At 46.7% G+C, this 141,514-nt stretch overlaps 2 protein-coding genes and 1 long non-coding RNA gene across 5 annotated transcripts; all 3 read left to right on the top strand.

Moving 5' to 3' along the window:
* The first annotated feature begins 30,450 nt into the window (after positions 1-30,450).
* PTGFRN (prostaglandin F2 receptor inhibitor) lies at positions 30,451-97,399 on the top strand. Of its 3 annotated transcripts, XM_027692626.1 has the most exons (9): positions 30,451-30,535; positions 58,729-59,094; positions 59,933-60,352; positions 63,437-63,820; positions 66,840-67,265; positions 74,188-74,607; positions 85,233-85,340; positions 92,301-92,606; positions 93,860-97,399. In XM_027692626.1, exons 1-9 carry the CDS (start codon positions 30,472-30,474, stop codon positions 94,024-94,026), a joined length of 2,661 nt encoding a protein of 886 aa, XP_027548427.1. In that variant the 5' UTR covers positions 30,451-30,471; the 3' UTR covers positions 94,027-97,399. The 3 variants fall into 3 exon arrangements, with proteins under 3 accessions (XP_027548427.1, XP_027548429.1, XP_027548430.1); XM_027692628.1 differs by lacking the exon at positions 74,188-74,607; XM_027692629.1 differs by lacking the exon at positions 30,451-30,535 and having other exon boundaries at positions 58,808-58,886.
* A 12,338-nt stretch (positions 97,400-109,737) lies between these two features.
* On the top strand, positions 109,738-126,165 carry CD101 (CD101 molecule). The gene is made up of 8 exons (XM_027692640.1): positions 109,738-109,789; positions 110,893-111,270; positions 112,193-112,609; positions 114,514-114,897; positions 116,982-117,383; positions 121,710-122,114; positions 122,961-123,356; positions 125,901-126,165. The coding sequence occupies exons 1-8, from the start codon at positions 109,738-109,740 to the stop codon at positions 126,095-126,097; spliced, it is 2,631 nt and encodes an 876-aa protein (XP_027548441.1). The 3' UTR covers positions 126,098-126,165.
* Positions 126,166-138,839: 12,674 nt separating this feature from the next.
* On the top strand, positions 138,840-140,281 carry LOC113972010. The gene is made up of 3 exons (XR_003535732.1): positions 138,840-138,922; positions 139,445-139,542; positions 140,001-140,281. It is a non-coding gene; the product is annotated as an uncharacterized LOC113972010 (long non-coding RNA).
* The last annotated feature ends 1,233 nt before the right edge of the window (positions 140,282-141,514 follow it).

Genomic DNA, 141,514 nt, shown 5'->3' with positions numbered 1-141,514 from the left:
CTGGTGGGTTTTTCGTTTTTTTCCATGTGTAGCAGCAAGTTGCATTTCACACACCCAAAATGCCTGGGCTTTCCCAGCGTCTCCCAGATGGCTATTACACATTAAACTATAATTGCACCGTCAGGGAGTTTTCCTTTCTGATGGTCTGCCAATGCACTCCTTTTCAAAAAATTGTATCTATTGAGGTTAGCAGCTTGGGCAGGAAACAATCCAGACAAATGCAGGCTGCCCCATCTTTGGCAATTAATCTGAAACAGATACCCAGTGAGAGGGCGACGGTGGAAATGCTGAATGAGATCTGTGGGGAGTGCAAAGCAATTTAGGCGGGCTGTAAACTTGCAATTCAGATGCTGGCAGTGGTGCTTGGTGATTATGGGCTATGGAGAGGGGCAGAGGAGGACTCTGCTGCAGTGGGCAAGGGAGGGTGGGTTTGCGGGCAGCCCCTATGGTGCTGTGTGTCTCAGGCATCCCAGAGCCAGGTCCATATTGACAAACTGCTCCGTGTTTCCGCAGGAAAGGCCAGTGAAGCTACTAGTCTAGAATAGCATTCCAGTGGGAATAACCTGTTGGTAAAGGGCAGGAGAGGAGCCTACGTTGCTCATACCCTCACTAAGGAAACAGTTTTCTTATTCAGCACACCGCTGGTTAAAGGGCTGCCCTGCACAAGATCTATGGAAAAGTAAGAATGGCACTTTTGGGGCAGAAACACTGGTAGAAAGCTGGGGGGCTGCCTGGATGGGGCGGCTGCAGCAGAGCCCATGGGTAGCAAAGCTGTGAGCAACTCATTCCTCTGCTCTGGAAACTCGGCAGTATGCAGCAACTGGCAACTCCTGGCAACACCCTGTCAGGACAGTAAATTAGGAAAACATGAACTAACTTGAAACATGGCAAAGCAAAGAGGAAAAGCCATGTATTTCACTTTCTTTATTCCATCTATGAGGATTTAAGACCTTTTGGCTTAGAAAGAAATGAAAAATTGTTCCAAATGCTTCATTTTGACAATACTGAAATGAAATTTTTTGGCTGCCTGAAGAGTTGATTGGTCACCCTTTTTCTTTTTCTTTCTTTCTTTTTTTTTTTGTAATATGAATAGCTTTGCAGGCTGTGAAGATTCTGGTGCCATCACATCTATTACCAATTGTATTCAGGTGCAGCATCAGCTCGTCACCAGTAGAAAAGAGGGAATCATGGGGTGGGAGCATGACTTTCTTCAAGGAGTCTATGAAGCCTGTGATCAGATTTGTAGTAATCTGATGAACATTAATCAAATGGGGAGAAATGTGCCTAAGAAAAGTTAGATAGTGATGTCTAATAGAAAGAGATTATCCTGAATAATAAATGGCTTTTCACTACAAACTGATTTAGAGGGAAAAAAAAAAGTTTTCACTCATTCTCTTTCTTTCCTGTTTGATTTGTAGTTATAATGCAAATAATACAGTATCTATAAACCCCCTCTCAGCAGCTCCATTCCTGACCCTACCAGAGAAAAAAACCTCAAAGCAACAGAAAACCTTGGGCAAAAATGTTCAGGAATGTGTAGCACGCATTATTTCATATAGATTTTAGTCCTGCTAGTTGAGTTATTTGAAAATGAATTGGATGCAGCAGGGAGGTCAGCAAGAGCTGTTGTTAAAAGCTGCTCTCTTTCAAGATACATATAAAAACCCCTGAACACATTCCCTTTATGAAATATATAGCTGAAATGATAGGAGCTGCTATCCAAATTGCAAGCAGTACAAACGGTGGGTCAGGAGAGGTGTGACCAGAGAAGAGAGTTACTGTGTGTAAGCACAGGAGGCCAGCGTGGAGTAAGGGAGGGAGCTGTATCATTTTGTGCAAGAAAGCCACAAAAATGTCACAGAAGCAGATAAAGGAGGATGTAAGCAAACATCAAAGAAGGGCTTGTAGCACTGCTTTAGAGAGTTTTAGGAGAAACGAGCCTGAAAGAGGGACCGGGAAATCTCTCCTTTGTTTCCCTTCTGTATTTAGGAAAACAGGCTTTACCATTGCTTGCATCCAAAGTTCTTCCAAGGAGAGAGAGAGAGACGTGCCCTGCTGCAGGACAGGCAGGCTGTGAGGACATGGCAGCAGGAGGGTGCTGAGGGGCAACCAGGGCATTTGTCTTCTCTCCAGTCCCCTGTTCCCCAGTTGCTCAAAATGTTCACCTTTCAAACAGTAGTCAGTATTCCAGCCTGAGTCCATGCAGAAAGGTGGCTTTCTCTGGAAAATGGGAAGAAATGCAGTTCGACTAATTAGGAAGAAGCAGTGATGTTCTTAGCAGCATTTTGGCCAAAACCCAGGAGAAGGAAAGGCTGAATTTAGGTGGAGAAGTAACCTCTGCTATGAAGAGCTCTCTCAGCTTATGCCTGCAAAGTTGACTTTTTTTTGAGCACATTTTGATTGCTTTAAAGTCATGTACTATGCGTGCACAGTACTTTTTTGTGTGGCTAAGCTCTCAAAGTGAGCAGCTGAACAAGGCTTTGCAGTCTGCATGAGTGGCTAATTTCCCTGCACAGTGACAAGTCTGGTAAAATGTGTTGTGGGCTGTGCAAAATGCACACAGAGCCCTGGCCTGAACCCCTGCAAAGCTTGGAGCGGGGCAGAAGACACTGTGCTGCAGCTCCCTGGTGCTTGTTAAAGGCAAAGAGTGTGCTGCTGAACTGGCTGGCAGGACACCTGGAGAAGACGCCCTTCCCTGCGGCTTTAGGAGCCCTACAGCTGCTAGTGGTCCTGCCTTCTTCTCCTAGACCTTTCAGGGAAAATCACAGAATCATAGAATGGTTTGGGTTGGAAGGGACCTTAAAGATCTCCTGGTTTCAACCCCCCTGCTGTGGGCTGGGACACTTTTCACTAGGCCAGGTTGCTTAGAACCCCATCCAGCCTGACCTTGAACACCTCCAGGGATGGGGCATCCACAGCTTCTCTGTGCGACCTGTTCCAGTGACTCAACATCCTCACAGCAAAGAACTTCCTCCTAATATCTGATCTAAACCTACTTGTTTTAGTTTGAATCCCTTCCCCCTTGTCCTGTCACTACATGTTCTTGCAAAATGTCCCTCTCCATCTTTCTTGTAGGCTCCTTTCAGGTAGTGAAAGGTAGGACATGAGGTAGACAAGAGATACAAAAGCCAAAGCTCTGGGAGATGGTAAAGCATGTGGGATATTCTGCTCCTTGGGCAAACAGACAGGATGTCAACATCTCCTTCTGGTAGACAGCAGTGCTTCAGAGACCTGCAGAGCAAAATTCCTATTTTCCTTCTGTTTTTCTTTAAAGACAAAAGTAAAACAAGCCTTCCCTTCCTCACAAACTAGGGAAAACTCTAGAAATGGATGCAGAAGGGGATGAGTGCATTCTCTGAGATGGAAGGCAGGATTTCTAGCCAGGGTGGATGTGGAGGCTGCCGTGGGGCACAAGCCACTTGCCTGAGCCATGGTGTGCTGCTGGGCTAAGGCTGCACCCCAGTGCCTTGCTCTCATCCTGCCCATCTCCCCAAGGCTGCCTTCTCCACCCCTGCAGGGGCAAAGCACCCCAAAGGCCCAACTTTCTGTCCAAGCCAAGTGCTGGTGTGTCAGCACCTCTATTGGCATTAAACCTATAAGCCTACAGGCATCCCACGGGCTGTCAGATACCAGCTCCCCACAGAAAGAGGCTCTGTGCATGCAGCCATCACCCAGCCCCCAGGCAAAGGGGGGAAGGGGCTCAAACCCAACACAACGATTTCTGAGTGCAACAAGGGGGGACATTCAGAAACAGGGGTGAAACTGGAGGGGAGCAGTGAGTGGAAGAAAGAAACCCACCCTGCTCTTCGTCTGTTTGTGTGTGGGGAGGGAAAGTGGGGGCCCTTTCAGAGCCTCACAAGAGCCTGGATAGGCTGCTTCTTTTTCCTGCCAAAGAAGTCAGCACAGAAATCCCTACTAGAGCCATTACTTTTGGACCACTTGACCGCTTCCCTTCACAGCCCTCTGCATCCTCCTTCCCCCATAGGAAGGGGTAGAGCATCCTCAGAGGGCTGCATAGCACCTCGAGACCTTTGGGAGCTCAGTCTGGGGGCCTCTGCCATGTGCCGCATTCCTGGTCTGGCTGGAGGACAGTACGGATAACAGGGGCTGGCAGTGCCGTGTCTGGCGTCCCGTGGGATGGGAAGCTCAGCCTGAACCAAAGGGGCCATTTAGCATTACGAATTATTGAGTGCCTTGCAATGTGGAGGAGCCAAGCGAGTCAGCTGAGGTCGGGTAACCTGTGCTCTGGCTTTCAGAAACGCTGGCTGACCAGGGACCAAAACACCCCTCCAGCCCACCAAAACTGCAGTGTGAGGGCTACATCCCTTTGCAGCCAGGTGGGGACGGATGGGAGGTGATGCTGGGGGTCTCACTGGTGCCAAGGGAGGTAGGGATGCTCTCTCCCTCCAGGGCTGGAGAGAGCAGGCTGGGCAGCGAGCTGTGAGCGCACTGCTGGTGCTTAATATTTATTAATGACTTGGAAAAGTGGGGGAAGCAGTGAAGCAGCAACTTTTGCAGATGGCATGAAATAATTCAGGATAGAAAAGAGCGTGCAGGCACCCGGTGGGACTCACCCAAGGTGAGGGGCAGGTGAACCTGGCTGTTGACAAACACGGTGGAGAAGGCTGTGTCCGTGCCACTGCCGCCTCGCTGGGTCCTCAGTCGACCGCAGCCGCGGGGGGAGGCTGGGTGTCACCACACACAGTTCACTGGGAACATCTGCTCAGACTGCAGCAGCCGTCTCCAAAGAGAACAAAATGGCTGGCTATATAAAGAACAGGGTAAAAAAAAAAAAAAAGAAGAAAACAAACCACCATGCTGAAAATACCACCTCTCTGCCGTCTAAGCAGAGCAGGTGAATTATGGGCTGGAGACATTCTCTTGTTGCATGAGTAACGTAGATGAAGAACGTGGGGCAAAAAGGAGCAAGGAAAATGAGGGATGTAGAGACACTGAAAATAGTGACTGTCTTGTTCCCACCTGTATCAGATCTGAGGTGAGATGTTCGAAAAACAAAGACAAATCATTTTATCTCCCTAAATGAGCCACAGTCAAAGAGACATCCATTGACAGTGACGGACAAAATAGCTAATGTGGGAAAAAGGAAGGATTCTTTTCAGCTGTGTAGCATCAGCCTGGAGGATGAGACAGTGCAAGATACATCACGCATGCCAAGAGTCCAGCACGATTCAGGGTGGGGCTGTACACGTAGGTGAATCACAAAGACATTCACGTTTTGTGTCGTGGTTAGGAGTTGGCATGGCAGGTTGGCTGGGCTGCAGCTCCTGAGAGTTGCCCCTGAGGCTCCCTGCAGCTTTTCCCTGTGGCACAGCGCTGGCCACAGTGTGAAGGTGATGCTGAGCTGGGAGGGAAGGTGAGTGGCCCTCCCAGCAGTGCAAGACCATCAGCCAGCATGTGGGACCCATCTCCACCTCTGACCTCTGCACGAAAGAGGACTGAGGTGGTGGGCTGTGCCACCAACACCAGTGGGAGAAAGTGGCAGAGAAGATTGGGGTTTACATCAAAATGCCTGGTAATCCTTGCCTCTCCACCTACCCATTGGCACCAAGGACTGAGGTTCAGTCTTCTACCTGCACCAGGGTTGCAGCATCTCTTACGCCATGACTTTCATTTCTCGGTGCAAGATAAACACAATGTACAGAGGTTGTGCTTTGGCAACTAATGGACAAGAAAATGCAAGTTGGAAATAGATTGTCTTGGAGATTCATATATTTGTACTGCTGGAAAGGTTCTCACCTAGGATCATAAAGCAGTGGGACTGTAAACAGCATTTGGTCAGATCTTTTTCACTCCTCCAGAGCAAAGCAGGGGGAGTCATCTCTCATCATGGACACTCATGGCACTGCTTCATAAAATTCTTCTAGGGTGGTTAGTTAAATCACTCAAGCAAGACAAGTCCTTGCCTCTGATACGGTTAGGAAATGTGACCTAGTTAAGCCCAGACGTTTTTGAGTGCGATGAAATGGAAGCGACTTGCGCTTGCTGAAAATTGACACCAGAAATAGGGCATTTGCTGCTCTCCTGGCCAGGGGAGCAGCACCAAGCCCATGGAGTCTGTGTGGGTAGGTTGGTGGGTGCACAAGGCAGCACCCTGCCACAGCAACCCTGTCCCAACCCTCCTTCTCCTCCTGTGTGCTGCGGCCGTCCTGGCAGGCACCAGGGACCCCTCCAGCCCTGGCCAGTCCCCCTCTGCGCCTCACTCTCCTCCATGAAATCCAATTAAAGGGTGAAATGAATTTTGAAGTGACTGCTAGAGGCTGGGAAACGTCTGTGCGTGGGGAGGGGGAAAAAGGTCTGTCTGCTGGTGCTGGAGCAGCAGAGGACTGGCTCTGGTCTCGTTTTAAGCCCAGCCCCACTGAAAAGCTGCTGCCGCAGCTGCAAGGGAACTATAAACGTACCATGCAATAACGTTATCGCTTTGATGGATGCTGGAAAGGCTTTGAATGCCTTTTTTTTTTTCTTTTACACTGTGGCCTTGTACCTTGCAGCTTCCCTTGCTGTAGTGTGCCGGTTTCTTTTGTAACTCAAATCCTGCCCCCTCCTCTCTTTAAATCGGCAGAATACCTTCGTTTGCTGCCCCTTTCCTGGAGGAAAAAAGAAGTGCTCTACTTTTTTGAGGAAAAAAAGCCTTTGTCCTCTCCTCTTGCTGTGCCCAGAGTAGGCTTATGTCTCTCCAACACAGAGGTGACCAGAAAGGAGCTCCAGTGCAGGCTGTCCAAATGCCTGGAGCTCTTGCCTCGGAGAGGAACTGGCCTTGTGGGGACTGCAGGCTCCTCAGGATGAGAAACAAACTTCTTGGTGCTGAAAGTCATTGGTTTTGGCATTTTCTTCCTCAGAAACAGTTTCCCTTTTGACAGTATTACGCTTGGGGCAGTCCACTCAAATGCGCTGCTGATGTCTTGGACCCTCCAAGGGGCTGACGTGAGAGCTCAGGAGTGCACCACAGTGATGTGACCTTGATTTGCTGTTTTGGGAGGGTTATGCAGATGGCTGGACTGGCTGATGCAATGGGCCCTTTCCCAGAAGGATCTTCTCCATCCTCCCTCACTTCTCAGCAGTTTTCCTCCCTCCCTCCCCTCCCTCCCCTACACTTTCCCCTGTGCACCCCCAAGTCTGTGGAGTTCATTCCTGCCAGTTCGGATGGAGGCCAAAAGCACAGAGGGGTTTGCAAAGCAATTAGGTTCAGAGGAGAAAAGGTCCCTGAAGGCTATGAAATTTGCAGGCGCAGCCCCAGGCTCGAGGAGTGCCAGAGGCTGGGAGGGTCCCCCGGGGAAAGTCACAGTCTATGCCTGTTCTGGCCTTTCTGCACTTTTTCCTTAGACATCTGCTCCTGAACACTGCTGCAGACAGTGTACCAAGCTGGATGCCCACCAGTCTGGTGAAGGGTGGTTATTATTACATCCCGCTCTTCTCCAGTTTCCTGGTTTTGTTCACCCTCCTTCTCTCTCTGGTTGTTTCCCTGCTAGGCAGACTTGTCTCTCCCACTTGGCTCTGGCCCTGTTCTCCCCTTATAGGATTTGTTTCAACGTTCAGCCCGTGCTTGGCTTCAGCTGTGGGTGACTCATTCTCTGTGCCTTGCCTCGGTCCCACCTCTTGGCTGTCTCTTGGACATCTGCTCTGCGCTGCATCATTCAAATATAGCCTGCCTGAAAACGGAGCCCTGCTCTGTGCCCTGACACAGCCCCTTTACAGCAAAAACTTGCCTTCCATGCACAGCTGGGGCTTCTCCAAGGCCTCTCCAGTGGATAGCATCAACACCAAGGCATTGGTACAGTGCCCTCCTCCGATCCCCAGCCCAAAGGTAACTTTGTCCACCAACCAGCCTGGACTCACAAGAGCAGGAGAGAGGTGGGGCAGCACAAGCTCCTGCCATGCTCATCAGTCTGCCCCTGGGTACTCAAGGGACTTTTGAGCTCATTCCACATGCAAGAAGCCATGTGGAGCCAGATACCTGCTTGCACTGCTGCCCCACGGCTCCCTCTCTGCTCCTGCACCCGCATCCTGAACGTGCTTCCCTCAGCACACTTTGCCTGCCTCTCTCTCTGATGGGCTGCCCCATCCCTGTTTGTTTCACAAACTGGGTTCCCCAGAGTCTCTGGTTCCTCAGGGGCACTGAGAGCTCACAGCAGGAGGATGCATTTGTACCTGAAAAGATGGAGTAAGAGAATAATTTCTTTTAGCGTTTCAAGTTTGCTTCTCTTTGGAGTAAGATGTATCTGGTTAGCAAGGGTATAAAATCTAACAAAAGTAGAAGGTTGAATTTAAGGCCAGTATCATTAGCCTAGACAAAACTTGATGAATGTGCTTTCTTTCTTCCCTCCTCTCCTTAAATGAATCATAGAATCATAGAATCAGCCGGGTTGGAAAGGGCCTCTGAGATCATCAAGTCCAACCCTTGATCCAACCCCGCCGTGGTTACCAGACCATGGCACTAAATGCCCCACCCAGTCTCATCTTAAAAACCTCCAGGTGAATCCACCACCTCCCTAGGCAGCCCATTCCAATGTCTGATTACTTCCTCTGTAAAGAATTTCTTCCTTATATCCAACCTAAACCTCCCCTGGCAGAGCTCAAGACCGTGCCCTCTTTCCTACTGCTGGTTCCTGGGATAAGAGACTGACGCCCACCAGGCTACACCCTCCTGTCAGGGAGTTGTAGAGAGTGATGAGGTCTCCCCTGAGCCTCCTCTTCTCCAGGCTGAACAGCCCCAGCTCCCTCAGCCTCTCCTCATAGAAGCCTTTCCTCGTAGGAGACCAGGCCAGTGTTTCCTTGTTGGTGAGGGATTTCTGAAGTTCTGACTCCATGGAAAGTTTGACTGGCGTGGGTGTGCAGCCAATTTTTGAAGACAGCATTTGTTCAGGGTTTGCTCAGTGGTCAGAATATAAAACTGAATTAAACATATGCATTCAGTTTCTGTGCTAAGAGTAAGGGCTTTGTGTATGTACTGTTCAGACAGGAGGGACTCTGCCGCTTCAAACTCAAACCAACCGGCCAAATTAAATACAAAGATATGCACTTAAGAAACTCCTGTGCAGATGTGCACTTGAATAACAACTGTGCTGTGAAGAGACAAAATCCAAGTGAAAACTTCCACAGCTATTTAATGTCAACAATAATAAGTCCTTTTATAGGTGCCTTTGACCTTGAAGCATCTCCAAATGCTTTGTAGGTCTGTGTGTACATATGATCGTTTGCCCAGGGAGGAAGGGGAGGTTCTGGTGTGGGATGTAGCAGCCACACTGTGTTATCTACAGTGCCCTTGGGCTCATTCTCATTTCAGAGCCCTGCAGTGCACACACAGTGTTGTTAGCTCTTTAACTTTCTCCTCCAACCTCCTTCCCCTGCATTTCTCCACATCCCTCCTTGCATCCCTTGCTCCCACTCTCACACTCTTGTGCTGCGTTTCCTATTCCTGTACAGCCTTCCCTCCTCTCATCTGAGCATGCACTATCCCTCTTCCTTGGCAGAACTCTGCAAAACTTTACTCCTAAAGTACTCCCCCTTCTTTCCTCTCCTCCAGCCTCCTCCGCACTTGAACTCCTGAAGTTCAGCTGAATTTGCATGCCATCCCCGTTTTTGCTTGCAGGCCACCTGGGAGAGCAAAGATGTTTTATCTACAATGACAAATTGCTGCATAAAGTTACAGTGCTACATGAAGAGAACAACCACCCTAATGGTGTTGCAACCTGATGGACACGATATGCCAGGGAGAAGAAGGTTAAAGAAAACAAAGGTCAGTGCTGCTTTATCAAGTCTGAAAGCAAAGAAATGTACTTAAAAGGTGTCCTTATCTAATGCTTTGCATCTAGACCATCTGCCAGTTCCCAGACTCTCCCATTACAGGCAGAGGAAGGACAAACTTCCTTGTACCTCGGGGTGGTCAGAGCATACTAAAGAGCCATCTAGCAAACCTCCACCAGGCCAAGGCTGAGGTTTCCAGCTGTCAGTTATATCAGTGGTTCCATTTAAGTTGCCTCAAGTGAGGATTTCAATGCCACGTGCCTAACCTCACCCAGCCCCTACCTCCTGATCCTCTGCCATACCTGTTCACCTCAGTTTTTGCTTCTGGGTTGGGCTTCTTCAGGTTTCAGATGACCTTACAACAGCGAGTGCTGCATGAAGTGCTGGGCAGTAAACAAGAGAGCTGCCCTGCGATGCTGCTCATCATCTACCTGGCACTTGCAAGTCATAGTTTTCCAGTTTCTAGCTCTTCAACACAGGGAATCATTTATGATGTCCCCACGCAGCCCCTCGCCCTGCAAGCGCGAGGTCTGTACGTGCATTGGCAGTGACAGCTGGACAATGTGTGCTCCCCCTCCACCCTGGGCAGGAGCAGAGCTGATCTCAGAGCAACAGGCAGCTCGGAGCTTTTGGCCCACTTCCCCACAGACGTGGTGGATGGTCTGACTCACGTGGCACCCGTCCATTAGAAACAGGCTTGGGATTGTCCTCACCAATTTCTTCAACAAAATGGGTCCAATACTATTCAGGGGACAGCACCAGGCCTTGGCTGTGAGTTCTTCTAGTCAGCAAAACAAGGAAGACCAGATAGTTTTGACAGCTCAGAAGTAGTTGAATGCCATAAGTGCAAAACCTTAGGTTGTTGAACAAGGTGGGCACATGAGGACAGTGGAAAATAGAACCAAAAGGGACCTTCTGTACCATATTGTCCAATCCCCTGCTGTTTGGGATAGCTGTGGTAAAGAACTGCCTCATCTCTGTGTTAAAACAAGTTGGGATTTTTGTCCCAGTAAAATCTCCTGGAAGTCAACCCCAGAAATGTACTTCTCGGACAGTCAGGTCCTTCTTCTAATTTCCAGCTGAAATGCATTCCTGGCAAATTTATAGGCACTTGTGCCAGCATTGCCCTTTCACTCAAATAGCTCTTCTCTCTTCCTGGTACTTCCCTCCGGGGTATTTGTAAGCAACAAATATATCTCTTCCCAGCCTGCATTTTGCTAGACTCAAGAAACCAAGCTCATTTAGCCTCTTCTTGTAGAAGAAAGCTCTCTCTTCCCCGGTCATGCTTAGAGAGAAAGGCACAAAAAAAAAAAAAGAAAAGGCAATTTTAAATTAATTCATCTTTTATATGGACATACAATATTCTGTACTTCTGTGATGGCATTAAAATCTTGCTAGTTCTATTAGAAATCCCTCATCTGACATGTCTTAGGTTCGCATTTGTCTTTCTCACATCTGCATGCTATTGCCAGCTTACAGACATTTGATCAGCTCGTGCACTCAGGTCTTTCTCCTCCTCTGTCACTTCCAACTGATGAGCTCCCAGCTGGTAGCAGAAATTCTCATTATTACTCCCTCGGGGCACGACCTCGCATTTTGTACTATTAAATTTGATTCCATCTCTATTGCTTCTGTCCCTTTTTCGTAGGAAAACTGCTCTGATTAGTCACCGTATAATGCCTTAGAGACCTAAAGACATATTCACTATACTTTTATTTTTAGAAACTGTTTGCTGTTTCAGTATTTTCATTCAGTGAATGATGCTGATGTCTCTCTGTATTACCACTTCTTTCTAACAGAAACGCCAGGCTGATGTGGAGAAGGGCAGGAGAAAATTGCCTCCCAGATGAAATATATGGCAAGAAGAGCTATATTTCCAAACCATTTCAAGGAAATAATTTTTTAAGTTATTTGTCACTCTGCTGCACAAAAATGATCAGACACACTGTCCAATCAACAGCAAACCAGAAACGAACAGGTATGAAAATATTCTGTTTTACCTAACTGTTTTTCCAAAGTGATCCAGATTTACTGTGTGTAAATTTACTGCATCTAGCTGCTGGGATGCAGCTCTCATCTACAGAGCTGTCACAGCGATGGCTCCCAGCACTCTGGCTTTTAACCATTAAACTATTTTTACGATGTTCAAAATACTTCGGAAACAACTGCTGTTGCTGCTTAATTGTTGCACTCAATTACTGTGGCAGTGGGCAGCTTATGAATATCTGTGATGGTGATGAGAATTCATTTATTCTAACCTCTCCTTCTCAATTACAAATAATGCTATGTGGAGATCATTTTACCCAGAGAAGGTTTGATCTAATTCAAAACAGTCCCCCGTCCTTAAGATGCTGTAGCAGCTCTGGAGCATCTGACGTTGCTGGTGCTTTGTGAGGAGACACCTTTGCATGCTGAAGAAAATCGCCACCACAAGGGCTATTTTATGGAAAAATGCATTTCAGAAAATACCTGGGGAGAGGTGCACACAACAGTACTGCAGAATTTTATTTCCCATGTCTAAATCATGTGGTATACATTTGTGAGGTGTTTCATAGGGCTGTGAGCTCTTTACTGGCTTTGTAGGTGTTCGAGCAGCACCTGAAGAAATGGGGCTTCCTGCCCCAAGGGGACCTCTGCAAAGTCCATCTCTGCAAGTGAGTATATCAAGATTGCTTTGACTGCTTGTAAACCGGAAAAGTCTGATGTTGTAGGGAGCTGTAGCACTGATATGGTATTGAAATCAAAGATATTTTCAATTTATTGCTGCTTACGCAAATGAGGCACATCCCAGAGGCACGTGACAATCTGCCATGGTGGTCTTCAGATGGACAAAACTTGTTCCTCATTAAAGAACCAAGTTTTCTTTCCACACTGTGTTCTGCATATGCTCGGGGGGATCCCTGCTGTCTTGGGATGCCATGGGGAAGGGGTATGTGGGGGGAGGACTCTTGCTGTGTGCCCGTGACACAGTCTTTGGAGGCATCTCAATGACCTGCTCAAAGCATCAGAGCAGCAGGACCTCTGTGCACCCTTTCAAGCTGTGCATCATGGGTGTTTGCCAGCAAAGATTGTATTTCCTGCCTCATCCAGACATGCTAATGAGGCCCCTGTGACATCTGACATAGGCTTACCTATGGAGACGTGAAAGAGAATAGCAGAGGGAGAGGGAAGGCGAAGCATCGTTTTGGAAGCATGAGAACTTCTGAAACATTAATCTGGTGAATAACTCCCTGCCAACAGAATTTCACTAAACCACTGATCTGAATCATGTCACAGATGGCATCGTCTTCCAAAGCGTTAGCAAAACACAGGGCTCAACCTTCAGAGCCCATGCATCGCTATTTCTGATCCAGCACAACAACACGCCTTTAAAAGACAGAGCTTCTAATAACTGCAACTCAGGGGGGAAAAAAAACCCCACCAGCCCTGTCTGGGATCTGAATAGCTGCCTTGCAGAAGGAGAATTGCCCATTTTGCTCAGTGCAGCAGTGAAGATGGGCTCGTAGGATAAAGAGCACCACGTGCTCTGATAGACTGTGAGATCCACTGTGATGCCTTTTTATAAATGTAAAATCCCGACTGGCATTTCTGAGTGGAAGGCAAAGGTGCTGGGCTTGATAAAGTAGGACAAATCATGGCACGAATGGGAGAAGGAGGAAGAAATTGCATGTCAGCTGGCAGCCTCCATTTATGGTATTTCATGGCTGCAGGAAGAATTTAGACTTGAATCATTGTTTTAAATACTAAAACCAGTGCTACCTGATGCCAGGATGGATAAATAGTAGTGCTCCTGGGCATGTAATCTCTGGTACCAGAAGCTACATCCGTATTATCTCAACCAGTGGTCTTTTTGGCACCTGAATTTAGGTGCCCATCCTGACTGTGTCTCAACTTCTCAGTCAGAAGAGATTAATGGTCCCCACATCCCTACACCTGATTTCCATGCAGGAGGACACACAAGCTCCAGGCCAGATCTGTGGGTGGCCAGGACCCTGAGGAGAGCATGGATCCTAGGCAGGTGGCACTAAGATATGAGCACCTCTCCCAGGGGCCTGGGGTCTGGCAGCCTGACTTCAGCTGGAGTTTCACATGAAGCACAGCTTCCTGGTGAGATTTCCACCACCCTGGTTTCCCAAGGAGGTGCAGGCCTCCCAAGGACACTGGTACATGTCTCTGGGGCTTTGCCCTGGCATCTCACCAGCTGGCACTGAGAAGTCTTTACAAAAGATGGGTCAGCTTCTGTTAGACATCTTTCTAACCACTGCTGCCACCACCCCACGCCCCCAGCAAAAAGATGTTACAAGAACAATGCTAAAGATTGCGAAAGCAAGCCTTCCACAAGCGGGAGGGCAGTGGAGGAGAGCCAGAGTAATGGTTGCCTTGTGCAATCTAATTTTGGGCCCCATGAGTGTCCAACTTGCCTGCTCTTTTAGCCCCTGGAGCCCTGCCTCAGTGCACAGACTGCAGCTCCGGAGGGGCTGAACAGCAAAACCTAAGGACAGAGGAGGCTATTGCCAGCTGACCTGTGCTCCTTTCGTTGAAGAAGCTGTAAAGTGTGTAGTAGTTGACATGGAGGCTGAAAGAAGACACTGGTCTCACTGACAAGACAGCAGAGTTCTGTCACAGAGAACTGGACTTTCTCCCTGCCTACGGTGCTGTGTACCGGTGGGATATCATGGACACACTTTACCAGGCATTCTCAGGTATTCACTGACTCTGTGTGCTCTCATTGCCCAGTGCCCATCTTGAAATCCAAGGGGTGCCGATCTCTGCAGTGACAGAGATCAGGGAGATCTCTGAACTCACTGCTCTGAACTCTGATCTCCTGCTCTGAACCTCCACACGCTGTGCCAGCGTGCTGGTCCCTGGGTAGGCAGACTCCAGGCAGCTCAAAGAGGCTCAGGAATGGCTGCCTCCTCCCATCAGGCGGTGAGCTGGTGATAATAAATGCAGGAGTTGTTGTAAGCACTTCAGTGTTATAATAGTATTATAGAAGAACCTAAGAGGAAATTAATAGGACCAGAGTAACCAAGTTTGAATAGCATGTAATGCAAAAGGCTGAGGAATCCATCAGCCCGAGGCAAGACCTCTCACAGAAGATGTCAGCCCAGGCAGTTAAAGTCAGGCAGCGTTAGAAGAAACTGGATATAATGCCAACCTGCATAACAGACACTGCTACCACCTATCACAGTAATGAGATTTCATAAAGAAAAGCCCATCTCCGTGGCTTCCAGAGGATTTCCTTTAGCAGACAGCTGGGCACCTGGGCTGATTAAACACAGATACAAGTTTGAGCAACTGGAACAGCCTATCATGTTTTATTGTACCCAGGCAGTTCTTGCTAAAAAAGATGCAGCAAACACATTCAGTCCACGCCGTGAGATAACTAACCATGAACATAGTGCAGCACAGGACCCATTAACACTCCTTCTGTGGGAATGAGCACCCTGCTCAGTCCTCAGGGGTGGAAACAGCATCTTGCAGCCTCTGCCATGAGACAGCAAGAGGCAGTATGCATAGATTTGCTGTCACCCCATCCCACAGGCTGACAGAGGAAAGCAGGACATTGACACTTCCTCTTGGTTAGGAGACAGGAGCTGCCACAGGGTTTCCTCTGTTCCAGAGGAAGACATGAAAGCGGGACTCAGCCATGAGTGTCTCCACACTTGGCTCTGCAGGCAGCACAGCTGTGATCCTTCATGGCTGGCCGGAGCCACAGGCACAGCCCCATCCCTCCCAGCAATACGTTGGTGAGGTTCTTGTACCTTTTCGCTGGTTTGAAAATTAGCTGCTGCCAGCCTCAGTTAAGGCACTGCCAGCTGGAGTTGGGGCTGTGCCTGTGATCTTGATCTGCAATTGCCTGGTGACTTGTCGAAAGCAGTAAAAGTCATGAGGAAAAGAGCTGGAACGAAACCTTGCAGACACTGGGCTTGTAGGCAGGGAGCTCTTCAGGCCTTGCTTCCCCCCACAGAAAGATTGGTTTTGTCTCTCAGAGCGATCTGGGCCCCAGTTCTCTTCCTCAGGACCCCACTGCCGCCCTGACAAATCATGTCAATCTCAGTAAAAAGAGAGGCTTCTAGCACCAAGCTTTTTGAAATGTCCTACTTTACAGCCAGGGCTCAGGCAACAGTGAGACAACCTGGAGAAAAGAAGGAGACAGTGCAATTAAGTGAAGGGATGCCAAAGGTAGGGAAGGTTTAAACTTCTCTCCTTGTGAATCTTTGTAAAGCTGGGTCTGAGGCAAGGCCGTGATTTCTTAAATCACCCAACACCTGGAAGCCACTGGCAGGCTCACAGCACAGGCAAAATGGGTGCTTCTCTTACTGGTGTTATCACTAGTCCTACCAACCAAGCAGCAATAGAAGAAAAGCATCATCCAAGGAACAGTGTCCACGATGCATTTGTACACAATGTGGCTTTAATTGCACTCAAAAGTTCTAATGACCAATTTAGGGCCTAGTCAGTGGCCTTTGAAATCAACCAAAAGATTCCTGTTGACTTGAGAGGGCATTGGCTGAGTACCACAAGCTGCAGGAGGAAGTCTGAATCATTGTGATCCCATACAGAACTCTGGGAAGGGATGGTTTTGCCTCCATGAGGAACCATTGGTGTCACAGCCAGCTGAACTGAGAGCCCATAGCTGCCAAAATCAGAAATATGGATTTAGCAAAATCTCCATGCTGTGGGGTTCTCATTCACTTCTGATTTTAAAGGAGTTGCATGCTTGTCCATAACTCTCACCACTTATCCCCACACTGTCCTGTCCCATTCCTAGGGAAGCACCCTTCTAGTACTAATATTTTCTCAGTTGTAAAATGGGACAAAGTCATCAGCTCGGGCATCAGTTTAGAATCCGGCCTCTTTTATTCCTCTCCCCGCTTCATCTAGAAGAAATGGCAATTCCCACTAATTTTTAAAACTGGCAAAACTATCAGATTGGATTCAATTAGTCTCTTTCCACCCCTTGCACGCCTGAAATAAAGTTTGTGTTATTGAAGTTTAGCTGACGATGCTTTTGTGCAAGAAAGGAAAGGCTCCAGTTAGTTTTTCTGTAACTGAAGCCATATGGAACTGAAACTTGTTGAATCAATAATGAAACATGTCTGTGTCACAGAGCAGTTTTGATTCCAAGACATACAATGGACTGTTTGCAAAGTCACGTTTCTGGTTAAAATTGCATATTTTAAAATCGACAAATAATTTAGGGACTCAGCTGCTTAGGAGGATATGGTCTAGCTGATTGCCTGAGAAAGTTTTAAAAAATTCCCAACCAGCCTGAGGTTCTCTGTTGACTCATTTCCATAATGTGCCTAAGTACCGTGGCAAATGCTTGCCAGCCATTTAGGCAAGTTGCTTAAGACACATGAAGAAACACGAAGACTAAAAATTACTCCAATGTCCTAATTTCCCACCCATCCTTCCCAACACAGTAGCTGCACTGAGAAGCAGGTGAGTTGCTAATGCAGATTATGTTGTCCCTTGAGAAGCTATTGCAATTAATCCACCCAGTACCCCCTGAACAAAGAAATACTTCCGTGACACATCAGTGTTTCCAGATTTGGAAAGGATTTGACAAATGCCAAAGTGAGCTTGCACGGCAAGTGATCTGTGGTGGAGAAAACAGTGTGCAGCCTCCAGAGGAGGGCATGGAATATCTGAGAGGGTAAAGAACCTGCTTGCTCAAGGGTGGCACTTATTTTATTTTACTTAGCTGCTTGCCAGTAAAGGAGGGGGTCAGAGGATGTCAGAGGTGATTCAGAAAAGCTTGCTGGTGCCTAGAAATTTCTTCACTTTCTGTCAGCATGCGTGCAGCGTGCCCACAGCCCCCTCAAGCCCATCTATATTACAATATGAGGTATTCTCCCTCATTTTGGTTCTTGGCCTCAGTGTCACTCAGTTTTGTAACGCGAATGTAAAGCAGCATTTTGCGGAACTCAAAAAGCCTTGGTAATATTTTTTAAAACTCTGTGCCTTTCTGAATATCCTTTCTTGGCAGTGCTGGGATAGGTCTGCCCCGACACTATCACATTTCATAATCTCTTGCTTCCTACTGTCTCCGGGTGTAAGACAAGCACAAGACCCCCGTGCTCTCTGAGCAGGAGGAACGCTGTGGCAGTGGACTCCAGGCTGGCAGCTCGGGTTTCCCTCTCAGGGACTGGGGGAGCAGATGCCTGGAGCTCTGTTCTTCCTGGGTTTTCTTTCTCTTCTCTCTGATTCAGTGTTGGATAATTAAGGACTGAAAGGTTGCCTTAAGTGCAGCCTTGGGAATTGTATTTTACTGCAGACAGTGTTCCCTGTTATCAGTTACTGTATTGTAATAGGGCCTAAAAATCTGATGCAGATGTGATCCTTTCTCGGAAAGGTTTAGTATCGAAACACAATAACCATGGAGGCAGATAAGGAGATACCTACGATTACGGGTGCACTGTGGCACTGTAAATGGAGGTAACTTGAGCCAGCATGTGCTGGAAAGAGACAGGCACTGGTGGCAAATCACTCAAATCCCAGTCCAGTGCCTCTAGCGCAGAATTTGAGTCCTGTAGCAAGGGAATCAAAACACCAAAGGGGACAAAATCATTACTAACCAAAATAGCTGACATCATCAGTGGTTGCATGGGAACCTGCCTGTCGGTAGGGGTATATACATACATAAATTTCCTGGTGTGGATTTTCCATAGCAATTTATCACTTCGGCAAAAATAAAAACCTCAACAAAACCCAAACAAATGAAGTGAAAAAACAAAAGAGCGCAATGTCTCATAATAAGCTCTTTCTGTTGTGGCAGCAGCTGCAGTTTCTCCTCTCAGATTTCTTTTCTGTTATTACTCTGAAAGAATCAGCAGCTGCTTAGGAAATATTCCAGAAAGATTCACTGAGAAGTTCCTGGCTGTTTTTCACATACTAATCTGACAGAAGTAACATCTTCAAGGAAGGGACTAATTCTCCTGGTTTTCCTCTGCTCCTCATAAATTAGTGGCTTCTGATAACATGGTTATCTAAAAGGAAATAATAGCAGGAAAAATGAAGAAATAACATACCCAGGTGATGGGAGACAAGTAGGTTTTTTATGTCACAGAGGGTGTGAGGAAATTGCTTAGGTTATTTTAATGGTCAGGTTTGCATCTCTTCAAAAACTTTTGCTCAGCCGAACTGCTTTCCAAATGGGTGTATCTGTAGGCAACACCCATAAAGAGGGATCATTTGGAAGAGACATCACACAGGCTCCTCTAAAAGTAGGATACCTTCAGGCCATATTAACTCTGGAGTTACTCTGGTGCTGTCGTTGTGCTCTGTGCTGTAGGGCTGGAGTGTGCAGCCATCTGAGTCTGGATGGAGAAGCTGTTGGGGTCCAGATCAGTTCCTCTGAGCAGGCACTCCCAGGGCTGAACTTCGCTGTCATTTCTTCTGTGCCGCCTTTTAACCGGGATGCCCTCTCAATAAGAGCATTTCTCCCCATAATGTGGATGCCTAACAGGAGGTAGAGCTGATGCCCCACCCCAGTCAGGGATCTGGCCACCCGTGCTTGTTAAACAGCTCAAGGGGTAGAGGTGAGCAATCGTGTCAAGGCTCAGAGTTCCCTCAAACCGTGACTGGAAGCTGTCACCCTGAGCCTTTCCCCCGCCACTGGCCCCTGGATGTAAGACAAATCACATTCCCATTTCCAGGTCACTGGTGTGTGAGGCCACAATTCAAATGTCATCTTTTGAATGATGTTTGCCCATCATTCAACATCAAAGCATGTTTGCCCTTCCCCTGTCCTTCTGTGTCACAGGCAGCTCTGCCTCTGAGTGCACTCCAGGCAAAAATCCAAAGCTCCTGTCGGCATCCAGAAGTGGAGACATGGGTCTTCACAGAGCAGTATGGAGCCTCCAAAGCTCTCAAGTTCATTAATTTTGCTGCATGAATGCAGAATTCGCCTCTTCCTCTTTTGCTGTCACTGGTGGGTAGGAGAAAAAAGTCCCTGCAAACCCCAGAAAGCAGCGATTCTTTCCACAGGAAATCTGAGTAAAAGCATTTTGGGTCTGTGATGTCCAGTGCTGCGAAACATTGTCCACTGAAGTATACAAGCTCTTGGGAATGTGGAAGAGATAATTGGAGGTTAATAGAGCTTTTACTGCTGGCTGCCTGGCCAATTATTTCTATGGAAAAATCCTGACTCTTTCCCTTTATTGAAGTGAGTTCATGATCATCTATATTAAAGAAAGCTGTATTCTGAGAACACATATGCATTTGCATACGGATGGTGTTCTCTTGAAAATTATTTGAATAAAAATAAAAGAAGAATGAAAACAGGAGTTTTCACTCAAGGGAAAAGTTAATGAACTCACTTCTCTTTCTTTCACTCCCTGATTAAATATTATGTTACCATTTCATCTTTGTGCATGAAGAGTAAAGCCCTATTCTGTATTTTGCCAGCTTCATTCATGAAGCTTTGTATTATTTTTACTGCAATAAAAAACTAAAAATTACACTCTCCACATGAGAAGCAGAATGGAGAAGAGCAGTAATTCCCTGCAGTATGGAGGAAGGAGAAAGTGAAAGACGAGACATCCTCTTTTGTTTGTTTGAATAGGCATGAAATGCACTCCAACATGTGCTGGCGGGCGCAGTCGGAGAAGACCAGCTACAGAAGCTCATCAAGAAATGCAAAAGGCATTGCCTGCTATATAAGTGAGACCTTCCTTTCTGAAGAGGGTTTTTTCCTCTCATGCTCATTATTTCTGAGAGCCCGTGGGCTCGGTAGCAGATTGTACCGATGTCTTAAAGTTGACTGCTTGATCATTCTAATTAGGATCCTGTGGATTTTCAGTGTTGGTAGCTAAGTGAATTTCAGTGGATTTTCAGTTAGACCAGCTGTGTACCACTGGAGTTCTTGCTCTGCAGTGGTCAGGTAGCTCAGCTGAGCTAGTGTTACCCACATGGGGCATCACCTTCTTTTAGCTGGCAGCAGAAGCATCGGCAACACTCAGATAAATAAGCCCAGAATATGATTCCAGAATTGGCTTGGCATTTTATTAGCACTTCAGAAGGCTATTGCCATGGATTTGTCAGTCTCTGGATATATGAAATTTGCTGGGAGTTCCTGTCTGAGACAGCACCTGAAAACGAGCTCTATATCAAAGCAACTTCATGGGGAGTGCCCATCACCTGCTAAACAGGGCTGGTTTTCAAATGTTCTTGAGAATGAACATTGTTGCTTTTAATCTAGAAACGGATGCAGGGTTTTATAGAGGCTTAGTGCCTGAATGGCTTGCAGTCCTGTTCGATTGATGTTGAGATGTAAGGAGAGGCAACATGAAATCACAGAAGAGACACTCACATGCAAACCTTGCAAAGCACAGGCTGGGAGCTGGGTGATATAAATTCCAAGTACGTGAAAATGAAAAACAAACAAACATGAGAATGAGGAGATTTAAAATTTAGAAGTGGACCCCTCTGACCAGGGATTTCATCTGTGCTGCTGTTACTGGCCCATTGCTCTAGGTAGTAGAAGAAAGGCTTCTAGCTGCCAGTCAACCATTTTCTTTTTGATAATTATTCACATTGCAGTAGAAACGGAAATTATCTCTATTTTCTCACTTCCCAATTGAAAACTGTAATTGCAGCTGCTCCCTCCTCCTTGTTTGGAAGTTTTACATGCAGAGAGTCATCAGCCAGGCTTGCCTTAAATCAAATCTTCCCATGCAGCCTGGGTTATAATCTAGCAAGCAGAGCAGCTGCCTAGTCTCAGCAAGGAGAAAAGCAGCACATTTCTCCAGCCATTGGTTAGGAAATTCTTGCTAAAAGAAAGGGGCTATGCCTTGTCTGATGCCTTTATAAAAACGTGAAGGAGTCAGTTTCCTGAGGGCTTTCACAGATATTGCTAATCATCTTAAATTGAAACAGGGCTTCCAAAACCAGCATGTAAATCCCCGTAACACACCTTCAATTTCTGTCTCCAAGGCTACCCAGCTGCCCTGATCCTCTGTGACAAGCTCTGGAAACGCCGGGATGCTTCATTTTGCACTAGTCCTTCCCTGCTCTTCAATCCCCCTTGCTCTTGAGTCCTCTTGTTCCCACGAAACACCGTTCCACAGCGTTGCTGCCATGGTGGTGGGTGAAGAGCTGGCCTGAAAGCCCGTGGGAAGTCTGAGTGGCAGGGAATGCACAGGTTCTCATCCCTTACACCAAGACAGAAATGCTGCTTCCCTCGCGGATACAAGAAAAGAGCCAGAGCTCCCATGCAGACTTGCCCAGTTTTGCTCACTCACCTGTGCAAATGCTGCATTGGAGGTCTCCTTAAACAATGGTAATAGTATTTATTCATACTGCTTTTACCAAACCTTCTTATTCTGCTGTAAGACATGCAACTCATGCATAATAGCCACTAGTCCCCAGTCACAGAAGTGTGTTTTGAGGGATGCAGTATATGTAGCCTTATTGGACATTTTCCAGTGACTTTATATGCAGACACTGCTTTCTCATAGAGAGCCAAAATCTGCCCTCTTCTCAAGTCTCTTGGGTCTAAATTAGTGAGACTTTATATATCGTGATTTGAATCTGAATGTGTTTCCTTGCTTGCAGTCCCTGTGGTCACAGAGTAGGCAAGGAGACTTTGTGCTGTAGTTTACCCTGTGACTTTTTAGTTTTTTTTTGGCTGTCCTGGGGAACCACATGTTCAGCAGACACATTCCCTATGTTTGCCAATACTGGAGCATCTTCTAAAAGAGAACATCTTCAAGGATGAAGGATTTGCAGAGGCACAGATGTGTGGAGAAGTGTCGTAGCAGAGAACAGGAGCCTTCAGCTGATGGCTCAGCTGAAGGTCTGGGGTGAGATGAAGCTTCTCTGAGTCGCTTCTCTGACCATTATCCAAGACTCACAGAAGATGTGCTGCATGAGCTGATGAGCCTTTTCTACTGCAGATCCCCTCAAAACGCTGCAGGGTCAACAGCAAAGTGCCAAACTAGAATCAATGAGGCCTTACTGTAGACACTCAAGAATAAACAAGTCAACCAGTGGATTTGCGGGCAGACTGTAACAGCTTGTTATCTGATGTCCCCTGGGCACAAAGACTGAGACATCTGCAGTTTTTGACCTGCTTTTTTTTTTCTCTGCTGGCTCAATAGCTAGTTAACTGGTCATTCAATGTGAAAACAAAACAGAGGAAAGGAGACAGCAAATTGCAATAGGCAGGAGAGGCTGGACTATTAAGATGCCAAAAGGACTGGAAATAAATAAGTACACAAGTAGCTTTGCTCTCCTTTATTATTTGTGCATCAGGCTCTCTGAGTTTGTTTCTGGAACTCTGTTAAAAGAAGAGTTTTCAATATGCCAGTTGTCATTGAACTTTCATGTTGGTTTTACTTTGCATGTATTTTGCATCTCTAATCTCTTTGCTTGGCGCTGCAAGTTAGAAATTAACCTGAAAAACACACATTGAGACTTCACTGACTCCCTTTTTTTTTTTGTCTGAGAACACAAAGCTCACTTCATAACCTCTCCTCTAGTCCTATGAAGGGGAGGGGAATACCCTAGAAGGCTGACTTCTAGATCATCCTTTGTAGTGAGATTTCAGCTTCTTGGGATGCAGGGACTGCATTAGCTTATAAGTGTGGGGGGTGTGGAGCTTCTTTCCTGTTTCTAGGCTCTTGTTAATAAGAAGTGTGCCCAGATTCTCAGACAGGGTCCTAATCACCAGCCCTAGCCTAATCTCTTAATTAACTCCTGTTAATGTAAATGCACTCAAAAAGATTCTTTTAGCTGCAGTGTTCAAGCACTTAGAAGTCCTTTCTTGAAGAGACAGTGTGTTTCTTCTTTCATGGATTGATATAGTGACAACACTGTCTTGCTGTATGAGAGGGATTTGCCACATCCTATGGTGCTCATTTCTCATCCCTGGATTATAGATTATTTTAAATCAACTCAGGATAATAGGTGACAGCTCAGTGTATATGATATGCCTAGCATTTCAGCCTTGCATAGTCAGAGACCTCCTGGCTTCTCGTTTCCATAATTTCTGTGTCTCAGAACGGCCTAAAGTCAAGGCCCTTGTGGAACAGAAGGTAACAATATGTGAGGTTCTGGGACCTGCCAGAGAAATGCACTGTTACTGCTTCTGATTTAATCTGATTTATTCTCATTGCATGGATGTCCTACTCATTGCAATCAAGGTTAGAAGAGGATCTGAGCCTGTTTCTGGTGTGGCAAGACAGCAGTCCCACAGGTAAAAAACACAAAGAAGTGCTAAGCTCAGATTGGCCTTACTGAAAAAAGCAGGCTCCCAAAATTGAGTGTAACTGGACGGTATCAAGAGAGTGAATGTGGAACAGGGTAAGAATTGTACCTGCTCATGTTATGAGCAGAGACTCGCCTCTCCCGTGACTTCAATTTTGCCTAGGAGAATCCATATAAAAACAAAAAAATGCCAAGAGAAATGTTTCTATTGTTTTTCTTCTCTGTTTCTAATGAAATCTGTTCCTTTAAAACAGAGCAATATCCTCCCCTATGATTTTTGCAGTCACATTGCAGAAAGAGAGAAAACCTGAAAGCAAAATTGACTCCTTTTGATTTTTCCTAGTTCAAGAGAGGAGATATGCCAGTGGGAAGGAGAACAAAAATCATACTGAGTAAATCTAGATTTTAAACTGCCTTTAATGATCAACAGCAATCATACAAATATTTATTTCTGGTTTTATAGTTTATTTGTGTTTAAGCTGACAGCAGATCTTTAATTTGATATTCAGTCTTAGTTACATAAAAATATGCATCTTTTAGATTGGTTATTTAATTATTCACTTCTGTAGGAGTTCAGAGAGCAAGTTGTTGGGGGATAATTTTGTCATGTACTGCCCTAGCATGTATTTTCTGTTCACTAATTCTTTGTTTGCTGACGCTCAATTTGGTGCTAGAGATCAAATCCTGTCTGCACTCAAGTTGACAAGAAAATGCCCAATAGTTTGAATAGGGTGTTGATTTTACCCTTACTGTTCATGCCGTAGTGGGAGCTGCCATGACATCTAACATCAGATCTTCAATATCTCTCTAGTGCTTTGAAGTGCAGCCCCTCATATTTCATTCACAATTTCAACCAAAAATCAATAGAGGGATGCAGCCCTGATGCTGGAAGTGCAAAAGGGAGGCACGAGGTAGGAGGAGGTGTCATTTATTGCATAACAGGCTGGATAACCTTTTTGCATGTGGTTTGCTCATGTGGCGTCAGTGACATGGGTGTGCAACCCACAGCCACAGCCACAACCTGCCTGTTTCACAGCTATTATGGCTCTAACATGTAGATCATCATTCAGGGAAGATCCTAGAGATATGCTGCTAAATCCATATGAATGTATGGAAATACCATGATACGTGGGGCTTTCTCCTCATGCGTTTAGCGCTCAAAGACTCGATCAAATTCAACGAGAGTTCAGCATGTAATGTGTTTATGTGTGCTTAAGTACTTGGGAGCCAAACTTCAGACAGGCAGATTTGAAAAATGTAGTCAGTCTTTAAATTATGTGCTCTATTGAAAGGAGCCTAGGCTAAAAATGTTCACGAAGTTTGAGAGTTTATGATGTAAAGAAACCTGTAGCGTGTGGTGTATGCTTTCCACTTTTCCTGGATTTCATTATGCCTTCCTGCCTCACAGAACAGCTGTAACATTAAACCCACTGAAATTTGTAAAGTGCTTGGAGATCCACTGAAGGAAGGCTGTAGAGGAGTAAAAGGTACTCAATTTTCATTGCTGCTCTATCAGGCAAGAGAGTTTCCAGAGTGTCTTAATAATAAATAAGAATAAATAACTGCAAATGTAGAATCTGTTCTGTGCTCATTAATAGGTACCTTTGGGGCTGTGGTTGAGCAGAATCTCTTTTAAGGAGAAGGTGAGTATAGATTTGAAGATTTGAATTCATATTTCAATACCTTTCAAGGGCCATGGCTTGAACCATCAGAGTGTGCTTTAGTAGTGCATGAACACTATCCAGATCTACCGGCATTTGAATAATAGTGGTAAATTGTTCGACCGCTTTCTCCTGTCAAATTTCTACTAGATTTTCAAATAAATCATTCACCAATATTTTTTTCCTCATGGTTTGGTTAGCTCAGTAGCCAGCTGAACAATATTCATCAAATAAATTACTCACTTTTTCCCCATCAATCTGCAAATAATTTATTCACAAATACTTTTACATGAGGCAGCCAGTTCTAGCCAGGACAAATCAAGGTAATTTCCTACTCTTTTGATCACATGCCAGTAGGACTTTATCTTGGACAGCTCAATAGAGACAGGTTTTAATGCATAATACATAATGGGTAAGCTGAGTTTTTCCACAGTTCTTTGTGAGCTCTCTGCTATCACCCATATTTCTGTTCAACTACTAAAGAGGAATGGCAGAGGGGCATATACTTTCCATCCAGGTACTTTCAGAAACATTTCACAAAACCAACCGCACAGCTTTGAGGGTGTAGGGCTCACGTCAGCCATGGCTGTGATGGGGCAGCCCCTTGGCTGGAATGTGCAATCCGTTCAGTAGAGCAAGGCGAAATTTAACGAGAGCTGAGAAGAGGAAATGGAGACGAGTATTGTGCCTGCTCGGAAACACAAAGGGAACCCAGAGGCAGAATGAAATCAAGCAATGTGGAATTTCGCCAGCATGCTGGGGATAAAGCCCCTAGCTCTTCAGAAAAGGGTCTTTAATGAGTAGCCAAGACACAAGACGGCACATCCCCATGTAGATGTCTCCACGACAACATTTGTGCTGTGGTTCCCTTTCCCTAGGGTTCTCATGCAAGCAGTTTGGGAGCTGCTAACAGCCCCCCTCCTGCCCTTAGGGGCTGTTGTATTGCTGACAGGGCAGTTGAGCGTGGCCTTACCTGCCTGTCTGCCTACCCCTCTCTTTTGTTGTGGAGAGCTCATGGCAGCCGCGCCAGCAGCAAGGGGCCTCACGTAGCTCAGGCAGTGGCACCGAAAGATTTCTCTGCTGCTGGAGGTTTGCAGCCAGCAACATGCACTGCACGTGAGCAGCACTTCTGCAGCCTCTGGTCCTGAGCAGGGTGCTGGGTCCTCATCAGGGTGGATCCTCCTGCTGTTGGTCGACGCATGGCCCTTCTGAATGCTGTTTGCTCTTGCACTCCACACTGGATGTGGGTCTTACACGCAGACATCTCACCTCTGTCCTCTGCTGCTCAGGCAACAAGGTGGGGAGAACAAGAGTTGTTTAACCATGTTTGCCAAGAAAGAAACTTTGCAAAAGGTAGTAAGTATATGTTGGAGGAGTGGTGCAAGTAGGGAGTGGTTGCATGTGGGGTTTCTTAGGCTCAGGGTGTGTTCATGTTTCATGCAGATTTCGTGCATAATAACATGTTTAATATAACACTCCAATCTCGATCCTTCCCTGAAATTCTGGTGGCTAATCTGGTTACCCCCAAATGAGAGACGCCTTCAGCCTATGCATTATGCAGAAATCTAGGTATGAAGAAATATAGGCAAACATTTCTGCAGCATCATCAATAAATGAGTATGTGTTATCTGCCCAAATCAACAACATGCTAAACACTGAAAGTCAAATGGGATGCCTTCCTGAGAAACAAACAACTGACCACATATTTACTCTGCATCTCATGAATAAACATGCAAAGTGCACAAAAACAGAGGAAGATATTTGTCTCGACTTTATACTTGGAGAAAGCTTCTGGCTCAGACTGGTTCTCATAGCTGAACTGTACAAAATGGAATTGGCAAGGGGGAAAAGTGACATAATCACATACATGTAACAATCCATTGAAAGTAGGACACGCAAAATGGAGAAGAAAACAGGCTTTGAAGGAGACGGTAGACCATCACAGCGGTCAGCTTCAGAGCTGCTCTGTCATCTGTGCTGTCGATTTATCAGCCTTAGAGAAACAGCTCTCAAATTGAATGAGGGATCTCAGACACCTGCTTAAATTGTCACCGTGTTACGGAATGTATTTTAACACACCCTGCTGCAAGGCCATGTACTGAGGAAGGAATGAACATAGTGATGAATGGCAGGATAAGGATGCTCTCAGGAAAAACGGAGATGCAGAAAGAAACTTGGGGATTCAACAGGGGTAATGAACTCCACAAGCTTTTTGTGCAGTGTAGGAAGTTAATGGCCTAATTCCATTTTTAGTTATGAGAGAAGGGGAAAACCAAACAATGACTAAGAAATGATTTTTACTCTGTGCACAGCATGAGTGTATAGACCACAGTGACACTGTACCCAGGGTGGGTGCCTGCAAGTCAAAAAGCACTTAGAAACACTGGAGAGTCTGAAAAATGCTGCAGCAGCTGAAATTGAATCTTAAAATGTTTTCTTCAAAGAAAACAACCTATTCAGGTAAACAAGGAGAAGTAATAGGAGTACCATGTATAGTTACTTATCCATGAAAATGGGATGGGTATGCAGTTTTGTAGACAAAGACATAACAGGTTCTGATGTCTCGAAGTTGAAGTTAGACAAATTCAACCCTGAAGGAAGCAATTTCCTAGCAGCAAGGACAATTAAACATTGGTTAAATTAGTAGGTGGAAGAAGACACTTGCCATTACCTGGAGTCTTTAAGACAAGAAGTGTTGTCTTTCAAACTCACATTGATCCAGCTGCTGGGAAAAAAAAATCTGTGACTTTCATATGTGGGTCAGATTAATGGGTTACAGAGGCCCCTTCTGTCTGGAAGTCTGACTATATGGGACGGAAAGTGTTTCTTACAGAAATAAAAGAGTGAGATGACACTTGTTGAGAATACCACACACGGCTCAGGGTAGCAGGGGTTTCAAGACTAGAGTTTGATGAAGGATCAGCAGTTTAACCAGAATGATGAAAGCTGACTGGTAGGGGTGAGAGATCTTCTAACCTGTTCTATGAATTTGACACAGGGACATATCTTGGTTTACAGAAGTGACGTTTTCCAGTGAATAAAAAATGTATTTGAATGCTAGCCAAAGGAGGAGGTAGAGTGGAATGACTGGAAACAGGCAGCAAGAATAAGCAGGGATATGAGGGTATTGTAAACATAGGTGAAGACAGCCTTGTTTTGTTTGGACGGCCTTTTCTCAGCCACACTTGTGGATTCAGCCCCATTTGCGGTCTGGGAGCTCAGAGAACTTCAGCGTGGACAGGACCAAGTGTCCCCCAGGCACCTCGTGGCTGCAGCTCTGCAAAGAGATCTACTGTGTGCAGGAGCTCAGGTAACTGTGGTTGGAGGGGGAAAGTTCTCCTCATCAAACAGGGGTCTTCTTTCATTCCTATCAGACAACACCCTCTCTACTGTATAGCTTAACAGAAAGAATAACAAAGTCCAACCTAAAATCCAGTCCGATAATCATGCTCAGTTAAGAACACAGCACACACTTCCTGCTAGCGGGAGCAAACAACCTCGCCCAAGCCAAGGCATGCTCAAGACCAAGGTGCGCTGGAGACGCCAGAATAAAGCCTAAATCAGCCATTTTGTGTGGGAGCAGCTGCCCAAAACCAGCATAGGCTCCAGAGATTCCCCACACTGGGAAATGCGTAACACGCACCCACCTCCGGCAGGGAGCCTGGGCAACAGACAGCAGAACGTGCCCAAGGAGAGCGCTGATTTCACAGTGAACGTGGCAAGGGGACTGAAAACAGCAGACAACTGTCCAAGTTACCAGAGAGCCGCCCAGCACCTCAGCTCTTTGTTTTTGCAAAACAGGAAATTAAATCCCCCAGCAAACAAAAATCTCTTGAGCAGCCTGGGAAGGAAGGCGGTGGAGCGGTGGCACGAATACCAGGCTGCAGCATGCCCTTATTGAGTTAACTGGGGAAAAAGGGGGGGAAGAAGCCGAGTCTCAAAACAGGGCAGTGCTGCTTGTGGGGCCGCCTGGCACCGGTGGGGAGCGAACGGTGTCTGTGCTCTCCCTCTCCTGACCCAGGCCATGAGCTCCGGGGCCCGTGAGGGAGCGCGGGCAGGCCCGTGGAAGGGCAGGGGACACGAGTGGGCCCCCCTGGCAGCGGGTTTTAAGGCCACACGTTCAGGGGTGGGCGGGGGCATGAGCAGACCCTGCCGGTCGGGCTGTGCCCAGGTGTGAGGGAGCCCTTGGGAGCGGGGGGGTCTGCAGGGCAGCAGGAGCCCCCAGCTGGGGCTGTGTGAGGGCACAGGGGCGGCAATGACTCCCCCACGCGTGTGCTGGTTCTGCGTGCAGGAACCTCGTGGTTCCGTCAGGAAAGGGGGCACCCCCCGACCGCCGCACTGGGATCGCGAACGCGAGTGTCCCCCACCCCACTGAGGCGGCCCCACAACCGCGGCTGGAGTGAGGGACTAAACAGCGCCCCAGCGCCAAGGGCCGTTCCCGGAGGGACACCCCCGGGCGAAGCCTCTTCCCGCCCGGGCGCCGGGGCTTTCCCAGGGCCACGTGTGCACGGCGGGGACAGCACCGCCCCGCCTGGGCCGGCCCGGGGCTCGGCGGGCCCCGCTCTCCGCCCTCCCCTTTAAGGGGAGGGGGCCGGGCCGGCCGGGCCGCCCCCGCTACCTGCGGGCGGGGGCGGGCGCTGGGCAAAGTTTGTCTCTGTGGTTGGCTGCGCCGCGCGGCGCGGCCGGTCGGGGCGGGCGGGCGGCTCCGTGCGCTCGCAGGGCAGCGAGCGGCCGGCCCAGGAGCGCTGCCTCCTCCCCGGGCGAGCCCAGCGCGCCGCGCCCGCGGTCCCGCCCGAGCGCAGGGAGAGGCGCCGCGCAGCCCTCCGCCAGCATGGGGCACCGCGGGGACGCGGCGTCCTGCCTGCCTCTCCTCCTCCTCGTCCTGCTGCTGCTCGGTGAGCCCGGGGGTGCGCGGCCGGGGGTGGAGGGGGGGCGCGGGGAGCGATGGAGGGCGGCCGGGGGTGGGTGCGCTGCCACCTTGGCCGCAGGTAGCGCGGGGGTTCCGGGCGGGGGCCGCCCGCCGAGTGCGGAGCCCGGCGGAGCCCGGCCGGGGCGCTGCCCTGCTCGGGGCCGGGCTGTGCCGCCCGCCCGCCCGCCGGGCTGAGCCGGCCCCCGGCGCCGCAGCCCCCCGGCCCCCGCTGCTCCCTCCGAGGGGTCGCTGCCCTTGGTGTCTCCCCGAAACTTTACGAGGCCTCCCCGCAGTGGGGATGGGGTGTGGAGGTGCTGCCCGGCGCGGTTCGGGGCTCCCCCGGGCAGCCGGGGTCCCGCGGCGCCCCGGCGGGGGGTAATATGGCCATGGAGCTGTAGCGGCTCCTCCGCGACCCGGTGCGTGGGCTGCGGTCCCTCTGGGGGGGAAGCGGTGAAATTCCACCTGGGATGGGTGAAGGGGCTCGTTTGAGGGCGGAGCGGGGGATCGTTCTCCTCCTGTCCCGGGAGGGGCCCCCGCGCCCTCCTCGGGTTCTCCGGGCTCGGGTTCTCCGGTTCTTCCCGGCGCCCTTCCCGCTTGGCTCCCGGGGTTTGCTGCCTCTGCCGGGAAGTTCTCCCGCTAGGAGATACTGAGTGATTGTGTAGGTGATGGTTTGTGCCGTGTTCAGGTAATTGTGTAGCTGTCGTTGATGTGATATGTGGCATTGTTCCTCACCGGTGTCAGGTAGCGTGCAGAAATAAAGACAGTAGCAGGTACTACACAAGAGGGTGGGTGGTGGGGTTTTTTTACACCCCCCCCCCAGTTTTGTACTTTTTGCATCATTGATAACGCTGTTACAGAAGTAGCAGTGAGTTAAAGTATGCAACCAGAAGATTGTTGAGGTTGGCTCTGGGCAGGCAGAGGTACCTCAGTGCTGGTGAGCAAGCATGCCCCCCAAATTACTGTATGCAATTCTTGATTCAGAGCACTTGACTAATTTCAGGTGGTGTGAGCCTCTTCTAGAATTCAGGTGGAAGGAGTAACTAATCAGTGCCCTAACCCCATGCTGCAACGTTCTTCTTTAAACAAAACTCTAATCACTGACTTAGTTTGTGCGTGTACTTTTGACTTTGCTATGACTAATTCTTTTTCTTTTTTTTTTTTTTTAAAGCCTGCCAAAGGTCTTTACTCATGGTTTGGCTGTTGAATCTTTCATAGCCAGGTCTGCAGAGCTGAGAGTTACAGTTGAAAAGTCAGCTTCCTAAACCTGGGCTCATCCCAGTCTTTCCTGAGGCTGCTTGCAGGCAATAGGGGCAGAGGTTTTCTGTCTGCAAGTCAAGATCCTGCCAGACATAGGTGTCCACTGTGCTTTCTCTTACTTACATCTGAAATTAGTCATCTCGTTTATCTCTACAGCATAGGCATTCTGCCAGCTGAGGAAACAGTGAAGAACTGGAGAGCTCACCTTTAGTGTTTTTGTTTAGAGACAGAAAGGGAATAAGATTTTTTTCGAGAGAATGATTTAGTAGGACAAGCGGAAAATCAAGACTCTCAACTGCTCAAGGTCATGCAGCAAAAAGTAAAAACTATTAAGGATGACGCACAACAGGAAAGTTGTTTCCTTCTTAATTCGAGATGAAATAGTTAGAACTTAAAATGGGCATGCACAGATGTATGGTCACTGTTCATGATCTGGTTTGTCTGTGTGTTCAGAGTTGCCTTTCAGGAATTGTTTCTTTTAACAATTGAAATGGTGCTTTTAAAATTGAAAGTGCTTTTGTGTGCAGAAAAAAACCATCTGAACTTTAGTCTTGTGGTGTGTGCTATGATGTGGCTGTCTTCTGATAAAATTGCTTGGTGGCTTCTATGAGATATTCCAAATGTTAAGAGATTGGGAAGGTGGTGTTTCTCTCATTCTGGATGGGAGAATTATACTTTTGTGAACCACTTCTAGCAGCTCTTTAATGGACTGAGAGGCTGGGGCTTTTTGGTAACTAATGTGCTGCAAGTGTTGAGGAATTCTTGTACAAGGGAGGTGGAGGGAAGGAGCTGAAGCATAGGAGAGTTCATCCCTTGCGAGTACTCAGACTTGATTGTTTTGTTCAGATGTTTACAAAATAATGCAGCAAAAGGATGCAAATGGCTGAAGTATTTGGCTGTGGTAATTGAGAGTGTTTTATCATCCTTTCTTCTTGATCCAGTACAGTTATAATTTGTTTGGTAAGGAGACTGTGTATCCTGATGGTAAGGCTTTATCTAGTCTCTCTTTTCTTCCCTCCTCTGGTGTGGTTAGATCTTGAGAAGAGAGGGCAGCATGAGAGCATTTTGTGCTGCCATTGCCTGTGTTTATGTGTGATTTCACTCTGCAGCCAACCTACCTAATTAACCTGTGAAATGCTCTGGAAACCAAAATATCTCTCCTAGGACAAGATACCTGCTTTGCATTTTGGCTATCTGGTGGTTACCAGGGCTCAGACTGTAAAGTAAACAACAAGCCTTCCAGCTCCTGAATTTTATTTTTCCCCCCTTGTTCTTGTTTGAGGTTCAAGGTAATAATTTCAGTGGATCTGAAAAAGACTGGTTTTTGTTCAAGTGCAATGGGGCATGAGGAGAGCAGGTACTCAGTAGATCCTGGGGGAGAACCACTGATAATGGGTTTCCTAGAAATGGCCTTTTTCCTACTACTTTTTAGACCTGTGTGGCACTTTCTGTCTGCTATGATGAAAGTCAGTTCCAGCATGCCAGAACCCCAGGAGCCATGTGTTTGAATGAATAAGAGTTGCTTCCTACATCTCCTATCTGAAATTATTTTTGTTTCTTTTCCTCAGAAGCTACAACAATTAGTCACTTGAATCAAGGTTTAATTCAAGCTTTGCAATAGAAAGCTTTTGGTAATTACTGTAAGTTATTGTGATCGTGCACTTCAAGGAGAAGTGTGCTTTAATCTTTTCCTGCATTTGCAGCTAAAGTGGAGGCATTAGAAAATGGGAGAGCCTCGAGGTTCAGGGCAGGGAGGCAATGTAAGGATGATTGCTCACAGAGCGTTCAAGGTATATTAGAGTGGAATCTGCTTCCTGTTCCCTTGCTGGTGCCTCTCACCTGCCGGCGAGCCCAGGGCTGGCGCTGGTGGCCTTTGCCTGCCTGTTGTTGGAAGAAGGAAGGCTCAGATCTTCACTGGTCCTCAGAGAAGGCACTGACAGCTAGACCTGCCTACCTCTGTTGTAACTTTAGTGGTGGTTAAAAAGGCTCCCAGAGGGGAAATACCAACAAGACTGTCCTGGTCTCAGCAGCTGCAGGGACTGCTGAGGCACCAGAAGCAGGGAGTGAGCATTGGAACTGGGTTGGTGAGGCACTGAAGGGCAGGTGGTGTTGCTGGGGAGGAAGCTCTTTCCCTGTGGTTTTGTCGTGCTGATGTATTTTTTTAGTGTGTAGGCTGTGGGAATCGAAGGACTAACAGTGTAGTGAGTGGTTTTTTCCTTTACATCCTGTGTTCTTCTGGGTTGACAAATGGCAGCTTAGTCACCTTTTCTGGCTCTCTTGTGTCTCTGCAGGTGCCTGTCTAGGGCTCTTTTTTAGGGACTGTGGGTGCTTTTCCTGAAATTCTTCGACCTTGTTCTCCAGGTTTCTCGATGGCTACATTTCAACGTAGCAACAGCTTGCTCTCTTTAGGTAGCCTCTGTTGTACTTGGCTCTAATCCCTGAACTGAGGTGTAAACCTGCCTGAACAAGATTTGAAGTAGGGGTCATTTAAAAATGCAGCTACAGGCTTGATTAGAGGGGAATGTTCTTAAGAAATAGTATATATCCATCCATCTAGCTATATAAACAAACATTCAGGGACATTTGAGATTTCAGCTTTCTAATAAGTGTATTTGTTGATCTGTTTTTGTGTGGTTGTTTGTTTTTTTCCCCCCAATCTCCACAATCCTTCTCAAACACTAACCTGCAAAACAGAATTTTTTTTTTTTTTGGAAGGGAAATGGTTACATATCTCGATAAGATATTTTTAGAAAGTGAACATTTCAACTGTCTTGTTTTAGATGCCTTTCAGTGATATATTTTATTGTGTGTGGAGTTCTTTGTTTTAGAAGGGAGGGAAAGGGGACACACTGTCTGAAAATGCGAATTCTTTCTGATTATGTGTGGAAGTCAATTGCTTGAAAGTTAAGTTGGAGAGAACTTGAGGAAAACAATAATAACATGAACTGGGTCAAAGTAGGGGTTAGATCAGTGACTATAAAAGTCTCCAGTACTTTCTAAACAAAGATATTAGGTGGAGAAAAAAGGAAGACTGTATATTGTAATGGAGATAAAAATATCTGTTTAATACTTTGCTTTTGACTTTTGTTGGAGATGATGTAGTTACTTATCAGACCCCTGGCAGACGTTCTTATTTCTTAGATCTGCGGTAGTAAATGATAGTTTTATAGTTTTGTAGAGACCTGTGAGGTGAAATTGTCTCGGCATACCAATGTTTCCATTTCCGTCCAAGAATAAGCAGTTTTATGCATGACCCTGCTTCTTGACCTGAATAAGGTACCACAAAACTGGATATTGAACAAGCCAGGAAGAGATTGTAGCATAAGCAGGTTTGGGGTTGTTAGAATCTCCTGCCATAAAGAAGGAATGAGCTTATATCAATGAGATACTAAGTTTTCCATTTTGCCATTTTTTTTTCTAGTTGACTCTTTAGAAAACCTGAAATTGTAGCTTTCTTCCAAGATTTGAACACCTGCTGAGAAGAGGCTTTAAAATAATGAGATAAAGTTTTAATACACTTTATGCATTACGTTTTGCAAGGGGCAAAGGTAAAAAATCAGTTTCAGAACAAACTGCATTTGGGATAGGATGAACTGAAAAATAGCTGCTCAGATGCCAAAAGATAATGTCTTTCCACATCATCAGCATATCTAAAATAAGATAAGAAGCAAGACAGAGGTTATGGAACTTAAAGTTTCTTGGCTTTTTGAGTTTCATATCAGAAACTGTCTTGTTCATTTACATGTAAGCTTTCATAATTGCAAAGCATGACTGATTTCTTCTAAATGAAGTCTGTGACAAGAGAAAAAAGGATAACCTTTTTTTTTTCCCTCCACTGAAGCTGGAAGAGGTTTCAAAGCTGAGTTTCCAGTGGAAACCGTAATCAACTTTGAGCATAATCATAATGCTGTAGTTAAAGTGAGCTAGATAGAAGGTAGAACCGGTGTTGCTAAATGCCTTTGTTGAGTCTTGTGAAGTTCTAAAGCCATATGGTGATGCTTTTAGATTTGAGTGGATGTAATTGCCATGGGGACTGCTTGAAACTTGAGGTAGTGCTGCAGTCGATGCTCCTTTTCATTACACTGGATGAGGCAAGTTGCAGGGAAAGTCTTACGTGACAGAGTCTGAGGAAGCAGCCTGGGGAACAGTGTCTTTTGTATGCAGCAGTGGCAAAATACTGCTGCAGAAATATGAAGAATTGCTGAAGCAAGCTGAAGTATTTGACTAGTGATAATCTCTGTGGCCAGATGGAATTTGCATGGATGCTCTAAAGGGTCTGAACTGTTAGCTGAGCTATCGGAGGAAGAGGTAAGAAAGACACACAATCCTGGACAGGATTTCCTTTAAAAAGGAATCTGAGGGTGGTTTTTGGAATTAAATGACTTGTGAACTTCAGGAATAAGAACTAATTAAAGACTGGAGCTCCCAGGCAAGCTGTCACAGCTGCTGATAGGCAGGGCTGCCAGCAATGCCTGTAGTATATCTGCTTGTTACTCTTTGTTATGAGTGCCATCTCTTAAATTGTTTATTATTCTGCAAGGCTTTAGGCATTCATGCTGAAATTTTCTTGGCTGAATGTCTACCACAGGTTGACTATTTTTTTTTCCCCAGGAAACACCACCCACCTCCCCCTTCCCTTAAAAAGTGCCAGTATTTCCAATAGTTACACTTGGGGAGGGCTCAGGGAGAAGTTGTTTTGTTTTTTTTTTCCCTTTTCTTTTTGATTCTTGCATGTTCTAGTCTTTTCTTTCTCCTCACTCTGGAGCCAATAGTAATCTCAGCTGTGAAGCTGAGAAGTTCTAGCCTCTCCATGGTTTAGAACAAGAACTGGAAATTTGGCTGGAGAGTTAACTTTGCATCAAGAATGTGGCTTTTGCTGTTCTTAGGAAAATGTCCAAATTTGGCCACATTGTAAGACTTGGAAAAGCATCAGTTTGTAAAAGCTTAGCAGGGAATTAGTCTCAAGTCCCTGGAGAAAGCATTCTGTCATTGCTTTTAAGGTGTCAAAGGATTACAGCTGTAATTGGGGGTGGAGAAATGGAACCCTTCTTTTTATTCCAATTTCAGTTTTCTGTAAATGTGTGTGAAGTCCTTTTTTTTTTTTTTTTTTTTTTTTTTGCTTCTGTTCTTTTTTCTCTCTCTTTTGCCAAATTGCCCAGTTTTGGAGAGATGTGCTGGTCTGTGTGGATCACTGATCGTAGCTGCTGTGAGAGTCTGCTGCTTGTAGCACACAGAGTAGATATATATATATATATCATCTTTCTTATGTGTAGCTTTAAAAAAAAAATCAATGTAAACTTCGTGTGGCTTTTAACTTTTGTTCTCTGGCTTCTCTCAGGCTTTCTTTCCCAGGTATCCATCATTGTCCTTCACTTCACACTGGCTGTAAAACAACTCCTGCTGGCACAGTTGCTCTTATGGCACTCTAACAGGCTTGATTAGTCTGGACTTGCCTTTCTGCCGACTTTCTTTAAGACGTGGTTTAGCTGTGCTGCTTAGCGCTTGCTTCATGACTGCGATTTGCATGCTCTTTGAGTCCCTCTTTTCTTGCCATATCAGTAGCCATGAAAAAGAGTTTGCGGGAACCATCGCTGGGGGTCGTGTTGGTTAGCAAGGGTCCAGCTCTGACAAAAGCTGGCTCTGCTTAGGTTTGCCGGTCTTAAAAACAGTAATTGCCAATGTAAAGGACTTTTGTTTCCGTGCGTGTTCCACTGTTAGCTCCAACTGCAGAGATTTAGCGTCGTGTTTCAGTCGGTCTTTGATGCAATGTGGCTGTGGGGAATCTTTGAGCAGGCTGTAACGCATTGTTCTCCTACACGCATTAAAATGATTGTTGCAAGAGAGGCATCCGCGGGGACCTCTGCCAGCTTCTTATTGATGTGTGCAGTTTCATCTATTGACACACTACCCTTCATTATTACACACTGAATCCTATGGCAGTGGAATTTGCTATTAAATCTGCCCTGCAAAAGGGAATTGGCAGGAGCTGCTCTAAAAGCAGCGTGACCCCTGCTTTTGCAAAGAATAGCTTCTAAATATGAAACAGATGCTGAACTAAGAGAGGATGCTTCCTAAATTTTCAGGGTACCAAACATAATAATTTTGAGCAAAAATTCAGAATTTGCTTAATTTGTGAATGATCATTTAAGTTTCAATACCCCTTTTCTTCCCCCCAAAATGTGTTTCTAATCAGCACCTATAACTGTGCTTGAATGCAGCGAGTAATACTGAGGTGAAAATAGGGAATTGTTTGTTAATGGAAACTGTTAGAAAAAGCAGTGAGGTGTTAGTCTTTCTGTCTGCACTCTAATCCTCTTCCCAGTGCTAGAGGGTGGCAGAGGTGGTGCATCTCCTTAGCCTGTTGACATTGCCACAAACTATTTTGTGCTTTCAGAGCACCACCCGTAATTTTTACCAGGATGTTATGACATCCACCATCCCTGAAAAGAATCTTATGTTCTTCAGAAGCCCAGTGACACAGTTGTATTGGGAGGTGATGTCAGTGGCTGGAATTTATGCTGTGTAAAGAGCCTTTATGTTATATATACAGTGTTCATGTTCACACACAGTTCACATGGAGATCTAAAGTAATGCAGAGTAAGAAGCCTGTTGCATCAACCTTGTTCCCTTTGATCTCAGGGTTTGGTTCTAGACAAGGCATGCTGTACCTTTTGGCATAGAGAGCTTAAGTGCTTGGAGCAGGCTTTATGGGTGAGAAAATGAAGAGCATGAGAGCTTATCAGAGCTAAAATCACTCTGTGATTGTCTGGAGTTGGAGGTAAGCCTGGATCTTTCATGTCTATCACAAAGCAGGGCTGTCACCAAAGCTATTGACTAAGCCATGGTTGCTGGCTACTGTATTGATGGGCACCTGTCAATAGTTGCAAAGCTACTGATGTCCCTGGGTTTGTGGGTTTATTTATTTATTAAAAAAAAAAAGTTGAGAAAATAGCATATATAGCCAGGGGTCAATGGGCACAGAAGTGTGGCTGTTGCTGTAAGTTAGAGGTGGGGGGAGGAAGGTGAGGAGAGATTACTGGAGCATGACACACTTCCCAGAGAGAAAGGAAAGTGGGGGAATTGCTTGTTTAAAATGGAAGAATTAGTTGAAAGTGTGTCTGTGTGAGATGGTGATGCTGGGGCAGTTATCCCCACAAAACAGCCTTGGTAAAAAGCCACAGGTATCTTAAAGCTCTGCAAGCAGAGCTTGACATACCCTAGTTTTCTAAGCAAAGTTTTCTGCTCACCACTGGCAGGTAAATGGAATATCTAATTGTAGGCTCCTGCAGAGTTTAAAACAAGGACTGAAGTGTGATGCCTGTGGCTGCAGAGTATGCTGTGGCATCTGAGTTGATGCTGGTGTCTGCCTTTTAACTCTGAAAGGGAGGGGTGAGGGGGGAGCTGCAATAACTCTGTGAATAGAGTTGCTGGGTGGACATGGCCTTCCAAAATAGCCAAAGAACAAATGAGACTTCAGGTGGTACCCTGGTTCCTGCTTGTGACCAGAGGCTGCAGGGCGTGTGCCTGTTCCAGACTTTGCCCTATAAACCTATAAGGATCAACAGAGATAGACCAAAGCTACTTAGAAAGTAGCTGTTAGAGTTAATTTTGAAGTATTTTTCACTGACCCTCCTCTTGATGTGAGCAGTCAGCTTTTAGTTTGATTTTTCTTCCTGTCTGAAGCAGTAGAGAGGCACCTCCTTGTGCATCTGGTGATCTACAGATGGATTTAGGGCAGGTGCACAGGGCCCTTCTGTACCCAGACTTGTAAGGTAGATCTCTTCCTTGCTTTAACAATTCCTACCCGGAATAAGAAACTAGTCCCCTTCCGTGGACTTTGATGGCATGTGCATGTTCCATAAAAGTCATGTGCTGGCTTCTCCTGTGTTTTTTCTTCTTTTGTCTCACTTCTGGTGCCTTGGGATGAGAGCTGGCTTTGCATATGTAGGTTTGGCCGAAGTCCAGCATGAATTCTGTTCTCACATGAGTGGCAGTCTGGGGTCAGCACTAATCCTCCAGTGTCAGGGCTGCCTTGTTGCTGTGGGATTTCGCTTGCAGTCCCAAGTGGGACTTTGGTCAAGTGACTGTCATAAGTACACAGTTGTTTCTTGGAATTAAAGCTCTGGAGCTGAGGTTTGCACCTCAGAGGAGTCTGGTAACGGGAGACATCCTGGGCCTGCCCCTTGGGCTGAAACAATGCATTCAGAGAAGCTGTTTGCTGGGCAGGTGATCAGTCATGGAGCTACAGGACAAGCCTTGAAGAGCAGTTTGTGTGTGGGGGTGGGAAGGTGTTTGGAAGTTTTGGCAGGGAGGAAGCAAGGGCCCAAGGGCAAGGGCAGATTCTGTAAATGGCTCTTCTGATGAAGAGCACTTCATGCTGATGACTTTTTCATCTTGTTCTGGTGTCATAAGGTTTTTTTTTGACCTTGGGTGCACAGGAGGGAGGGTAAAAAAAAAAAATCACACCTGGGGTACCTGAGTGTGAGGAGAAGGGTCCATAGGCTTACAGAATATCTAGCAGTGACACATGCTGAATCCAGCCTTGTGTCTGTCTGTCTATCTTTTGCTGGGCTTGTGTAAAATGAATTACTGGTTTTGCTTCAGTTAGTGAATCTGGTGGCCTGAGTAAAATAGCAGCAGGTCTGGGTGGCATTCTAGTCCACAAGGTTGCCCTCTAAACGAGGCTGAGTGAGCTTGGTACCCTGTTTGTTACATAAAACAGCTGGATGTGTAGGCTGTGGCTGACACATGCACGTGGAGGCTGTCAAGGGGACAGTCTGCCCTGCTTTTGGCTGTTTTGTTTGTATGGGTGAGTGAAGAACTTTGGCCTTCAAAGTTACACGGATGCTTCTCAGTACTACATAACATCACCGCTTCCTTCTGCATTTCCCCAGCAATTGCTGTTTGAACATGCATTATGAATGTGAAAGGCTCATGAATTGATGGTTGCTTTCAATACATACAGCCAAGGAGATTTTTAGCTTGTGGTAGTTAATGCCCTGCCTTTAAGACCTCTTGTGCAGTCCTGGATGCATGTCACCAGATTATGAGAGGAAACGGCCTGATGATAGTTTCTGTGTCTTTAGTGAGACTGCTAAATTCCTCACAGGCAATTGTATGTACCCCTTCTCTTGTAATTTGATATAAAATTTGCTCCTGTTACGTTTACCACGTTTAAAACAGATCTCTAGCACTTCCTCAGAGGCAGTGGTGTGTCTGGGTAAGTCATGCTGGGTTTGAATACTTGTTCCACTTTGCACATCTCTAGTCTGGCTGGCTGTGTTCTTGTTCTGCTGTGGCATTTTGGCTGGTTCACGCCTTTAATGTAGCTTGGAGGGTTAGTGGGAGCTTGTGGGGGATCTGTCTTTCTGCTTCAGCAGCCTCTGCCATGGGAGCCTGAGACTGTCTCCTAGCCAGCCTGCCTGGACTGAGGTGGTTCTCCTCCTTGAAAAAGATGGCATGCATGCTTTGTATTGAAATAGATAAAGGGCAGTGAATACCTGCTGGGAAACCTGAATAGCACTCAGGCAGAATTCTGCTTATCTGGTGTTATATATTGTTGGCATTTCTAGGAGAGTAGAATCTCTCTCTTGCCCTCTTTCAGAACATCTGTTACTGTGCATGAAGTCATCTTTTGCCTTCCTTTTTTCCCCTCCATTTGAATCCACTTCTACCTAAATAGTCATCTTTGCAGCATCAGAAGTGTGAACGCCAGCAAAGATTTTTCTCAGGTCGACTTGGGTGTTTTGTTCTGCAGGAAAGTCACTATGGGTGGAAGCAGTGGAGTGTGTACTTGTGATAGGGCAGAACCGTGAGAGACTGTGGGACTTGAGCTGAGCTGCCTTTGAGCTCATTGTGGCAGAATGATAGCAAAGGTATAAGAGATTTTTTTTTCAATAGGATCTCATTGCCTGTGAAACTTCACAAAAGTTTCTTACTGCATCTGTTTCAGAAAGGACATGTATGGCATCTCTTCGGACTGTCACAGCTGGTCTAATGAAAGATCTCTGACGAATATTGCCTGAGAACACCGTGCCTACATAAATATTGCTACTGTGTTTCACTGAAATTTTGGGCTAAGCTGTGTAAATATGTATCCTTCCTATGGAAAACAGGGTTCTGAGTATAAAGTCAGCTGAGTTCTGCTGCTTAACAGACGTTTGTGTCGGTGATAACCAGTTGACTGACCACGCCTGTGACTCTCCCCGAGCCGCCAACTGTGTACTTAGCTTTTCTTGAAGTGTGTGTCAGCTAGGAAAGAACTGGGTTTGATGATTTACAGCACCGTGCCTAAGAGATGTCTTTCCCATTCAGATTTTGTAATCTGAATAATGTGATGTGAGCACAGCTTTGTTAGATTTGTAAACTCGCACGATGATTAGAAGGGAAGAATATATCTGCCAGGTGGATTAATGAAGATGGTTCTTTTCATCAGTAGAGAGGTTTTTTTTTCAATAGGATCTCAGAGAATTCTGGGAGATTTCACTGATTGTACTGAGCAACTGTAGATGATGGGCAGGTAGTGAATTTCTTGCATTGAACTGCTAAAAGATGAAAGTACAGTAGTGTGAGCAGGGTAGGCAGAAATACAAATACCTTAAAACTGCCCGGGGAAGATAATTACTTAAGTGTTAAACTGATTTATTCTCTTTATTGTAAAAGGAGATCCTCTTTACCAAAGGCAGTGAGTGCTGCTTTTCAATCTAGGGACAGACTGGACTTCTGTACTTTAATACTTCCTAGCAATCCCTTGTCCAAAGCTTATTTATTCCTTGTGAAAAGAACAAAGATCTTGAAATAATCTGTGTTTTGTCTGGGGAAAAGCAAAACCTGATCTAGTTGTGTGCTTTGTACCCTGCATTTTGACTCTTGGTAGGCTTAGGCTATAAAACTAGAAACAGTGGAGGCATTTGTTGGCTGCTCTTGCATTGCACTGTGGCAGGTGCTCTTCTACTTGAAGTCTTTGAAACATTGTAATTTGATGTTGTGGATTTTAACAACTTTAAGCTGCTGTGAAATGCTCTTCAGATTATTAATCTCTTTCCTTATTTCTGAAAAATTAAGTGGGGAGGCAGGAGGTGAGGTGGGGAGGAAAGTTGTATAGTGAACTAGAGCTCTGTAAATTCTGCATGTACCTTCTATTTAGGTCTTCACTAGCAGCAGGAGTGCCTTTTGTTATTTTCTTGTAACACTAGTAATACTGATTGGTCTCTAATAATAAATAAACTTTCTACAGGATAGTGCTGTTAACATGATTTATGACTGCCATTCCAACAAGAGAGCTAAACCCAACTGGTTTTGTGACGTAGTAAAATAAAAATATGGCAAGGTGTGTAAGTAGTACTTAGAAGCTCTAAAATGTGAATTTACCAACAGTGAAGAAAATAAAAGGGAAATTAACAGTTTTGCTTTATTTATATATGAAAGGCTTGTCAGTTTTATTGTTGTGTATTGCTGACACTGGACATTGTTAGGTGAGGACCTGGGAGGAGGACACTTTATTTTTAAACCATCCATTGAGAAATCTGAGTGCATGTATACTGTGTCTTTCTTTGAGTATTAATGAAGGTATATCTCCTTTTCTTTTGCCCAGTGGGGCTTAGATATAACACTGACTTTTTTGAACAATGCTATCTCTTCAGATGTTATTGTGAAGCATGAGAGCAAGGAGAATTTCCTGATACTGCACAGCATTCAGTCCCTTACTTGTTTATCCTTAATTTCTGTTTTCTTAGGTATAGGTCCATGTTTTGTGCTGGCATTCTGAAGGATGTGTCAGTTCATGTAGTCTCTAGTGCTAAGGCTGGTGAACAGGTCTCCTTGACCTGACACGGCTTCCAGGACATGTTCTTATAAAGGGATCAGGGTTTTCTCTGCACATTGGGGCAGCAGTGCTTCATGCTTTGGCTTTCTGGGCCTAATCAGAAGTACCTCTGGGGAGTATTAGCTCTCCCAGTGCATTGAGTACATCCTTTCTTACCTGAGGGCTGTTTGCCCTCAAGTGAAGGGGACAGTTCAGGGAGACACTTGTTTGCTAGAAATCTCAAAGGTACTTAAAAGCTACTACTAAGACTCTTCTCTCACAGTTTAAAAGCGTGCACTGCTAAGTCTAGTGTCTGTAGCAAAGTCCATCTACAGCTTTTTAGGTGAATTTCAGCACCCTTGACTTCCTAAACTGGTGATCAGCTTTCCACTTCTGTGCTCTATATTTTATGTTGTTAGCTGCTGTGGCTGAACTAGACGTAATTTCTCTTCCATTGATATTAAAATTATTTGTTTGCATTAATATAGTGGTTGATGGAGGCTTCTGAGGCTTAGTCTGCAGTGCACTATTGCTTTTGGAATGTGCATTTGAAACTTGAAATGTTGTCTGTAGTTATAATGCTATGTATGTGTCCCAGTGCAGGATCCACAGAATGGCTGGTATGATGTCCTCTGGGGTGAAGTTTGACTGTAGAGTCTTTTGTTCTGTTGAACAATGTTATTATGGGACACAACTGTTCTTTCTGACACAGCAAATGTGAGGATGCCTAGGGTGCAGGCAGTCTGCTGTCTGCTTCAGTGTAAGCTGATTATAAGTGTTAGTTACTGAATAATTTCAGCATATCTCAAGTTCCACCCAAATATTAACAGCTACTTATTCTGTACGTAGGTTGTCTTGTTAAATAGTGTAACCTAGAATAGTTCTACAAGGAGATTGGAGCAGAAAAGAAACAATTAAGCATTTTCCCTCTGGGTGTCTTTCAAAAATTGTATTCTCCTCCTCTTGCTATTTTAATGTCATGTTGGTTCTCTACCCGCCTTTCACTCTTGTTTCATGCTCAAAAGGATTCCCTTGCTTCTGACTTTTGAGTTACTTGAAAATTCTGTGTTCTTTCATTCCATTTTTTCCTCTGTTCTTACTGCTGGGCCCATCCTGGGTGCCACTGAGGAGCAGCAGTTAGTAAAGGGGTGCAGCTGCAGAAGTGAGGGAAGGCTGACACCAAAGATCCATTCATTCCCGTGTCTTGCCTCAGTCAGTGGCCATGAGCAGGACCCTAGGGAAAAGTGAGTGCAACCTATTGCTGTCCTAGTGTATCATCTCCTGATCATCTGGAGCTTGGAAACTTCTTAAGCTAGAGGTGGTATCCTCACAGAATCACAGGATGGTTTGGGTTGGAAGGGACTTTAAAGGTCATGTAGTTCCAACCCCCATGCTATAGGCAGAGACACCTTCCCCTAGAGCAGGATGTTCAAAGCTCCATCCAAACTGGTCTTAACGGTGCTTAACCTTGGCTGATTCCTCCAAGTATTTGCTGTCTCATGGCTGTTGCATTGGGCCACCTCTGAAGTTTTGTCTTCTGAAATGTTCTGGGTGATGGCACCTCTTAGCTGATCTGTGTGTTAAATTTCCCTTTCTCTTTTAGCACCTCTGGTATTGACTGTCAAATGCTGAGCTTGCCAATGACAGCAACAAAGTATCTGTCTCCAAAATACATTTCTTAAATGTATCATGGGAATAACAGGAAACATTTTAAGAGGTGTATTTAGACGTGCTTAGCTGAAAACTAGCAGCTAAAGGCTGAAACCCAAACTCTACTAAGACTCCAAGGGGTAGTATGTTGTGATAGTCTTTTACTGCGTGTCTAGATCTGCATTTTCCCATGTCTAATTGCATTAAATTCTCCCAAAAGCTTAAATGTGTGTGACATGCTGTAGTGCTACGTGTTACTGTGTGTCCCAGGGAGGCTATTCTGAACTGGTTCTAGAGGTAAGAGCGCATACTGCTGCAAACACTGCGAGTTAATCAAAGCAGATAATGGTGAAAACTTGCTGGCATATAATCTAAAGGGAGAAAAGGCTTTCAATTTGTGATGGGGACCATGAAAAGACCGCTGGTCTTGTTTGGCCAGGTGCTGAATTGATGAGCCTTGCTATTCCGCTGCTGCAGGTAACAAAATACCTGCATTGAATACAGGGCAGGGTTTTCAGAGGTGATGGGAGGCTTGAGGCTGTAAGCCTGAAACTTTACAAAGGAGACTTGGTTCCCCAGAAGGTTAATGCTCAGGGCTTTCTGATAATTGAATCTCTTAATTTCTTGAACTAGCAAACTTTTGTCACAAGAGTGGTTTTGTTCTGTTTTTTGCTTGCTCTAGAAGGCACAAGTAGAAAAGGGTTTGTTTTATTCCAGGACTGGGGTAATTGGGAGCGGAATTGTACCAGGTGCTTGCTCAGTGCTTTGCTGGTTTCTGAGTCTCTTGTGTGTTGTCCACATGCACATACCTGCCCACCTGTTCCAGAGAGTCTCTTCTTTTGTCCAGTTAAATTAATCTGCCAGTAAGTTAAACAGCAGCCACGTACAATACTGTTTCCTTTCGCGTGTGAGAACAGCTTTCTAGAGGTAGAATTCAGAGGCACAGACAGCTAATTACACAGATAATTTGCCTTCAAGCTCTTGGAGTCAGTGAATGCCAGGAAATTTTTGACTCTTGCCTGCTTTTTTGAAAATTTTGGCTGTTAAATTTGTTGAGCAGGGATAAGTGATGCTGCGAAGTGTGGGTGGATTTCATATCCTATCCATACATGTGTTCATGGCTTAGCTCACACTTGTGATTTAGGGAGGAGTTTCCATTTCCACACTGAAGTTCAAATGTGAACAGTCATTTAAGCATCCTTTAGGAGCACAAGCATCCTTTAAGAGCACACAGGTTGCACCTTCATTACCATTTTAGTTGGACAGGATTGAATTTCTGAGGTGAATCTCCTCACTGTCCCAGTTTCTGCACATTGCTTTTTACTGAGAAGCAATCTGTGTGTGCAGTTAGTATTCCTGTGGATGTAACTGAGCCAGAAGTGTCACTCTAGGAGCATATCTGCTGTGCTTCAAGTGCCTTGGGTATTTGGCCTATGGCACCAAACCTGGTCCATTGCAAACCCCCAGACATGCATAGTATGATTTTTTGGGACTCAGCACCAGCTGCCCTGTACAGCTTTTTCTCCTTTTGGACTATGCCAGGTGCTAAAGTAGACAGTTGTACTAGTCTTAATTTTGCATATGATGGGGAATATTTTTATTTTTTTTGCTTTTTAAATGTTAGTGAAGTAAATAAACAGCCTATCTTGAGTTCTGTCTACTGATCTAAAACCTTATTCTCAATTTTCAGGAGTCTTAATGAAATCTGTGTTGTTATTTGTCTCTTTCAAATAATGAAGAGTGCTGTGGCATGCCTGTTTTCAAAGCCAGCTGTTTTGCAGACCCATCTGGGGGTAATTTTATTTAACGGTCTGTGCGGGGGTTGCACAGACCCTCTTAAAGACCTTGACTGGAATCCCTGTGTGCCTTCTAGATGTTGTTTTATGTCCCTGACCTCTCATCTTTTTCTTGTCCAGACCTCTCTCCTCCTCTTGCTTTGGGAGAAACAATACTGTAATGAAAAATGTCTCTTCCTGAAAGGGGAGATTTTTTTTTTCATACCAGAGATGAGATTTGCTGCCTTTTCTGGGGCAGGAGAGTTTCTCATCGTCTCTGCCATAGCAAATAGAAGCTCAGAAGCAACAAGTACTGTAAATACCTTGCAGTCCTGTTCTCAATTACAGAATTAGTTATGTAAATCTTGTATTAAAGGAGGAAGAGCCCTGATGTCTCTTAAATCATGCTCTCTGTGTGCACGCATGCGTACAATTCCTTGTCTGGGAGAAAAATATCTGTGCTCCTGACATGCAGGCTCCACAGAGATTAGCATACTAAACAGCATTGCTCGGCATGACCTGGAATTGGCTTTTAGGGGCTAATTGGATCTGTGGGCTTTGAGAGAAGGGGTTGGAAAACGCTGGCCTCTGGTTTTCCAGATTGCAGACAACAGTATGGATATGGTGGTTGTGTAGCTGTCCAAATGAAGTCCTCTGGGGGCACCAGTTGATAGAGCACAAGCAAGGTAACTATTTGGTATTGACTTGTGTCTTCTTTGCCTAGCTGTACATATCTTTTTGTTTTCAGCTTTATGCAAAGAAACAGTGTGATCCAGTGAAATGAGCACTAAGCCTGAAACCAGGAATGCCTATTATCTGTTCCTAACTGTTCCTGTTTTCCTGCAAAAGTTTGGTCTCATTGGTTCATCTGTCCAGGTAGATCTGCAGCAGAAGACCTGGCAATAGGTGTGCTACTGCACTTGCCTGCATGAGCCAGTGGGCCACAGGCACTCATCCCCATGTCGTAACACCCATTCTGTGTGCATCTACCCTTGGCATTCTTAATGTGGCTGCTTGCTTGGAGATTATTTACGGTGAAGATGAGACTGGTAGATAATTAAATTACAGATGAAAAGGATTACTCTATAAACTCTGAGATCCATCCCTCCACTGGCTCCCGTGGCTGCAAATCAGTTGTCAAGCTTGGAGCCACGGTGGGCCAATGCCATATGCTGCCTTGCTCAGCAGTTCCAGCAGCCCTGCTGTCCAGCCACCTCCTTCCACAGTCTCTCCCAGCAGCAGACGCAGGCAGAGTGGAGCTGCCCTTCAGGATCCCAGCTGGAGGGTCTGAGACCCTCGTCTGTGTGCGCTGGGTCGTTCAGTGTCGTGGCTGCTGATTTCTGCCATCAGGCTTTTCTCTGTTGCAGCTTTTGCTGGAGCTTCTGTGATGCCTTTGCTCATCCAGTGGAATGCTTGTTAGGAAACGAGTCTCTGCATACTGAGATTGCAAGTGAACCCCGAAATAATTTTTGGGGAAGTAGAGGTTAAGAGTAATAATATCTGGATTATGGAAGCCTGTGACTTTCCCAACCTCATCTTCCAATCCCCTTTAGACAGGACTTCGTCTGATACGGGTGGAGTGTTGGGTTAAATTGCGGTGGACAAGTGCCACCAAATTTAAGCAGGTAAAGAACACAAAAAAACCCCAACAACAAAAAACCCACATCAAAAGACAAGGCAAAACAATCACCCCTAAAAAAACCCCACTGCACAAAAAACTCCAAACAGCTGTTGATGATTTTTTTTTTCTTGCTTTGCTTTTTGGTTTTAGTATAATTGTCAGTGAAAAGTAAAATAGTTTATATTGTTTTCAGCACTTCTTATATTAATACTCTTATATTTAATAGCATTTTGAGTAGGATTTTTTTTGTATATTACCTAACAGTAAAGATAACTTGGAAAACAAATGATTACTTCACACTCATAAAAATCAATACCTTTTGCTTTTAGGGAAAAAGGGAATGATGATAATGGAAACTATTTTTGGGAGAGGAGAGGAGGGAGCATGTCAGGATTTCCTTTTTTAAATATATGATCATACTGTACAAATTATAGATTTGTGAAACACGTGGATATTGCTATTTGTGCATCTTTTTAAAAAGTCTTCTGATAAAAATGCTTTTTCCTAGCTTTCCAGCTAGGTGCAGTGTCCTGTTTAAAGTCATGCTGGTAAAAAGAGTAGCAGCTTTCATAGTTTTAACATGATCTTTCTGGGATTTGGATTTTTTTGTTTTGTCTTGGATTTTCACTCAGTGTATGATTTTTACTTAATGTAGGTGCAGATTTAGAAATTATCTATTCTGATTGTTTACTCCCATTAAATCCAAAGAAAATTCAGTTTAATCCTAGTGTTGTGCTGCCTTCCACATAGAGCAAAGAAAATGGTCTGTCTCTGCCTAGAGGAAATTGCAGTACAGAACAAATAGATTTGGACTGCTCTGCTCACTTCCAGCTGCTTTGGGAAAGATTTAAGATAGCAGATAAGTGCAAGTTAATGATGTTGCAGAACAGCACTGATTTTAATTCTGTATATTCCAGTTTGGGGACTCTTTAAAAATATTGCTAAATGTATGCATTACTCGAGTTGGAGTTCATATTACATTTTTTTAACTCGTGTCTTTACTCCCCACTAAAGAAAATGTGAAGATATTTTGAATACAGCATTTCTGGAAATATTTGCAGCCCTGTTTCCAACTGTGCTGCTGCTTAAGCCTTGACTTGTGGGCTTCACTGCTTTGTCAGCTGTTTTCCTTAGAAATATTGAACTTCTCTGCAACACAAATTACTTCTGAGGAGGAACAACAGAAAATCACCTGTCTTGCGTGGCAGTCTAAGTACCACTTCCAGAATCCCTGGATTTTTTGGGTCAGATGTCACCAGGTAACCTAAATGGGCTGCTCTGGCAGAGTGAGTAAAAATGGAGTTCTGTGAGACTGTCTGGAGGAGAGTAAATGAGGGTCATTAGCAGGGACAGGTATGTGTGGCAGGTGAGAACCAGGAAGAAGTGACATGTTGATTCCTGCATTTCACTGGGTTTTTTTCTTCTCCTTTCTTTTTTTGCTCCCAACTGCATTTTTGAGACTTGTCAAAAGCATATCCTTAGATACAGCCTTTTATCTTTAACTGTCAGTCAGTGGCAGGGAACGGAAAGAGATTACATGTGATGGAGTTGTTTGACATCCGGAGGAATCTAAAACATGATCTTTAGCATTAACTTGGCCTGTTAAATGTTTGTTCTGTTTGGACTAGTGGTGCCATAGTTCTCTGCCTGTCAAGGGCTGCTTTGTTTAACAAACTAGTCTGCTTTGCACAGTTGGGAAAGGTTTATAATCTTCTTCTTTACCCTCTACCTGCCACGTGCCTTGGTCTACCTTCCAGTAGCATACTCTCCCCATGACCAGGAAGCAGTGGTGTACAGTGGGATCTATGCTGACATCAGCTGGTGATGGTGTTTTAAACTTTAATTGCATATCCACCCTGGTTTCTGCCTTACAAGCTTCCACTGCAGTTCACTGGTCTCTTCTCCTTGTATTGTAGCATGAATAATCCACAGAAGCACTTACAGCTAATTCCTGTAGCTCGTTTTGGCACAGAATTGAAATGGGTTATGTGCTTGGGTGAAAGAGATGCCAGTCAGCTGGTCTTCAAAAGAGTGAAGCTGAACAAGTGACCAGTGCTTTATTCCCAAGAGATGGCAGGAGAGGCAGTGCTGCCTGTTGCAGCTCCCTTAGCAGAGAGACATGGAAGAGGGAGATGCCTTTCATTCCTGTGACACAGTTCAGTGACATTTTTCCAAAACTGGTCATTCTAGGCAGTGATCAGATCAACTGCTGATATCTTCAGTGATATAGTGTGTTTTATACGGTGAAGTATTGTTCTCTTACTGACTCTGTCTTTTTAGACAGCAAGACCTTCTACTGCTGTTTACAGATCTGAACTTGCCAATTACGATGTATTTATCCAAAGTAAGATCATCCAGACACTTTTGTAGGGCAGAACAGATCAGGTCTGACTCACTGGATATTCATTTGGCCCATTGTGCTGGTGCTTTGTGTATTTAGAGTAATAGTGGTGGAGTGGGGTGTTTTTTTTTTGTTGCCAGTGGTTACATTTATTTGTTTATAAAGGGGTGGGGGAGAAGCATGGAAAATCTGCTTAGTTTTTCTGCTGAGCTTAGGTGGTTGTCTGCCTAGGTTCTAACTGTAAACAGCAGTGGAAGAGAAATTTTTCAGAGAGCTTCTCTCCACTGATGACAGGTAGAGCTTAGAGTAACTAGTCATGTAAGTCAGCAAACAACTAACAGTTGTACAGAAGGCTGTGAGAAATTGAAGGTGACACCACAGCATAACTTAACTGCTTGACTAATCCTGTGGCTTTCTATGACGGAGCGACTGCACTGGTGGATAAGAAAAGTGTATCTGAGGTCACCTACCTCAGCTTCTGTAAGGCCTCTGACACAATCCCACAGAACATCCTTGTCACAAAATTGGAGAGAGGAGGGTTTGATGGATGGACTATTTGATGGATAAGGAGTTCCTTGGATGGCTGCATCTAAAGAGGTGCAGTCAACAGGTCAGTGTCCAAATGGAGATGAGTAAAATGTCCCTCGAGGGCCTGTATGAAGACTGTTAAAGTGGCTCCAGGGAAGAGCTGGAACACCTTTCCTATGGAGAAAGACTGAGAGAGTTGGGGTTGTTAAGCCTGGAGCAAAGAAGGCTTCAGGGAGATCATATTGTGGTCTTTCAGTACTTAAAGGGAGCTTATAGGAAAGATGGAGAGAGACATTTCACGAAGGCATGTAGTGATAAGACAGGGGATAATGGCTTTAGACTGAAAGAAGGCAGGTTTAGATTGGATATTAAGAAGAGAGTTTTTATGATGAGGGTGGTAAGATACTGGAGCAGGTTGCCCAGAAAAGCCCCATGGTTTGAAGTGTCCAAGGCCAGGTTGGCTGGAACTTTGAACAGTCTGGTCTAGTGCAAGATGTCCCTGCCTGTGGCAGGCGTGGTGGAACTGGATGATCTTTAAAGGTCCCTTCCAACTCAAACCATTTGTGCTTCTATGATAACTTTGTCCTAGTGAAAACCTTATGGTTTGCTTACGTGCTTTTGAAATCCCTTTTATTGGCGGCGTTAGGTGAGGGGGGTGAATGGCAAAGACAGCGGGTTGTCCCTGTGCTGCAAAATTAACATTCACATGCTTTCATGAGAATGTTAATCCGTGTAGTAATAGATGGAGTTCAACTGGGAAGGAACTTACTCTTTCACCCTGTGCTGGAGATGTGGCTTTTCTGAGGTATCTCAGATGGAATGGAGATAAGAGCAATCCAGCAGCCTTGCAGCTTGATAGCATTTCTGAGGCTCCACTTAAGATGCAGTATGTGTTTCTTCATCCTGATAGAGATAATGGGTTTTAAGCAATTACACCCAGGCTAATTCCTTTTGATAAGAGCTCTACATTATCTAAAAAAAGAATCCCAGCCGCCTGGGAAAGAACAATGTAAATGTCTCTCTCACGGACTCTCTCATTTGCTCTTCTCTGATATCTTCAGATGATATGCTGCAAATCTTTCAAGCCATAAAAATTTGTCAGTCTTTTTTTAGGTAGGGAGTGTTGCAGTCAGGGAGGTGTAACACTGCTGTTGGCTTGCAAGGTATGGAGGGAGCCCTGTGTGCCTCAGATGATTCCAAGCTGCTGTGGTGATTACAGCTTTGACATAAAGAATCAAATTTGGTCTCTTTTAAAGGAACCTCTTGTTCCTTCCCTGTGCGGGCTGTCTGATTGTAAGGCGTGGGTTGCTTCTGCTGGCTAGAGCGATCTGAATTTTGTAATTTGGAAAGAATAGCAAGAGCCTACCCCTTTATTCAGCATATCTCCCAATCCCCTACTGTGTGTTTGTCTGTGCTGAAAGAAGAGTGTGATGATGTCAAGTGTTAAGCAGGAATGGCAAGACATCTCACTTATTTAGTTTTGGGGGTTTTTTCTTTTCTTTTTGAGACCGGTAAAGAAATTTCAATAGTTAGCTGCATTTCTGGTACTTGAATAATTTCATTTTTTGCTTAATCTCTCTGACTTTTCCTCTCAGACATATACAGTGTAGGATAGAAAATTTACCTGATTGCATTTAAAAAGTGGAGGAAATCCCAAAGCAACTTGTCGTTTGTGTAAATGTGTTACTTCTAGGAAAATAATGTTATATATATTAAAAACAAAAAATTGCCTTAACAGTATTGGAAGGTTTTCAAACATTATAAGCATGTTTGTTATAACTTGTTCTTTCTCTCCCAGATAGTCACAGATGACATTCTTGATATGTAGCTGCCTGATGATAATTGAAGCTGCAAGAGAAGAGGCAAGGGGAAAAGGGGCTGGTTGGAGATAAGGATTATAATCTCCCGTGCTGATATGCTTTGGCTCTCCTTCCCAAGAGAAGAGCCTGTGAATATGTGGTGTGCTGCCTGTGCCTTCACCTGCCTGCTCACTAGGGAAAGTCCCTGAATGCTTCCCAGCAGGAGCTTGATCGTTTCTTTTTTAAAAATGGAGGGAGAGGATTTGTGTGGAACAAAAAAAAAAAAAGGGGGGGGGGAAAATAAAATCTTTTTTTTTTCCTTCAACCTGTAAAATGACTTTCATGCATCACACACATTGGAGTTTAGCAGTGCAGTACAGATGTGGGAGGTTTGGGATTTTACTGGAAATAGGAGGCAGAGGCCACAGCTTTCGTGGTGGGGGATCCATGGCTCATAACTCCAGAGTGTCTCATGCTCCAGGAAGGTTTGCCCCTGCTCAGCCCCCTCACTTACACAGTGCTGCAGCAAGGTCGTGCCTAGATTGGAAATAAATGGAGGAGTTCAGGGAGGGAAGATCCTTACCACCATTTGCACAGTTGGCTGCAGTATTTTTTTTTTCCTGTCATAAACTGTTGTGAATCTGAAAGGGCTGCTGTACTTCCTTCCCAGACATGGTAATGTTTAGTTGGCAAATGAAACAACCTTTTGTTCAGAAAGCTCTTTTGAGATGAAAGGCGTCAGCAAAGTTGTCGCTGTGTCTCCTGTGACTGCCTTGGTTGAGGAGCTGGACTGTGTGTTCTGAGTCTTTCTGATGCAGAGGGCTCGAGTGCTTAGTCTGAGCCAATTTACTCATTCGTTAGCTCTTACTTTTTTGGCTTTAATTGGCTTCCTACTGCATGTCACATTGCATTTTCCTTTGGCTGGCGGATGTGGAGTCGACCTCCTTCTCTGGGCTCCTAAGAGAACATGTTTTCTTATTAGATAGAGCTGTCTGGTGCAGGCTGGAGGAAGCACCTTGTGAAAGAGAGTGCTGAAGCACAAGTGTGTTCTTTGCAACAATAATTCCTTCTTAGCCTTGTGGACGACTCCACAGGTTACTTTTCATCTTGTTCTTTCAGAAGTGATATGTAGGTGCAAAACGTGTGTGAAGATGAAGCTCCTGGAAGGCTTTCCACATCTACAGCAGTGTCCCTAATGCAAGAGGAAATCCCTAGCAGCCCTTTCCTTCTGGAGTTTTGTGGCTTGTTCAGAGTTTAAACAGGTTACCTGTTCTGTAGATCCTGAGCTATTTTGCTGCCTTGTTTTCTTGGTTATCCTAAAAATGACAGGTTGCTATTTAATGTACTCAGACTGACTTCACAACCTATCCAGTCATCTGCTTTCCTTGTTCTCCTTTTTAAAAGGATTTCATGTAATGACAGCAGTGAGATGGTGCATCTAAGTGATGGGACAAATTAATTTAAGTACTGTATGGACCATTGCTAGGGAACAAATGCTAGCCCAAAACTGCCTTGGCTATGTCTGTGCTGTCTTGCCTCTGTTCTGCCATATTATTCATATGGCAGACCCCAATTTATTATTATCCTACCTTAAGCCCTACTTTGTCTGTGCTCCCAGTGGAGTATTTCATGCATTCCCTTGGGACAATCCTCTAATCAAATGCTTGGCAAATAGCCATTAAGGCTTTGTGGTTGACTTAGATTTTGTGTGTTTGTGGCCTAGCTCTGCAAAAGGACCAGTGCTGCACAGCAGTCCTGTCACTTGTCACTAATGAGCCCAAGGAACAAGTCCCATACCTTATGTTTGTGTGCTGGCCTCCTTACAGGTGCTCCATTACTACTTGTTTTGGAATATAGTTCCTTGCAATTTCGTCTCGTGGTCTGGGTAACTCTGTAAAAAATTAAAGTTTTGTATTTAGGCAATTAATCTTGTGCTCAGGCAAGTTTGATGTCTAGCATTGCAATTTATGATACAGAGCCAGTTACTGAATTCTTACTAAATACAGATCTTTGGTGAGCTCAGTGATACTGAAAAATACTGAATTGTCAAACTTCTGTTGTTTTCTGTCACTAGTGTATACATTGTTTTGTCCTCCTCCATCTGTTTCTACAGTTAAATTGGATTCAAGTGAATTCATTAAGAACATGTCACGTTATATTACCAGTGAAATATACTAGGTGTCATGAAAAATAAATGTTTCCAACAATTTTACAGGGTTTGAAGCTCTTGTATCATGAGAGCTGAGCTTCGATTGCCTTGGGAAGGTGAGGGAGTGTATGCAAGTAACACAGGTCTCTGTAGGAATAAAATATTTGTAAAAGCTCCTCACTCATCTGCCAGAGTATTATGGAGCTCACCCTTTGCCAAGATCAGTGTCTGTAGCTCTGTGCCTTCTGCTACAGGACATAAAATACTAATCCCTAATGCACAGCAGAGAACGTAACACCTTTTTTAGTAGCTAGAGATGTTCTTGCTGCAGGATGAAAGGCAGAACCTTGAGTTCACAGCCTCTGCTGGGTCACTTAGAAATGCAGCTCACACTTGGAGGATCTGCCCCGTGCACTCTCCTCCTTACCCGTGGGCAGGGCACAGCAGGTGCTCTGCAGGAAGTGCTCATTCTCTTACGTTTAGATGTTGCCTCTGCTCCTCCCTTATGAGAATCCTAATTTATCTTAGTAACAAATGTTATTGTTTGCAAAGTATAAAATTCTGTTACAACTTGTCCCTTTTCTCCTCTGCAGCCTGTTCCACTGCCCTCCTTCCAGCCTTGGGTTAAACAGAAATTGCTTGTGGGACTGTGCTGTGAAGAGGGGGATAGTCATTGCTTTACAGCAATAGGGCACAGACTCCGAATAGATCCTGGGAGGAGAATAGATCCTGGGAGGAGTCCCTGTGCGCTCCTCTTTCCCTTTGGCTTACCTTTTCTTGGGAAGGTGCTAATCATCCCCTACTTTATTTAGTGTCAAAGGGTCTTTAGCGACCTTGGAAGAGGAGAAACTGGGCTGTCGGTGCTAATCTCAAACACAAATGTGCAGCCCTTGCCACATTAGTCATGCCTTTGTCACCTCTAGATTGGATTAGTGCAGTGCACGGTATGTGGGTCTACAGCTGAGGACACATGCAGAACAGTGTTGTCTGCTTGTTTTAGTGTCACGGGAGAGTATTTTCTAGAGAGATGTCAGTGTTTGAGGAGTGCCCTCAGTCAGGATCCTGAGCTGACTTCCCACAGTGGTCTGCTGGAAGCTGGTTTGGCTGTCAGGCAGTGCTTTAAAGCTTACCTGCTGCTGCTACCATGTTCTGTAAGAGGATAAGTTGAAGGATTGAATGCAATTTAAGACTTTGTGAGGAAGTATATATCAGAGCGCTGTTGCTTGCTTTATTTTTTGTTGATTGTTTTCCTGTATTGATGATTTTGCTGTGTGGTGCTTGGGTTAGGAGAGATGTCCTTAAAGACATCTGACTGTAGAACAGTACATTGGCAATGGAGGTTTTTCTTTCCAATGCCCATGTGAATGGTGCGGAGAAGTCCAGTCCTTATTAGGGCTAGTCAATCACTTAATCAGGTACATAATAACAGTCTTCTGGGAGGGATATAAGGGGTAAGAGATTAACCCCAGTCTGCATTACAAATAAGTTTAATGAAGTACTGACGTTAAATACAGAAGGTCATGGCAGTGAGGAAATTGGACTATTATGGCTGAGCCTGGACACGTGAACAGCCTGCAAAGTAAAGAGCATGGTAGGAGTTACGAACTGGGGAGGTAAAGGCAGTGTCAGTTCTTGGTTCAACTGTTTGCTGAACTGTAACTGGGAATAAAAATACCCTTTTTCTCTTGTAGTTATGCTCAGTGTGTACAGCTGCTTGTGTAGTTTTTAAATGGCCACAGAAATCTTATTCTTTAACACATCCTCCTCCACACTTCTCTGGAGGGGACAAGCTGAACTTTATAACAGGTTCTCCAGTGGGTAGTTTCTGTCCACAAGACATTCTTTTGCCCACACTGGGATACCTGTTGGTATGATGGTTCTAAGCCAGCAAGTGGGGCCTTAATCTACAGCAAGAAGGTATGCAGAGTGATAGAAGGGGAAAGCTCAGCAAGTATATTGGTGTTCATGGCTTTCCCAATGTAGCTGGTGAATTGGAGCAGTTGTGGGTTGCTGTACTTTCTGCTGGGGGATTGTTTGTTTAAATTTGGCTTTGCCTGTCCCAGATCAACCTTTGGTCTAACTGCTTTTGATATTGCTAGACATCTACTTGATTTTGACAAGAACTATCCTTCAGTGTTCTGACTTCTGTTCTACCTGGCCACTAAAATATTTTGCCATGGATATGGAGCTGGTGGGATGCACTAGGCTGTTCATGTTTGGAGACTGAATTTAGGTAGGTTTAGGTAGTACTTATTTCTGAAGAGATTTCTCTGATTGGAATTATGAATCAAAGCAGTTTTCTCTTTTGAGGAGTAAGAACGTGCCAAAATGCATGTGCAACTGCTGGGGTTATTCTCTGGTTGCAGAGCCAAACCAACCAGAAAAGTCTCCAGGTCCTCTGGCTTCTTTAGGTGGTTCACACTTTTGCCTGGAGCATAACATACTGCTTTGCCAGCCTTCTGCAGAGAACTGCTGTTGAACTCCTGTCCTTCTAGCGAGACAGAAAACATGGTCTGAGCACTGTGTGTTCCTCTGCTTTGGAGGGAGCCTGATCTGCTTATGCTCCCATGTTCTGGGCTTTCACCAAAGAAGAAAAGTGTGCTAGAAGTAGGTGTGGTTGCAGAAATCCGCTCAACCAAACCATGTCTGTTATAATCAGTTCTTCCTTTTAAATCAGTTTGGAGGGCAAAGAATCTCACCTGTGTTAGAGAAGCCATGACCCTTCAGGGCAGCAGTGACTATGCTCATCTTTGGAAAACATAAACTTAGAATTCTCATGGCCCTTAAACTAGGGGAGAGTGCGTTTCCTGTTTCAAACCCTCCAAATGCTATCAGCAGAAGTCTTATGAAAACTCCTGATTAGATTATGCCCTCATTGCAGTAATGAAGATCACTTATTGTTGTTTAAGCATCTTAGGTAGCACTTGGCTTGTAGCAGAGATACTGCTGCCCATTGGATCTATGATATTTATCTCCTTTTTTTTATTCTTTACAATTTTTTTCTCCTCGAGTGTTTTGTTGCCTGGCGTGGCATTATATAAGCAATGATGAAACCAAGATTGCCCACACTAAAAGTGGTGTGTTTAGGAGCTCCTGCTCCAGTGAGATTAAATCTTAATGGGAAATATTGCCTTTACTGGTTCTAGCTTTCTGCAGAGTGGGATGCCCAACCTTATTAGTTTGTTTGTTTTTTTTTTTTTAAGTCTATCCTGGTAATTTCTTTAACTGTGTGTTCTCTTTTTATTCCCCTGCCTAGCTTTCTGCAGAGGGCGTATTGTGAGGGTGCCCAAAGGTCCTCTGATTCGAGTGGTGGGCACGGAGGTGGTGATCCCCTGCAGCGTTAGTGACTATGATGGACCCAGTGAGCAGAACTTTGACTGGGAGTTCTCCCGGGAGACTGACTTCGTGCGGATAGTGAGTACCTGGGATTCTACCTTCACCTCTGAGGAGTACCAAAAACGCGTGGGCCGCGGGGATATCAAACTGAGACGGAGCAGCAACGATGCTGTGGAACTTGTGATTAGAAACATCCAGCCAGCTGACCAAGGGAGATACAAGTGCTCCACGCCCAGCACTGATGCCACCGTTCAGGGAAATTATGATGCAGAGGTCCAAGTGAAAGGTATTTCTGAAGAGTGAGGTGTGCTTTAAATTTGGTTTTGATATTGGTTATAGATGTACCCTTAAGAATGTTGAATTTCTGATGTTTATGATTGCTGTGATTTTTTTTTAATTCTTTTTTTCTTCTTGTTCTTGTTTAATTCTCCTAAAGCCAAAATTGAAAATTGAGAAGTATGATAGCAAAGGCATTTGAGGTGAAGAGAGTGTTTACTATGAACACCACTTTCTTTTTTTTCCTGTCTAATAAATATGTAAATAAAGCACTAAGCAGTGGGTTTTCTGAAGATGTCTGCAAGTATTTCATGTCCCTAAACCTCTGTGTAGAGAAGCTAACTTTAGGTAAAAACCACAGGCTATCTTTCTTGTCTCTCACTTTTAGTGTCATTTAGGGATCTTTCTGCATGAAGAAGGTTTCCTTTTGCCCTTTAGAATGTTGATACTACAGTCACACCCCATCCTTGCTCTCTCATTTAGGGCTCTTCAGTAATAAATTGAGAGACTATTTTTTTTCCCCAATGTCTTATCTTTTACTCCCATCAAGACAATTCTGGACAGGAATAGACAGAACGATATTTGGATGAGAAACTGAAGTGAGGGGAAGGATAAATAAATTCTTGTCTTGGCTTGTTTAAAGCAGAGAACTTCCTTTAACGGTTTTTCAGCTGAATTTCCTTGTTCCCAGAATATATTTGTGTGTGGAAGAAGAAATGATTGTCCGGGTGTTGCTCTGTGGTAGTTTTACTGCCTCATGTCTTAACAGGTCAGTGTGGGTGTTCTCTTCTTGCTTCTGTTTTATGATGCTTGTGTTTTTTTGGTCTTTTATTATTCTTTTTAAACAGTGATTTCCGACGGCCTGTCCGTGAGCGGCTCAAAAGGACGTTCCTCGATGCCGCTCCGCCTGTCCGAGGGGGACTCCTTCAGGCTGCGCTGCTCAGCAATTACCACCTCTCCGGAGCACACTCACCTGCACGTGACCTGGCAGATCAAAAGCGGATCAGCTTGGCGGGACATCCTGTCTTTGACTCACGAGGGCAAGTTCCAGCCGGGTCCCGGCTACGAGGAGCGGTACCGCAGTGGAGATATCCGCCTGGACACGGGAGCCAACGACACGTACCGGCTGTCCGTGTCCCAGGCGTCCTCGGCGGACGGGGGGGCCTACAGGTGTCTTGTGAGCGAGTGGGTGAGAGGGGCCGATGGCTCGTGGCAGAGGATCCAGGAGAAGAGCGTGGAGATAGCGAGTGTGTCCATCCAGCGGACGGGTGAGTGTTACTGATAGACTGGGTCACTGCAGTGCTGTGTCCGTGCTTTGATGCTTCGAGAGCAGAAATTGGCCAAGCTGGAGGAAGTGAGGATACATTCCAGGAGAACCCAGAGGGCTGTCTGAGTCAACAGAAAATGTTTGGCATGGTTCTTCTAGCTTTTATTTTGAGGGAGGAAAAGGGGATCGATGGCATGGGAGGATTGCCTGGAACCTCTTAGATGCCTAGACCAAAATTTTATCTCATCCTTAGTTCACTTTAGATGGCTCCTGGTTTTAATATTTCTTAAATAAGCATTGTCTTTAATCACTGAGCACCCCAAACCTTTTCTCTGCTCTCTTCTTAATATAGGGTTGCCCCCTGGCACTAAACAACTGCACATCCCCCTGTGAATGTGGCTTGTGATTCAGTGATAGGTGTGAAGCTCTTCTGTATGTTGTTTATTAAAACAGCATATCAAGAAAAAGGAGGAAGGCAGTGATAATTTAACAGGACAAATTATTCGATGATTTTTGTCACTGACACTGGTCTGATTGCTCTGCTGTGTTGGCAGAGGTCTAGGACAATAATGGTTCTGTTAAACACATCATTGCATGCTTGACTAAGGAGACAAAAATACATACAGTGCTGTGCTGAGGATATCCAGATATCCCTGCCCATATAGATTTCAGGACTAGATGCACTAAGCACTTAATTGCATTAGCGTTATCACTGCTACTTTGAGGAGGGAGAGTGGGGGTGATGCATCTTATCACTCAATAGGTGGAAAAACAGGCAATGATGTTCCCTCAGAAATATGGATTATCATGGTGTTTTAGAGGTATTCAGACAGTAAGGGTATCTTTTCATTTTTGTAATCCTTTAATCACTATAGGGAGAACCCAAAACTCTGGGTTTTTTGACTGGCTCGTTTGGATGTAGTTTTAGTATCCTGGTGGTACTTAGCCTGTGAAATGCGACAGGATCAATCTGCCCCCTCTTTTTCAGGGTGCCTGTTGCACAGTAAAGCTTGCAGGTGCTCTCTGCTGAGGCAGAATTTGCCTAATTAAGATGTGTAATTCTATGTTTTGTCACACTTTGAGAGTTTGGTTTAAGCAGGTGAGGTTTAATCAGTGGCTGAAAAACAGGGTGAGGGTGGCAAGGACCAGTAGTATTACAGTTTCTTTGATGTGGTTTGGGTGTGTGGTTTTGTTTGTTTGTGGGAAGTTTTGTTTGTTTTGTGGTTTGTTTTTAAATTTTTTTTTCCTTCACTTTTAGCTCAGTCATTGGCAGCATCGGCACTTTGTTAGGGGCATGAAGTCTTTTTCAAAGTTGTGCTAAATGGGATAGGTTATTCTCCAGCAAAATGTTGTATAAACATCCTGTAGCAGGACTTGGAGAGAATCTTGCGCTGACATCCAAAATCTCTGCACTTGCATGCTAAAATGAAGTTGAGTTGTAAATGGTTATATACCTATGGGTAAACTCTCTCCAAGTCCCTCTGTGTACATATTCTGCCAGATTCTGAATGCCCATCACTATTTCATGAAGAAGAAACGTTCCTCGGAGAAACACTGCTCTTAACCTTGCAGATGAATCTTATTTTGTATTCTGGTTATTAGTCTGTTAAATTAGCTAGGCTTTCCCACTGATTCCAATCCCATGATAAGACAGTGAGGCAAGTCCCAGCGAGATATTCATCTGGACTTTGTTTTACCACTCAGGTGGGGCTTGCTACCCTCTGTTCAGTTTGACTGCTCTGTGTTATCAGGTGGTGAGGGGTGAGATGAGCATTGCTTGGTTTTACTGGCAATACAGTTCTGACTGCTCAGTTTGGCTCTAGCCTTTACACGTTGTCTCTCATTCCAACTGGTAATCCCAGGAAGTTTTTACAGACGGGTGACTATTATGTAGGAGAACATGGTTTTACACAGAGGTCACTAAACTGCAGCAGAGACATAGCTGGCTGTATAAAGCAGGTGTCTGTGTTCTTATTCATGGTCTTGGTTGTAGGTCTGCTGAGAAGAGCCACTGCTGTAGCAGCCCTGTCCACTGGCCTCAGTGGAGACTTCTAAGGGCAGCTGCGTTACACAGTGTGGGAACGGTGCCGCACTGAGATCCAGATCTAATCTTTAGGCAGCGTGGAATGAGGGAATGAGCAAGTGAAGACATGTGGTAGGCAGGTAACTTGGTGAATGATTTGCACTGAGTGTTACAAATGAACACACACAGTGCTGCCGGTTCACCTCTCGCCAGTAACTAAGGGCAGCTTCTCTACATCTAGCCTTGACACTGTGATTCCTTGGTTTTCTTTTAACAAAACTGTGGCCAGCCTGGAAAGCTACAGAATGCAGAAGGTCCTGTTTGAATGCTGACTGTGACCATATGTGCTGTGTATATTAAAAATATTCACTAGCCAGTGGAGGAGATTGTTAAATGTATTTTCAGTGGCTCTTGGTGTTGCTTTAAAGTCCCCTGTGTGTGTTGTCAGAGCAGTAAGTGGAGGTGTCAGGAGTATAGGGAGTTACTGCTGCCTTCTGTTTGCTTCCATTTCATTTTTCTGCAACACACCTGAGGTCAGTCAGGACTCCAGCATGTGGCCATCGCTGCTTCCCATCTAAATCTGTTCTGTTAGAGGAGCTCAAAAACATGTCATCAGAAGCCAAGCTGAATTCTAATGTAGTCCTAGTGATTTTTGTGGATGCTTTCTCTTCTGAGAGATAGTTCCCAAACACTTTGACCCTCCTGTGGGAATGGAAAATCCTGTACACCTTTCCCTGCTGTGTGAAGGTGACATGTGGTCTATGACTGGGACAAAGCCTTCATTGACCATTTACTGTTGAGCTGCAAAAATGCTGTTCTCCCTCCCTTTCTCTTCCCTGCCCTCATCACACACCCTTTGCTTGACTGATAATGTGTATTTCCATTGTAAGAGATCACGCGGTTCAGTGTCCAACAGGCATTTGAAGGTAGGGCTACTGAGCTGCTTCAGAAGCTCCTGTTATAGAATGTGAAGTCCTGAATAACTTACAGCGGATTCCTTTTATTACAAATAACAAATAAAAAAGTATTTTCTGTTTGAATTTTTGTGTCTCTATTTCTAAGCTCTAGATGTGGTCATCTCAACAAGCAATGTGTCTGTGACTGAAAGAGACTCCCTGGATCTTACGTGCAACATCACAACAGACAGGAGTGGTATTTTCCAGGCAGAGGTGATGTGGTATTTTTCTGCATCACCTGATGATTCCTTGTCGGATGCTCAGCTTTTGCTGAGCATGGACCGTGATTCTGTTGTCAGTGATTCAACTCTGATCAGCCTGAGCCACGTAGACAGGAACTCCTATCGCCTGTTGGTGCGGGATGTGGACGTGGAAGACTCCGGCTACTACTTCTGTGAAGCAGCTATCTGGGTACCCCTGCACAATGGGAGCTGGCACAAGGTGGTGGAGAGGACGTCTGCACCAGTCAGTGTGGTGGTGACAGCATTAGGTGAGTGATTCTGCTTTCAGATTTCATGGGTAATGTTGCCACTCAGTCCTTGGTCCCATCAGAAAAGGGAGAGGACCTTGAGGAATCTCTCCTATGCAAGTTTCTCTCCTGTTTGCATCTATAATCTATATGTAGAGTGTCTTTCTTTCTCACGTAAAATAGATATATTTCTCACCTAGATGTGAGCTGGGGGCAGAACTGGCAGAGCTGTAGTACTTGGGGTCTGTTCCCAGCTTTGACTGGATGCAAGTATCCAGGCCCAAACCCTCTCAATGTACCCTTTCAGATCCTCTTGTCATGAGAAACTGGTGGCACTGTCCAGTTACAAAGGCAGAGCTCCTCCAACATAAAAGTACTGAATGAGGCCAGCGTATAGAGAGCCTGTTTTTCAGCAATAAATAGCTGTGCCATAAGGTTAAATCCCAGTGACAATGACTTTAAATGTTGTGTTTTAGCATTGTGCAGAGCAGTTGAGCCGTGGCTGTTTCCAAGTACACTTGTAATGTGTGCTAAAGTGCACAAGTGATGAATGTCTCCATTTCCTGTCCTCATTCAACCATTCAAATTGCACATTCAACTAGTGAGTGTTCCCTCCTTCCCCCACCTGCACGTGTGTTCATGCGTGTACAGGTGCACTGCGTGCTCGTGTATTCTCTCATAGTGCCTGTACCCGTAGGACTATTCCTTACTCTTTCTGTTCCAAGTTAGCATTATTTGGGAACAGGAGAGAATAAAATCTGCTCTTCAGCAGATGTTTGGTTGCTAGGGAAAGGGAAAGTAGAATAAATTTTCGGCAATCGAGGTTTTCGTCTGCATCCAGAATTCACCGACTCCTCCTCTTTAATGGAAGTTAAGAGCTGCTGGAGTATTAAGTCGTTGAACTGTCAGTGAGGCTGTTCTTTGACAGCTGACAGAGTGGAGGAATGAGGTTTATCCAGGCAGCCTTTTATTCTTTTTAAATCCTCTGTTCGAGTGTCTGTCAGGGTGCAGCGCCTGTCTGGAGTGGTGCTGTCAAAGGGAAAACTCTCCTCTCGGCGGTCCTTCCCCTGCCCGCAAATAAAACAAACCTAAAGAGGTTTTCTAAGAACTGCAAGAATTTCTTGCAGCTTTTTCCTTCTTGTGTTCCTGTCTAGAGAAGAGTTTGTGCTTTCATAGTCTTTGTTGCTGTGAAAACAAGAGTTGGCCTTGAATGCCGCCTTTTTGGAGGGGGAAGGGGAGGCAAGGGGGAGAGATAAGAGAATTGCAGAGTGTGAGCAATATATCATGAGGCCCTGGAATAAACTAGTCTTTTCTGAATGAGAAAGGAAGAGTAGTGTAGCTGTAGGATCTATGGGGGCTTACACCAGACGTGGGTTTTGGCCTCCATTAATAACCTGTGCTTTGCCTGCAGCAGAATTCTGAGCATTTTCTTTTTATTTCGCCTTACTTATGTAGAAAATGTGCAGAAATCTGCACATGTTCACAGATAGTAGATACTATAGACTTAGGGGAGCAGTACTTTTGTGCTTTTGTGTTGCCTAATGCCACAGAAACTCACCATCAGTATCACCAGGTTCTCTGGGGTCTGGTGTGTGTGGATGCCCTTGTTCTTGCTAAATGCAAGGACACTGCATGCATAACACTTACTAGTGAGAGATCTTTTCTGCAAGCTGACATAGCAGCAGCCCAGCTCGCTGGATACAATTGTCTTTATCTTTTGCATCTGAAGTCCAAAAGTGCATATGCACACAACACTTTGCACAGCAGTTCTATTAAGATGCTTTATTATCTTGGCTCACTGGTAAGCTAAGCCTAAGTTTTAGCCTTGGATTGCCTTCTCTGTCCCAATTATAGCTTCGGTTAATTGTTTCTGGGAGGGCAAAATGCCAAGAAAAACATAAAAGCAGGAAATAAATACAGAGCGCTGAATACAGTTAGGATGTAAAAGCCTTGTGATGGGTATTGGCTGAACAGTTGGAAAGCTAGTCATTTTTCTGAATTATAGTAGACAGCAAGACAAAAATATTCTAATACTAGTAAATAAATATGTATTTCCTTTGTGGTGTGAGGTTCTTGCTATAATCTTTTTCCTTTACTATCTCTGTAGTCTGAGAGAAAATAGTCATGCGGCTCCCTTATCGCTTGTAGGCTTTGGACAGCCAGCTATTTCAGATTTAAATGCAACAGCCCCGTTCTTAACCCATGAATTTCAGGCACTCATTTTCAAGCGTGAGATATTCCACCCTCATAGCTGTACAGCACATACTCCTCTATTCAGACTGTGAAGCTTTTCTGATCTACATGTCTTGGACTCTTAACCTAGTTGGTATTTATTGACCTGTGTAGTATTTATTATGTTGACCACTGAAATTCACTGTGTGCTGCTGTTGGTGCTGCCTGTGGCCAGTGGTATCCATGTCCCTTGGTTTTGGTGTCTGGGTGGGTAAGATGGGTGTCCTTGGGGTGGTTTTTTAACTTTCCTAAACTGTAGCGTAGAGACACGATGGGATGGTTAAGTGTGGAAAAGAAAGCAATTCATGATGGGAAAATGACCTCTTATCCTGAAGAGATACTGGGAAAATGGGATGTCTCTGGTTAGTCCAAAGCTGGAGGATAACCAGTGTCATAGTGCAGGCTGCCCCAGGCATTTGAAGAGGTGCAAAAAGTGACTGACTTGGTTGAACCTGAGCCCATTGTGGTGGGTTCTTGGGGCCAGGCCTAAAAGAGGGAATTTTCTTGCTCAGCAAGATCCATTAGTCTTGATTTTTCTGAGATGCTCTGACTAGATGTATGAAATGGAAGGTCTTGTTTGGAAATTCAGGCCTGGGGATACCTGTGTCAGGCCGGTGCACATCTGAGAACTGTAGCCCAAGTTCCCAGGTCTTGTAAGAAAAATGCGTATTCTGGCACTTGACCTCTAGCTCAGGTGCTTCTGACTGGATGTCAGAAGTTAGCACAACTTTTAATAAGTCCTAGCATTTTCTCCCTTCTGCTTGTAGCTTCTAACTTTTTTTTTTTTTCTGGGTTTCTTCTCCTGCAGAGCCAGACTATGATGTGTTCCTGAACGCGTCTAAAACGCCCAAGTTTTCTGATGACCCCACAGAGCTCAACTGCAGGATCGCGAATGCGCAGGACACCGAGGCAAACCTCCGCTTCGCGGTCTCCTGGTACTACAGGCAGCGCCTGCGCAGCGACGACGTGGTGACGGATGAACTCCTGGCCACGATGGACGCAGACTGGACTCTGCTGCCTGGGGACAGGAGCAGAGCGCGGATTCAGAACGGGGAAATAATCTTCTCTAAAAAGTCTGTCGACACCTTCAGTTTGCAAATCCAGTGGACTTCCGAGAGCGACAGAGGGGATTACTTCTGTGTCATCTCTGCCTGGAGCAGGCACCGCAACAGCAGCTGGGTAAAGAGAAAAGATGTGACTTCTGCGCCTGTCAACATTTTCTGGGCTACACAAGGTAGGGACTTTGCACCAATTCAGCGAAAGATCTGGGTGGCTGAGGTAGTTTTCTCCTGAGTAAGCTTGTCAGCCAGAAGGCCTGCTAATGGGCTTTTGAAATGGTGCTTTTTGTTATGAAAATGAAAAAAACCACTGTCACCTTGTGTAAAGGCCTCTGATTTGTGGAGGGAAGTAACTACACAGCACTCACCAGTTTTATGCAACAGTTTGGAGGGGAACTGCAAAGAAGAGATACATCCATCAACCTGCTGAGGTGTCCAGGAGCTGGGCTAGAAGTGGCAGGGATGGCATCCAACTGTGGTCATTGCCCTCTTCATGACTTGGAGAATTTTGGTCTCTTTAGGGTGCATCTTGCTGCTAACAACAGGGTTGTATTGAGGTGAAAAGAGGAATGTCACTTTGTCTTCTGTGTCTGCCAGTTTGAGAGTTGTGGTTTTGCTTTTCTCTCCTACAAGCCCATGTTTAGGAGGCACTTCTGAGGAAGTTCATGGGTGTAGTGCTATCGGAGTATCAAAAAATAAGAGGGTAGCAGAGCAAAGTAATTCAGTGGCTTGCTTGGATCTGGGCCTTTCTGAGGTAGAATTGAACTAGCTGTGCTCAGTAACTGACTCTGGGAGCATTTTTTGAAGCTTAATAATTACTGAATTGTTTAATGCTCATTTAAAATGGGCCTATGTATCCTGGATGTCCTGTAGAGTGATACCATGTGAAGTCACACAAGAGAAGTCTGCTGGATAGGATCAGAAGGACTAGGATAACCTAGGATGTAACATCTTTGCCAAAAATCTGTGCTTAGCTAAGCTGTATTTATCTTGATAGATTTGTTAAACAGTCTAGCTTAGGCATCCACAGGCAGAGAACCATATTTCAGAGACAAGCAGTTTGAAATAATTTTGAAGTTGTTTAGGGATAATCCCTGAGCAGCAAATTGGAGACCTTCTGCTGTGACTCTGCTTCAGTGGAGAGAGAAATGGTGGGCTGCCTGCTCAGTGCTCCCTGTATCCCCAGACCAGGCGCGTGGTCCAGGAAAAGGTCATTTTTTATTTTTTTTTTTCCTTCCTTCCCTGAAGCTGGCTTCTCCAGTAGGAATGAGATCTCTCATTAATGCTGAATGCTGGTCACAATTAGTTCAGTGTTATGCCACACCACGGAGTGTGTGTGTACGTGCATGCATGTGTAATGGATCGTCGCCTTCAGAGCAGCCAGAGACCAGCTGGAGTTGAAAAGTCTCAGCCTGTGTTGACATTTCTGAGGGAAAACAAACCGTGACAGGTGTGAACATTCCCGTGTTTCTGGTTTTATTCCAAAAAAACTCTGCTAATTTTGCAGCACAAATGTAAATGTTATAGTCCCTGTGCTGAAAAGTATGTTTTGCTGGCAAAACTTGGCGTTGGGGGATTTACTATGTGAAAGTGAGCCCTCCTACAAAAATGTTCTCCTCCTGAAAAAGCATATACACATGTCGTGTGTATATAATGTGGGGAGGGCAATATATAGGCTTGATTTCTCCTTCCCTTCCACCCCCTCAACCCCTCTCCCTTCAGCAGTGTAGCCCCAGATGCCTCCCTCTGTGTGCCCTGTCCCTTGCCATGCCCTGTCCCTGTGAGCTTCACACTCGGCTGTGAGCCCAGTGCTGTAGCCAGCAACTATGAAGGAGTTAATCTGCTGCTGCCTCTGCTCTCTGACTGTTGTTTTGACAAGTATCTCTGGTGATTTGAGTCCCTAACTGCTCCCAGTGCTTATAAAAGCCAGCAGCCAGGCTCTCACGTGTTTGCCTAAGGAGAGAACAGAACTTTGCCTTTTCCTGGGCATAGGAAGGAGAGCTTATGCCTACATAAAGACTTTTCTTCCATTTATTTCATTACTTGCGTCTTCTGTGTTAACTCTAGAGCAGTGCTCGAGGAGGGGGGAGGACTTTGGAGAAATCCCACTTTGAAAAAGGTTGTTCTGAGTTCTTGATAAAGAAGAAATGGTTTTATGATGCGTCTGTGGGCCAACCAGCACAGAGGCTGAGGATAAAGAAGCCTTTGCTCAAAATGTAAACATCATGTGAAGATGTCAAAAATCCTTTTTTGTGTTCGTATATTTGCCGATTTTAACTTGTGGTTTTATTGTCTTTGTTTTCTGTTTTGTTCTGTGGGGACCAATAGTGCTCATGGGTCTTTCTGCTTACTCAGCTTTGCAAATGCAGCCAATTGCTATCATAGATCACCCTTGGTTTTGACATAGTCTGCCTGATCTGTTTCTTCCCCTCTTCCACTTCTCCCCTGCCAAGGTGACAAAGAAAGTGTCTTTCTCACCTCAGAAATGAAACACATCAGTTGTATTCTTATTTTTTTGCTATTTAGAGTGCAAATTCCAATCAGTAAAAGGGGTAAAGGAAGGGAGGAAACCTTTTTGACTGGCTCTGTAAATTATTTTCAAACCAGAAAAAGTCTGACAGTTTAAAAGATAATTTTATTTTTTAATTTGATTGTGAGTACTGCCTACATTTAGAATACAGCTACTGTTTGCAGTGGAATGTGAAATCAATGCTTTTTTCCTAAACCAGTGTTGTCAACTTTGGATCTGCATGGAGTACTTTGCAAAAGAGAACATTATCTTTTAATTGAAATTCCTAATCCCAAAGGTGCTATTATTTGAGGTTTTGTTAATACTCCTGTCTTTAATTTACGAAATAATTATATTTAACATAACGTTACTTGTCCTAAATGTTTGCCCAGGCCCTCCCATCACACTTAATTGGGAGCAAGGGCATCTTAATCTTCCAGACAGTCCTGCGAACAGAGAACAGATAATATTTCTGCCACCCACTTCTCTTTATCACTGCTGACGTATAATAGGCACTGTGCAATACAGACAGGCAGTTCCTCCCGAGCCAAGAAATTCCCGCTGCCGTGGCACCACGCTGCTGGGTGTGTGTGCCAGTTTGGGTGTAGGAAGGAGAAAGTGCCTTAGGTTTGGTGAACCACCCCCAGTCAGGGCTGGCTGGGCTCCTCCTGCCCGGCTGTGTGAGGGGGAGCAGGACAGTGAGGGGGGGCTGGTGTGTGCAGCAGTGGGGAGAGCCCCGTGTGGTGTGTACAGGTGTCACGCTGTGGTGCTGGCTCTGTGTGCCTGTCACACTTCCAGCACTCCTGGTATCGGAGCTGCTGGGGCCACAATTGTACCTCAGGGTGCTGTACAACCACCTCCTCCTACGCAGGCACAGCTGTCATTACCTTAATGTCTTCTGTATTCCCCATGCTTGCAATCTAGTTAGTGCACTGGGGGATGAAGAAGCCTTTATGAATATTGAGATGTCTTGTCAGCAGCCTCAAGTAGTGCCATTAGGCTCTGAGGTTACTGTTAGCCAGGGCCATCATTCTGCTCTTCCAAATGGAGTCAGTGGAGTGAGGGGAAGGTGCTGTTTTTTAAAGTCTCCTTGCCCTTGTAGCTGTTGGGCTTCTCTAGAAGTTTGACTGGCTTAGATTTGGTGAACACTCTTTCTGGTCACTACCCAGGAAGTGCTCTTGAAGCTGAGCATGCACTTTGTGGTAGAAGAGCAACAGGAGAATTATGGAGTGGCTTAACCACTTGGACTGGCCAGTGATGGAAGGCAGAAGGTTGCACTGCCAGGCTCCAAAGTACAGTTTACTCGAATTTTATTTGAGTCATTTGGCTAGGATTTCTTCTGCTGCTAGCCCTCTGTCTTGGAGTAGTGCCCAAATGGGTTATAAGCTTTGGGTATGGTTTACTTAGGATCTCTTCCCCTACCACTTTCCAACACAAACTCTGCAGATTGTAGCCTCCTGTATACAAGTGTCCAGGGTGTGTTTTATTGTGCTTTTCATTCATGGAGCTTTACAAGAAGATGAGACTCCACGTGGGATTGCAGGCATGTGTGCAGAGAGACAAGAGTGTGGAGTAGCGGTCAAGACAGACTTTGCTCCCTTGGCAATTCCCAAAAGATTAGAAATGAGACCTCAGGCTGTAGTTCTTGGAAGAAAATGTTGGTTTGACCTCTCTGGCCCATCTTATGCTACAAGATCTGATGAGTAATTTCTGTTAACATAGGAAACATGGAGAAACTTTCCTTTCCCACTTAATTTTCCATTCATATTACTGTTATTTCTAAGCTATGTGCCAAGTCTTTGGTCTGCCCTCTAACTCATAATGTGCACTCTTCCAGAGACAACTACATGGTTTTCTCAGGGGGGTGAAGGAGTGCTAATTACACTTTGTCTGCTCCTACTGAAGAACAATTTTGGCACAGAATCACACTGTTAGGAATTGTGATCCAGGCTTTTCCAGTTGAGAGGATGTGGGACATTTTTTTTTTTTTGGTTGTTGTTGCCTACATATGGAGGTCTCTAAAATTTTTGCGTATTTAGAAATGTTCCTTTGATTTTATTTTTTTTTTTCCTACTTTCTTGCACTAAGAAACATTCACCACCTGTATGTGCTGGTTTTCGTGTCCCCTTCTCTATTCTGCATTTCTTATGGTCTAATATAAGAGGAGATGCCTCTGCCTTCTGTGTTCATCCAACCTAGGGATCTCGGCAGTTTTAAAAGGTAGAAAAATCCTTTGAAAGGACTTCCATAAGAGCACATCTCCTTGTTCTATGTTCAGCATCCTAATTTCTAAACCTTTTGAATTCTACCACTGTTCTTCAGCTTCATCTCTGGGCCTCAGATGTTCTCCTCCACAAACTCTGCAGATTGCACTTCTGCTGTGTCTCATGCTGCCACCACTCCTTTCTTCTTTTTCTTCAGCAGAAATACTTGGTAAAAGCACTTGCTATTGCCCTCAAATGGAAAGGCAAGAAAGAATGTCTAGGAACAAATTTGCTCTATCCTTGAAGAGGCCAAGACACTGCCATTTGTCCTGCTGCCTGACCTGTGGCTTAGGGAATAGTTAAGGCATTTCAAGCCCAGGTAGTAGGGAGAGTTATCTCAGCTGTATCTGTACTGCTCTGAACACGTGAAGGTATTTTGTCTTAAACACACATATGAGAGACCAAATGCAAGATTTCTTTTCTGGTGTCTGGGACCCAGTGCTCTGACATGAAGATCAACAATGTAAAGAACATTTACCTCAGGAGGGATTTTTGCCCACAGTCTCCTCATAAGGCCTAGAAAGCAACAATATGTGCCAGAGGAGTATGGCTGGCTCTTTGTGCTTCTGCTTCTGGGGAGAAGTGTAATTGTCTTCTGTATTCCTAAAATAGGTGAGAAGCTGATCTTTGCTGGTCTCCTAAATGCTGCAACCTTATGAAGAAAGTAATATCAGAATCTCACAGACACAGAACGAGGAAAAAATGGATTTGAAGTCTAGATTCATATATATATATATACACGAGTTCTCTTTCAAGGGAGTGTAGAATGACTCTGTACAACTGCAATTGTGATTCTACCCTGAGTGCCTAAATGTGCAACTCTTGTATTATCACTTGCTTAGTGGGTGGAAGTGTGAGGGGGGTTTTGGTGTGGAGTATCAAGTAATTCTGTGCTCAGCTAGACCACTAGAAGCATCTCAGCCTTCGCCGCTCCTGCTGTTCCTTTATATGGCTTTGCACTGTGATCTGCTTTATACAGTACTGATTTAAAGTTGTCATACCGGGTTTCTCATCTTGTGGGCTGTGTTTACTCATTGTGAAAACTGCTGCTTGAAGGCAAAACACTGCAAAATGTAATCTTGACAAGTATCTTGTTGCTCTTGTGGGGAGGACATAAATATTACCGCATTTAGTTCAGTTTTGGGAAATGTGTTACAATTGCTTATTTCCCTTTTCCCGAGAAGTTTCACCTTGCATAAAGGTGATCTGTGTAGTTTTTTTAACGGGTCTACACTTGTTTTTTTTTGAAAAAGGAGGAAAGGAGAGTAGAGAGCAGCAAAGTAAGTCCAGAGAGTTGGATTGGCTGTATTTTTCCAATACTTCTGCATATTCTGTCCCAGCCCTCCCTTCCTTAGGAAGAATCTGGATGTGCAGAGTGTCTCTTCATCACAATGCCAGGAAATCAGCAACTCCCTTTCCTTTTATCTGATTCTGATTTGAGTCACTCCTCATTTTCTCAGTTTCTCACTGTGAGCTTATATTTTGTGTGTCTTGGGGCTGTGCTCTCAGATGTATAATTATCCCAAACCCTGTAATTAAGGGATTCTTGGGATTGAGGAGCCAGCAGAGAATGGAGAAGAAATGGGAGGAAACTGAGCAGTAAGTGGTGCTGGCATTCTTGATGTCAAATGGGCCGTTGGTAAATGTCAAGGCTTCTGGTATGTTTGTGCACATGAGAAGTAGTGAGTGGGGTGTGGGGGGGAGAAGAAAGAAACGTGGAGGCAGAGGTGTGCCTAACTCTTTCAACGTGGAGTTGTGTGTGTAGGGATTCCGGGGGTGGAGACTTCTGTTATCACCAACTTCAGTCATGTGTTTTCAGCTGAATGTGTCTGGATTGCTGTTAGGGTGGATTTTCAAGGGAAATAAAAGGATGCTACACTAAGTGCTGCTACTTCAGTCAGTGGCAGCTTCTGTCACTAGTCATGAGTAGCTCAGCAGCATCCTTGTGCCCTGTCACTGAGGGTGCTCTTGCAGATCCAGTGTAAAACTGGTCCTCTGAATCTTGTCTAGTATCTTGACTCATGAATAAAACAATCCTGGAGGTCCTGTCACGCTATGACCCGTGTACGGCATTATCTGCTCCGTATTTGGTGTTCGTTTGAATTCTTGCCTCCTAACCCAAACTGTTGTGTACTTGTATGTGTGTGTGCACTGCTGAGGAGCATTCTGAGATGTCCATGTGTGTTTAGATAAATGTGCTGGGATCTGTTTCTCCAAAAAAAGAACTTTGCCTGTTTGCAATCTTCCAGATGGAAAGGTGCTGCAGAGACATCCCTACCTACTTATTAACCCCCTCTCTTGCTGCTTATTTCCCTCCCTCTTCAGATTACACGCTCACAGTGGAGGCGGTGAAACTGAAGCCGTTCTTTGTAGCAGGCCACACCTTTGAGATGACATGCAAAGTGTCCTCCAAGAACATCAAGACGCCGCGCTACTCCGTCCTCATCACGGCCGAGAAGCCGCTGACGGATCAGTCGAGTCCCAACGGGACCACCCGCATCATCTCCCTGAACCAGGACTCGGTGGTGCGGCTGGAGGACTGGACGGACCAGACGCGCGTGGATGGCGTGGTCCTGGAGAAGGTGCAGGAGAACGAGTTCCGCTACCGGATGTACCAGACGCAGATCTCGGACGCGGGGCTGTACCGCTGCGTGGTCACCGCCTGGTCCCCGGGGGGCGGCGGGATGTGGCGCGAGGCAGTGAACGGCCTGTCCAACCCCATCCAGATAGACTTCCAGACGTCAGGTTGGTACGGAGTCTGGCGGCTGCGTGTTTTAAGCCAGAAGGGGGAAAGAGTTCCGCGACGCTTTCCCATTGATTTTCCCCGTCTCTCAGAAATACCTGCTCTTTGGAACAAATGGTGTGATGGCTGAGAGCTGTGCTTGTCTCCTTTGGTTGGTACTTGTGTCCTTTGTGCTATTGATTGTTTACAGAAAGATGTTTAATGAATTGGCTGTAATCATAACCCCTGGGGTTTTCTTTACTAATGCAGCTTTTATGGTCCTGCAGGCTCAGAGCTGGTTCTCAGTATGTAGCTGCATTTTCCAGCTGTATCACTAGATTGCTGTTAGTAGTAGCTGCTCTGGAAGAGCATTAATATAAACTGGATTTCTGCTCCAAAACAGACCCTATTAGCATACCATTAAATTCCCTGAGCACACCTCGCTGTTGATGTAATTGCAGAAAATGGTCAGGTCAAGGTAACATTTCAGCCATCTCAGCAAGTGTATCTTGCTGCTGGAAGACCTTAGAGGTCCCTTGTGGCTGGACTACAAAGCTCCACAAATTGGGATGAATTTCAGTACCCAGAAGAATATCCTGTTCCTCAATTGTTTGCTGTAACCCTTACCTTCAGCTGTAACATAGCCTGCCTGTTGAGATATTTCTAGAGAAACATGCCTGAACTGATATGTTGTTGGGGGAGGGAGAGAGGGACAGCATTGATTTGGATCGTCAGAGATGTATGTTAACACTTCCTATCTTACTATATCTCTGGGAAGTGCCATGGAAGTTGTTTTTGTGACAGTGGTGCACTTAGGAGTGAAGGGCTCATCTCCATGATTTGAAACCAAGCTGGTGATTTTTTGAGGAGTTTTACAGCCCAAACGTAGCCCGAAGGTGCTTCCTATGTTGGAGCTCTCTAGTTAGCTGCTTTACTGCAGACCTTCTGCACTTCCCCATTCCTGTTCACAGGCACAACTTGGAAGGAGGTCTTTGCTCTCATCCCTTGTTCTTCATGCTCTCATTGTGCTTATAATGGCAGGCTGTAGGATATTTTAGAAGTGTCTGTGACTAGGCAAGAGCAGCCTGACTTCTGGCTGCATCCATAACTAAGATAATTGGTCTATATGAGGTGATTTCTAACAACTGAACTTCCCTACACTAGGCACACTGGGAAAAGGGCAAGGGCTGAGTGTAGGGGGGACAGCCTGGAAATGAGGATATCACTTCATAAGAAGCTGTGAGATGTAGCATCCTGATACAAAGATGCAGCTTGATCTAAGCTGGTCAGAGAGAGGACGTTGACTCAGCTCAACGCTTCTTTCGGTTCTAGGTGATTTCTGGTTGGCTTTTTGTTTAGTTTTATGGTAAGTTACTGTCCTGAAAATAATCTGTTAGTTGCTTATGTTCAGAGTGCCTCTCAGAGCAGCATTGCCAGAGATGAATATGGCTGTAGATTTGCTGTCTGTCTCAGGATGGTTTAATGGGCTACAGTTTTAGCCTTATTACTCTTGATATCTGGGTCAGACACAGTGGGAGAGCAGCATTTGCAAAGGGGTGATAAAAGAAACCAGCAAGAATCAAATCTGTCCCAAACCCCACCCTCCCCCTCCAAGCTCTTATGTGGAGGCTTTCCTGCACAAAAGTGGTGACTGGTTGGTGCCTCTCCCAACATTGCTTGTCTTGTGTCACTTTGAACTGCAATCCAAAAAGTTTGGTGGGATGCTATTGATACCCATGGTCCAGAGGGAAAACTGAGAGCTATGCAAGGGAGGGAAGTGTGCGTGTTGTAGTCTTGACTTCTCTTTGCTGTCAGTCTGTACTCCCAGCCCCTTCACCCAGATTGGATTTCTGGAGCGTGGAGTGAAGAAAGGGAGGCAGCATGTAGAAGTGTCCTGGGAATGTGTGAATTCCAGTAGCAGGGCTGGAGCAGGGGGAGGGATGGTCCTGAAGCCCTGTCAGCCTTTCATTCTTTGCACAAGAATGAAGAGAGAAATGAGGTCCCAGGCACAATGTACTGGAGTGCTATTTCCCAAAATAATCCTTGCACGTAGCAAAATTTGTCGTGAAATACCTTCAATTTTCTTTAATTGATGGATGAACTTTATGTCCTTCAGTTACTACTCAGATATCCCTGCTGGACATTCACCTCTGGGCATGATGAGAACATGTGACAAGCACAGTTTGAGTGGACTAACTGGGGAATTATTATTTAGAGAATTATTTGGAATTAAGTATACATTACAGAAGATGTTTTGTGGGTGTGTTACTCTGGTTTTGTTTGCTGAGGTCTCCTGTGATGCAAACTGAGACTGAGTCAGGGTAAATGGCAAAGTTGTGGAGCAGCTATGAAAGCACAGCTCAGATATCACACCCTTCCCTTGCATCCTGTGGCACAGGCAGCTGTCAAACTTGTTCTTCAGAAAAAGAGGTTGGTGCCAGATTTTCCCTAATGGGCACAGTGAAAAGCAGAACTGCTGAGGGAGATGGTTAATTCCAGGGAGAATGAGAGGCTCCCCAAAATTGGAGGGAAGATACTGGAAGGGAAAAAAAGAGGGGTGTGCAGCTTTCCAGTCCATTGTAAAACCTGGGAAGCATCGCTCTGCTAAATCCTGAGTTATAGGGAGGCTGGGGTGTGGTGAGTAACTTATGACTGTGTTTGTCCCTGATAGGAAAACTTAATGAGTCAGTTACAGTGATTTGTGGGGTTCTCAAAGTGTGACAGAAACACAGCTTAGCTGTAACTGCTGGACAGGAGTATAATAAGGCAGTATAATTTTGAAAAATAGAAGGTATTCCTCTCTCCCCACTTTGATTTAGACAGCGTTTTCAGCTTGCATCATGGGGGTTGAAGTGGGGAGGTGATCAATACAGAAGCAGCATTTTCAGCAGAAGGAAACCCTTAAAGGGTTTTACGTGAAGCTTTTAGTCCTAGGAGGAATTTCTTTCTCAGTTGTTTTTATTGATTCTCCTTTGATGGGGGATGGTGAGGCTTGCTAGGATTGGAAATCCTTCCCTCCAGTTTGACTCTCTCCCAGATCTCTTTTAGTTGAGTGATGTTTCAAAGAGGAGTTTTTAGCATGCATACACGTTGTGCAGTGTGATCTATCTGAATGGCAGGGGCATGTAAGCTTTTCATATATGAGCTGGGGACTTCACTCATGAAACTTCAATGTTTCCTGCCACAATAGGCGTGAAATGTGGCAGTGCTCTGAAATGTTTTTCCATGAACATCTGTGGAAAATGTCTTCCTCGGATTCTTTCCATTCAAGGCAGAACATGCTGGCTGCAAGCAGAGACCTCCTCTCTTCTTTCTCCACTTGCTGTTGCAGAGGGATGTATTTATTCCATTTGGTTAACAATCTGAAATGTTAATGTAAAGGAATTTGTTTGAAATTTCCTGAAATAAAAAAAAATGAAATGTGGATTTTGTCCACTGAATTACATAAACTAGATGTTGGGATAGGGGCGTGGCAAGGAGGAGCCTACTAAGTCATTAGTTTCCAAATATCAAATCAATGGCAGATTGTTTTCTGCAGAATGTATTTTAAGACCAGAGAAGATCTGGTGAATTTTCTGGTATGACCTCATGAATAACATGGATCACTAGACCAATTTTGTAAAACGAATGCCTTCTGTACGTCCAGTAGCTGTAAGCAAAATGAGCTTATTTGAGGGGTGTGAAAGCTGTCCCACATAAAGAATTTAATATTCTTCAGTGCTTATTTTTTGTTTTCCCAGTCTAGAACAAAGGTTCTGCCACTTCTTTTTTTAAAAGGTTGCTCAGCAGTGCGGAAGACAAGAGCAGCTGCCAGTGGTTGTCTTGAAAGTTTCTCTTAATTTCCTTGCACTGTTTCTACTCCAATGCATCCTCTCTCCTCCTGAGCTGTTGGTTAATGCATGTGTACATGGCCTTTATTTCAGCCTGGAACACACCTATCTTCTGTTCCTTGCTGTCCTTCTGATCCCAGTTTATCAAGACACCTTCTTGTAAGACTTTTGATCCTACCCACCCACACTGAAAATCTGACTTGTCTTCTGGTCACCTGGAGGTGCTGCTCCAGTGGGAATACCCTGCAAGGGCTGAGCAGTGGGTGGGAGAGGCTGTGGTCTTGGTGTTCACCCTCAGCCTGAGCTGAGCTGGCCAGCAAAGGTGGGAGTCCAATAGCTGGGAACTTGCTTGAGATCAGAGTACTTACCTGAGGCAGGTCTGGACAGGTATCTCTTTCAAATGGCTCCATCTGGCCTGTGGATGCTTTTTAATGCTGACATACCTGGTCTCTGTGAAATCCACCTGGTTCATCCTGGCATTGTAAACTCTGCTTTGGCATTTGTCCTTTTGATTTTCAAACCCTTTCACCATGAACTGGGCAACCAAGGTTAGTGTTTAGAATGTCTTCGCCCACTACGCACTCACAGGGATTTCCGCAGAAGTGACTTCCTTTCCTTTCCCTTGAGGGAAGCAGGGAGTAGGAAGCTTTTAATCTAATGCTGAGAAGTGTGTTATGAGAAAGAACCATTCAGAGCTTGGCTGTGCTCTGAACTGTCTCCCCTCTGTGCCACTCGCCAGTGGGCAGAAAGTTCTGGAGAGGCAAAAATAAAAGAGAACTTCAAGGGAAGCATCTCGATGAAATCTTCGACTCTGAATTACGTCTGCATGTGAGCTCATTGCACAGCAATGTATTATCACTCCCCTTGGAAGAAGCTGAGATAAACCAAGAGCTGCTGAAATATGAGCTGAGTATTGATGTTGAGCTTGCAATTAAAATGAAATGATGCCCTGCAATGACCCTGAGAGATACTCAATTTCAAGAAAGGCGAACAGAAAGATTCTTAAAGGAAAGAAGCCTTAATCACGGAAATGAATGAAAAGCAATGCAGCAGAAACTCTTTGGCAAGAAAGGCTGGTATTTTCCAGCCACTGTTAATGGGCAGGAACGTGCTTTGTCATTGTGTGCCTTTGTGCCTGTGTGCATTAATTTGTAGCTGGAAGTAGAAACCACAGACTTAACTACTGAGGGCTTCTTCCAGTAACAGCTATTATGAGGCTTGGGGTACAGCTCATTAGGGAACAGCTTCATGAAGAAGCAGGGAAAGGGCAGGGGTCTGGAATAGTGTAGGTGAAGAAACTCATTATCTGGAAAAAGGCAGGTCATGGGATTCTCAGCTGAACAGTGAATGATTTGGTGCCAGGGCAGATATGAGTAATATTTTGGAGGATGGACAACTTGTGGGTTGCATCATTTCTTTCCCCCCGTTGTGGTCTGTGGTGTTGTCTGACTGCAAGCGGGGAAGCTGCACGCAGGGATTGTGGCCTCGCTGCCCGGTAATGGACTGGGCATGGGCTTCTTGGCTGGAACAGTCTGCTCTGGGTCTCTATTGTCATCAGGTTACTTGACCTTTCTCTGCTCTGCTCTGCTTGTCTGGGAAATAAAGGTAGCTCATGTCTGTGGGGAGACTACACCTTATTTTTGCAGAGAAGTCCAGGCTAAAAGGATACCGAAAAGGCCAAAATGTCGCCTAGGACCTAGATAATTAGGATCTCTTCTGTTATAAATTTGCATCTTAACTGGCTTTTGGTTTATTCTCCCTCCTTTTCCCCCTTTTCTTGGAGACTTAAGTTGTTTGGATTACTGAGCAGGGAAGGAAAGCAGGGAGAATGGGGTGACATCAGGTAAATAGGGCTCAGAATTTTTTTTTTCCTTCAATTTGTAAATGCTTAAATTGAGTAAATTAACTCGATCAACTTGAACTCCTCCTTTCCACCCTGCAGCCTGTTCAGTGTGCGTCTGAGCACAAAGTAATAAATCGATTTTGGTGCAGCTTATAAACACTTTTTCCTTTCATTTTTAGATGTGAAAGAATTAGCAAAAGACTCAGCTGAAAACTGTGTCACCTACAGGACTTGGATCCTGGAGTTACCTTCCTGGGTGACAAAAAATCAACAGTTTGAGCATTGAGATCTGCCATAAGAAGGGACATTCAGAAGAAATTATACAAAAAAAGTTCTGATCCTGGAGCCTGGTTTCTCTTTAAGCACTTCCAGATTTGTATTAGTAAACTTCTAACCTCAATTTCTTCACTTTCTGTTTAAAGTTGTATAATATTTTTCAAGCACTCAGAAGGCAAGAAAAGCTCTGAAAACTCTTTATTCCTGTCTCAACAGCAGATGTTTTTTGATATAAAATTGTTATTACTTTACTAAAGAAGAGAACTTCTTTTAGGGGTTGTATCTAGGATTACATGTGGCCTTACTTACAGTGAGGAAGAGAGATTTTTGGCTTACTTTAAATCAATGGTCTCAGCAGAATATGGCACTTTATCACGCTTAGTTCTTACAATTGGGAATGCTGGTTTGTTTTGTAAATCTGCTCTTTAGTTTCCAAATTATCCGAGGGCACAGCGCTTTATCTTCAAATCTGAAGTTATTAAAATCCAGTTGTTTCTCAGCTTTCAAACTCACGAGCAGCTTTCCTGCATTTAACTTTGCTTTGTTCTTGATGAGCTTTGCAGGTCACGCTTGATCTGTCAGCCCTGTGACTGAAACTAAACCCTGGTTTGTTTATTCTCCCGAGTGACCAAGTAAGTGCCAATAACAGTATTTCAACCTGTTAAATGCAGGTGACAAGGTGACCAAAGACACCAAAGCCAGTTCTGTTTTTCCCAGTGTTAATGTAGCATGAACTGGGATGTCACTGAAGGAGAGTTCATGTCACCTCCCCAACCCTTCCTGTGACATTGGAAGCGCTTGAGCGTGGCGATGCTGAGACCCTGATGGTCAGTGCCATCCATGTCTGCTGGGAGTCACCTGTGCCTATAACCTTGGCCTTGAGATTTTTGGGTGTGTTTTGGGCTGCTTTTTGGTTGGTTTGGGTTTTGTTTGTGGTCGGTTGGTTTGTTTGGGGTTTTTTATACTGGAAGGCAGAAGGAAAGCACTTGGGTTTTGTGTGCCAAGCTTTGCTTGGTGAATTCCAGATCCAGGGTGTCTTGAATACTGAAGTGTGATGGTAACGAGGGATGATGACATGAACCACACCACCAGGGTCCACACCAAGATTTTTGTGGCACACCTTAGGCCTCCTGGGAGGTCATCAGGAGCCTTGAAAAATGTATCTGGAAGCATCTTGTTTGCTCTGCTGCTCTTTTTTGCCCAGGCGCTTTTCCTGAGTCTGAAGAAAAGCAGAAGTCTAGTTGAATACAGTGATGTTTTTTCTTGTAACCCACTAAAAAACTGATTTGCTGTTGCTTTGTTTGAGTTTGGCATGCAGCTCATTCCTGCTTCTCACATCCTGTTGTCAGACAGGTTCAGCTGAAGCTAGAGTATATTGTTGAAGCTGGGGACATAAATCAGGTTAAAAGCATTGGTCAGTTAGAGGGTTGGGTTTTTTGGGTTGTTGTTTTGGTTTTGGGTTTTTGGGTTTTTTTGGGTTTTTTTTTGTTGATTGGGGTTTTTTGGTTGGTTGGGTTTGGTTTGGTTTTTCGGAACAAAACCAAGACCAGAAGCCTTCTGTAGAGCAGGGTGGTGTGCAGATGACTTTAATGAGGGATTAGAGCCATGTCACCAGCTTCTGTGAATCTTTCCCAAGAGGTGTAGTGATCACAACTCTGACTATTATACCTTCTGGTGGTGGGTAAGGGGATTAAATGGTCAGCTGGTCCAGCTCAGGGCTTACAAATCTCTGTTGAAAACAGCCTCCTGCTTTTTCAGGTTTTGTAGTGGGGGGAATAAATCTATGAAAATGCTTTATTCTGTCCTTTCATGCCTGAGGCCTGGGGCATGGGTCATGCGGGCAGAAGGCCTGAGAGACATCCAGAGAAGACATATCCCCCTAGGAAGTTGCAACCACACAGTTTTTAAGACTGAACTAAGAAGCTTTCACTGTAATTAATCTTGCTTAGGAGAGGGAAAAGCAACAACCCCTGACACATCTCTTGACTCTTTGTTGATAGCCAGTTCTAACCCAGGACAGTGATCTCTCCCTTGAGGTACAGATGGTAATTTGCAGGAGATGTACCCTACTAGGGAAATAACCCAAGGGAAAGAACTGTTTGTGTCTCCCCAAGGGGAAGCACAATCATGAAATGACAGCGCAGCTGCTGCCCTCCTGCCTTACTGCCCTGGCAGCTTTGGCTCCTGTGTGGGAGGCAGGGTAGAGATGTGCTTGGTGACCCAGAACTGAGCAGTGTAGGGAGGGCTGCATTTCCATGGCACACGGCCTTTCCTGGCTGAGTGACCAAACAAGCTCAGCTTTTACCCTCGTGACTTCCAGTGGCCAGGAGTGCTCCAGCTCCACTCCACATTAGTGGTTTGTTGGCACGCCAGGGTTTGAAGGCAGTGTCTGTTGAATGCAGTAGATGTGCGTGGACTTTCAACCCAGAAACAAGGCCTGAAGAATCCTCTCTGTCTGTACCCTCTGTCTTTCCTTTTTAACTTGCCAGGGCAGGGGTAAGGTAGCCCATGCTTAGCTGACAAAGTTGGAATCATGCAGTTCATCGCTCTTGCTCAACCCCTCCTGGCTGCCAGCCAGGACAGAGCCTGTTTGCTGGAGCAGAACATGCCCTGTGTCCCTGACATGTCACCTCACTCGCTGCAGGGACTCAGGATAGACCCTGAGCCATGGACAGTATCTGGATTATTATGGTGCTGCTCCGCCTTTGATCAGTGCAGCAGAGAGAATGTGCTGGGAATGCAGGGACTTTCCTGGCAGATTTTGACAGTCTCTTTGTTTCTTTTGCTTTGACAGTTCACACACAGCTTGAGACTTCTCTGGTTATAGTTGGCTGGAGTGCCCTGGTCCACGCTGCCTTTAATCCCCTTGGACCTTGAACTTCTGTCTTCACAACTCCAAAGGAAAGGATGGAAAATGTCTTGTTTTATCTGGAGACAAATAATCAAATAGGCTGCAAGGGGAATATAGTTTGGCATGTGTATGTGTAAATGTCAGGAAGCAAATTGAATTCACACAGAAAGAATTTGGATAGAGGCTGAGGAAGCAATAGATTAATCTCTGTTCATTTTCCCAGAAAAGGATCCTATCATGCTGAGCTTAAGTTGGAGCTGCAGCCTGGTTGTGAACTCAGTACCTGAAGAGCTGAACTTAGTGATCTGTATCCCTTATTTCCTTAAATGTATTTTAGCATAAGCATGTAGGAGCCTTGACTGATAGTCCACATGTAAGCTCTGTTGCATCTCTACCACTCTTTCATCCTTGCTTGTTGGGGTAACTTTCAATGTAAATTTTTAGTAGAGAGGTCTTCTAGTGTCAGAATGGGTGCAAAACTCACAGATTGTGTATCTACATACTGCCCTTGTGCACAAAGTACAACTGCTTCTGGGGCAGAGCAGAGGGCACATTGTGCCTGGTAGAAATTATGGGGGGAATTTTGAAAGCCAGAGAAATAATTACTGCATCGGAATTGGAATTAATTTCTTAGTGTGCTATGTAATCTCTGCTGACCAAAACAAACCAGGTCTTTGTAGCCTAGAATAGTTTGACCAAAAATTACAGCTCTAGCTTTGTGATACATCCAACCTCAGTTTGGAAATGATGTGCTAAGTGTGTTCAATGTGGTTGAGCTATCAGCATAGCTTTCCACAGAAACCTCCTGAGAGGGCACGGGACAAGTGGGTTGTCTTGGATGATTTCCTTAAATATTCTCCATCAAAAGCATTGTTTGCCACTGATCTCCAGTGGATTTGAAAAATAAGGTTCCTATACTAAAACAGTAGCATGTAAGAGTGGAGGAGAGCAAATCTGCAGCTTTTATTTCCTTCCAAACCACATGTGTGTGCTTGTTGTTGCTGCTGCTGTCCCAGAGGTAGCTGAGCCAGGTAATGATAGCAGGTAATGGAATCTAGGGAGGGTAAAAAGGGTTCCTTCTTAATCTGAGTCGCATTCTTCAGTTTCTGCCCTGTGAAACAGAGAGTACTGGCCATGTTGGAATATCTGAGGAGTTGTGATTTGGATGCTTTTGCACTAGAGATGTAGCTGTTGTCAAAATTTGAGGATGTTTTGGTTTTTGACTTATGTACCTCAGAAGCCAAACAGCACCACGTTGTCATGGTGTCTGAGGATTTCACAACAGCCGAAAGGTTTTCATCGATATCATCACGACTCTGCATCTGAAGGAGCTACTGTGCCCTTGGGCTTTGAGACATCCTCTACAGAATAAACTATCTGTGGCAGAGCCTGAAGGAAAACCCACAGAAAAGTATTATCAGATGCACTGCTTGTATTGTCTGTGTTTCAGTTCCACAGCAGAACCGTCTGTATTGTTAAAATGTTGTTTCGCTTTAACTTGGAATTCCTGTCGACAGCCTCACCAAAAAGATACATTCTGGATTAGTTCTGGATTAGCCTGAAGACCTGAACTCTCGTGCTCTCAAAGGAGTCCACCAGCTCCTTTTGTGCAGCACAGTAGAAAGCAGAATGGGGCAGCAGCCTCTGTGTCGGGTGACAGGTCTGACGGTTTGGGTGCTTTATCTTAGTACGGGATTTAATGACTAAAAATGACTATTTTACAATAAATGATTGTTTATCCCTCCTTCAGAGCTCTGTCTCCACAAACTAGGAAAGAATACTTCAAAAAACATGCAAGAAAAGTGTTGGACACTGAAGAAAAGCCTAATTGTTATTACTCTTTTCTAGGTCCTGTGTTTAATGTCTCAGTGCATTCTGACAGCCCGACGATCTACCAGGGGGAAGTGGCAGATTTGCTGTGCATTGTCACAATGGAAGGAATGGCACTTGAGCCAGGTATTTCCACAAAATTATTTTACTTGTAACTCACTTGCCTCCACCAGGCAGAGTAGTATCAGCAGTTACAACCCTGTGTCCTTCGAGTGAAGCTGTAGAACTAGATAAATAGAGGAGAGTGTGTTTGCTCTACACAGCTCAATTTAAAACGAGGGGGGGGTTTACCTTCTAAGGGGAGAGGGGGGAAAAGTGTTCTTACTGTTAAATCCCCCTCTGCTGTCCATACCAGCTGAACCCACTGCAGGCAATCTCTGCCTACAACCAGTAGATGGGCCATGAAAACTATTCCTGTTCCCTTTAATTGGAAAGGAGGTCCATTGGCAAAACCATTTAGGAGAAAATGGTCATCTGTAAGCAAATCTTAGTCACCTGACTTCGCACTTCAGAGTGAATTTAAGGCTTAAGGTAAATCTAAAAATTGTAATAATTGACTACTGCAGCCTCAATGCCTTCAGAGTTGAGCATCCTTTTTTCTGTGGAAGAAAGAAATACAGTACCTAGTTCCGTGAAGAAGATAGCAGACACTTTAGAAAGAGATTTTTATGAAAAGCTGAGAAGTTCAGAGGATTGCTCAAAACCTAGCTGCTTGCCAAGCATTGTCTGAGCTGCTTTTCATCAAAATGCTGCGAGAGCAACTCTAGTTCTTATACCCAAAATTTGGGTTTGGAGTGAGTTTAGGGTTTAAGTCCTTATATATACGAATATAAACATCTCTTTAAAATCTACAAATATGTATGTAAACATGAATATATAAGTGTATATACCTAAATGTAAAGGTGTCATGATTCGTGCAAAACTTAAAAGTCTACATGTAAGCCAGTACAAAAGAGGTGCTGTGCAGCAAAAATTACTTCCAATGTAGTAGCTGATGATTTGAAGTACCAGACTTAGTGAAGGCCCATCACTTTGAAATTCCAAGGGGTCTCTTCTACATTAAATCTGAGTGTAGCAGGGAAGCAATTTGCTAGATTGCAGTTGTGTGCTGCCTGTGAAAAAATGATAGAAGTCTGTAGATTGTATTATTGAAATGCCTGGTAGGGAAGAAAAGCTGAGTAAACTTTATTGCTGTCAAAAGAGTCATATCCTGGATACTGGGCACAGAAAGCAGTGTCGTGTGCCTGTACATACACCTCAGTCTGTCCTGCGGTTTCTGCTCAGCAGGAAGCCTCTTCCAAGTTGAGGTGTGCCCCAGCTCTTACAGATATTGTTGCAAGGCAGTACTCAAAGCAGCTGCCTTCCTTTCCAGAGCAATAATTGCTGGCAGGGAGCAGCTGCTGCTTCTGCTGGTGTTTGACAGCTTAAATAATGTTGGGGGTTGCCACGTGAAAGAGGCCTCAGCATCCCTGACTCACTTAAAACTTGAAAACCAGAACACAGGAAGCCCCACCTGAGCATGAGAAAGAATTTCTTTGCTGTGTGGGTGACCGTGCACTGGAGCAGGTTGCCCAGAGATCCTGTGGAGTCTCCTCTGAAGAGATTCAGAAGCCATCTGGACACAATCCTGTGCGATGTGTTCTAGGGGACCCTGCTTGAGCAGGGAGGTTGGACCAGATGACCCCCAGTGGTCCCTTCCAGCCCTACCCATTCAGTGAAAAGAGGCTGCTTAGTAACAGTAGGTCTCTCCTGTTCAGTGCTTTGCTGCACTTGGGTTTGTGATGGTTTTGTTGTGTATTTGGTAGCTTGAGACTGGGAGGAGCACTGACAATATAAGGGTATTAAAGGGATTGAAGTAAAAAAGTGTTGTCTTCAAGGAGCAGCTCATCAGCACAGTTGAGTTCTAATTTGGCAACTTCATAAGGGTTCATGGACGTCTGTTGAATTGACGGAGGATGCCTGGAGTTGAAAATACTGCTGTTTCCAGCAGTCATGAGCAGCCAGAGCAGAGTTTTAAATGTCAGCACTGTAATCTGTTCCATAGCTGGGTTATGTCATCTTGGATGCGACAGTTCTCTGCCTCTGTGCTTGGGGGTTTTTTTGCCTTTTGGTTTTTTTTGTTTGTTTGGTTTGGTTTTGTTTTTTCTTCTAGAGTCTGTAATGAGGCACAGACAATAAATACTCCTAGAAGGGGGTAAAGTGTGTCACTGTGGCAGGTTTTGAGGGAACTTTTCAGTCCATGCTCTGAGCTTCTGGTTGCTGGATGAGCAGGATTTGGAACCTAACCAGTCCTATGTGGAGAAATGCAGTCTGGGCCCTTCGTATGGGCCTGAGAAGCTGGTCCATTTTCAGTCCTTGCTGGTCCTCTGGATGAGACCAGCAGAAGAGCTGCAGGGAACAGCTGGAATTTAATTAACAGCTGCAGGGTGTCCAGACTTCCCTTGTCAGTCTGCCTTTTTGGCCTGGGGAGATGGAGGGGACTACAGCAGTGGGCTAATGGAGCAGGTTAGGTAAAAGGCCTTAAGGGCAATGGTAGCAAACAGATGTAGTTCCTCACTAGTAACCTTATTCCCCCATATCCCATCTCTGATCTGTCTCTATGCTGAGTCAGATGAATTTAATTCACAACTGGAATGGAGAACTTGTTTTTTAAATTAGTGCCAAACGTTAGACAGACCGTGGAAGTAACAGGGCTGTCTCATCCCACTGGAGAAATAAGGCATGCTGTCAGGGAAAGCCTACACCTCATAATCAGATAAACATGGCAAGAGTTGCCAGCATCTTCTGGAAGAAAACAGATGACTGCAGTACAGCCATGGTCTTTCCATTTGGGAACGTGATGAGAAAGAAGAGCAGAGCAAATGCATTTGACTTTCTTTAGAGGGGCATGATGGCCTTTCAAAGGCCATCTGCTCTTCTGGGGTCAGGCCTGTATTTTGGGCTCTCTTGTGAGCAGAGAAGGACCAGGGAGTTTCATAGGATGTCTTGCTAAATGCCCCTCCAAAACACTTTGAACACATTTGGCATGCCAGACAGCTCTGCTCTTGTACACACAGTTACTCAACTATGCAAGCATTAGTTGAGGATTAGTTATGTATGCTTCCTGTAATAAGTTGAGGTGTCAGGTGCCACCTCTTCTCTCTTTGTATGCGCAATCAGAAAACTAAAGTACTTCCAAGGAGCTGAGGAAAAGTTAAATGGCCAATTATCTTTGTCAGTGCCATTTTTTACAGTTAGATCCATCCATTTTTTTTCTAGAGGCATCATTTATGGATTGAACCCTTGTCTGGTGGAGGCAACTCACAATACTTTCAGTGTCTGTGTGTACCCACCCTGTGGGAAATTTTCAAAAGGGTAGGAAAGGTTTTGGCGTGACTGCTACATGCTTTAATTTCCTCTGCTTCTTTGAGACCCTGCTGAAATGGAGTGTGTATTACTAAGCTCAGTACATGGCAGCAACTGCTCCATCTAAAGAAGTGCTCCTTTGGCTTGGCAGCTGGGGTTGGTGTTTTGAATTGATATGAGGGGAGTATATGTGTGTCAGGGGGGAATAGTAGTTCTTCTGTGCCCTGAAGATATAAAAGCTGCTTCAGATATTTCTGTTGAATACACATTTTCACAAATGATCTCTCTAGACTTCCCAGATCACCCATTCTTGGGCTGTGTGCTTAGGGATTTAAAAGTATTACTTACTGTGACTGAAAGGAGATGTTTTTTTTTATCTGCTCCAGACAGACTCAGTGGGCACTCTGGAGAATTTAACAAAACCAGCTTGTTTACCTCTTATATAGCTTGAAGTGGTTTGCTCAGCTCTCTAGGAAGCCCTATTCAACCTCATTTAAATGTAGTAAACAAAAAGGGTCTCAAAATTGTGATTCATTACTGTAACAGGATACTGAGAGAGCTCCATTCTAAGCAGTGGAAGTGTATGGTTCCTAAGAGCTGGTCTAGAAATAGGATTCCCTTTTTTGAGGAGTGATTGGCCAGGGAAGCAGCTAAGACCCAGACAGCTTAGTCCTGTGTGTCAAATCGAAATGTGCATAAAGATGTGCTTTACATGTTGATGATCCTCGCCGACTGAGGCGGGGAGGAAGCACAGCACCGCCGTTACTCTGCTCACAGGGCTCTGAAGCATCCAGCTCCCAGGGCCTTGTGTTCCTTTAGGAAAGCATCTCCATTGCATGCCCTGGTGGCTCTGAGGTCCTTGGTGGCCTTCTGGGCTTGGCACTGGGATGTTTTGCTTTACTGTGGGGCGTCTTGTCGAGGTGTCCCAGGCTACTTATTGTGTGGTACAGAAAGAACCAGGGAAAGAAACCTTTAAGTGTGTGTGTGGTGTTTGAAGTTGAGTTTTTGTAGATTTGGGACAAAGATTGTGAGTGTGACTTCTCAACATTGATGCAAGGTGTGTGTGCAATGATACAGATGCTTTTGGGAAGCCTAGAGTGTGACCTGTTTTGTGTCAGTAAACCTACATACTTATTCGCGCTTGGGAGCTGTTAGGCATGTTCACCTCTGATATTTAGAGAGACCTGATTTATATCCTGGCTTTGCTAAATTTTCCTATGTTTTTATTGCATGAAACCCAGAGATATATAGAAATGAATCATATGACTTTGCTGTATTAAGCTATTTCAAGGAGGATAGTGACAGAGGACTTGGAGCCAAATCCTCCCTCTGACTGTCTGTAGTGAGTCACTAATTGCTCACTGTGTATACTGACTAATAAAATATGTTGGCATAATACTGTTATCCCATGTTGTAATTACAGAAGATAGATCCAGCTATTCCAAAATGACAGCACTCATCCTTGTATGTGGAGGGAAGGGAACCTCAAATTGTCTGGGATGCAAAAGAAGGAATTCTTCGAAGTTGCCTGGGAATCTGAAGGCTAAATTATTATCCTCTTTTAATATCTAAATTTATTGCTTAAACCTCTTTTAGCAAGTTTAATGGTGTGTTCAGTGTAATTTGACTTGGCCTGAAAAGTGTCCATATGCTCCTACAGTACCTGGAAACCCAAGAGCTAATGGCAGTGCTGATCTTTGGAAGGAATTGGTCATTCCCAACGTGATTGCCTGTGGACCGGTGCTGTTACCGTATTTGGCATAAACAGACAGCAGAGATGAAGAGTGGTTTCTATAAACAGAGCTCTCTCCCCAGCAGAGGCCCTGTTTCCCACAGACAGTTGGATGAGTGCACAAAGCAGAGGTCAAGGTTTGATCTTGTTGACTGAGTGTGTTTATGATAATTTTTATTAACTTTGGTTTCAAGGGAAGTGCTTCGAGTGCTTTGCCAAGTAACTAATAGTAGTACTTGTAGTATGACAGGCAAGAGCGATTGCTGTGAGGGCTGCTGGTCCATGTGACCTGTGCTGAACCCCATGTGGGACTGGGACACCTACTCCTGCTGTAGGGCTGCAAAACAGGCCATGTGCCATCACCCAGAGCACCCGCTCGTGGCAGGCAGGGCAGGAAGCTGGCTGGGCTCCCAAAACAGTTTGGCCAGACAGTGTCTCTGGTAGTAACATCTGCTTTCTCATATTTTTGTTTTGTTTCTGAAGATGTGGTGTGTAAAGCCAGTGTACCTTAGGAGGGAGTTAATTATATCCCAAACACTGGGTAGTTTTTCTTGTCTGCAGTAAGGAGGAATGTTCTACGTGGCCAACTGATGCTGTACTTTAAGTAACAGAGCTGAGGACATCCCTTTACTTCACTTTGAAATATTAAGGTTCCCTTTGTTGCTGAAGTGTTAGCTTGCCTGATAGAGATGTAAAAGTTGTCTTCACTTAGATCTGTAAACAATTTGAGTACAACAGTAGGCTTAGGCTTCAATTTTTCCATTAGCATGGAGATCAAATGTGAAAGTTTAGAGAAGAGCAAACTCAGACAGAAGATCAGTTTTAAATTCAGGTTGCTAATACTGTGTTTTTCAGAGATCTCAATAGTAGAAAATGGAGGTTTGATGTATTGCCAGAAATCACGGGGACTGCCTTAGGTGTGTGCAGAGGTTAAGTAAGCCCTGTGCACACATTGTACCAGTACCCAAAACTCAGGACAGAAATAGTAACCTCTGTTTCCAGTTTGGGCCCATCAGTTTGCTAATGTGCCAGGAAGGAAGACCTGCTGAGGAAACAAGTGAGCAGGCTTTCCTGTCTGTGCTGCAGGTCATGCCAGGTTTCAGGCTCTGACAGGTGTTGCTGGGCTCATGTTAGCAAAGAATAGCAGTGATTTTTAAAGCAGATACTTAGCTACATCAACCTAATAGGGTTAAGACTGATCTGCTAATAAGATCAATAGGACCTTGCATGAACATAGTGAGCTAGATGTGCTGATGGACTCTGACTACCTGTCAGACACGTTAAAAGTGGAAGGTGATGCAAATGTGTTTTATAGACTGTGTCCTTGGGTGGTAAAACTTGTACAAGGCATGATGTCTGATGGGTCACAGTAACCCACAGCCCTGGGAAAAAAATGTATGAAAGCATCACGGTCAGGCTCTGCTCCTGAATGCTTTGTACTCGTGTAGGTAATTTTTTGTGTTCTATGCAGAATCTTGTGTGTTCATTTAGGCAAACTGTAGATGTAAGGAAGGGGTCTTCAGGAAAGAGCCTTCTGATTTTGTGGTTGTGTAGGCCCTGCATGAAGACAGTGATTACAAATCACTCTCTGCTAGCAAATACCTTGTGCTTCCACTCCCTTTTCACTGTAGGTTCAGCATAATTATAGAACTTCTTATGATACTAACCCTGCTTGGTAAAAACTTAGATCAGAGTTAAATAGAAATTTTAGAATAGCAGGCAGAAAAGCAAGAAATCTCCTCTTTGTCATCCCTGTAGTAAGTCAGTCTTTCTGTGCAACTCCATTCTTCCTGTCAGTGCATTTCTTTGCAGTTCATTGCTTGAATCCTCCTAGAAAGGGCATGTTAAGGGGACTCTTTTTTTCGATCTTTTCTTTTTTTTTTCCTCTGCTGTCAGACCAGTGCTGGCTGTTCTGCTTACAGATTTAACTTTTCTGCTGAGAAGTGGCACTATGAGTACTTCTCAGAGCTCACCAACGTGTTTAAATTCTTCTTTGTCCACCAACGCAGATGATATGTCCTTTGATGTCTCCTGGTTTGCCGTGCGCTCCTTCGCCTTGGACAGAGAGCCCATCTTGCTGGCCTCGCTGGACCGGAGGGGGATCGTGACGCAGAGCAGGAGGAATGGGAGCAGTGACATCAGCCTGGAGAGAATCAGCCCGCTGGAATTCCGGCTCCGTGTGCATGGCTGTGAGGACCATGACTTTGGGAACCACTACTGCGTAGTGACCCCGTGGGTGAGATCTGCCACGGGCGCGTGGCAGCGGGAACCCGACATCAGAGCCAAGCCCATCTTCCTGTCTGTGAAAATGGATGGTAAGAGATCGCAACGTGTGCTACTCAATTTGTTTTTAACACCTTGTTTTGTCTCTCTCTGTGGCAAATACTCCCCATAACTACTTTTAAAGGTGCCTCTGGTAATCTTATTAGATTTTGTTGTCCTTTTTCTGTCGTTTGCAATTTCTGATTCGAGGTTTTTCAGAGTAGAAAAATCTGTTCTGCCTGAACAGACGATAGTCCTAAGACTGGAGTGTTTTCTTCCCTGATCATCTCTTGGTGATGTTTTTTGCATAGCTGAGGCGTCTTTCAGTCAAGGGCATAGTATTCTCTCCAAATGTTAACCCTTCTGCTGCCTGCTGGAGGAAGCCTGGGTTTGCAGATGGGGCGTGATGAATTAGTCACATCGTGGTTGCTGTCAAAGCTGAGAACAGAAAGTCAGAACTCTGACTCCTTCTTCCCTCTCCTAACGACAAGACGTTGCTCCCTGCACTTTATGCCTTGTCTGCTTTTCAACCTGAGTTGCAAGTGTTGCTAGACTTCATGAGAAGGAAGTTGCATGCTGGATGCTGCATTCAGCACATAGCTCAGGAGGGAAATGAATGCAGGAGGGGTTTTGAACCAGATGCTTTCTTCTCGATATTTCCAGGAGAGGTCATTTTTGGAAGTTCCACATACTTAAAATGAACAAGGAGCTTTTGTTCTCCCTGCTGTGCAGATAACTTTTGTAACTGTATATTCCAAACTCCTTACAGTTCTTACTGTCTTTTAACTGAGCAGTAGGTATTTCTAAATCAAATTTTTTGTTTAGGCACCAGCTTTGAAGGTTGATTACACAGGGTAAGTAAATAGTAATTCTAATCATTCAAAGTGTAAAGGAGTCCACTCCTTGCTTTATGGAAACATATTACAAAGAATGCAGTCACACTCTGCCTGTGATGGGGAAACAAGCCAATGCTTTTGTTTGGAGAAGTGGGTAACAGGATACCTCTTGGAATGATCTCTACTTTGCTATCTCACTCCAAGGCTCCTTTGGTGCTTCCAGCCTCTCTGAGGCTTTGAAACGGTAGAGGAAGAATTAGGTGAAGAGGAAGGGAGGCCAGTAAGGGACTAATTTTTCAAACCTGGGAAGATCGAAGTCAAGAAGGAAAATTAGTGCCATTTTCTTCTGAAATAATTAATCTGCCCCTGACTGAATAATGTGTGATTTTTCTCCTTTTTCATGCAAGAATAAATGAAGGGGATCTCTGAATTTCTCGGTGATATCTAACGACTTTGCCTTCCTTTTTCAGTTCTGAATGCTTTCAAGTATCCCCTGTTGATTGGCATCGGTCTGGCCACTGTCATTGGACTCTTATCCTGCCTTATTGGCTACTGCAGCTCCCGTTGGTGCTGCAAGAAGGAAGTGCAGGAAACGCGGCGAGAGCGTCGTCGGCTAATGTCGATGGAGATGGACTGAGCGTGGGAGCAGGACACACTTGCATTTCGGGAGAGACTCACAGGGCTCTTGGATTGTGTTGAGACACTTGCTCGCAGGCCCAGACAAGACAGTGCATTTGCCCTGGTTTCAGCCTGGACCTCAAGCTTCTCCTTGTTACACATCATGTCCTGAGAACAATCAGGCCATATTTAGCAACTTGGGAGTTCTCCTTTTCCAGCAGCACTTTCTGCATAGGGATCATGTCCTTCTAATGTGCAAACTGTTGAGCCTTCTTTCAGCAGGGCCCTGTGACAAAATTCATTAAGGTTTTGTTTGTTTGTTCGTTGGTTTTATGCCCCCCCTCTTGGTTTTGGAAACATGTTCCTTTATGAAAGCATGGTGGGCAGGATGATGAATGGGAAGGAGGCTGGCGTTAGACTTTCATTGTATGAAGTGATCTACTTTTCCCCTCTATCCCCATCACAACATCCTGTTCCCTTTCTCTGTCCACCTTGGTATCTCACAGGCTTCTCTGTGCTGGGTTGAAGGCTCGAGAAGATTCCTGTGCTGGAACCATCATGAGGCTGTTTTGGCAAAGAATTGGTTTATGGTTGTCAGCTGCCTTCTCTTCCCTGGCTTTCCAAGAGGTTTCAGTTAACCCTGAAACATAGCTTGCCTGGTGGAGGTCTTAGAGGCATTTTTAAAAATCTCTTATTTTCAGTGCTCAAAGTTCTTAGCTGTGGTGAATAGGGACTAACTTGGCAATCCTGAAGAGTCAATCCTCAGACAAGCATTTGATGGATGTCTGCCTGTGGCCACCTTCTCCCCCACCCTTCCACCTTCTCTTCTGCCCACTACAGCTGCTCACATTGTGCCTGAGACCCTGTTCTGCTTGTGGCAGGGGGGCACATGGTATCCAGGGACAAGGCTCAGCCTTCTGCTGGCCTCAGCAGAGAGGTGAGAGACCTTGGCCCACTGGTGATGGTATGACTTGGGAATAATATAAGAGATAGATGTTTGTCTGCAGTTGGCCAACTGGTCATGTTTAGAGAAGATTTGTAAACTATGTATTACCAAATGCACAGACCAGACCCCAGTGCTGCTTCTGCCAGTCCCTCAATGGTAACCCTTGAATCTTGTGAGAACAGTCAGATCTGCAGTAGCTGCAGTGCAGCTCAGGGTGGGAATTAGGAGCAAACCCAAGAGGGCAGCAAGAATCCTTCAGGTTTCAACAGTCCTGGCCTTGAGCATGGGCCTGCAGCAGGGCTTTCCCCACGGGATTGAGACCTATTCCTCGGTGCTACAGTGCAGAAGTCCTGCTTTGGTCTTCCACATATACTGGCCTGGCTCCTGAGTGGGAGCAATATCTTTTCCAGGCAGTTCTGTCTTCCCAGCACAGCTGGTGTTTTAAGCAATAAAGGTCAGAATAAAGATACTGTGTATAAACAAACGAGGAAGTAGGAATGCTCCACAACCTGCTGTCACAGCCAGGGTTTGGCTTGCATCGAGAAGGGTGAGAGATGCAGAGTTGAGGCCAGGGCTCAATCCTTTCCAGATTTTTTTGAGATAAGAGATGCTAAAGAAGAGCATCCATGGAAGGCAGTGGCTGTGGTGTGCTGTTGCCAGTCTAGACATTAGTGCTGTACTACTAGACACTCTGCTTCACTAATAACTCATCCCACTGCATATTCCAGGGGAGCTGCAGGTCTAGTATCTGGGCTGTGAAGGTTTTTTGTGGTAAGTTTTCTTTGTGTGTTTTCTTTCCCTTGTCTAGCACTGTGACCTTTGTTCTGAGGCTGACGTGAGGGTGTTTTCCAGAAGGCTGTTCTGCATCCAGCATGTGAACACACATGCAGCCCCATATGTATGCATAGAGTATTCACAGAGGTGTCCAGTGATTTTTTGGAAGCTGAATGTGAAACGTTTTCAAAATGGACTTGATTTGCAGAGCTGAGGCTTGCAACTTGTTATTTGACTCTTCAAGACTTTTCATGTAGCATTCCAAAACTGGGATATGCAAAACCTGTGAACCTCTGAAAGACTTTGGCCTGAACGTTCATAGCAACTTTTTCTTTCTGGCCTGATGTTTTTCTTTCTGGAAGAGCTTTGAAAAGGGGCAATGTTTCAGGCAGACGTAGCTGCCTTTCCTGAAGAACAGGGCAGAAGTACTCTCAAGCTTCCACTGTGAAAGCCCAGAAATCTGTAGCAGTGCTTTAAAAAGGGAGTTCAGGAAAGGATTCGCTCAGATATTATGTTGACACCAAGAATTTTCCTTCCTCTCCTGTTTGTCTGCTGTAGTAAAATCTTGTTTTTCCCTTGGATCTTATGCAACACCATTCTGATGTTTGGGATGCTGGCTGATCCAGCAGCTTCTTTCCTGCATTAACATCTGCTTTCTTCACAGAAGGCCTGTGGCATTGGGGCATCTGGGGAGGGGTGGTAGTGGTGGTGGTGAAGTTCCAAGCACAGCATCAGTCACTTTTTATCCTGACAGACTGACTCCTTGTCTATATGCTCTTGGTTAGGGAGAGAGGTTCATGACCGCAATGCAATAATTAGGGAACAGATGAGCAGGGAACAACCAACTCTTCCCAAACACACAACATAGCACACTTCCTCCCTGCTGGAAAAAACTCAGGGTTATTTTGGTCAGGGCTCCCTGCTTCTCTAGTGAAAGGTCCCCATGTCCTTATGCTGACCTTCCTTCATGGCCTGTAACAAACCATCTTTGTCACTCCAAGTAAAGGAAGTTTGCCACTAACTTCTGTTGCTGACAGCCCCTTGGAAGGCAATGCTGCATCCTGTTCCACCCTGTATTTGCTGTAGTTGGGAGGCTAGAAGCTGAGGGGCTACATCTAGCCCCCAGGTTTCCTTCTACTTGTGCCAATTTTGTATTTTCCCCTTTTTTAAAAATAGAGCATGAATCTTCTCTCTAATGAAAAAAATCTAGGCCACTTTTCATGTTTTTTATTATTATTATTATTATTATTTCCTGTGTGACCAGGGTTTGTGTGAGTGGAGGTGTGTGTGCATCTGGTTGTGTATTAAACCTGCAGAGTATCAGAAGAATAAGCTGCCTGAGGTGCAGTACAAGCATCCATATCCTCCCTGCTGCAACCTGTGGTATTGTCAAAGTATCCTAAGGGCTCACATTGATCTTCCTCTGTTTGCATTGCCACATCTCCTGGTTAAGCTGGTAAATTCCTCCAGGCACTTGGAATTTCAATCCAGGACAACCTCGAACATCATAAAGCAGAAGGACAAGATATTTTCTTTCTTTTGTTTTAATTTCAAAGTTACAAAATAAAGTTTTGGGCACAATTCTGGAATGCAGGTACTGAATAGTTTTAACAATGCTGTGTAAAATGTTTCTTTTTATGTTTAAAATAAAGAGCGAGCCTTTTTGATTATGTCTGTGCTGTGGGTCTGGATGTTTGAGCTATGGGCAAGTTCTTTCCCTGTACCTTGCATGTGTGCAGCCACTATTGTTGAAGGTATAAAATGTAAACCTTGCAGTCCTGATTCCAGCACTGTTTACCCTGTAAAATAAGCATGAGCCCTATTTCACAGTAAGTTTTAAATATTTGCCTACACTTCTGCGATGAATTGGGAAGCAGAATTGTTTTCTGAGTCTATTGTGTTTCTTCCCCACTGTAAGTCAACCTTTTTGTTGGAAGAGTTTTCTTTTGATTAGCTAGGGCCAGGAGTCGCAGTTGGGAGTGTTATGTTTAATATCTGCTGTAAAACCTGGGCATTAGATGTTGAGTCTTCGTTGAAACCCTTCGTGTGGCTTCTTGTTTCCAAGGTACCAGGAGCAAAATCAATAGTGTTGGAAGTAAATTTCCTGCTTGCTTTGCCAATGGCTGAATTTAGGATTTTTTTTATTTTTTTTTTTTTAAACCCCCAGCAACCATGCAAGGACACCGTGATCATACAGCAAGGAGGTGACTTGGTGTCATGGTTTAACCCCGGCTGGCAGTCAAGCCCCAGGCAGCCCCTCGCTCGCTCCCCCAACTGCAGGATCAGGGAGAGAATTGGAAAGGTGGAAGTGAAAATACGCGTGTGATGAGGTAAAGGCAGCTTAACAGGGAAAGCACAAGCCATGCACTCAAGCAAAGCAAAGCAAGGAATTCATAAACTGCTTCCCATGGGCTGGCAGGTGTTCAGCCATCCCCAGGAGAGCAGGGATCCGTCACGCGTAACGGTGACTTGGGAAGACAAATGCCATTGCTCTGAATGTTCCCCCCTTCATCCTTCTTCCCCCAGCTTTATATGCTGAGCATGATGCCATCTGGTATAGGATATCCCTGGGGTCGGTTGGAGTCACCTATCCTGGCTGTGTCCCCCCCCCCCAACTCCTTGTGCCCCCCTCGCCCACTCACTGGTGAGCTGGGGTGAGAGGCATAAAAGGCATTGGCTCTGTGTAAGCCCTGCTCAGCAGTAAGATAAACACCCCTGCACTATCAGCACTGTTTTCAGCACAAATCTAAAACACAGCCCCACACTAGCTACTGTGAAGAAAATTAACTTTATTCCATCCCAAACCAGCACACTTGCTTTCTAACATGAAGTTGTTTGAGGCAGAAGTGTTTTTGGGAGGCCAAGCCAGGCTTTGGCAAGGTGAGTTTGTGTTCAAAGTGGTGCATGCTCTGTCTGAAATGGCAGTGGTGCAGGCTGGTTGGCAGCAAAGTGTGTACCTTTGGCTTCCTTCTAGATGGTGGTGTCACAGCTGGCAGGGAAAGGTGTGCTCTGCAGAGTGAGCTTACAGGAAGCTGGGAGGTGGCACCAAGCTGTAAGTCCTTAAGAAGCGACAGGGACTGTCAGCCAAGCTAGAGAAATGTCATAAATGGTCTGTGGTCCCTCAACAGAGCCTTTGTCAGCTGCAGATGTTTAACACATACAGAAGTAATGACTGGTATGCTTGTGGGACAGCAGTTGTTTAGCTGTGCAGGTCACAGCTTACTTGGTAAGTTTGGATTAGCTCTATGAAATCCTCCTGCCGCCACCCCTTGGGATGACCTGGGTCTTAGTAACTGTTCTTGTAAATGTGCTAGGATTTTATCATAAAGAAAGAAAGCCAAAAAACTGAAGTCTGGAGATAAAAAGGGGATACTGGCAAGTAACTGCCTGGGTGTTGCAGTGAATGATGGAAGTTAGCAAGTCTTTAGCATCACCTCGTACCTTCTGTGGCTCAGCTCAGCTACCTGCTGGTAGAGACATCCAGCTGCCTGCTGCCATAAGGGCAGTCTGAAAAGCACTTTTGTGCCAGAGCCTGAGAGTTGAGTTGCTTCTGTAACACCAGGCTCAGGCAATGTGCTTGGCTGTACTCGTTCTACGACAGAGCCTGGTAGGGCTGCGATAGCTCTGGCTGAGTGCCCTGCTTGGGTCAGGGCCAGTCCAAAAGCCTTCACCGGGGCTGAAGCTGACTGGTGTTGTGTGGGATACATGAGAAGACATGCCTCTTCTTTGTCATGTGAAGGTGAAGCCCAGTCTTGCAAATCTTCTAAGGAAATGTTTGGCTTTTGCCTTTTCAGTGGGACTTTCCACGCTCTGATTGCAGGGGGCTGAGGTCTGCACAACAGGTATCAGGACAGATGCTGTTTCAAGAAAGAGACTTTATCAATTAATCGAAGCTGTGGGATGTGCTAATTAAAGACAAAGCTACTGCTCATTCTTGTGCCAGGCAAATACACCCTAAATGCAGTGTGTAGCCTTCTATAGGACAGCCCTTTGCCAGGGACCTCCTTCTGTTACTGAGGAAAATTGCATTGTACTGTAGCAGATGAGTGATACTGAGAGCTCCAGGGGAATGCCTGGGTTGTTGAGGAAACCAGGTTCTGTGGATGTCCAGGTCCTTCAGAAGAGCTGCCATAGAGACAAGCTGTTCTCTTCCCTGGCAGCTGAGTTGCATTCCACAAAGTGCCTGAAGTGTAAGAGCATGTCTGCTTCCACCTCTGCCAAGGGGGTAGAAAGGCAGGACTTTCCAAGGCAGACTTTGTGAAAAAAGTTAGTGTCGTATTGTACTTTGTTCATGTGGGATTTTCTATACTCCAGCATGTACTGGGCCTTATACCAGACCACAGACTTAGTCTGAGCACACCTCTGTCTTCAGAAGTGAATAAAGAAGCTGCAGATAGATGGACATGAAATTCTGTTTCTTTTTGGCAACTTAACCTGGCTTATGCTCTCTGATTCCTTTTTTGTATGATCCTGACAATGATTTGACATATTCAGTGCATGGTAAGGATTGTCAAAGACCCCAAGTTCCTAGAAGTTTCTGAAGAGTAGGGCGAGATAGAAGGGAGGATGCTTCCAGAGCTCTTCTGGCAGAGCTACCACTATGAATGTACCAGTTACTGGACATCTGAGAACCCACAGAGATGTCCTACAGCAGGATTGGTGTTGCCTTTGTAGCTCTTGTTGCCTCTGTGCTGACTTCAGCTCTGCAAAGACCCTGGCGTGGTGTGCAGCAGCTGGGATGCTAAGAATGTGGTAAGCAGGGAAAATATCCATGCTGCTTAGCATCTGCCTGCATGTATGACAGCTATGTGCAGTTGCAGCCAAATGCAGGTTCTGAATGCAAGAACAGTAGTGCTGACCTCCCCTTTAGTGCTCAGGTACATCCTCTTTCTGTCCCCAAACTTGTTTGCCCGTTCACTCTGGGTTTTCTTCCCTCTGCCTTCCCTCTTTTGTTTCCCGTTGTTCCCTTCAGGGCTCTCTTCTTGCCTGTGTCTCGCTGCATCTCTAAGTGACAGTGGTCTTTTGTGGTCATCTCTCTGGGGGAGAGTGGGGGTACATTGCTGTGGTGTGTTTTTGAATCATCTGCTGAGACCCCAGGCAGCAGAACTCCAGCCCAACGCCCACCGCAGATCAGCCGCAAGTCTCTTTCCTCGTGAGGACCCCAGACAATATGCAAGGAAAGTAAGCATTTCTGATGGGGAAATAATTCCAAAGAGACATTCAGATTCCCTTTGCCAAAGCAGAAGGGATAGATTTCCTTTCTAAGAAAGATGGTTTTAGCTTTCTTTCTCCAGCTGCTTGCTATCACAACACAAATTCTGCTCCACGTCTGTGCGTTCCAGACAAGCAACCCCTGTGATGAACATTTTCATTTTTCAGTATGACAATGATGTGATTCATCATTTACACCCAGGCTGGCTAACCTGGACTTGAGAAACAGGTAATTAAAGAATGTAATTTGTCTGAGCTACTCGAGACATGCATTTTAGAGTAAGAACCTGAAGGTACCCACTTCTCACCATTAGCTGTACAGAAAAGCACAGCTCACCTAAGATATGGGAATTAGGCAAGATAAATGTGTGAAAGTACTGGACAGACAAGGTAGGGGCTGAGAGAAATGAGCTAATGGCAGCTCCCTCTAGTGATGGGCTGGGGAGGAGGGGGGAAGGCACAGCAGGGAGCTGTAGTCATTATTTAACCAAGAGACAGGTCCTCAAGTTCCCTCTAAACATAACTTATATTTCTGTGAAAACAGTTCCAGGATGGATTTTGATCTCGATTTTGTTACTTCTGTAACATATCTGCCCTTGCATAAGAGTAGTCCTTAGGTGAGTTATCAGGATGGATCCAACCTGCTCTAATTGTGGCTTTATCCTTGTGCAGGCTCCTAATCTTCAGCCAGGCAGCTTTTCTGCTGTGTGGCTGTTGGAGTCGACCATGCCTCATGCTGAGGTCCCTGCTGTGCTATCCGCAGTGTCCAGTCCCTCTGAAGGTGTCTCTTCTAGCAGCTGTACCAACAGTCAGTGACCTGGCTTTTTGGAGTATTTAGAACAAAATCATTGCCATCAGGTAAAGAAAAGGATAATGTATCTTTCTACTCTGTTGTGGGTTTGTCTTTCTTCCACAGGGACAGACCTTACCAGCTATTTTGTGTCACTGCCCACTCTCCCCCTCTGCCCCCATCGCTGGAGACTGACAAGCACAGCCTCTTCCTCTAGCTCAGAAATGTCCATCTCTGATATTTCAGGAGAGCCCCTTCATCTCTGAGTGTTCAGACTGGCAGAAGTATACATTTCATTAGAAATAAGATGTTAAGGTCCTTTTGAAGTTGATGGCTTTTCCTGTAGCCTTTCAGGTCTGTGCTGAGATGTCCTTGCCTTGTGCCATTATCTTTTTTCTTTCTCTCTTCTTTCTGTCTCCCACAGTTCCCTGCATGGATGAATGCAGGAAAGGTCTTTTCAGAAAAGGTCCATAAAGGTCTTTTGTAAGTTGCTATTCATTAAATTCCCCTTCCTGGACCTGACACAGTGCTAACAAGATTTCTCTCAGGACCTTTGGGCATGGCATTGCTGTGTTTAAACCCTCCCTTACCTTGTGTCGGTGGTAGCAGCAGCGTGTTGCCTGAGTGTCACCTCTTCCCAGCTCAACTGAGACCCACATTTCAGCGGTGAGAGATGTTCTCCAAGTCTCTGGGATTAGCAGGGGAGGTACTGCAGGCACTCTCAGGTGGAAGGTGTCAGGCAAAAGTAAGATAACTGCTGCTGTGTTGCAGCACTGAGCACGTACTTTATCAAGCCCTTCAGTGACAACGTTGAAGGAGGAGTTGCTTTCACACTGAGACTGACAATCTGAGCACAAAGAAGTGAGATCTAGTGTGTACATTTGCAACTCTTCCTGCCATCTCTGTTTAATCAAAGCTGTGTACCCCGCAGGCTTTCCCTGGAGTTCACTGCAGCTCCTGCCTTTCATTTGAAGGAAATTTGTTTGGCTCAGAGTAAATATAACTTAGCCTTTCTGTGACTATAGTCAAGATATCCTTCTTTAGTGCAAATGCAGGGTACCAGCAGCAATGGCATCAGTACTGTCTACACCATGTTCTGCTCTTGGGATACTCGTATGGCAATGAGAGCAATGTGAGGTGGTCCTGTGCAGAGGGCTCTACCCAAACCTAAGGAGGGTGAAAAGGTGGCATATAGCAACAGAGCATTTACTGCGTGGCCAGGTACAGCTCTCTGGTAGCTAAACACACCCAGACCACTAATCAGCATATTAATACTACATTTTGGGTCAAGACTCCCCTTGGCAACTCCTCAGGCCCCAAGCCGACTTTGTTCAGACACCTGCGTATGGGTGCTTGGAGAGAAAATTTGTATTCAGAGACGAAGGATGCATTAGGAGCTTCAAGAGGAACTGAAACTGGCAGTTCTGAGATTTTGAAAAGGGCTGGTGTGGCTCTGCTGTTGGACCTTGCAAAACTGCTGCTATTTGCGTGATCTCGGAGGAGTGGGAAAGAGAGAGTTCCCTCGGGGAGATGAGCAAAGGCTTTGATGCTGTAAGTGTGGTTCTGCCATTGCCACCTTGCTTTATCACTTCAGGAGCATAGCTCTGTATTGCTCCCATGTTGTTGGCAGTGCTGGGCTGGCCACGCTCCTCTGGTGCAGACAGTGCTTTAGTGTCCTGGTTGGTGAGGATGGGACTTTCTGCCTATGTGGGTGGTGGGGTTTCCCCCATCAGCCCTTGTGCTGCTCCATGGGACCTCCAGCCTCTTCCTCTTCAGCCCCAGCCCCACAGTTGCCTGCCTACAGCTCCTGGATGCTCTGCTCACTGCAGCAGCTTCAGGGCAAGGAAAAAAATCCATGTGCTTTCAGATTCACACCACTGCCATTGGAGGGAGGCACTTGCTTCCTGAAGGGCCTTGGAGACCCTCTGCCCATCTCTAGGACTGGGAAACACATTTTTGTGCATATTCTACTCAGGTTTGTTAGGAGAGCAGCTCCCTACTGCAGCCACTGGTGCAGTGGGTTTTGGCAACTGGAGTTGTCATTTTTCCCAGCTTAGATGTATTTAACAATTGGCTGCAGCAATGGGTGTTTAATTCTCTTGCTAACATTTCCAGGGCAGCTATTTAATTTTTTTTTTTTAAACCCTCTTGCTTCTGGAAATCCTGTAATCGAATCCAAGCTCTGTCAATCTAATTAGTTTTGAAGTGCAGAATCTCCATAACTTAGAGACCTAAATAAGTAGCTTAATATTAAAACCTAGTTTCTCTCCCAACACGTAACACTGTCCTGTATTCCCCTGTAGAAGCTCCTACTGAACAACAGCCCGCTGCAATTGCTCTCCTATTCCTCTCTTAACCTCCCTCCTCTATTCCCCGGCCTCTGCCCTGGTTGTGTCCGTCGGGAAAAGAAGCGACCGGGCGCGTCCCTCTGCAGCTCCGCTTCAAAGAGCCTTTCATGGTGCTGCTTGCGTAAAAGATGCTGATGCCGCTCTGCGCGGTCTGGGGGCGGCTCCTGGTGCCGCGGAGGAGCTGAGCTGGGCAGGGGGGCTGCACTCGCAGACTTCACAGTGACGTGATCGGGCCCTGCAGAGGGGGATTGCCGGGATTCATGGAGAGCAGGGCTGTGCTGCCTCGGAGCCAAAGCCCGCAGCCAGGGGAGCGTGGCCTGATGTGGTGCAGCTGCTGAGCGATGCCTCTTTGCTGTGGTGCTGCAAGGAGCTGCTAGGGAGGAGATGAATCAACTCCCTCGGTGTGGCATCCCTCCTGGTCCCCCAGCAGCGTGTTGTCTCCCTGAGCTTCCCACTGACTGAAGTGAAGGTGAGACGTTCAGCAGATTTATGTCAGAAATGCCCCGTGGCCAGCAGAGCAAACTGCAAAGACTGGTGGAGCTGTTGGCTATAGAGGAATGAGGCTTTTAAGCCCTTTTGTGTGGCTGGAAGATTTTTAAACAAATCAATAAGGATTTCACACAATGAAAAAGTACTTTTCCTTAGGACAAGACTGGGGCACGTGGTTTAGGCTCTGCCTATGTCCCATTGGCAGAGCAGATTCAGAACAGGTGGTTTTGCCTGCTGCTGTGGCAGTGAAACAGGAATAACCCATCCTGCTTTCCCACTCTTGTGTCTGCGGTGACCTGGCCAATTTTGTTATTCTTTGACTTTTTTTTCAATAGAAACAATGGTGCAAACACCAGTTCATTGAAAAAGAGCTGTGGTGTTCTCCTTATAGGCCAGCTGTGGCTGCTTGCTACTGAGAGTGGCCAGAGTCCTAGGAAGCTGCAATTGTACAGGAAGATGTTTCTCTGTTTTCCTGGATAGTTCTGCTTTTAGGTTTCAATTGCCTTTTTTTTTTAATTATTTGTTTCAGTTGCTGTACTGTAATGTGTTTTTTTCTGTGCAAAACAATCCCAATATTGGGGTTTTTTTCTGTGGCGCTGTGAGTTTTGCTCATGAAGATGTTGTCCTTGCCTTGCATGGGAGCCACGTCCCAGGAGGGACACGCAGGATTTGAATTAAAAGGAGCAGTCTTTCATGCCACCACGGGAAAAGATAGTTATTTTCTTCATCTTTGTTAGTCTTCCCCCTTTTTTTTTTTTTTGTGGCTGTCTGGAGCTGGCGGGTGGTTTGGTTCAGCAGCACTGTCAGTGGGGAGAGATCGGTGTCCACCGAGATCTCGCTTGGCTCCCACAGCCCAAGGTGAAAGCCACGGAGTGGTGAGGCGATCTCCCGGAAAAGCGAGCCTGGCTCCAGCAGGAGCTACGGGGATTCAAGTATTTGCGCTTCGTCAGGAGGTTTCTGGCCATGGGAGCGCGCCCGGGAGATCGCGGCTGAGCCGGCCGGCCTTGGGGAAGCCGCGCAGCCCGGCCGGCTTGCGCTCCGTAATTGGGGGCAGCAACCAGCCGCCTTTGATGTCTGAGCCGGGCTGAGAAAACGTGATGGCAGACTTCAAAGTCTGTTTCGCTGGCTCTCCTGATTATCTGCAGGCTTCTGGCGCGTCCCCCAAGACTGCCAGATTATCCCAGCTCACGCTGAGCTCTTCCCTGCGTCCCCCCCACCCTGCCTGGCGCCAGCCTCTCACTTTCGAGGCTGCAGCCTCCATCCCTCCCTGCCCTCCTGCCTCTCCGCAGTGGGCACACGGCAATGGCATTGCTGGGGGGGGCAGGGCTCCTGAGATGCGTGAAGTGGAGGCAGCGTTTTTGGAGAGTTTACCTTCAGCCTGCACCCCTGGGTTCTATTTCCCTTCCCCATTCGGTTGCAAGAGCAGCCTGAAATGCAGAGAGCTCTCTGCAGCTGCCCTTTTGCATGGCACAGAGGTGTTTACAGCCAAGCAGGCACCATGTGCCTTTCCCTTCCTGACAGCCTTTGGGGAGCAGGGCTCCCACCCACGCTGCTCCCGGACAGGATGCACAAGCTGAAGGGGGCTGAGAGGAGAGGCCTGTGATGTCTTTTTCCCTTTCAGCTTCTCTGCTGGGACCTCGATACCTCAGATTAGTCTCTGTCTCCCTTTGCCACCTGCTCTTCTCTGCTCTGGGAGCCCTGGGGTGCCCATCTGTGTGCACAGAGATGTGACGGGCAGGTCACTGCTGAGGGCTGGCTGGCATGGGGGTGAGGAGGTGGTAGAGCCACAGGGCTGAGCAGAGGCCCCAGAGCTCACACTCCTCCCAGAAATGACAAAAACTCATAGGGGAACCCTCCCTTTTAAGAGCTGGTTTTGGCTGTGTTTTGTTTTTCTGTTTTTGTCTCCCAGACCAAGCAACCTTGGCAGTGGCTGAAAACCCTTCCTGTGCAAAGCTGGATTTGCCCACAACGTGGTTTGATGTCTTTGGAAGGTGGGGTTTGTTGCAACTTTGCAGTGGAAGCCAGCAATGAATGTGATGGCTGCAGGCAGAGGAAACCACAGCTTCCCTAATCCCAGGCACCGAGATGGGGTGAGGGAGCTTGTGGGAGCCACATAGCCAGGGATCCAGTCTGCAGCCTTTCCCCTCTGGTTGCCTAAGTGCTTTTGGGTCTCAGCTGGCTCTTCCCTCTAAAAATCAACACTGAGTATGAGGTCATGCCCTTCATCCTCAACAGCTTCCTCTATAGCATTTCTACCCTGATGTGGGAGTGATCCTTATTCCTATCCCTCCCCAGACTCCTTGTAGTGTGTGAGATGAGTATCTGGTCAGCACTTGTCTATCCAGGAGGTTTCCAAGCCACCATGGATGTTGCTGATGGCTGCTGTGCTCTTTTAGGTAGAGTCTCCACCCTGGCTGCACTGGGCTTGGTAAAACTTTCCATGCTGCATTTTTGGTGGTGTTTTTCTGGGAAGCCTTGGCCCAAAGTGGCTGAGCAGCATCCAAAAAGGGTGCCTTCAAAGGAATCCAGGGAGGCAGGAAGAAGGAGAATGGAAATGTGAGTTATTAAAGATGGTCATCACCAGTGTGGAAGGCAAAGCCGGTTCTGTGGGCAAGCTCATCTCCAGTCTTATGGTTTTTATGCTCTGGACTGGGAGATGGTGCTGCCATGCTGAGAAGCAGCCCTGCTGCTGCAGTGCTGGCAGTAGCCAGGCTTTTCTAAAAGCTGGAGGTCAGTAGTGTTTAATCCCCATGGGCCTGGTGCAGCACTTCAGTTCACCAAGTGAGGTGCATGGGCACAGGCACCACCTGGCTCAGAGGAGGAAAGTCCTCTGCTCCATGTAGGTATGGGCAGGGACCCTCTGTACTACCTAAGAAGCATATTTCCCCCTCACTTCCTCCCTGGTGTCATTCCCAGGAAAGCAGGGCAAGGGAATCTGTCTCCCCATGGATTTGGATTCACTGGTGTGGTTTCTAATGGCAATGCTGTCTTATTTGTAAAAGATTCTCTGATCCCCTTCCTTTACTCTGCCTCGTGTGGTTAACAGCCCTGCTGTATGTCTGCTTGCACTGATTTCACAGGAAGAGGGTGAGTTTTACACTGTGCAGTCCCAGGAAGAGGGAGCTGTTGGTTTTGTCCACAGAGCATCATCATTGCCGGGGCAGGGCTGGGCTAGGCAATCCTATTCTCCCTGGTTCCTCTACTGCAAATGTAAACAGCGACTCATGCATCATTAGAGTTGCAAGCTTGGAGTTAAACAGTCCCCGAGTGTGTATTTATCTGCACACTGACTGTCGGGAGCTCACTGAGGTTGAACTCCAAGTTTCCTTTCCATTTACTCTGTCGCTGCAGCAGAGATGCTTTTGATGCTTTCCCTCCTCCAAAGCGGTGAGTGGGTTGGCTCACTGTCAACAGGATCATTCCCCAGGGCACTACTGGCAGTGGGTTGATCTTGGAAAGCAAACCTCTTCATCCCTTTCCTTCTGAGGTGGGAAGGTTCCATCCTGCAGCAGGGAATGGAAGCCTACCATGCAGTTATGTGCCTGGCTGTGCCCTGCTGCCTTAGGGCCTGGGCCCTCCTCACCAACAGGCGTGCTGGGGCACTCCACCACTTGCCAGCCTCTGCTGTACCTGCTCACCTTCTCTGAGGAGTCAGTGCATGGGTTTCAGCCCTGCATTGCCCTTTCTTCCCCTAAAACAGGTGCTTCTCTGCTCCATTTCATTGCAATGAGGTTGGGTGGCAGGGGACAGGTGAGATCCTGCAGGGACCTCTCTGCCTGCTGCAACAGGCCATCCCCCAGTCTGGATTTGGCTTTCTGGAGAGCTGTGTGCCCAGGCTGATGAGGAGTTGGCTACTGGAGGGTTGAGCCTTGCAGCTAGGGAGGGGCCTCTACCCCCACCTCCTGACCCTTCAGGCTGTCACAGGAGTTGATTTTTTTTTTTTAATGGGGAAAGGAGGGACCTTGTGTTTGTTTTGGTTCGTTACACCAATCTCATTCCCTTTAGGAGCCCCCTGGGATCAAGCAAGAGGAGTTGTTTTACAGTTGGTTTTTGCTTGTGAATCCCTGAGCTAATTTAGTCACTCAGTCAATTCCTCCAGCAGCACGGTGGGAGCAGCGTGGCTCAGGGGTAAATGCTTTGTGCCACCAGCCTTTCTGGGGAAAAAAACCCCAACAACCCCAAAACAAACAAAACAACCTCCTTCCCCCCCCAAAAACCCCCCACCCCCCCCCCACAAATAACTTCAGAGAGTATCTCCGAATTGAACTCATCTCCAGTGTTGGGCTGCATGCCTGAGAGATTGGGTTTTCCCTCCCCAGGATATGTCCCTGGCACCTGCCAACAGGAGCAGCAGCGCGTCCCAGGCCATGTGGTGCTGATGACATGATGCCACAGCACTTGCCTCTGGGATTGTGCTGGAGCCTCCTGGTCTTACCCCTCCAGAGCAGCTCCTCTGTTGCCTCATCACCCCTGTGAGCATTGGTGGGCCGGGATCCCCCACATTCAAGTGCCTGCCCATGGAATATGCATACAGGATAGCATTCCTGGGTGATTTCTGGCTCTGTGGTGATCCTTCAGGAACCAATAAGCTGGCTGGACTGGCTGTTATGGTGGAGAGTCTCCTGACTGTACAGCTGATGGGCTGGTGGGGGTGCTGTGGGAGAGACACCCCACTTGGGGTGCCCTACTGCACCCTGAGGCAGAGCTGCATCAGCCATCTCTGAGGAGCACTGTGCCACCCCAACCTGTACATAAGGCATCATGCTACTGCCTGCAGCTATGGGAAATAAACAGCTGCAAGAAGCTTCAGCCCCAGAAATCTTCCCCCACGCCTCCCTGGAATCCAGCCCCTTGCCCCTGCTGTGGCAGGGGGGCTGCTGTCAGACAGCAAACCCACAGCCAGTGGGCACCTGGCACAGACACAGTGGCAGAAGGGGCTTTGGGTGTCATGCTTGTCTTGGGGATGGGGTGCTGGCTGTCACCTCCCAGAGGCTGTCACTTTGCCGTGTCACCGCACTCCCTAAGCTCTCTCTGCCACACTAAGTGGAGGAAACCACCACTGACACGCAGTTTCCTCCCAGCCACTTTCGGAATAGCGGGGTGGCTGTCGCCATCGCCCGTGAGAACCCACCACTGCCCCTCTGGCAGAGGATCCAAGCAGAGATGATTCCAATGGGGCTGGCACAGTGCCTGGTGGCTGCCTTCCTCTTCCTCCTCCTCCTGGGTGAGTGCCCTGCCCGGTGGTAGGAGCTTTCTTGGGGCAGTTGTGGGGAAAGCAGAGCACCCCCTTGGTGCAGGCGGGTGGCTCAGCCAGCGCTGCTCTGGCTCGGTGGCCGTGGGAAGAGGCTCATCAGCCTGTGCTCCCTTTTGCACTGCAGTTTCACTCCAAAATGACAGCCCCAACCCTAGCAGGGTTTCGGTGAGGGACATACACATCCCTGTTGAGTGACTGCTGGAGGTGTGGGGGAGTTACCTCACCCCCTGTCCCCTTGGGAGAGAATTTCTGAAGGCTGTGCCATCACCAGCTCTCTTCTCAGGCCACCACAGTTGTGTTTTGACTCAGTATCCACATCCAATGGGCATTTTGCTAAGTGTGCATGCCGAGAATCAGAATGGAATGAGTGTCACCTCTGGGAGCTATGCATAAGGGGAGGGTCCATGGGTGGCCACCACCTCCCCAAACCCTCTGCAAGCAGAAATGAAGGGAGCTCTTGATGTCCCCCTGTGTCCCCTGCCTTCAGCAGAGCTCTTGCTGGCCCCCTCTCCTGTGCTCTCCCCAGTTTCTGCCTGTGGAGCACCTCTGCAGTATCCAGCCTGCTGCTTACCTCCACTGTTCCATGTCCCTTGGCTTCTGCATTGCAACTCTTTCTCTGGCAGTGGTCAGCTCTGGCACTTGCTCGCGTTCCCCCACGGTTTGTGCAGGACCTGAGTGCCTGACCCTCTTAATTTAACACGCCACAAAGCTTCCTCCAGTGATCTCAGCCTGGTTGCTACTCCTTCTGCAGTGCTGGCTGAGAGATGCTCTTCAGGCATGAACAGGCCTGGCAGCCCTCTGGCCACTATCCTCTGGTCTCTGTTGCGTGACCCCCAGCATGCTAGGAGAGAAGTTTGGGGTCTGTTGTTATACGACTTGTTCTTGAAGTCGCAAGGGGTGTGAAGTCCCTTGGACTTCGTGCTTCGAAGAACGCGGCTGCACAGCAGTTCTTTTCAGTGCCGTGCTGCGCTCCCGTGCGTGCCCAGAGCCACTGTCATTTTGGGTGTGCAACCCCCTGGGGTGGCACGTACCTCCTGCGAACACCCTGTGTGCTGCCTGCTTGCTGACCGCAGGTCTGGCCCCTGCCCAGCGCGTGGTGACCGTGCAGCAGGGGCCCCTCCACCGCGTGAGGGGCTCCCACGTCACGCTGTGGTGCAAGGTGAGAGGCTACCAGGGCCCAGCGGAGCAGAACTTCCAGTGGTCCATCTACCTGCCCTCGGCCCCCGAGCGGGAGGTGCAGATCGTCAGCACCGTCGACCCCTCGTTCCCCTACGCCATCTACACCCAGCGCGTGGGCGGCCGCGGGATCTACGTGGAGCGGGTGCAGGGGGACGCCGTCCTGCTGCACATCACGGAGCTGCAGGAACGGGATGCCGGGGAGTACGAGTGCCACACGCCCAACACCGACGAGAGGTACTTCGGGAGCTACAGCGCCAAGATGAACCTCTCAGGTGGGTCCCGGAGGAGAGCCCCGCTCCCCACTGGGCAGGGGTACTGGTGGGTTCCTGCTGTGCCCCCACGTTTGCACTGTGAGAAGTGCTCACCTCTGCAAATCTGTCAGAGGCGTAGCTGGGGAAAGGGGTGATTAGTGGGACTGGTGGATGCAAATTTTCCTTCTCTCTCTGCTGTGGGATTGCTAAGGTAGGGAAACTCAGATATTGCCTTGCAGGTTCTCTGGCTATGGCCTCCCAGCCAGGGCAAGGGAAGGGAGAGGAAGCCTCTGCTCTCCCATGGCCTGACTTTAACTTCAGCTCCTGATGCAGACTCGGCATTTCACAGCTAAGCATTTAGGAGGGCAGGAGTTTTTGGGTTCTGGGCATTATGTGTTGGTGTCCTCCCAGGTCAGATTATTGACCCAAGTGAGATACCCACAGATGGAGGAAGGTAGCAGCTCTTGCAGAGCACTGGGTGAGGGAAGGCAATGGGGTGGAGAGGCAAAAGGAAAGGCCCTACTGTGAGCCCACCAAGTCTATGTGGTGGTATGATACTTCCATTTGGTGTTCAGCCCCATTTTCTCCTTTATTTTGGTGTTGCACCAGTCTGCATTTGGGATAGTGAGGGCACAGACTTTACTCTCCTTGGGGTTGCCTAATTAATGCTGACTGTAGTTTGACTGTAGAGTGTACTGCAAAAGATTCACTTTTCTTTCTTCCCTGCTGAGGTTTTAGCCATGTCACACCTCAACATAAGCTGATGGAAGCCTTGTCAGTCAGCTACAAAAGATGTCTCTCATGTGCTGTCAGATCCCTTAGGGCCTGGCTGTGGTTTTTTGGGGGTTGTCCTATGCAGGGCCAGGAGCTGGACTCAGCAATTCTCATGGGTCACTTTCAACTCAGGATATTCTATGATTGTGTATTTCTCCCCCATGCTCAGTGATTGCAGACACCCTCTCAGCTTCCATGGCACCCCAGGTCCTCACCCTCACTGAAGGGGATGAAGTGGAGCTCACCTGTGAGGTGTCCAAGTCCACCACCCAGCACACGCATCTCTCGGTTGGCTGGTACCACCTTCGGGGAACAGGAGAGCACCAAGCTGAGGAGGTCCTCACCCTCTCCAAGGACTTCATCCTGAAGCCAGGACCCTCTTACGTGCAGAGGTTTCTGGTGGGGGACGTGAGGCTGAACAAGGTTGGGAACACCACCTACAAGCTCTTCCTCGGGGGAGTGAAGCCATCCGACCAGGGGCAGCTGTACTGTGAGGCAGCCGAGTGGATTGAGGATCCTGACAAGACTTGGAAGGATATCTCCCGCAAGCAGACAGAGAGGACATCGCTGACAGTCATGAGCCAGGGTAAGGCTCTTGCAAACTCACATGTTGGCTCCAACTCCCTCGTGCATTCAAGGCTCTACTGCAGCAGCTTCAGTGCCCTTCACTTGCTGCCTCTGTCACAGCCCAGGGTCAAGCTGGTGGGTCTGGCCGCCTTTGCTGGGCTCTGAGGGGGTGGGCTGGGCTTGGCTCAGGGCCGTGGCAGCCCCTGGTTCAGGAGCTGTTGGTGCTTCACACTTTGGATGTTCATGCAGCCAAATCTCAAACAAATCACGCAGTCTCGCAGAGCCGTGTGAGGTGTTAGCAGAGAGAGCAGAGTGTGCCTGCAGCAGCCTGGCTCCTTGGCAGCATTAAGCTCCAGGGTGCAAAAAACTGTGTTGTTAGACTGCCTCCAGGGTCTTGTGGCCTTAAAGTACACCACAGTGAGCTGCTTGTCAACCACAGGGGTGGAGGGATGCGGGGGTGTACTGCATGTGCTGCACAGCTCCTGTGTCTGTTGGGGGTGGCTTGTCTGTCCATGCAGTCACCAGTTTGCCAGTTTCCAGAGCAACTGGTGCTGCTGTTTATTAGGCCATTCCTCTGAGCACCCTGCCTGACATCCCTCCTGCCACAAGGCCTTTGTTGGCTGAGGTCCCTCACCCTGCTCTGCCCCCGGGAGTGTGTGAGTAGCTGCGCCCAGAGGAAGGGAAAATCTCTTTCCCCACCACTAAGTTTTACTTCAAAGCAGCCAAGACAAGACTGTGTCTAGTTGATGTCCTTCAACAGTAGGCAGTAAAATAGGAGCACGTCTCCCACTGAAAAGGTGCCTGGGGAGGTGGTGTACCCTGTCCCCGTGGCTCAGGCCAGATGGAGAAGGCTACAGAGCCAAGGTGGTGAGGGGAACCTGTGTCTCGTGGGAGGGTGGTGAGTCAGAGCAGGAAACCAAAGAAACAGCTGGGTAAGAACCAAGCACCCTGTGTGGGGCTCAGGGGAGCAAGGTATTGAGGGGGGGAAGTGTGGTCTCCCCTTGTCAGAGTCTGTTTCCTGAAACCCGGCTGACTAGCAAAGTTTTATTCCTCTTATTGCACACTGTTTGCAGCAAAGGCTTTCCAGGTCTGCTGCTGCCTGGGGAGCAATGGCACTCAGTGAGCTTCCCTGCATCTGCTTGTTGAAGAGGCACACTGGTAGGGTGTGGCCTCAGGTACCAGTGCCACAATATCATTTAGAGAAACCTTGTCAGAGCTTGGTATTTATCATGTGGTGTCTGTTCAGGGTAGAAGAGAGGTGATAGTGGTAAGAGGACATTATGATGGCTGTACTGGACCTGCAGCAGGTGTTCAAGCCTTCCATCAGCTCTGCAGGGCCCTCTAGCACCCAGTGGGGCAGCCCAGGCTGCAGGACTGAGTGCCCCATCACGCTGGGAGCCAGCAAACACTCTGACTGCGGTTAACAGCTTCACTGGTGTCTTTTATAAACTCTCCAGCAAATATTTAGGAATGCCAAACATATCTCCAGCAGCTGGAATTCCTGTTTGCAAACTGTTTATGAACCAGTGTTTAAATTCACTCTGGGTACTTTGCTTTCGATTTGAGCCCTTCCAACTGTGGTCTGGGAGGTGCTCTGTTCTGCTTCCAAACTACAGCCTTGCCCTTGCTTTTAGACTTGCAGGGCACCACAGTGACACTCTGAAGGGGGGAGCTCAGCTCCTCAGGGCTCTGGCACTTCTTCCACCTGCGACTGCTGCTTAGTGCCTGGAATTGGCAACCATCTCCAGGGCTGTCATCTCCCCGTGGACAACGTTTTCCATCCTGATCACTTTTCTAATGAAAGAAAATGTTTCAATGGAGAATTCCCTCCTGTTGCTCTCTGCAAGGCCGTTGGTGCTGCCAGGTGGGAGGGAAGCATGGGAAGAGCCACTCACCACTCTCTTTGCTTTTGACTGTCAACAGGCAGAGACCTCTCTGTGGACATTGCTGCTGCTGAAAACTCCCTTTCTGAAGGGGATACTTTGCAGCTGAATTGCACGGTGGAAGCTCAGAAGAGTGGCAGCAGGCACTTCCAAGTGATTTGGCTCCTCAATAACATGGAAGTGGCCAGGGTTGACCCTCATGGGGTGTTGACTTGGGAGGAAGAATATGAGGAGAGAGCCAAGCTGGGGCAGCTCCGAGCACTCAAGCCAAGCAACACAATTTATGCTCTCACCATCTATGAGGTGGGGCTGAGGGACAATGGTACATATCACTGCTCTGTGTCAGAAATGAAGACTCCTGGAGACTTGCATGGCATCCAAACCAACCTGTCATCAGGTATCCAAGTCAACGTGAAGCCGATAGGTCAGTAAATCCTAATGGCTGCTCCTCTGGGTAAAGTCTGTAGGATCCTTGGCTGGGGAATGCTCTAAGTCTGGGCTCATCTTGGCAGGGGCAGCAAGAGTGCAAATGTGCAATAGCTTTTGGTAGATAATGGGAAAAGCATTTGCTCTGGCAAACATTAGCACGACAGATGCAGCAGCTGTCAACAAAGTGTTAACCTTTAGCTCCGTCTCTTTGCAGCAAGTTTTGGGGCAAATAGGTAGAATTCTGGGCAGTCTGGGTCCTCCTGTGTCTTTGCTACAGAAAATTGTAAGCAATGCCTGTTGCTACTCCTTAGTATCAGAGGATGACCCTGCAGAGCAGGTGCTTCTGGAGGGGGGGTTCACTGCCATTTCCATCAGGGTTCTCTCCCTGTTGTGGAAGGATGGCTTGTGAGAGACCACGCTAAGGAAGGTGTGTAGGAGACTCATGGTTTCCTTGTCATAGCTAGATGACGATTATTGTCATGTAGCAAGAGCTGCCTGCTGGGACTCCATTTCTTAAGTATTTCTTTATGTATTCATGTCCCAAAAATGATGTTAAACTGGGAAAAAACAAACAAACAAAAAACCCCAAACTCCACAAGGATTTCTCCAAATTCGTAAGGAAGGGCTGGTTGAAAATTTTGGACAATTCCTCAATTCCTTTTCTTTTCCAATGTCAAGGCTTTGCTAGTCTTTCAATTTAATGCCACAGTACCTCTGGCTTTCTCTGAGGAGCACAACAACCTCCTCTCCAACACGCTGACTGTTGTTTGCAGAGAGCCACATGCGCCTGTCCGTGTCCACCAGCACGCCACAGGTCACGGCAGGAGACTCCCTGATCCTCCACTGTGAGGTGCAAGGAGCCACCAGCCCCGTGTCTGTGCAGTGGTGGCACCTGCCCCCACAGCGCCCGGGTCCCGGGGTGCTGGTGGCCACCATGGAGCAGGATGGCAGCCTGAGGCTGGGGAGCACCTACCGGGATGGCAGGACTCGGGGGAACCTCCGGCTGGAGAAAGCGAGCTCTGTCACCTTCACCCTGGTGATCCCCAGCACACTGGATGAGGATGATGGTGGGAAGTACAGATGTGAAGCAACAGAGCGGTCCCGAGGCCAAAGCTGGACAGAGCAAGGGGAGGCAGCGGTGACAGTCAGCTCCATGGGTAAGTTGGGTCACCCCTCTTTCTGGACTGGAGGCAAGGCTGGAGAAGCAGGTGGACATGTCAGAAGGACATAGGGCTGCTGTGTCCTGAGCTCTGCTGCTGCTGCAGGGCTGATCACTTGGCCCTGGAGTCCTTCAGATTCCCCATTTCTGCCAGGATGCTGGAGTCCTCCATGAGGTGTTTTGGGGGAGAAAAGTGGGATGCAACAGCTAAAATGCCTGGACACTTTAACGGCAGTGGCTTGTTCAGCAGGTCTTTCTGACTGTCTCCTTACCTTGAAATAAAAAATATCTGTTCTAACAGCATAATTACTTACAATAATTAAACTCAACAAAGGCACTTGCTGAGTTGTCTGGTGGCCTTTGTCAGACACACCCCTGTTGCTGGCATCTGATTGCTTCTCCTGCCCCCTTGTCTGAGTGCAGAGCTGCTCACCTCCCTGGTGTGCAGTGCCCACATTTCCTCTTTTAATTGCTGTAATGGGTGCCTTTATGGAGAGACAGATTTTGACTGTGGTTTAGGCTGTTTTTCCTTTCTTGTTGCTGGGCTTGGGTGCCTGGGAGGATGGGTTGGGCCACGGGAGTTGTTCAGGTTTTGTGGAGGGTGTAAGGAAGCAGCAAACAGGACAGTAGCATCAGTGGAGGATCCCTGGCTCCTTGTCATGGTGTGGGACTGGGCACTCTGGAAAAGAGGGTACTCAGGGTTGTCCAAGGGACTGGGAGAGTGGGGGTTGGATAGGAGTGGGTCACACGGGGCTGGAAGAGCACAGTGCACCTAAGTGAGAGTGGCACTGGGAGAGCAGCAGCAGGACTGCTGGCCTCCGTGGGGTTGTGGTGGCTGGGACAGCATGGGAAGGGTGGTGGGAAGGTAGCACAGGGCGGGATTTCTGTCCTGGTGCCAAGGGCTCTCTCCTCCCGAGCAGGTCTCGGTCTGCGCACCACGCTGAGGAGCCGAATTGCCACAGTCAGGTACGGGCAAAGTTTTGAACTCATCTGCCAAGTGAGCGCCAACTACACCCTTGAGGAGGTGCCGGCGTCCGTGCGGTGGCTCTTCCAGCCCAGCCCACCCACCTACCATGAGCTGGTCCAGGTCTTTCCCAATGGCACTGTGGCCTGGGTGGCAGCACAGTCACACTTCAAGGAGAAAGCCCAGCTGATGAAGGCTGCTGACACCTCCTTCAGGCTGCACATCCACAGTGCCGTGGCCGCCGATGAGGGGACGTACCAGTGTGAGGTGGAGGTCTGGAGGAGGAATGTCCTGCCCCTGGGGCAGCCAGCGGCCACCACCAGGTCCAATCCTGTGGGGATAAAGGTGGTGCTGCCAGGTAAGCAGTGTCTTCATCAGAAGTCTCTCCTTCTGCAACTTTAAATGAATCAAACATGGCCAGGGCAATCAGGACCACTGATGTCTGGGGTGTCCCCAGCGGGGTCACCTCCCAGGGCTGCATGAGGTAGTGCTGCCTGCTCTCTTGCTTGCTCAGCGCCTGACAGCAACCTTGGAGGCAAATTTGCCATTAGCAAATGGCAAAATCTATTTATTTGCAGATTATGCCAAGCATCTAAGGATCAGCCCTGCCATTAGGATTTGAAGCCTTGTTTCTGGAAAGAAGTAGTGCCCCCAGAGAAGCCCAGGTGAATGTTGGAGGGTATGAGGTACCCTCCCATGGTCTGGGCTTCTGGAGGACAGTGGAGAGAGACTGGCCCCCAAAGCTGCTGGGATGTCTGTGTTCCCTGAGCTTCCCCCAGTGTATTTGAAGTGTGCTGAGAAAGCACCAGGGCTCTCTGACAGGCTGGGAGCCAGCACTGAGCCAGGGGCTCTGTGGGGAGGTATCTCCTCCCGAGCACAGGTGGGCTGTGCAGCTGAGGGGCCCTGCCCAGGGTTCTCTTTTAAGGCCACCACTGCAGGCAGGGCCTGTGCTACCACTGTGCCTGCCAGCATCACTCTGGGAGCCTCATCCTCTCATGGAAGAGAGATGCTGCAGTCAGACCTCAGCCCGTGTGCCTGCTCCCTGCCACCCCTGGCAGCACCACGCTGTCAGCTTGCTCTGCTCATGGATGGGGCTGCTGGAGGAATTGAAGGGTTTGTCCTGGCCAAAAACTCTTAGTCTGAGGAGGCAGGTGTGAGAATACAGCTTGGTTTATTTTTTTTCGCTCACTTCTGTTCTGCCAGCAAAAGGGGGGGGGTGTTCTTGCTCTTTTTTCACGCATCAAGTGCTCCTCCTTCTAAATCCTTGGATTTTTGGAATCGCAACCCAGTGAACTGAAATTATGTGCTTTCCGTGTTTTTTAACTGATGGGTTTGCTGTAGCGTAAGCTGATACGTTTCCTTCCCTGTTCAGGCTCATTTCTGTGGTGTTCTCCCTCCTGCTCCACTGCTGCTCTTTCCTTGCCCCCTGTGGAGCTGGGTGCTGGGGTGCTCAGCTGGCTGAGCCACAGCCATCTGGGGCTGGGGGGGGCTGCAGGCTAAGGATGAGAATAAACAGCATGTACGAGCATGTATCTCTAGTGTAAATGGCGTTAAGATGAGCAGGTGTAATTGTGGAGCATCTACACAGAGGAGATGGTAGCAGCGACACCGTGAAGATATTACAACATTTGGCTCCAGATGTATTGCAGCTGTTGCTGGATGCTGCAACGCTGTGAAGATGGTGGGAGCTGGGAGAGGGTGGTGCACGGTGGGAGGTGGCTGCTGGGTCTAGTACTGTCTCTCTCAGAAAGGCAGCAATGAGCCAGCGAAGGATATTTGGGAAGGGAGAGAAGTCTGGGAAGGAGGCCGACTCTAGCAGCAATAGGGTGAAGCAGAGCTGCAGAAAATTAAGCTGCAAATCATGAAAATCACCAGCCTGTTTCTTCACATACAAAATCTTATCGCTGGAGCCTGCAGAGATACTGGACTTGACTTCTGCTGCTACACTTCATTTAGTGCTTGGTGTCACTTAGTGCTTTAGGAGTTTACATGCCCCTGTGGATCTGGTCTGTGGGTCAGCTTCAGACAGGAGGGACGTGCATGAAGCATTACAACAGGCAAGGAAGGAGAAGAGATGGTTTCCATTTCTGATTTTTTTGTGGGGGTCCCATAATTAGTTCCCATCAGCCTCTCAGTGCAGCTGCCTGCAGAGGCTTCCCCTGTCTCTGGAGTGAGCTGCAGGGGCCTTTCCACCTTCTGTCCCTCCAGCCAGCTGCCCACATGGGTCACTGCAGTGTCCGTGCCCTTCTGCATGCTCCACTGCTCCTGGGCTGGGCAGGAAGCGTGGTGTCAGCAGGCAGGGTTCACAGGGAGAAGGGCAGCAAGATGCTCAGCTTGGTTAATTAAATTGAAAATGAAAGAGAAAACAGCACCATGGCTTTGTGTGGGAAAGGAAGAGGCAGGCAGCTGCTCTGCCCTTTTGGTAATTGATCTTCAGCAGCAGAGAGAGGAGACCTGGAGCTGAAAAAAGGGGCTTTGCAGCAAGTGCTCTGATTCCTCTTGAGGTGATCTCTGAGAGCGTAACAGCAATTTTACTCATCAAAATCAAGTGCTCAAGGCAGCAGTTCCCGTGGCTCCTCTCTGAGCTCTAGTAGCTTTTCCTTTTCTGGAACATTTTCTGCCCCGGCAGGTGTCAGGCTGGGCTGTACTCCAGCAAGAGCCCCCCTACCCCCTCCTCCCCTGGCACTTTGCTGACTGGCTGAGTAGTATGCCTTGGTATTGAGCAGCTGAAGTTAAGTGTCTTATTTTTTCCAGTGTGATCAGTTCACCTGTCACAGAAACACAGGATGGCAGAGCTTGGCAGGGACCTCTAGAGGTCACCTGGTCCAACCCCCTGCTCAAGCAGGGCCACCTGGAACAGGTTGTCCGAGACTGTCTCCAAACAGCTTTTGAGTATGTCCAGTGTTCCCCTCTGAAGATTTGTGCTTCCACAGAGCTGGCTCTGGGATGGGTATGCTTTTAAGTAGTGAAGTTGGAAGACATCAACTTGCATACAGTTCCTAAGTGTGCTCAAGTCTGTGTGATCTGTGTGGTGGATCCAATGAATTTGCACAGTTTCCTAATTAGAGTGATTGCTTTCCCCTCTCTTCTGCTTCTTGCCCACACCCGTTTCTTTACAGCAGCAAATATGTGCTGTGAAATGCAGGATAGCACTTTGTTGATCCCTTGGGAGCAGCCACTTCCCCGACCTCCTTGTGAGTGTTGCTGTGGAGGCAACTTGTGCAAGTCCCTCTGTGGAGGAAACTGTCAACCTTTTGGTGACAATGTGCCTGTCTGTAGAGAGAAGGAAGAGCAGTAGAGTACAAAGAAAAAGAGCAGCATAAGTGGATATGAGTAGGGAGATTTTGCTGGCAAATTTGACATAGAGGTAGAAGCAATTTAGAGGACTGTCAAGAGCCATCAGTTGGGATATCTTGCATTGACTAGTCTCGAGAGATAGCCTCTGAAGTGGATTGCTTGAGTTTTGAGAAGAAATGCTTGAAGGAAAGGGAAATGCTCAAGCTTTCTCCTGTGATGCCCCTTTTCTCCATCAGCCCCTGTAGGAGAAGCCACAGCTCCCTCCTGGTCCAAAGCCCTCTCCACAACCTGCTGCCGTTGCATCCCTTGGGAAGATGCTGTGGAGGAGAGCACCCTGCTGAGCCTGTGGCCAAGGGCAGGGGTCTGAGACACTCTGAGGGAGCATCTCAGTGTGTCCTCTGCAGCCAAACCAGTACCCAGGGGCTGAGCTTAAGGGAGCTCAGTTGTCCCCAGCCTCCACGGCCAACTGCTCGGCTCGTATGCGAGGAAAGCCCTGAGAATGGAAACTCAGCCACAGTCCCTTAAAGCCCTGATGGTGTCTCATGCTGAGTAATTTCTGCCTACCCAAGGCAGATACCTCTGTGTACTCCTTCCCCTGACAGCTGGGGCAGGGCTGAGGGGAAATGCAGGAGGTTGGAGGATCTTTAAAGATACCGGTTTGCAGCCTTTCCACTGCTGGAGGAGATGGAAAGGTACCAGCAACAGGTGATGTGCTGTGGGAAGAGGGTCCCTCAGACCAGGAGCAGTACAGGCACACAGGGAACAACAGTGCAGGCTGCCTGGGGGCAGAGCTGCAGGCAGGACCACAGCTCTGCTCTCCTGAACTGAGCAGTGCTCAGCTGAACGATTTCTGGTTATAATCACAGTGGATGTGCAGGACTCTGTCATGTGGTTTTGGATTAACAACCACAGCAAACACCTGAGATGGCAACTGTTAGTGAAACCCACACAGGCTCTGTTGTCTCTCTGTGATGAAAGACACTTGTTCACAGTCTCCAGAGCTGTGGGCTGGTTTTGTCACGTATATGTGAGCCTGCTGATGGAAGCAGTGGTAGACAGACACATTTGCTTCAGACAGAGGCTTTGCCTCCAAGCTCCAACACAGTGGCTGCCTCCATCCCCCATTCCTGCTCCATGGTCTCGAAGGCACCTCATCTGCTACTCTCCTGCCCAGTAACACCCAGCTGTGATTCCCTGCCATTGTTCAAGCAAGGGTGTGTGGATTTTTTCTTTCCCTCCTTCCCCCACCCTCTGCTCCAGCATCCCCTAATGAGTCTTTGTCCTCTGCACACCCTCTTCCTCCCTCCTCTTTCGGTGTGTTTTTCTCAGGACAGCCCTGTGCAGGGGCTGCAGCCAGCATTATTATTATTTTGTTTCTCTGTTTTAGAAAGCAAGCTTCGGGTTTCCGCGGAAGACAGTTCTGTGGAGGTTGCCAGCAGTGCTGACACGGCCATCGAGTGCCGGATTGTGTTTGCCCAGAATAATTCACAGCTCGCTGTTACCTGGTACCTCCTGCCTCCTCTGGCAGATGGGACCCCCCTGCAAATCATCAGGGCCAACTACAGCGGCGTGCTGGAATACGGGCCTGAATTCAGCTCTCCTGCCCAAAAGTCCCGGTTCCTGAGCCAGAGGGTGTCCAGCAATGTCTTCTGGCTGCAGATTCTGTCTGCGAACCTCGGGGACCGGGGCAGGTACTACTGTGTGGTGGAGGAGTGGCTCTGGCTGGTGGATGGCTGGTACAAACTCGGAGAGGGAACATCGGGAAGGACCACACTGGAGTTCAAGCTCCCAGGTGAGCAGGTATATAGGTGTATAGGTGCTGCTGCTGGAGAAGGCTGGATCAACTTATGACAGGCCCCTTGACAGGACTCTTCTAAGCTGGCAGGGCTTAGAAGCAGCAGCTCCTGCTTTGGATCTGAGACGCAGGGATGCAGGAGTTGTCAGTGCCTCTCAAAGGGAAATAGGGAATTAGGAAGATTTACCACGTCCTTCCAAACCAACCCAGCTGCTATTTTTGCCACTGGCAGATGAAGTCAAATGCTTCATAACAGAGCGAGCTGTAGCATTTTCTTTTCCCTCCAACATATGATGCGGTTGATTGGTTGTACAACACTGTGAATAGAGAATCTGCCCTTTCCTGGTGCTCCTGAAGCATCCTGAAGCAAGACACTGGATTTTACTTACCCTGCAGCACATTGCTACTGAGAAACAAGTCTGAGGGTTTAGCTGCTCCCACCTTAATCACTGCACTGCTGGAGTGGGTCTCCCTGGCTCAGTTCTTCCTTCTCACCCTCACTTTGTTTATGGGTTGCAGCCCTAGATAAAGTGGATTAGAGAATTCCAGCTTCCTAAAGAGCTTTTGGTCCAAAGGATGCCTTATCACTTATTTGGAGCGGGTGGGAAGAATTACAGCAGAGGGTTGTGAACGGGGTGGGGGGCAGAGACGACAGGGAGGGTGACACCCAGGGAGGATGAGTCACAGGAGCCTGGGGGTGTCCTGCAGAGGCCCTTGCAAGAGGCCATCCCAATCCCCCATGCTTTGCTCCAGAAGGTTTCCATCAGCCTGTGGGCACAGGCAGAAATATTCCTATGGCAGTGTGCAACACCACAACATCTTTCTGCTTGCACCCTCCCGCAGAGCGTGAGCTGCAGGCGGACAAAACCAACCGCAGCCTCTCGGCGAGGGAGGGCGAGGAGGTGACGCTGCCCTGCCTGCTGCAGGGTGCCCGCCTGCCCGGCACCCACCTCTCAGCCACCTGGTTCCAGGTGAAGAAGAGCGGCCTCGACAGTCCCCTGCTCACCCTCCACCGCGACGGCGCCATCCAGCTCCCCCAGGAGGGCCGGGAGGGGAGGCTGTACCTCCGCCGCCCCACGCCCGGTGACTTCAGCCTGACGCTGACCCACGTGGAGAGCGGCGATGCTGGGCTCTATTACTGCCAGGTGCAGGAGTGGCAGCGGCAGGGCGAGGGGCAGGACTGGGCTCTGCAAGCCTCGGCACGCTCAGGGTACACCCAGCTCGCCACCATCCCGCCAGGTAACGCTGCTGGGTGACAGGGGCTGCTCGCCCGGCGCTGTTCGTGTTCCCGTAGCCGTGCTGGGGTGTGTGGGGAGGGTGATGTCAGCTCTCTGCTGGGTGCAGTGGCAGACACGCAGCAAAGCCAGGAGGGCTTGCTAAGGGATTGCTGAGGGGCTCAGTGCTGGGGAGATCACCAGAGTTTTGTTGGGAGCCCTTCAGGTGACACATGCTATGGGCCTGGTAGGGGAGGCAATGACATCCCAGTCCTGCCGTTTTGCCAGGGCTGAAACCAAGGTGTTTGGCATTGTAAACGTTGGAAGTGGTGATCAGGTGAGATATCAAGAGCTCTGACTGTGAAGCATGTGGGTCCAGAGGTTACCACTGAGTGCACTTTTTGTCTGCAATGTTTTATGGCTTGTGGGCTGTCTACAGGACCGTGGTCACAAATCCCTGCTCTCAGCTGAGCCACTGGGACCAGAACACTAACTGTTCTGGGGAAAAAATCCTGGGTTTGAGTTTTCTGGCAAGCCTGTCTCCAGTGAGGTCTCTAAAAGTAGCCTCTATTCTCTCTGGGGTGAGTTGGGGTGCGTGTTGGGTGCAAAGATAGAGATGAATTCTGCATACAGAAGTTTAAATAAATAAAAGCAAAGGTTTCAGTCAGGTGCACACAGTGTTTTTAGGGAGGTAACAGGCAGGAAAAAAGCACTCGTTGCTCTTTGGGGAAATAGGAGGCTTGGATGACCCAAGTGGAGGAAAAAATATTAACTGAAATCAATCATGCTGTACCCAGCTGAGAGGATCCTGCAGTTCTTCTCGTGCCTTCAGCTCTGGATCTGCCATGCCTGAAGCCAGCCTGGCTGCCTTCATGGGTTTATAGCTTCTGCAGCAATTCCCAGTGCCAACCAGCATGGAAAGGGTGATCCTGTGGAGCCTTCCCTTGTGCCTGCTCCTGGCACAGGCAGGCATGGAGCCTACTCTTGTGACTGCACCTACAGCAGAGCTAATCCAGATTTAATTGCACAGAGAGGGACTGACAGCACTTCATCCCCCCACTGTTGAGTTACTGCTGTTGTCCATCACGGCTCCCTCTAGCACTCAGATTTCTCCTTCATCAGTTCCCTCTGTCTCTTGTTACCCATTGCTGGTGGAGTAACCATTGCTAAAATTGCTCAGTAACTGCTGGTAAATTCTCCCCCAGTTTTCACATGAGTGTTTTTGCCAAGTGGTTTTCATGGTTTTCACAAAATGCAAGAGATTATTTGGGTGTTTTTTTCTTTCTCTCTCTCTGTTTTTTTGTGTTACTCTTTTTTTTTGGCAGGGTGGCCGCATGTGTATGCTTGTGTATTCCCCCAGTGATGCAGGTATCTTGATATGCCCCTCTGGCTCATGAATTTTAATGTTTTGGAATTTTACAAGTGATAATGACAGCCATGTGTCATTACCTGTAACCAAGGAGTAACTTCAGGTCTGATCCCTGATGGTGCCATTTAGGATGTTTCCCTGGTGCTATAGAGGCATTCATATAGTGAAGACTTCTCCCTGTCCTCTGGGAGAGTAAATGCTGCTTCTATCTCTACGGATGGGGCACAGAGCTTCAGAAGTAGAGGGGTAAAAGCCAGTTTCACAGCAAGAAGTAGCCTCCAGGTTGGTTCCCACCCGGCCCCCATGGACAGCTTCAAATCAGCAGAGCCACATGCTAAGCAGAACAGAAATAAAACATTTGCACGTGAGTCTTGGGTAAAAAGAATTGAGGAACAACACTTTGAGATGGATAAAACAGGCCCAAAGGAGTTGGCATGACCCTTCAGGACAGGCCAGATGGATCTGAGGTCAGTCCGTGGTGTTGGAGCTCTGTGTCAAGTGAGGAGCAAGGATTAATGGGTGTCTGTAAGGGGCCCAGGACAAAAATGGAGATACTGCAAATAAAAGCTTTTCAGCCAGTATGGGACTAATCAAAAATGTTTTTTTGAAGCACCCAAGAGGTCCACCAACAGTACAGGCAGCCTCCACCTTAACTGGGGAGCTGTTCTGCAGGAGCTGCCAGGGATGAGGATGGTGCTCACAGCTGCCTGCAGCTCACTGTGGCTAAAATATGATAGCAGAGGCAGGGGCAGGTCTCTGGGTGGGACAGGGACCTCTTGATCTGGTTTCTTTTGCTTTCCTCTTGTCTCTTCTTGTTTGGTGATGCAGCCTCTGACAGACCTCTACCTCACCCTGCTGTCACTGGTGTCAGGCAGGGACCAAGTGGGGTGAAGGGGATGTGGTTTTTCCTTACTGAGACCAGTATTGAATGGGTTGGCTGAAGAACCATGCTGTTTCTGTTGGGACATTTCAGATGAACAAGGTGGGGCCTTATCTGACCTCCCCAGACAGGAAACTGAGGCAAATTACCTGGTTTCTCTCCCCAGTCTCCTCAGGTAGCCTGTATGAATTCTTAAAAATTGGTGGCTGTTGAAGACTGGGGGAAAGTGTTTAAGAAGATAACTTACAGAAGCAGCAGGAGAGAGAAACTCATGCTGGCTTGGGGCCTCACTTACTTTTTCTTTCTTCTTTTTCCCCCAGAGTCAACGGTTATGTCTAGGATCTGCTCATCCCCATCACTGCTGAACTTCATCCTATGCTTGCCACTGGTTCTGATCCTTCTCCTGGCCCTTGCTGTCTTCTGCTGGTACTGCAAATACAGAAAAAACAAGAAGGGCAACATCACAGGAAACCAGCTGATGGAACTGGACTTGAATGGAGAGGTCAAGACAACTTAGCTGGTCTACAGAGGCAGATGTAACTTGAAGGAGTGGAGCTGGACACTTAAGGAGGACTGAGTACTTGCAGAGGGGCTTTTTGCTGTTCTGTAGTAGCTCTTGCAATGAATCCTTGAAATTGTGTGTTTGCTTTCAATGGAATGAAGCAGCTTTGAATTACTAAACAAGTGTTTTAGGTTTTTCATAACAAGTGTTCCTGTCTCTCGGGTTAGATACCCACCCATTTCACACTCTGTTCATTGTGACATATTTGAGGTCCTTGAAGTACACATCTCCCACTGTGGGTGGAAGTGGTGTTATTCCTCTGCAGGAATAAGGGAAAAAAACAGTTCTTTTTGCACTGTGACACAAAAGTATCAGATTGCTACTCGTTTTAGACATCTTGACAAAATCTATGTGGTATGCAGGCTAAAAAAGCAGTGGTAGAGCTGGTAATGGAGTATTGGTGTTCCATTTAAGTCGCTGCACTTGCCTTTGGCCACCCTTTGCTCTGGAAGTTCTTTTCATGTTCTTGAGAGCACCTATGCCCAAAGAGCATCTTCTCCAAAAGGAAATGGGTCTTCATCACAAAACCTGTCACTGGAACATGAGGACTGAGCAAGGTTGGCTGGGTCTGAAGAAAGTCCAGAGCAGGGGCACCACAGCCATCCACAGAAAACCCAAAACCTGTTGACCCAATAAAGGACTCTCATGGAGTCTTGCATCCCAGAGGGAAGAAGGGGACACCAAGCCATCTTGGAGATAGGTGTACAAACTTTGCAGTTCCTTCTTCCTTTGCCAGGACTGCTGTAGGAGAAGGCAGCATCCAGGCCTTCACGCCTGGGCTCTCTGTGGGTCAGGAAACTGCACACCTGGGACCTGGTACTGGACATGTCCAGTTTGTTCCATGTAATAAAAAAGCCACGTGTGTGTTTGTGGGGCAGTGCTTGTGTCTGTGCTCTGGAATCCAGCTCGGGCTCACCTTTTCAAGGCTGAGGAGCTCTGCTACCTGAAGATTGTCTGGGTGATGCATCAGAGGAAAGGAGATTTCTATCCAGTCCCTATAAGCCAAGGGATATTGAACCTCTAATTGTGCAAAGTGGGTTGTGGTCTCTGTGAGTTGGAAGATCAGGTGTCAGGGTAACACTCAAAGCACTGTCCTCAGACAAAAGTAGCTGTATAGAAATCACAGCAGACATTTATGGACCTGCTTCCTTTGACCAGAGAGAGGTTTGGAGACACCACAGCCCCTCTAGATGATCTGTTCATGTTCTTTGCTTTCTTTACAAATAGAAAAGCTGCCTGTCCTTTATCCTGAAGAACTGGTAGGTGCTTCAGTCCCTTGAAAATGCACATTTTTCACACTTTTGAATAGTACTGCTCCCGTTCCGCTGTTCAGCCCCCTCTGTCTGTACTGGTTGGTTCCAGCTTGTTCAATCTTTCCCCGTGGGATGTGTTTTCTGGACCCGGTGCAGCTTTTCCCTTTGCTACCCTGACCCCAGCTGTCTCTCCCACAGTGTGAGTGCTCAGAGCTGCACGTGGGGCTCTCTGTAGAGGTTTCCCCCCTGCCTTGGGGGTTATGTCCCGTTTACACTTCCCAGTGGGGTGTTTGATTTCCTGTGTGTGTGTGACAGCGCGGCGCTGTTTGTGCTTGGCTCGCAGTCGTCGGGCTCCTCTCCTGCAGATTTGCTGTCTAGCAAGTTGTTTCTTCACTGTATGTTCAGGCTGTTGGTTTTTCCTATCTAATTGAAGCACTGTTTGCGTGGGTCTGTCGAACAGTTTTCCACACCATTTTGTGAAAAATCCTGCTGTCTGTTTGTCTCAGCCCTGTCTTGGTAATGCTTTAACTCATGAACCAGTTTTGGTCTCTTCCACAGAGAAGCAGATGTTCCAGGACACGAAACTCCTGCAAGTTTCATGAAAAGTGGATGAAGGAGAGGAGGCAGGCGAGTTGTCCCAGCAAGGGGCAGCAGTGTGAGTTGGCTGCCTGGTGCCTGGCTCATATTTAGGGGGTACAGAAAGGAGAAGCAGGTGTGTTAGGGTGCAGGAAAGGAAAGAAGGAACTGCTTTTGACTAACAATTATTAACAATAAATCTATACACATAGTTTATCTGCCAATTTTGTGCTGCTCCTCCATGTTTTCATTTGGATTGTTTCCTCAGCTTGCCCAAGAGTGCCTTGGGAGCACGCTTCACAAACCTTGGTAAAATCAAGAATATGTGATGCCTACTACTTACCTCTTCCCACAAGGCTTGCAGTCTTCTTGCAAAGAACATAGGTAGGTCTGATGTGCTCTGGTTTTGTTTAAAACAGACAAACAAAAAGCTTTTTTTTTCTTTGTGTTCCTCTAGGTACTTGTAAGTACTTTGTCCCTGTATCTCCCTAAGGATTGCAGTTAATAAGATGAGGGTGTTCAGGTTCCCCTTATTCTTAAATATAATTTTACCCTTTCCTTGTCACCTGTTGTCTCAGACCTCCTCAGGTGTTATCACAGCAAAGCACTAACAGGTGGCTTGACAGCCCATTCTTTATGTGGCTTAGGATGAACCTCATCAAGACCATCTATCTAGTCAAAAATCTGACTTACTGAGGTTGCTGCTCATTACAGGAGTGCTGGGGACAGCCTCTATCATCCTGCCATCTGATCTTCAGGTAAAAAGCTGCAGGCTCTGCTGCAACATGAGATTTTTGCATCTGGTGAACTGGGGGGGAAAAAGGTGGTCAGAGAGAGGGAAGTTTCTCCATCCACAGGGCCCTTTCTTCTCCTGTCCTGTTTTTGTTCACTTAATCAGAGGCCTTTGTAAGTATCAACTTTCTATTCATGCAGGTTTAGAGGTTTTAAGTTTGCAAGTGTGCCTAGGGCCTTGATGAAAGGGCCTGGAAGAAGAATGTGTGGTTTTGCAGTGGTGGGGTTTTTTTCATCTTTTCATCTTTTTTTTTTTTTTCCTGGCTTTGCTGTGTCACCACCATACCTTTCAGCTTTATTCTTAAGGTGTATTTTTTTCCATGAGTGAACTCAGAAAGAGTTGTAACTTATCTCAGCAAAAGCTCCAAAAGAGTCCTGTTTTTAAAGAGAACATTTCAGTCAGCTGAGGGAAATGTATGAGAGGGAGAGAGATGTGTGTGCTTGGTGAATCAGGGGGGTGGTGTTGATTTTGCTGCTGGGGCTCTTGGCCATCTTCACCCAACCCCACTGCCAACCTTTTGTTCAAATCCAGCCCATGATACGAAGTAGAACAGCTGATAAAATATATAACTAGCTGTCCTAGCCCCTTGGGAGAGAACAGTGCAGCAGCACAGACATTGCAGCAGCACAGCAGTGCCCCCATTGCACCCCGTCCCCTAGATGTGTCCTTGCCCAGGGAATGCCCTGTGTGAGGGCAGCATGTGGCAGGAAGGCCCAGGGTCCTTTCACAGATTTTAAAGCAGTTTGAAGGGGCTACAGGGCAATGCAGAGCTCGGTCCATTATGAATTTATCCACTGGGAAGTGGTTGCATGGGGCTATAAAAACAAAAACGCTGTGTTGTGTGTGGAAGGTTTCCATAGGAAGGTGTGGGAACTGTAAGGCAAGGGGAGAGCAGCACAGGCAGTGCCTGCCAGGAAAGGCAGCCCACCCCTGCAGCTTGGCAGCCCCTCACTGTTCATAAGAGGGATGATGTGAGGGTGGGATGGATGGGAGCATAACCCCTGCATTGCATTGCCTCCCTGGAATGCTTTTATGGCACCTGCCTTCGGGCAGGAGCCAGGCCAGTGCTCAGTCACTCCCCAAACGTATATTGGGACAAAGGATCGTGGCAGTGACTCTCACCTGCAGGTTGGTGCACTGAGGACCTTTCTCTGCAAGGAGAGAGGATGGGTGAGTGATGAGCTGGTTGCCGTGCAGGAGTGCCAGGAAGTGGTGTGCAAGCAAGGAAACAGTTTGTGGCTGATGGCTCAGGGTTTCCTGGCCTGCCCTGTGTCCCTGGAGCAGCAGCGTGCTGTCCTGTACTGCCAGGGCAAGGCTGCTGAGGAAGGTTGCCAAACTTCCAATAAATTATTCCAAATGAATGACTTGGAGTTCTCCTGGGATGTCCCCGCTCAAGCAGCATCTCTTCATTACTTCCTATTAACTCTGAGTTGGTTTTGAAATTTGACATTCAGTTTTCTTCCCGTAATAAAATATTTAAAAACTGGAAATAAAAGAAGCAGTTTTGATATGTGCTTTGCTCTCCCTTGAGCATTCCAGCTGGTTCCTGCAGCCCCTGCTTGTTTTGTGTGTCCTTTGGCCTTGGTCTTTGGCACCTTAGACAAAGCAGAACCACTGCTAGGATTCTGAACCTTCCTTAATAATTAAGAAACTGCTGCATCATATCTGCCTACTGCCGGGGTTTTTTCTTTGTCCTTCTCCAATCATCTGCCCCTCCCTCTTTTTTTTTCAGCAGATAATATGGCATTACAGTCATAATGATTGTTATAGGTGCAGTTACACATAATTGCAGTTGCAGAGGGCAGGAAAAGGCAGCTTTTGCCCTAGAGTGATGCTTTCCATGGGAGAAGTAGTACAACTGTGAGGCTCGAGGTGGGAAGGATGTGTGAGAGGTAATGTGGCATCTGGCTGGCATTGCTGCCTCAGCAGCAGGAGGGACCAGCTCAGCCTCCTTTTAGTCACCAGCAAAAAGGCTGGTTGTGGTGGTGTGGGACTGACAAGATTAATGCAAGATTAATTCCCCTACCTACCTGGGCATTTAAAAAAGCCAAATAAAAGCCCTCTCATGGACATGGTTTAAACCAAACACAGGTGTGTTTCTCTAGCAGCTCCAATTTAGAAATGCAAACTCTAAGGCAAGATCCAAACACTACTTGCTTCTGGGACCTGGGCAGGAAGCAGAATACTGCAAGCCACAGGTTCGAGCATGTGCTCATCTGGGCTTCCTTGCTTTCATTCATTCATTACAGTTTTTTTCCTGTGTGTTTCTAAAGAAAGTTATATAAGTGATGCTGGCAGGGAACTGAGCCTTCCACTACAGCCAGTGCCAGTGATCTCTCCAGGGGTGTGTGGGCACAAGCTTGCTCCTGCCATGGCAAAGCACTCACCTCCAGCAGCAGCATTATTGAAACAGAATAATCCAAGCAGGGGGTATATTTTGTCTTTTAATTGACACTGAGCTCTGCAGGCACTAGGTACAAGTCTGGGCTGCTGGGCAAAGCACAGGGGCACAGGGAGGGAGCTGCTCCTCCGGCACCCCCAAATCCTGCCCTCGCAGTGGGTGCTGTCCTCAGACCTCCCTGGGGACCATCGTGTAAGCAAAGCCTGGTGGGGGTGGCTGTGAAGCAGAGAGTGGCCTGATCTCTGGCCTTGCTCATGCTGTACCTGCTCTCTGTAGGGGAGGGAGGAACATTTTTTTCTAGGACTGCCAACTAAATGTGAAAATTGACTGGCAAGGGGGAAAACACTGGTTTTATCACTATTTTAAGTGTGAGGGAATGAATAGGTGAATGCTGGGACTGGTATGACATACCAGGAGGGGCTGTGACTCCTCACAGAACCCTCGTGGGATGCGAATAGTGAGGAGAGGTCCACTGTCCCATTTGAAAGAGAAGGGCCATGACCAATCGATGTTAAATGTGGCAGTAATGCCTCATGCAGTGGCCGCGGGATAAAAGGCAGAGGCAGCCTGAACTGTAAAGACATTTCATTTCCCTGGTAATGAGGGAGACACACTGTGGCAACGAAACCAGGGAGAGAGAGGCTGCGAGATGCTAATTTCTGTTCCTGCTGCCGCTGCTGCTTTGATCTGAAGCAAATGCCCGTTTTAAATTGCAAACGGATGCAAGTCAGATATCATCCAGCCAGTGGCTTACAGGCTTAATGAAGTGGGACGTACGCTGCTGCCTGGTAATGTTAGGAGAGGCAGGCAATTCAGAGAGGAATTACTGAAGGTCTAAAGGGACAGGGAGGAAGGGTGGGAGGATGTCACAGGCTAACTCTCAGCTCTGTCGGTGTGGCACAGTGTCCCCTGCTTTCTGTCCTTGGGAATCTGCGCCCGAGGCCAAGCCCCCAACCCCTCTGTGCCCGGAGAGGAAGCTGTGGACAGGTCGTCCTGCTGTCACACGCCCGTGTTTTAAGGCACACATCCTGTACAGCCAAAGCAAGGGCATCCCACTCTTTGGTCTCAGAGCATGAACATCAACTTGGTGGGTTCCCCAGGTAAGGCAGAGGTATGGGGGGCTAGGTAGCTGATTTTGTGCTGTTGTTTGGGTGTTTAGTTGAACTTGAGCAAGACAACTGACAAAGCTGTTCTGGGCAGACCCAGAGGCTCCTGGGGATAGAGTCATTAATCCAGAAGCAGTGATCCGGGAGCCTGGTAACTCATACTAGACAACTGCATCTTATTGAGATTCTTTTGGTCAAAGATCTGACCTGTCTTGAAGAATGATGCCTGAAGGGATATTTACTGTACTCTTCACTAACACAAGGCTTTTGGGTCCTAGGATGAGGCTGGAGTTTGTTGTGTATCTTGTATGTATGGGTATTCAGAGACTTGGATGTCTCTGCAAGCTGCTGTGCTTGACCAGCCAGACATGAGAAGGCTGAGGGACCTGCAGGTACCTGGAAGGATTGACCTCTGCACTAAGCAAGGAAAAAAAATAATGGTCCAGCTATTGAAAACAGCAGGCATGACTCACAAATCTATTATGTTTTTGAAGAAGTCAGCGTGTGGATGAGAAAAATCTCATGAACGTAGTCCATGTGGAGCCAAAAGAGACTCCACAGTGTCCATTGTTATTACAGAAACCAAGTAACCGTAGGATAAAACCAGTAGGTCCTTGCACGGATAAGCTATTTGTTAAAAATACCAGGAAGAAAAGAAAGTAAATGGTTCTGACAGAACCAGCTCTGAGACCTGTGCTGCTCAATGAACACAGAAATGGTCTGGAAAAGAGGATGACCGTGAAGCAAAGAAAGGTAACATGAAGTTAGTCAAGGTGTTAGTAACAAGGGCTGGCTCTGATGAAATGCACAGGGCATTATGAGACTGTGTGATGAAACAGCAGATGACATTTGTGTAGGTGACTGTGAAGAGAGGTGCGGTGGCAAAAATAGATCGGCCTCAACTTCACGTGTAAAATGAGAGAAGCCTCAAATGGCAAGGAAAGGATTGGCAGTGGCTGGGCTTTCCTTCTCTTCCTGCTAAGAGCAGAGGCATGCTGACAAAGCCTGCTGGCAGCAGCCTTAAAATGAAAGGAAAGGAGGAGGAGCATGGTTTTCACACAACGTAAAGTTGGAAAGCTCCTTGTTATGGGACGTTGTGCTGTAATTTTGTGTTTCCCAGGAGAAAACAATCGATGAAGGAACCTACTGAGCATTGCTGACCATGAAGGAGGCCTTTTGGTAAGTCCTGGAGCAGTGGGTTGGTAGAGGTTTGGGGAAGTATCACATATGCCTGCTCTGCTTTTGTCTTCTGCTTCAGGTCTGTGCTTTTGGCCGTTGCTCAGTCAAGGAGAGGAGGTAGATAGTCCAACCATGCAGGCTTTTATAATGTCCTTATTCCATGTTTACTTCGATACCAAAAAAAAAGGGCTCCTACCCATTTAAACATTCACATTTTCTCTTTATTTTACACCACCTAACAGGTTTTTTTTTTCTAAAAATGCTTATAAAAGCATTAGAATCTCCTTTCAGCACAGTAAATCATGTCAATCTGTAGGCCACTAGGCAAGATGAAGCTTTTAGACTATCCATTATCCTTTCTTTCTCTACAGCATCTTCCATTCAAGGACTTCACACTATCACAATAGCATAGTTGGGAATTTTCTCTGCTTAACAAATGAGGGAACTTGGATATAGCGGTTTGCTGTGAAACAGGCAAAGAAATCAGAAATCTGCTTTTTTAGAGCACCTCTAAAGAAAGAGACAGGAGGAAACACTGACTCTAAAAGTGAGAATCAAAGGGAAAATCTCTCTGCTGGATCCCAAATAAGTTTCCATAGAAACAGATTTTTCTGAGAATGAATAACTGCAGTATGAAATTAAGATTGTGGATCTAATTCTGCAAAATATTTAAGCATGTTCTTTGCTTATCCCTATTCAGCTCAGGATGCAAGCATATGATTTTCATGGAGGCTTATGTGCTTTATTTGATGGAGGTAGAAATAAGGATAAGCTGTGCTGAAGTGGGATCTGGGCTTTCCTGTGCTTCTTCCTTGTCACTGACAAACTTGCAACTTATTTTTTTGTGACAGCATGTGTTGCATTGCTGCCAAAAGTATAGGCCCCATTGCCTCAATCTGAGAGTTCAGCACAAAGTTCCATCAGACTCTTGCCACTACCAGGGAGTGGAGTCAGCAGAGCATTTGCATTGCTGGGTACTTTATTGTTTTGTTAATTAACTTTTTTTCTATTTACGTGCAGATTTAATTTTAAATGGGATATTTATTCTGTAAATGAATGCCACGGTGATTATCAGATAATTAACTTGAGAATTGATGGCATAAGAAGTTGAGATTTGCTCATAATCTGTCTTTTGTGCACCTCTATTTGTGGCCCATAGATATTTTAAAGACAGGATAGGTTCTTAATATTTTGCATGCTAATTGCTTTTATTGTGACTGTGTGCTGGTAAATGATTGGGTTTAGTTTAAGCTATTTAAGATTATTTTGAATATCTTTTTTCCCTCCTCTCTGTTGTGACTTCATGCTCAGCTGAATTAATAGGACAAATAAGGTTTGACTCAAAGTTTTATTTCCATTTACTGTACTTGGAACAGATGAAGCTCTTGTGTAGCCAAGCTGTGGCTGCTCTTCTTCATGCAAACTTTCCATGTTCTTATTCCCTCTTTATTTCACATTGTCTTCCTGCTCTTTATTTGAGGAGGTGTGTATTTGTTGACCCCTCCCAAGCCTTTGCCAGCAGCACTATAGAGCCCAAAAAATGAACTTAAGCCTAGTGATAATAGTGCTTTGGGACTCTCTTGAGACAGTGAAGAACAAATAATCCTCATGGAAATTGCATCTAGTTTTCTTGTTCCCTTTCTCTGAGCCCTTGTGCTTGTCCCAGCCAAAATAAACTCTCAAGGCATTTAAACCATCCATCTTAATGTAGTGTTCAAACATGGAATCTATTGACTTGCTTGAGTCCAGATGAACAATCTCCCCCTGCTTGTCTCCCACCAGTGCCGTGGCTGCAGGGGGTTCTTGCATGCACTGGGGTGGTGATGGTCACTGATGGTGAAGCTGCTGCTGGAGCTGAAACTGGAGGTGGAGCAGCAGGAGCTGAAACTGTCCCCTTACACAGCTGGGCTTCTGTTTTCCCTTACAGCTGGAATGTGTACTTTCTCAAAATTTCCTGTGGAAGACGCTTCATCTCCCGGAGATTTGGTTGTTCCTCAGTGCTTGCTGAGAGCCACACTCGCTTTGCAGGCATCTCCTCCTTCCTGCTTTGGGGCAGACTTTTTGTTTTGTCAGTGCCTTCCACGCTGTTACCATCAAAGGTGCACACCAGTGATGGCAGAAGTTATGTCTATCCTTTCAGCTCCAAGCTCTTTAAGGTGTGAGGAAAGGATGCTGTCGAAGGAAATTACATTCCTTCAGCAAAACCACCGAGGGGAGCCTAATGGACAGTCTTTCTCCTCGGAGGATTTCAAATCCCTGAGGAGGCCGTGACCTATGTCAGAGTACAAAGTCTTGAACAGATTTGCATGGGGAAAGCAACTTTCAACACCCTTTTGCTGCCTCCTGCTCCTGCACACTCGGCAGCGGCGGCCACCCAGCGCAGAGGCTCACCCTGCCCACCCCCCAGCCAGGCTTGCCCTGGTGCCCCCAGGAGGCACCTCAGGCCCCTGGGACAAGCTGTGGTGCTGTGCACACCTTCCTCCACGCTTCAGACCTGAGCCAGAGGGGTACATCCCCACCCAAACCAGCTCTTCTGGCCCCCCAGCCAGGCACGTTTCCCCTCTGAGGTTGCAAAGCCTGCTGTTCTGCACGCCCACTTGAAGTCACGAGGATGGATAAAAACAATCTATTTTTAATCCAGTGCGAGATCTCTTACTCTTGGCTATTTTTTCCATAATTGGTTCTGTTTTCTGCTAATGATCTGAAATTTAGCATCTATTTCTGCCTCAGATATTTGGATAACTGGTGATAAGGAAGATTAAGACTGTTGATAGCAGTGAAGGCTGCAGGACATATGGATGCTGCAGGCCTGTTAGTGATAGACAGAAAGTTGTTTGGAGGCAGCGGGACAGATTGTCTGGGATTCCTGGCTTAGTAGCAATGAAAGACTGATGAGGTAAGTAGTGCTGGGAAAATCCTGTTAAGGGAAGGAAAAGAGCAGACTGGAACTGATGATCACTGGACGCGCTGTATTGAATATACAGTTTCTCTACAAAACTGAATTCACTATTGGCACAGAAATGGGATTCGTACTTCTCTCCCTACTCCACTTGCTTCATTAGCAGGCTTGTAAGGCACTCTGAACTTTCCAGCATTTAGTAATGGATTAGGACCAAAAACTTCGTGGCAATTGGTTCGGGTTTGGATTGGACATTTCCACCTCCATCCCGTTTGCAGATGCCGTGGCACGGGATGAAGGATTCAGAACAATATCCCTAGGTCCGGTCTCTGTTGATATCATGGAGGTCAGAAGCTCCAGTGTAGAAATGTTCCTTGCTGAGCTGTAGGGGAGCTATTTCCAAATTCAGGCAGGGCGCTAAGGGCACTAGAAATGTGTGCACACACATATGGTGAAACCTCTGGATAACTACCAACACCATCACTCCAACACTGGGAACTGCCCTGTAGCTGGAGCCCATGTTTCCATGTTGAGCATGTTTTGCAGCTCTCTTTCTAAAGCACTTCCCTGGCTCTGTTTGGTCAAAGGGTCGTTGTGTTACTCTACAATGAGTAGATGAGCTGTGATTTCTTTGGGACAGGGTTGGGTCTGGTGATTTGTGTGCTGCTGTGAGTGTAAGAGTTGTGTGATCTCATGGTGAAAGGTGATTACTGTGAAGTGCAAAGGGACAGATTAGGATAAATGACACAGAGGAGTCTGTATCCAAGAGCTGAGTATGTGGGTGTAATATCCAAAATCCTTCAGGTATGTTCTTAAATACATCCTCTTCCATTCCCTGCACCTTTCTGATTAGTGACAGCAAACTGGCAGGGTTGTCTCCCTTTTTATTTTCTGCTTTTTCAGGAGGAGATGGGAGGAGAAGCAAGGGAACAAATCCTTCTGCAGAAGAAAAGAAGCAGCAAGGGGTCTGCAGACAGAGACAACGCTTCTCCTGTCAAGGGCATGTGCTGTCTGGTCATGGTAGAGTCGTGATTCCTTCTGGTGAGAGGCAGGGGAGGGGATCCTGGGAGGGATAGCTGGAGGCACTGTCCCTGGGTAGCAGGGGAAATGCCTGTGAATGGGGATGCACAGGGGCCAGGAGGGGTGAGGACCTGGAGGGAAGCTGGGGTCTGGAGATGGAGCTGGTCTCAGAAGCACAGGACAGCCCAGGTTGGAAGAGACCTTGAAAAATCATCTGATTCAACATTTCATGGGAAAGAGAGAGTAGATGACATTATCTAGCACCCTGTCCGGTCATGTCTAGAAAACTTCAAGTGATGAGGGCTCCACTACATCCCTGGAGAGGTTGTTCAAGTGATTCACTGCTCTCACCGTAAAAAGTGTATTTATTATATCAAAATGAAATCTCACCTTGTGCAACTTGTACCATTGCCCCTGTCCTCTCCATGTGGCTCCTTGTGAAGAGAGAACCTCTGTCTAATTTGGAGCAGCCCTTTAGGTACTGGAAAACTGTGATGAAGTCCCCTCCTGAGCCTTTTCCAGGGGGAAAAGATCTAATTACTTCATGTTTTCCTCATATGGTAGGATCTCATATGGTAGCACTTTGATCATCTTTGTGGCCCTCCTTTGGTCCTTTTCCAGTCTGTTCATGTCTTTTTTTGAATCATGGGGACCAGAACTGGATACAGCATGGCTGGATGTGGCCTGAAAAGCACTGAGCAGAGTGGCATGATCACATTTCTATTTTTGCTAGCAGTGTCCCTGTGGATATGTCTTTGTCACTGCAGTGGGGCACTGCCAGCCTGCCCATCGGGACCCCCTGATCCTTGAGTCCCTCCGTGCAGCCAAAGTCAGGAGAGCCCCAGGGAGCAGATGGTTTGTCTGCAGGGTTTGTGTTACTGTGGGGGCACTGCTCAGCTTGGCTGCCTGCCACACTGCAGGGCCTGCACATCCCCACAGGGAGAGGGGAGCCAGCCCAGGCGGCAGGGGTTGTTTGCACGCTGAGGGAGGACAAAGCCATTGCAACGTGGGTCAGGAAGTCCTTGGTGCAACAGGAACCCCAAGGTGCTGTGACGTGTCACCTCCCACCCCTGCGGAGAAGCAGCTTCTCCTTTCTGGTGGGAAGTGCTGAGGCCTGGGGCTGAGGGAGGCCAGCAACACCCACACTGTGGCTCCTGCCTTGCAGATCTGCTGCCTGCCACGGCAGGCCCTGTGAGTACACATCTTCCAGGCAAGGCTCTGTCCAGCTGGCAGGAACATTTGGAAAGCATTTTCCTTGATTCTTGTAAAATGCCATTTTCCTTTTCTTTTCAAAATCTTCCCCATCTCTGAGTTGCATCCCAAGTGTCCTTATAAAGCCATCACTTTCCTGCCTGCCTGCCTGGCCATTTCTGAGCTTTTCATGCATCCTGGGAGTGAGCTGAACACGAGCCTTCCTGTTTCCCTTGCTGCAGCTCAGCACCCTGTCAGCCACAGTGAACCTGCAAGTGTCTTGTCAACTTTTTGCTACTCTTGATATAAACCCTGAACCCCTGTGAAAATCTGGCAGCTGCGTGAGCTGCAGACTCAGCAAGGTGGGCAACATCTGGCAATAGATACATTTGGCCAGAAAGACAACCTGGAAAATGAGAAGGGCCACGTGGTGCTGTGGGAACACTTGCACGTCCCACAGCATCTGGCAGGTTGTGGTTGAATGTGAAGCTATCCTTCTCTTCTGCAAGACAGAGGGGAAGCAGAGCCCACTGAGCATCTATCATCTGATAGACACAAAGTTTGGACTCTGCAGCTAGATATTTTACTTTTTTTAAGGACTGTTGTGAAAGCAGTTGCTCAGAGCATCTCACAACTCTTTTTTGGACAAGCTCTTGATGCTCTTCACTGGACAACATTTTTCCCAGTCTTAGAAGATTGAAATGGGTTTAAGCATGCAGGAGCCTAGAGGTGTAAAAGCACTGATTTTCCAAGTAACCCATACTGTGAGGTCTGCTTAAATATTTGAGCACTGAGTCACCTGTACTTAAAAGAGAGCAATTAAGGAAACTAAATATGTTCTTGAAGGGCTGAATAATTCCTTCACATCTGTTTCCACTACAAAGATGGCTCTGGAGGGGCTTACGCAGATCTTGCCCTTTTCTGGACCAAGAGAAAATAGCACCAGAGACTGAGAGAGGAGCAGCTGGGACAACCAGACTGTGTCAGTCTCATTAAGCTTCCAGGTCATGATGGTTTACAGACAAGAGGTCTTGGGGAAGATGGGGATGAAAGGGCCACATCTCTGAAAGAAATATTTCTCTCATTGAAGAAAAAAGAGCCCCCCCCTAAAAAAAATTGGGGAAAAAAAAAAAAGGAAAAGTTAAAAAGAAAAAGCAGTGTCTGATAAGGATGGAGAATGTCTTACTCACATTTTTAACAGCTCTTGGGATGATGTGGAGAATTACAGGCCTGTTCGACATGCATGCAAATGAATGCAGTGCCTAGCAAATTAGAATTGGCCATGAAGCTGACACAGGTAACGCTGCTCAGGCGCGCAACCTGCAGAGATTCTGCAGCAGGAACCCACATCTGCTGAATTCTTGCAAGTCTTTGAAGAAACCAGTGAGTTAGCTGAAAAGGAAGACCCCTCTGACATAATTTATTTACCTTTTTTGGCAGGCTTTGTGCAAGTTCACGTTCAAGACGTGGCTGCAGGCATCCGGCTAACAGTGGAGGAAGTGGCTTATCTCTGTGGCTCTGACACCCGCTAGGACGTGAGCAGGTGGTCAGCAGTGGCATGGGATGAGGTGCCAGTGGCGTGGCTTGATCTCCCACGGTAACCTCTGGGGACAGGGAGAAACGTGCTGAAGCTGCAGTGAGGCTCAAGAAAGAGGAGAAGTGGGTGGAAGACCTGTGAAGGAGGAAGCAAGGGATTCAGTTGGAGGGTAGAAAGAAAAGGAGCTGACAGGAAGGGGTACCTGTCCCAAGGGTGGTGCTGTAAAGAGGTACTGAGGGGTGAAAGTCGTTGTCTCCTCAGCATTGTGTGTTTATGTCCCTGATGCTGAAGACCTGGGTGTGTGGGACACAAGCAGGCTGGCAGCAGGGACAAAGCTGCTTTGCCAGGCGATTTCAGGGGTCTATCTTAGACCAGTCCCACAGGAAATGCTGAAGGAAATTCAGAATAGGAGATGATCCAGAAAAACAGTATGTGGGGAGAAGAGAGTACCCCCTTCTTGGTAACATCTGAGTCGATAACCTCCAGGCACAGAGGACTGGGCTCTTGCTGAGCCACCGAAGCACATCTGATCAATAGCTCAAAGTCCCGACTTGCACATTAGCAGAGTCAATTATCAGCTCTGCCCTCTGCTTCCTTGATTATTATTTCAGCATGTAGCAGCTGCTTCACAAGCGTTATGGCCCATCACACTCTGAAGGGACTGAGTTAAATGCAGATTATTGACCGATGAGGCCATAAGAATGTACTATAAAATATACAGCCATGTTCACCCATAAATCCCCAACGAGAGTGCTTTTCAAAGCAATTTCTCCTATGGTGGGACTCTGGGTCACTGTCAAGGCCATGAAAAATGTTTTTTCCGCCTTATTCCTGCCATCTCCTCTGTGGTGGTGGTGTCTCTCTTGGAACTGCATCTGCCCATGAATGCATGGTTCTGCCTCCCTCGAGCTGCTCATTGGGGCCCCTGGGCCTCAGCAGGGACACTTGGGGCATGGGTGATTCTGCACGTGGGCAAGGTGAACTGTAATTAATGTTTCTGCTCTGGCCCCAGGTCTTCTGCTGCTCCTGAGTTTCCCAAGTTGCTTCAAGTTCCTCAGTTTTGGCTCAGGTTGTGGGCTTACATTTTGCAGCAGCCTGAATCCTGGCTAGCACAGGCAGGTTAGATCATGAGTTGTTTGAACACTAGGTAGTGACAGCTTTCCCTGCTCTGCCAGTCTGATATGCTGCTGGCCATCAGCCACGTGCTTCATGGAGGCAGGCGAAAGTGTCGGGGTTGTTTTGGTTTGCAAATCTCCTCAGCTTCAGGATACAAATCTATGTCAAGGAAAAGGGTGCGTGTCCTTATGGTTATGAACTGGGAGTGCTGTGTGTCTATACTGAAAACCTCTCTCCTCTGAAGATGCTGGCAGCTGGGCCAACAGCTCATTAGAGCTTAGTGGTGTCCAAAACCTTTAGA

Source organism: Neopelma chrysocephalum, unplaced genomic scaffold (genome assembly GCF_003984885.1).
Source record: "Neopelma chrysocephalum unplaced genomic scaffold, ASM398488v2 Primary Assembly neopelma1_87, whole genome shotgun sequence".
Classification (NCBI taxonomy): Eukaryota; Metazoa; Chordata; class Aves; order Passeriformes; family Pipridae; genus Neopelma; species Neopelma chrysocephalum.
This window is presented reverse-complemented; position numbering and strand designations above follow the sequence as displayed.

Coding starts and splice junctions, on each gene's coding strand:
- CD101 (XM_027692640.1), top strand. CDS start 109,738: ATGGGGCTGGCACAGTGCCTGGTGGCTGCCTTCCTCTTCCTCCTCCTC. Junction 112,610..114,513: donor GCTGACAGTCATGAGCCAGG/GTAAGGCTCTTG, acceptor GACTGTCAACAG/GCAGAGACCTCTCTGTGGAC. Junction 123,357..125,900: donor GCTCGCCACCATCCCGCCAG/GTAACGCTGCTG, acceptor TTTTTCCCCCAG/AGTCAACGGTTATGTCTAGG.
- PTGFRN (XM_027692626.1), top strand. CDS start 30,472: ATGGGGCACCGCGGGGACGCGGCGTCCTGCCTGCCTCTCCTCCTCCTC. Junction 30,536..58,728: donor CCTCGTCCTGCTGCTGCTCG/GTGAGCCCGGGG, acceptor TCCCCTGCCTAG/CTTTCTGCAGAGGGCGTATT. Junction 85,341..92,300: donor AGGAATGGCACTTGAGCCAG/GTATTTCCACAA, acceptor CCACCAACGCAG/ATGATATGTCCTTTGATGTC.